The following is a 138298-nucleotide window of genomic DNA, read 5'->3' as shown; positions in this document are numbered from 1 at the left end:
TTTATGGAGTGTTTATTAAGCAGGGGTGTGGTTTATGAAGTGTTTATTAAGCAGGAGTGAGGTTTATGGAGTGTTTATTAGGCAGGGGTGTGGTTTATGAAGTGTTTATTAAGCAGGAGTGAGGTTTATGAAGTGTTTATTAAGCAGGGGTGTGGTTTGTGAAGTGTTTATTAAGCAGGAGTGAGGTTTATGAAGTGTTTATTAAGCAGGAGTGAGGTTTATGAAGTGTTTATTAAGCAGGGGTGTGGTTTATGAAGTGTTTATTAAGTAGGGGTGTGGTTTATGAAGTGTTTATTAAGCAGGGGTGTGGTTTATTAAGTGTTTATTAAGCAGGGGTGAGGTTTATGAAGTGTTTATTAAGCAGGAGTGAGGTTTATGGAGTGTTTATTAAGCAGGGGTGTGGTTTATGGAATGTTTATTAAGCAAGGGTGTGGTTTATGGAGTGTTTATTAAGCAGGAGTGAGGTTTATGAAGTGTTTATTAAGCAGGAGTGAGGTTTATGAAGTGTTTATTAGGCAGGGGTGTGGTTTATGGCGTGTTTATTAAGCAGGGGTGTGGTTTATGAAGCGTTTATTAAGCAGGAGTGAGGTTTATGAAGCGTTTATTAAGCAGGGGTGTGGTTTATGAAGTGTTTATTAAGCAGGGGTGTGGTTTATGAAGTGTTTATTAAGCAGGGGTGTGGTTTATGAAGTGTTTATTAAGCAGGGATGTGGTTTATGAAGTGTTTATTAAGCAGGGGTGAGGTTTATGAAGTGCTTATTAAGCAGGGGTGTGGTTTATGAAGCGTTTATTAAGCAGGAGTGAGGTTTATGAAGCGTTTATTAAGCAGGGGTGTGGTTTATGAAGTGTTTATTAAGCAGGGGTGTGGTTTATGAAGTGTTTATTAAGCAGGGGTGTGGTTTATGGAGTGTTTATTAAGCAGGAGTGAGGTTTATGAAGTGTTTATTAAGCACGAATGAGGTTTATGAAGTGTTTATTAAGCAGGGATGTGGTTTATGAAGTGTTTATTAAGCAGGGGTGTGGTTTATGAAATGTTTATTAAGCAAGGGTGTGGTTTATGAAGTGCTTATTAAGCAGGGGTGAGGTTTATGAAGTGTTTATTAAGCAGGAGTGAGGTTTATGAAGTGTTTATTAAGCAGGGGTGTGGTTTATGAAGTGTTTATTAAGCAGGGGTGTGGTTTATGAAGTGTTTATTAAGCAGGGGTGAGGTTTATGAAGTGTTTATTAAGCAGGGGTGAGGTTTATGGAGTGTTTATTAAGCAGTAGTGAAGTTTATGATGTGTTTATTAAGCAGGAGTGAGGTTTATGAAGTGTTTATTAAGCAGGGGTGTGGTTTATGAAGTGTTTATTAAGCAGCAGTGAGGTTTATGGAGTGTTTATTAGGCAGGGGTGTGGTTTATGAAGTGTTTATTAAGCAGGAGTGAGGTTTATGAAGTGTTTATTAAGCAGGGGTGTGGTTTGTGAAGTGTTTATTAAGCAGGAGTGAGGTTTATGAAGTGTTTATTAAGCAGGAGTGAGGTTTATGAAGTGTTTATTAAGCAGGGGTGTGGTTTATGAAGTGTTTATTAAGTAGGGGTGTGGTTTATGAAGTGGTTATTAAGCAGGGGTGTGGTTTATGAAGTGTTTATTAAGCAGGGATGTGGTTTATTAAGTGTTTATTAAGCAGGGGTGAGGTTTATGAAGTGTTTATTAAGCAGGAGTGAGGTTTATGGAGTGTTTATTAAGCAGGGGTGTGGTTTATGGAATGTTTATTAAGCAAGGGTGTGGTTTATGGAGTGTTTATTAAGCAGGAGTGAGGTTTATGAAGTGTTTATTAAGCAGGGGTGTGGTTTAAGAAGTGTTTATTAAGCAGGGGTGTGGTTTATGAAGTGTTTATTAAGCAGGAGTGAGGTTTATGAAGTTTTTATTAAGCAGGAGTGAGGTTTATGAAGTGTTTATTAAGCAGGGGTGTGGTTTATGAAGTGTTTATTAAGCAGGGGTGTGGTTTATGAAGTGTTTATTAAGCAGGGGTGTGGTTTATGAAGTGTTTATTAAGCAGGGGTGTGGTTTATGAAGTGTTTATTAAGCAGGGGTGTGGTTTATGAAGTGTTTATTAAGCAGGAGTGAGGTTTATGAAGTGTTTATTAAGCAGGAGTGAGGTTTATGAAGTGTTTATTAAGCAGGGGTGTGGTTTATGAAGTGTTTATTAAGCAGGGGTGTGGTTTATGAAGTGTGTATTAAGCAGGGGTGTGGTTTATGAAGTGTTTATTAAGCAGGGGTGTGGTTTATGAAGTGTTTATTAAGCAGGAGTGTGGTTTATGAAGTGTTTATTAGGCAGGGGTGTGGTTTATGAAGTGTTTATTAAGCAGGGGTGTGGTTTATGAAGTGTTTATTAAGCAGGAGTGAGGTTTATGGAGTGTTTATTAAGCAGGGGTGTGGTTTATGAAGTGTTTATTAAGCAGGAGTGTGGTTTATGAAGTGTTTATTAAGCAGGGGTGAGGTTTATGAAGTGTTTATTAAGCAGGGGTGTGGTTTATGAAGTTTTTATTAAGCAGGGGTGTGGTTTATGAAGTGCTTATTAAGCAGGGGTGTGGTTTATGAAGTGTTTATTAAGCAGGGGTGTGGTTTATGAAGTGTGTATTAAGCAGGGGTGTGGTTTATGAAGTGTTTTTAAGCAGGGGTGTGGTTTATGAAGCATTTATTAAGCAGGGGTGTGGTTTATGAAGTGTTTATTAAGCAGGAGTGTGGTTTATGAAGTGTTTATTAAGCAGGGGTGTGGTTTATGAAGTGTTTATTAAGCAGGAGTGAGGTTTATGGAGTGTTTATTAAGCAGGGGTGTGGTTTATGGAGTGTTTATTAAGCAGGAGTGAGGTTTATGAAGTGTTTATTAAGCAGGGGTGTGGTTTATGGAGTGTTTATTAAGCAGGAGTGAGGTTTATGAAGTGTTTATTAAGCAGGAGTGAGGTTTATGAAGAGCTTATTAAGCAGGGGTGTGGTTTATGAAGTGTTTATTAAGCAGGGGTGTGGTTTATGAAGTCTTTATTAAGCAGGGGTGTGGTTTATGGAGTGTTTATTAAGCAGGAGTGAGGTTTATGAAGTGTTTATTAAGCAGGGGTGTGGTTTATGGAGTGTTTATTAAGCAGGAGTGAGGTTTATGAAGTGTTTATTAAGCAGGAGTGAGGTTTATGAAGTGTTTATTAAGCAGGGATGTGGTTTATGAAGTGTTTATTAAGCAGGGGTGTGGTTTATGAAGTGTTTATTAAGCAGGGGTGTGGTTTATGAAGTGCTTATTAAGCAGGGGTTAGGTTTATGAAGTGTTTAGCAGGAGTGAGGTTTATGAAGTGTTTATTAAGCAGGGGTGTGGTTTATGAAGTGTTTATTAAGCAGGGGTGTGGTTTATGAAGTGTTTATTAAGCAGGGGTGAGGTTTATGAAGTGTTTATTAAGCAGGGGTGAGGTTTATGGAGTGTTTATTAAGCAGTAGTGAAGTTTATGATGTGTTTATTAAGCAGGAGTGAGGTTTATGGAGTGTTTATTAAGCAGGGGTGTGGTTTATGAAGTGTTTATTAAGCAGGAGTGAGGTTTATGGAGTGTTTATTAGGCAGGGGTGTGGTTTATGAAGTGTTTATTAAGCAGGAGTGAGGTTTATGAAGTGTTTATTAAGCAGGGGTGTGGTTTGTGAAGTGTTTATTAAGCAGGAGTGAGGTTTATGAAGTGTTTATTAAGCAGGAGTGAGGTTTATGAAGTGTTTATTAAGCAGGGGTGTGGTTTATGAAGTGTTTATTAAGTAGGGGTGTGGTTTATGAAGTGTTTATTAAGCAGGGGTGTGGTTTATTAAGTGTTTATTAAGCAGGGGTGAGGTTTATGAAGTGTTTATTAAGCAGGAGTGAGGTTTATGGAGTGTTTATTAAGCAGGGGTGTGGTTTATGGAATGTTTATTAAGCAAGGGTGTGGTTTATGGAGTGTTTATTAAGCAGGAGTGAGGTTTATGAAGTGTTTATTAAGCAGGAGTGAGGTTTATGAAGTGTTTATTAGGCAGGGGTGTGGTTTATGGCGTGTTTATTAAGCAGGGGTGTGGTTTATGAAGCGTTTATTAAGCAGGAGTGAGGTTTATGAAGCGTTTATTAAGCAGGGGTGTGGTTTATGAAGTGTTTATTAAGCAGGGGTGTGGTTTATGAAGTGTTTATTAAGCAGGGGTGTGGTTTATGAAGTGTTTATTAAGCAGGGATGTGGTTTATGAAGTGTTTATTAAGCAGGGGTGAGGTTTATGAAGTGCTTATTAAGCAGGGGTGTGGTTTATGAAGCGTTTATTAAGCAGGAGTGAGGTTTATGAAGCGTTTATTAAGCAGGGGTGTGGTTTATGAAGTGTTTATTAAGCAGGGGTGTGGTTTATGAAGTGTTTATTAAGCAGGGGTGTGGTTTATGGAGTGTTTATTAAGCAGGAATGTGGTTTATGAAGTGTTTATTAAGCAGGGGTGAGGTTTATGAAGTGCTTATTAAGCAGGGGTGTGGTTTATGAAGTGTTTATTAAGCAGGGATGTGGTTTATGAAGTGCTTATTAAGCAGGGGTGTGGTTTATGAAGTGTGTATTAAGCAGGGGTGTGGTTTATGAAGTGTTTTTAAGCAGGGGTGTGGTTTATGAAGTGTTTATTAAGCAGGAGTGTGGTTTATGAAGTGTTTATTAAGCAGGGGTGTGGTTTATGAAGTGTTTATTAAGCAGGGGTGTGGTTTATGAAGTGTTTATTAAGCAGGAGTGAGGTTTATGAAGTGTTTATTAAGCAGGGGTGAGGTTTATGAAGTGCTTATTAAGCAGGGGTGTGGTTTATGTAGTGTGTATTAAGCAGGGGTGTTATTTATGAAGTGTTTTTAAGCAGGGGTGTGGTTTATGAAGTGTTTATTAAGCAGGAGTGTGGTTTATGAAGTGTTTATTAAGCAGGGGTGTGGTTTATGAAGTGTTTATTAAGCAGGGGTGTGGTTTATAAAGTGTGTATTAAGCAGGGGTGTGGTTTATGAAGTGTTTATTAAGCAGGAGTGAGGTTTATGGAGTGTTTATTAAGCAGGAGTGTGGTTTATGAAGTGTTTATTAAGCAGGGGTGAGGTTTATGAAGTGTTTATTAAGCAGGGGTGTGGTTTATGAAGTGTGTATTAAGCAGGGGTGTGGTTTATGAAGTGTTTATTAAGCAGGAGTGAGGTTTATGGAGTGTTTATTAAGCAGTAGTGAGGTTTATGAAGTGTTTATTAAGCAGGGGTGTGGTTTATGAAGTGTTTATTAAGCAGGGGTGTGGTTTATGAAGTGTTTATTAAGCAGGGGTGTGGTTTATGAAGTGCTTATTAAGCAGGGGTGAGGTTAATGAAGTGTTTATTAAGCAGGAGTGAGGTTTATGGAGTGTTTATTAAGCAGGGGTGTGGTTATGGAGTGTTTATTAAGCAAGGGTGTGGTTTATGGAGTGTTTATTAAGCAGGAGTGAGGTTTATGAAGTGTTTATTAAGCAGGGGTGTGGTTTATGAAGTGTTTATTAAGCAGGGGTGTGGTTTATGAAGTGTTTATTAAGCAGGGGTGTGGTATATGAAGTGTTTATTAAGCTGGGGTGTGGTTTATGGAGTGATTATTAAGCAGGGGTGTGGTTTGTGAAGTGTTTATTAAGCAAGGGTGAGGTTTATGAAGTGTTTTTTAAGCAGGGGTGTGGTTTATGAAGTGTTTATTAAGCAGGGGTGTGGTTTATGAAGTCTTTATTAAGCAGGGGTGTGGTTTATGGAGTGTTTATTAAGCAAGAGTGAGGTTTATGAAGTGTTTATTAAGCAGGGGTGTGGTTTATGGAGTGTTTATTAAGCAGGAGTGAGGTTTATGAAGTGTTTATTAAGCACGAATGAGGTTTATGAAGTGTTTATTAAGCAGGGATGTGGTTTATGAAGTGTTTATTAAGCAGGGGTGTGGTTTATGAAATGTTTATTAAGCAAGGGTGTGGTTTATGAAGTGCTTATTAAGCAGGGGTGAGGTTTATGAAGTGTTTATTAAGCAGGAGTGAGGTTTATGAAGTGTTTATTAAGCAGGGGTGTGGTTTATGAAGTGTTTATTAAGCAGGGGTGTGGTTTATGAAGTGTTTATTAAGCAGGGGTGAGGTTTATGAAGTGTTTATTAAGCAGGGGTGAGGTTTATGGAGTGTTTATTAAGCAGTAGTGAAGTTTATGATGTGTTTATTAAGCAGGAGTGAGGTTTATGAAGTGTTTATTAAGCAGGGGTGTGGTTTATGAAGTGTTTATTAAGCAGGAGTGAGGTTTATGGAGTGTTTATTAGGCAGGGGTGTGGTTTATGAAGTGTTTATTAAGCAGGAGTGAGGTTTATGAAGTGTTTATTAAGCAGGGGTGTGGTTTGTGAAGTGTTTATTAAGCAGGAGTGAGGTTTATGAAGTGTTTATTAAGCAGGAGTGAGGTTTATGAAGTGTTTATTAAGCAGGGGTGTGGTTTATGAAGTGTTTATTAAGTAGGGGTGTGGTTTATGAAGTGGTTATTAAGCAGGGGTGTGGTTTATGAAGTGTTTATTAAGCAGGGATGTGGTTTATTAAGTGTTTATTAAGCAGGGGTGAGGTTTATGAAGTGTTTATTAAGCAGGAGTGAGGTTTATGGAGTGTTTATTAAGCAGGGGTGTGGTTTATGGAATGTTTATTAAGCAAGGGTGTGGTTTATGGAGTGTTTATTAAGCAGGAGTGAGGTTTATGAAGTGTTTATTAAGCAGGGGTGTGGTTTAAGAAGTGTTTATTAAGCAGGGGTGTGGTTTATGAAGTGTTTATTAAGCAGGAGTGAGGTTTATGAAGTGTTTATTAAGCAGGAGTGAGGTTTATGAAGTGTTTATTAAGCAGGGGTGTGGTTTATGAAGTGTTTATTAAGCAGGGGTGTGGTTTATGAAGTGTTTATTAAGCAGGGGTGTGGTTTATGAAGTGTTTATTAAGCAGGGGTGTGGTTTATGAAGTGTTTATTAAGCAGGGGTGTGGTTTATGAAGTGTTTATTAAGCAGGAGTGAGGTTTATGAAGTGTTTATTAAGCAGGAGTGAGGTTTATGAAGTGTTTATTAAGCAGGGGTGTGGTTTATGAAGTGTTTATTAAGCAGGGGTGTGGTTTATGAAGTGTGTATTAAGCAGGGGTGTGGTTTATGAAGTGTTTATTAAGCAGGGGTGTGGTTTATGAAGTGTTTATTAAGCAGGAGTGTGGTTTATGAAGTGTTTATTAGGCAGGGGTGTGGTTTATGAAGTGTTTATTAAGCAGGGGTGTGGTTTATGAAGTGTTTATTAAGCAGGAGTGAGGTTTATGGAGTGTTTATTAAGCAGGGGTGTGGTTTATGAAGTGTTTATTAAGCAGGAGTGTGGTTTATGAAGTGTTTATTAAGCAGGGGTGAGGTTTATGAAGTGTTTATTAAGCAGGGGTGTGGTTTATGAAGTTTTTATTAAGCAGGGGTGTGGTTTATGAAGTGCTTATTAAGCAGGGGTGTGGTTTATGAAGTGTTTATTAAGCAGGGGTGTGGTTTATGAAGTGTGTATTAAGCAGGGGTGTGGTTTATGAAGTGTTTTTAAGCAGGGGTGTGGTTTATGAAGCATTTATTAAGCAGGGGTGTGGTTTATGAAGTGTTTATTAAGCAGGAGTGTGGTTTATGAAGTGTTTATTAAGCAGGGGTGTGGTTTATGAAGTGTTTATTAAGCAGGAGTGAGGTTTATGGAGTGTTTATTAAGCAGGGGTGTGGTTTATGGAGTGTTTATTAAGCAGGAGTGAGGTTTATGAAGTGTTTATTAAGCAGGGGTGTGGTTTATGGAGTGTTTATTAAGCAGGAGTGAGGTTTATGAAGTGTTTATTAAGCAGGAGTGAGGTTTATGAAGAGCTTATTAAGCAGGGGTGTGGTTTATGAAGTGTTTATTAAGCAGGGGTGTGGTTTATGAAGTCTTTATTAAGCAGGGGTGTGGTTTATGGAGTGTTTATTAAGCAGGAGTGAGGTTTATGAAGTGTTTATTAAGCAGGGGTGTGGTTTATGGAGTGTTTATTAAGCAGGAGTGAGGTTTATGAAGTGTTTATTAAGCAGGAGTGAGGTTTATGAAGTGTTTATTAAGCAGGGATGTGGTTTATGAAGTGTTTATTAAGCAGGGGTGTGGTTTATGAAGTGTTTATTAAGCAGGGGTGTGGTTTATGAAGTGCTTATTAAGCAGGGGTTAGGTTTATGAAGTGTTTAGCAGGAGTGAGGTTTATGAAGTGTTTATTAAGCAGGGGTGTGGTTTATGAAGTGTTTATTAAGCAGGGGTGTGGTTTATGAAGTGTTTATTAAGCAGGGGTGAGGTTTATGAAGTGTTTATTAAGCAGGGGTGAGGTTTATGGAGTGTTTATTAAGCAGTAGTGAAGTTTATGATGTGTTTATTAAGCAGGAGTGAGGTTTATGGAGTGTTTATTAAGCAGGGGTGTGGTTTATGAAGTGTTTATTAAGCAGGAGTGAGGTTTATGGAGTGTTTATTAGGCAGGGGTGTGGTTTATGAAGTGTTTATTAAGCAGGAGTGAGGTTTATGAAGTGTTTATTAAGCAGGGGTGTGGTTTGTGAAGTGTTTATTAAGCAGGAGTGAGGTTTATGAAGTGTTTATTAAGCAGGAGTGAGGTTTATGAAGTGTTTATTAAGCAGGGGTGTGGTTTATGAAGTGTTTATTAAGTAGGGGTGTGGTTTATGAAGTGTTTATTAAGCAGGGGTGTGGTTTATTAAGTGTTTATTAAGCAGGGGTGAGGTTTATGAAGTGTTTATTAAGCAGGAGTGAGGTTTATGGAGTGTTTATTAAGCAGGGGTGTGGTTTATGGAATGTTTATTAAGCAAGGGTGTGGTTTATGGAGTGTTTATTAAGCAGGAGTGAGGTTTATGAAGTGTTTATTAAGCAGGAGTGAGGTTTATGAAGTGTTTATTAGGCAGGGGTGTGGTTTATGGCGTGTTTATTAAGCAGGGGTGTGGTTTATGAAGCGTTTATTAAGCAGGAGTGAGGTTTATGAAGCGTTTATTAAGCAGGGGTGTGGTTTATGAAGTGTTTATTAAGCAGGGGTGTGGTTTATGAAGTGTTTATTAAGCAGGGGTGTGGTTTATGAAGTGTTTATTAAGCAGGGATGTGGTTTATGAAGTGTTTATTAAGCAGGGGTGAGGTTTATGAAGTGCTTATTAAGCAGGGGTGTGGTTTATGAAGCGTTTATTAAGCAGGAGTGAGGTTTATGAAGCGTTTATTAAGCAGGGGTGTGGTTTATGAAGTGTTTATTAAGCAGGGGTGTGGTTTATGAAGTGTTTATTAAGCAGGGGTGTGGTTTATGGAGTGTTTATTAAGCAGGAATGTGGTTTATGAAGTGTTTATTAAGCAGGGGTGAGGTTTATGAAGTGCTTATTAAGCAGGGGTGTGGTTTATGAAGTGTTTATTAAGCAGGGATGTGGTTTATGAAGTGCTTATTAAGCAGGGGTGTGGTTTATGAAGTGTGTATTAAGCAGGGGTGTGGTTTATGAAGTGTTTTTAAGCAGGGGTGTGGTTTATGAAGTGTTTATTAAGCAGGAGTGTGGTTTATGAAGTGTTTATTAAGCAGGGGTGTGGTTTATGAAGTGTTTATTAAGCAGGGGTGTGGTTTATGAAGTGTTTATTAAGCAGGAGTGAGGTTTATGAAGTGTTTATTAAGCAGGGGTGAGGTTTATGAAGTGCTTATTAAGCAGGGGTGTGGTTTATGTAGTGTGTATTAAGCAGGGGTGTTATTTATGAAGTGTTTTTAAGCAGGGGTGTGGTTTATGAAGTGTTTATTAAGCAGGAGTGTGGTTTATGAAGTGTTTATTAAGCAGGGGTGTGGTTTATGAAGTGTTTATTAAGCAGGGGTGTGGTTTATAAAGTGTGTATTAAGCAGGGGTGTGGTTTATGAAGTGTTTATTAAGCAGGAGTGAGGTTTATGGAGTGTTTATTAAGCAGGAGTGTGGTTTATGAAGTGTTTATTAAGCAGGGGTGAGGTTTATGAAGTGTTTATTAAGCAGGGGTGTGGTTTATGAAGTGTGTATTAAGCAGGGGTGTGGTTTATGAAGTGTTTATTAAGCAGGAGTGAGGTTTATGGAGTGTTTATTAAGCAGTAGTGAGGTTTATGAAGTGTTTATTAAGCAGGGGTGTGGTTTATGAAGTGTTTATTAAGCAGGGGTGTGGTTTATGAAGTGTTTATTAAGCAGGGGTGTGGTTTATGAAGTGCTTATTAAGCAGGGGTGAGGTTAATGAAGTGTTTATTAAGCAGGAGTGAGGTTTATGGAGTGTTTATTAAGCAGGGGTGTGGTTATGGAGTGTTTATTAAGCAAGGGTGTGGTTTATGGAGTGTTTATTAAGCAGGAGTGAGGTTTATGAAGTGTTTATTAAGCAGGGGTGTGGTTTATGAAGTGTTTATTAAGCAGGGGTGTGGTTTATGAAGTGTTTATTAAGCAGGGGTGTGGTATATGAAGTGTTTATTAAGCTGGGGTGTGGTTTATGGAGTGATTATTAAGCAGGGGTGTGGTTTGTGAAGTGTTTATTAAGCAAGGGTGAGGTTTATGAAGTGTTTTTTAAGCAGGGGTGTGGTTTATGAAGTGTTTATTAAGCAGGGGTGTGGTTTATGAAGTCTTTATTAAGCAGGGGTGTGGTTTATGGAGTGTTTATTAAGCAAGAGTGAGGTTTATGAAGTGTTTATTAAGCAGGGGTGTGGTTTATGGAGTGTTTATTAAGCAGGAGTGAGGTTTATGAAGTGTTTATTAAGCACGAATGAGGTTTATGAAGTGTTTATTAAGCAGGGATGTGGTTTATGAAGTGTTTATTAAGCAGGGGTGTGGTTTATGAAATGTTTATTAAGCAAGGGTGTGGTTTATGAAGTGCTTATTAAGCAGGGGTGAGGTTTATGAAGTGTTTATTAAGCAGGAGTGAGGTTTATGAAGTGTTTATTAAGCAGGGGTGTGGTTTATGAAGTGTTTATTAAGCAGGGGTGTGGTTTATGAAGTGTTTATTAAGCAGGGGTGAGGTTTATGAAGTGTTTATTAAGCAGGGGTGAGGTTTATGGAGTGTTTATTAAGCAGTAGTGAAGTTTATGATGTGTTTATTAAGCAGGAGTGAGGTTTATGAAGTGTTTATTAAGCAGGGGTGTGGTTTATGAAGTGTTTATTAAGCAGGAGTGAGGTTTATGGAGTGTTTATTAGGCAGGGGTGTGGTTTATGAAGTGTTTATTAAGCAGGAGTGAGGTTTATGAAGTGTTTATTAAGCAGGGGTGTGGTTTGTGAAGTGTTTATTAAGCAGGAGTGAGGTTTATGAAGTGTTTATTAAGCAGGAGTGAGGTTTATGAAGTGTTTATTAAGCAGGGGTGTGGTTTATGAAGTGTTTATTAAGTAGGGGTGTGGTTTATGAAGTGGTTATTAAGCAGGGGTGTGGTTTATGAAGTGTTTATTAAGCAGGGATGTGGTTTATTAAGTGTTTATTAAGCAGGGGTGAGGTTTATGAAGTGTTTATTAAGCAGGAGTGAGGTTTATGGAGTGTTTATTAAGCAGGGGTGTGGTTTATGGAATGTTTATTAAGCAAGGGTGTGGTTTATGGAGTGTTTATTAAGCAGGAGTGAGGTTTATGAAGTGTTTATTAAGCAGGGGTGTGGTTTAAGAAGTGTTTATTAAGCAGGGGTGTGGTTTATGAAGTGTTTATTAAGCAGGAGTGAGGTTTATGAAGTGTTTATTAAGCAGGAGTGAGGTTTATGAAGTGTTTATTAAGCAGGGGTGTGGTTTATGAAGTGTTTATTAAGCAGGGGTGTGGTTTATGAAGTGTTTATTAAGCAGGGGTGTGGTTTATGAAGTGTTTATTAAGCAGGGGTGTGGTTTATGAAGTGTTTATTAAGCAGGGGTGTGGTTTATGAAGTGTTTATTAAGCAGGAGTGAGGTTTATGAAGTGTTTATTAAGCAGGAGTGAGGTTTATGAAGTGTTTATTAAGCAGGGGTGTGGTTTATGAAGTGTTTATTAAGCAGGGGTGTGGTTTATGAAGTGTGTATTAAGCAGGGGTGTGGTTTATGAAGTGTTTATTAAGCAGGGGTGTGGTTTATGAAGTGTTTATTAAGCAGGAGTGTGGTTTATGAAGTGTTTATTAGGCAGGGGTGTGGTTTATGAAGTGTTTATTAAGCAGGGGTGTGGTTTATGAAGTGTTTATTAAGCAGGAGTGAGGTTTATGGAGTGTTTATTAAGCAGGGGTGTGGTTTATGAAGTGTTTATTAAGCAGGAGTGTGGTTTATGAAGTGTTTATTAAGCAGGGGTGAGGTTTATGAAGTGTTTATTAAGCAGGGGTGTGGTTTATGAAGTTTTTATTAAGCAGGGGTGTGGTTTATGAAGTGCTTATTAAGCAGGGGTGTGGTTTATGAAGTGTTTATTAAGCAGGGGTGTGGTTTATGAAGTGTGTATTAAGCAGGGGTGTGGTTTATGAAGTGTTTTTAAGCAGGGGTGTGGTTTATGAAGCATTTATTAAGCAGGGGTGTGGTTTATGAAGTGTTTATTAAGCAGGAGTGTGGTTTATGAAGTGTTTATTAAGCAGGGGTGTGGTTTATGAAGTGTTTATTAAGCAGGAGTGAGGTTTATGGAGTGTTTATTAAGCAGGGGTGTGGTTTATGGAGTGTTTATTAAGCAGGAGTGAGGTTTATGAAGTGTTTATTAAGCAGGGGTGTGGTTTATGGAGTGTTTATTAAGCAGGAGTGAGGTTTATGAAGTGTTTATTAAGCAGGAGTGAGGTTTATGAAGAGCTTATTAAGCAGGGGTGTGGTTTATGAAGTGTTTATTAAGCAGGGGTGTGGTTTATGAAGTCTTTATTAAGCAGGGGTGTGGTTTATGGAGTGTTTATTAAGCAGGAGTGAGGTTTATGAAGTGTTTATTAAGCAGGGGTGTGGTTTATGGAGTGTTTATTAAGCAGGAGTGAGGTTTATGAAGTGTTTATTAAGCAGGAGTGAGGTTTATGAAGTGTTTATTAAGCAGGGATGTGGTTTATGAAGTGTTTATTAAGCAGGGGTGTGGTTTATGAAGTGTTTATTAAGCAGGGGTGTGGTTTATGAAGTGCTTATTAAGCAGGGGTTAGGTTTATGAAGTGTTTAGCAGGAGTGAGGTTTATGAAGTGTTTATTAAGCAGGGGTGTGGTTTATGAAGTGTTTATTAAGCAGGGGTGTGGTTTATGAAGTGTTTATTAAGCAGGGGTGAGGTTTATGAAGTGTTTATTAAGCAGGGGTGAGGTTTATGGAGTGTTTATTAAGCAGTAGTGAAGTTTATGATGTGTTTATTAAGCAGGAGTGAGGTTTATGGAGTGTTTATTAAGCAGGGGTGTGGTTTATGAAGTGTTTATTAAGCAGGAGTGAGGTTTATGGAGTGTTTATTAGGCAGGGGTGTGGTTTATGAAGTGTTTATTAAGCAGGAGTGAGGTTTATGAAGTGTTTATTAAGCAGGGGTGTGGTTTGTGAAGTGTTTATTAAGCAGGAGTGAGGTTTATGAAGTGTTTATTAAGCAGGAGTGAGGTTTATGAAGTGTTTATTAAGCAGGGGTGTGGTTTATGAAGTGTTTATTAAGTAGGGGTGTGGTTTATGAAGTGTTTATTAAGCAGGGGTGTGGTTTATTAAGTGTTTATTAAGCAGGGGTGAGGTTTATGAAGTGTTTATTAAGCAGGAGTGAGGTTTATGGAGTGTTTATTAAGCAGGGGTGTGGTTTATGGAATGTTTATTAAGCAAGGGTGTGGTTTATGGAGTGTTTATTAAGCAGGAGTGAGGTTTATGAAGTGTTTATTAAGCAGGAGTGAGGTTTATGAAGTGTTTATTAGGCAGGGGTGTGGTTTATGGCGTGTTTATTAAGCAGGGGTGTGGTTTATGAAGCGTTTATTAAGCAGGAGTGAGGTTTATGAAGCGTTTATTAAGCAGGGGTGTGGTTTATGAAGTGTTTATTAAGCAGGGGTGTGGTTTATGAAGTGTTTATTAAGCAGGGGTGTGGTTTATGAAGTGTTTATTAAGCAGGGATGTGGTTTATGAAGTGTTTATTAAGCAGGGGTGAGGTTTATGAAGTGCTTATTAAGCAGGGGTGTGGTTTATGAAGCGTTTATTAAGCAGGAGTGAGGTTTATGAAGCGTTTATTAAGCAGGGGTGTGGTTTATGAAGTGTTTATTAAGCAGGGGTGTGGTTTATGAAGTGTTTATTAAGCAGGGGTGTGGTTTATGGAGTGTTTATTAAGCAGGAATGTGGTTTATGAAGTGTTTATTAAGCAGGGGTGAGGTTTATGAAGTGCTTATTAAGCAGGGGTGTGGTTTATGAAGTGTTTATTAAGCAGGGATGTGGTTTATGAAGTGCTTATTAAGCAGGGGTGTGGTTTATGAAGTGTGTATTAAGCAGGGGTGTGGTTTATGAAGTGTTTTTAAGCAGGGGTGTGGTTTATGAAGTGTTTATTAAGCAGGAGTGTGGTTTATGAAGTGTTTATTAAGCAGGGGTGTGGTTTATGAAGTGTTTATTAAGCAGGGGTGTGGTTTATGAAGTGTTTATTAAGCAGGAGTGAGGTTTATGAAGTGTTTATTAAGCAGGGGTGAGGTTTATGAAGTGCTTATTAAGCAGGGGTGTGGTTTATGTAGTGTGTATTAAGCAGGGGTGTTATTTATGAAGTGTTTTTAAGCAGGGGTGTGGTTTATGAAGTGTTTATTAAGCAGGAGTGTGGTTTATGAAGTGTTTATTAAGCAGGGGTGTGGTTTATGAAGTGTTTATTAAGCAGGGGTGTGGTTTATAAAGTGTGTATTAAGCAGGGGTGTGGTTTATGAAGTGTTTATTAAGCAGGAGTGAGGTTTATGGAGTGTTTATTAAGCAGGAGTGTGGTTTATGAAGTGTTTATTAAGCAGGGGTGAGGTTTATGAAGTGTTTATTAAGCAGGGGTGTGGTTTATGAAGTGTGTATTAAGCAGGGGTGTGGTTTATGAAGTGTTTATTAAGCAGGAGTGAGGTTTATGGAGTGTTTATTAAGCAGTAGTGAGGTTTATGAAGTGTTTATTAAGCAGGGGTGTGGTTTATGAAGTGTTTATTAAGCAGGGGTGTGGTTTATGAAGTGTTTATTAAGCAGGGGTGTGCTTTATGAAGTGTTTATTAAGCAGGAGTGAGGTTTATGAAGTGTTTATTAAGCAGGGGTGTGGTTTATGAAGTGTTTATTAAGCAGGGGTGTGGTTTATGAAGTGTTTATTAAGCAGGGGTGTGGTTTATGGAGTGTTTATTAAGCAGGAGTGAGGTTTATGAAGTGTTTATTAAGCAGGGGTGTGGTTTATGAAGTGTTTATTAAGCAGGGGTGTGGTTTATGGAGTGTTTATTAAGCAGGAGTGAGGTTTATGAAGTGTTTATAAAGCAGGGGTGTGGTTTATGGAGTGTTTATTAAGCAGGCGTGAGGTTTATGAAGTGTTTATTAAGCAGGAGTGAGGTTTATGAATTGTTTATTAAGCAGGGGTGTGGTTTATGAAGTGTTTATTAAGCAGGGGTGTGGTTTATGAAGTGTTTATTAAGCAGGGGTGTGGTTTATGAAGTGCTTATTAAGCAGGGGTGAGGTTAATGAAGTGTTTATTAAGCAGGAGTGAGGTTTATGGAGTGTTTATTAAGCAGGGGTGTGGTTATGGAGTGTTTATTAAGCAAGGGTGTGGTTTATGGAGTGTTTATTAAGCAGGAGTGAGGTTTATGAAGTGTTTATTAAGCAGGGGTGTGGTTTATGAAGTGTTTATTAAGCAGGGGTGTGGTTTATGAAGTGTTTATTAAGCAGGGGTGTGGTATATGAAGTGTTTATTAAGCTGGGGTGTGGTTTATGGAGTGATTATTAAGCAGGGGTGTGGTTTGTGAAGTGTTTATTAAGCAAGGGTGAGGTTTATGAAGTGTTTTTTAAGCAGGGGTGTGGTTTATGAAGTGTTTATTAAGCAGGGGTGTGGTTTATGAAGTCTTTATTAAGCAGGGGTGTGGTTTATGGAGTGTTTATTAAGCAAGAGTGAGGTTTATGAAGTGTTTATTAAGCAGGGGTGTGGTTTATGGAGTGTTTATTAAGCAGGAGTGAGGTTTATGAAGTGTTTATTAAGCACGAATGAGGTTTATGAAGTGTTTATTAAGCAGGGATGTGGTTTATGAAGTGTTTATTAAGCAGGGGTGTGGTTTATGAAGTGTTTATTAAGCAGGGGTGTGGTTTATAAAGTGTGTATTAAGCAGGGGTGTGGTTTATGAAGTGTTTATTAAGCAGGAGTGAGGTTTATGGAGTGTTTATTAAGCAGGAGTGTGGTTTATGAAGTGTTTATTAAGCAGGGGTGAGGTTTATGAAGTGTTTATTAAGCAGGGGTGTGGTTTATGAAGTGTGTATTAAGCAGGGGTGTGGTTTATGAAGTGTTTATTAAGCAGGAGTGAGGTTTATGGAGTGTTTATTAAGCAGTAGTGAGGTTTATGAAGTGTTTATTAAGCAGGGGTGTGGTTTATGAAGTGTTTATTAAGCAGGGGTGTGGTTTATGAAGTGTTTATTAAGCAGGGGTGTGGTTTATGAAGTGCTTATTAAGCAGGGGTGAGGTTAATGAAGTGTTTATTAAGCAGGAGTGAGGTTTATGGAGTGTTTATTAAGCAGGGGTGTGGTTATGGAGTGTTTATTAAGCAAGGGTGTGGTTTATGGAGTGTTTATTAAGCAGGAGTGAGGTTTATGAAGTGTTTATTAAGCAGGGGTGTGGTTTATGAAGTGTTTATTAAGCAGGGGTGTGGTTTATGAAGTGTTTATTAAGCAGGGGTGTGGTATATGAAGTGTTTATTAAGCTGGGGTGTGGTTTATGGAGTGATTATTAAGCAGGGGTGTGGTTTGTGAAGTGTTTATTAAGCAAGGGTGAGGTTTATGAAGTGTTTTTTAAGCAGGGGTGTGGTTTATGAAGTGTTTATTAAGCAGGGGTGTGGTTTATGAAGTCTTTATTAAGCAGGGGTGTGGTTTATGGAGTGTTTATTAAGCAAGAGTGAGGTTTATGAAGTGTTTATTAAGCAGGGGTGTGGTTTATGGAGTGTTTATTAAGCAGGAGTGAGGTTTATGAAGTGTTTATTAAGCACGAATGAGGTTTATGAAGTGTTTATTAAGCAGGGATGTGGTTTATGAAGTGTTTATTAAGCAGGGGTGTGGTTTATGAAATGTTTATTAAGCAAGGGTGTGGTTTATGAAGTGCTTATTAAGCAGGGGTGAGGTTTATGAAGTGTTTATTAAGCAGGAGTGAGGTTTATGAAGTGTTTATTAAGCAGGGGTGTGGTTTATGAAGTGTTTATTAAGCAGGGGTGTGGTTTATGAAGTGTTTATTAAGCAGGGGTGAGGTTTATGAAGTGTTTATTAAGCAGGGGTGAGGTTTATGGAGTGTTTATTAAGCAGTAGTGAAGTTTATGATGTGTTTATTAAGCAGGAGTGAGGTTTATGAAGTGTTTATTAAGCAGGGGTGTGGTTTATGAAGTGTTTATTAAGCAGGAGTGAGGTTTATGGAGTGTTTATTAGGCAGGGGTGTGGTTTATGAAGTGTTTATTAAGCAGGAGTGAGGTTTATGAAGTGTTTATTAAGCAGGGGTGTGGTTTGTGAAGTGTTTATTAAGCAGGAGTGAGGTTTATGAAGTGTTTATTAAGCAGGAGTGAGGTTTATGAAGTGTTTATTAAGCAGGGGTGTGGTTTATGAAGTGTTTATTAAGTAGGGGTGTGGTTTATGAAGTGGTTATTAAGCAGGGGTGTGGTTTATGAAGTGTTTATTAAGCAGGGATGTGGTTTATTAAGTGTTTATTAAGCAGGGGTGAGGTTTATGAAGTGTTTATTAAGCAGGAGTGAGGTTTATGGAGTGTTTATTAAGCAGGGGTGTGGTTTATGGAATGTTTATTAAGCAAGGGTGTGGTTTATGGAGTGTTTATTAAGCAGGAGTGAGGTTTATGAAGTGTTTATTAAGCAGGGGTGTGGTTTAAGAAGTGTTTATTAAGCAGGGGTGTGGTTTATGAAGTGTTTATTAAGCAGGAGTGAGGTTTATGAAGTGTTTATTAAGCAGGAGTGAGGTTTATGAAGTGTTTATTAAGCAGGGGTGTGGTTTATGAAGTGTTTATTAAGCAGGGGTGTGGTTTATGAAGTGTTTATTAAGCAGGGGTGTGGTTTATGAAGTGTTTATTAAGCAGGGGTGTGGTTTATGAAGTGTTTATTAAGCAGGGGTGTGGTTTATGAAGTGTTTATTAAGCAGGAGTGAGGTTTATGAAGTGTTTATTAAGCAGGAGTGAGGTTTATGAAGTGTTTATTAAGCAGGGGTGTGGTTTATGAAGTGTTTATTAAGCAGGGGTGTGGTTTATGAAGTGTGTATTAAGCAGGGGTGTGGTTTATGAAGTGTTTATTAAGCAGGGGTGTGGTTTATGAAGTGTTTATTAAGCAGGAGTGTGGTTTATGAAGTGTTTATTAGGCAGGGGTGTGGTTTATGAAGTGTTTATTAAGCAGGGGTGTGGTTTATGAAGTGTTTATTAAGCAGGAGTGAGGTTTATGGAGTGTTTATTAAGCAGGGGTGTGGTTTATGAAGTGTTTATTAAGCAGGAGTGTGGTTTATGAAGTGTTTATTAAGCAGGGGTGAGGTTTATGAAGTGTTTATTAAGCAGGGGTGTGGTTTATGAAGTTTTTATTAAGCAGGGGTGTGGTTTATGAAGTGCTTATTAAGCAGGGGTGTGGTTTATGAAGTGTTTATTAAGCAGGGGTGTGGTTTATGAAGTGTGTATTAAGCAGGGGTGTGGTTTATGAAGTGTTTTTAAGCAGGGGTGTGGTTTATGAAGCATTTATTAAGCAGGGTGTGGTTTATGAAGTGTTTATTAAGCAGGAGTGTGGTTTATGAAGTGTTTATTAAGCAGGGGTGTGGTTTATGAAGTGTTTATTAAGCAGGAGTGAGGTTTATGGAGTGTTTATTAAGCAGGGGTGTGGTTTATGGAGTGTTTATTAAGCAGGAGTGAGGTTTATGAAGTGTTTATTAAGCAGGGGTGTGGTTTATGGAGTGTTTATTAAGCAGGAGTGAGGTTTATGAAGTGTTTATTAAGCAGGAGTGAGGTTTATGAAGAGCTTATTAAGCAGGGGTGTGGTTTATGAAGTGTTTATTAAGCAGGGGTGTGGTTTATGAAGTCTTTATTAAGCAGGGGTGTGGTTTATGGAGTGTTTATTAAGCAGGAGTGAGGTTTATGAAGTGTTTATTAAGCAGGGGTGTGGTTTATGGAGTGTTTATTAAGCAGGAGTGAGGTTTATGAAGTGTTTATTAAGCAGGAGTGAGGTTTATGAAGTGTTTATTAAGCAGGGATGTGGTTTATGAAGTGTTTATTAAGCAGGGATGTGGTTTATGAAGTGTTTATTAAGCAGGGGTGTGGTTTATGAAGTCTTTATTAAGCAGGGGTGTGGTTTATGGAGTGTTTATTAAGCAGGAGTGAGGTTTATGAAGTGTTTATTAAGCAGGGGTGTGGTTTATGGAGTGTTTATTAAGCAGGAGTGAGGTTTATGAAGTGTTTATTAAGCAGGAGTGAGGTTTATGAAGTGTTTATTAAGCAGGGATGTGGTTTATGAAGTGTTTATTAAGCAGGGGTGTGGTTTATGAAGTGTTTATTAAGCAGGGGTGTGGTTTATGAAGTGCTTATTAAGCAGGGGTTAGGTTTATGAAGTGTTTAGCAGGAGTGAGGTTTATGAAGTGTTTATTAAGCAGGGGTGTGGTTTATGAAGTGTTTATTAAGCAGGGGTGTGGTTTATGAAGTGTTTATTAAGCAGGGGTGAGGTTTATGAAGTGTTTATTAAGCAGGGGTGAGGTTTATGGAGTGTTTATTAAGCAGTAGTGAAGTTTATGATGTGTTTATTAAGCAGGAGTGAGGTTTATGGAGTGTTTATTAAGCAGGGGTGTGGTTTATGAAGTGTTTATTAAGCAGGAGTGAGGTTTATGGAGTGTTTATTAGGCAGGGGTGTGGTTTATGAAGTGTTTATTAAGCAGGAGTGAGGTTTATGAAGTGTTTATTAAGCAGGGGTGTGGTTTGTGAAGTGTTTATTAAGCAGGAGTGAGGTTTATGAAGTGTTTATTAAGCAGGAGTGAGGTTTATGAAGTGTTTATTAAGCAGGGGTGTGGTTTATGAAGTGTTTATTAAGTAGGGGTGTGGTTTATGAAGTGTTTATTAAGCAGGGGTGTGGTTTATTAAGTGTTTATTAAGCAGGGGTGAGGTTTATGAAGTGTTTATTAAGCAGGAGTGAGGTTTATGGAGTGTTTATTAAGCAGGGGTGTGGTTTATGGAATGTTTATTAAGCAAGGGTGTGGTTTATGGAGTGTTTATTAAGCAGGAGTGAGGTTTATGAAGTGTTTATTAAGCAGGAGTGAGGTTTATGAAGTGTTTATTAGGCAGGGGTGTGGTTTATGGCGTGTTTATTAAGCAGGGGTGTGGTTTATGAAGCGTTTATTAAGCAGGAGTGAGGTTTATGAAGCGTTTATTAAGCAGGGGTGTGGTTTATGAAGTGTTTATTAAGCAGGGGTGTGGTTTATGAAGTGTTTATTAAGCAGGGGTGTGGTTTATGAAGTGTTTATTAAGCAGGGATGTGGTTTATGAAGTGTTTATTAAGCAGGGGTGAGGTTTATGAAGTGCTTATTAAGCAGGGGTGTGGTTTATGAAGCGTTTATTAAGCAGGAGTGAGGTTTATGAAGCGTTTATTAAGCAGGGGTGTGGTTTATGAAGTGTTTATTAAGCAGGGGTGTGGTTTATGAAGTGTTTATTAAGCAGGGGTGTGGTTTATGGAGTGTTTATTAAGCAGGAATGTGGTTTATGAAGTGTTTATTAAGCAGGGGTGAGGTTTATGAAGTGCTTATTAAGCAGGGGTGTGGTTTATGAAGTGTTTATTAAGCAGGGATGTGGTTTATGAAGTGCTTATTAAGCAGGGGTGTGGTTTATGAAGTGTGTATTAAGCAGGGGTGTGGTTTATGAAGTGTTTTTAAGCAGGGGTGTGGTTTATGAAGTGTTTATTAAGCAGGAGTGTGGTTTATGAAGTGTTTATTAAGCAGGGGTGTGGTTTATGAAGTGTTTATTAAGCAGGGGTGTGGTTTATGAAGTGTTTATTAAGCAGGAGTGAGGTTTATGAAGTGTTTATTAAGCAGGGGTGAGGTTTATGAAGTGCTTATTAAGCAGGGGTGTGGTTTATGTAGTGTGTATTAAGCAGGGGTGTTATTTATGAAGTGTTTTTAAGCAGGGGTGTGGTTTATGAAGTGTTTATTAAGCAGGAGTGTGGTTTATGAAGTGTTTATTAAGCAGGGGTGTGGTTTATGAAGTGTTTATTAAGCAGGGGTGTGGTTTATAAAGTGTGTATTAAGCAGGGGTGTGGTTTATGAAGTGTTTATTAAGCAGGAGTGAGGTTTATGGAGTGTTTATTAAGCAGGAGTGTGGTTTATGAAGTGTTTATTAAGCAGGGGTGAGGTTTATGAAGTGTTTATTAAGCAGGGGTGTGGTTTATGAAGTGTGTATTAAGCAGGGGTGTGGTTTATGAAGTGTTTATTAAGCAGGAGTGAGGTTTATGGAGTGTTTATTAAGCAGTAGTGAGGTTTATGAAGTGTTTATTAAGCAGGGGTGTGGTTTATGAAGTGTTTATTAAGCAGGGGTGTGGTTTATGAAGTGTTTATTAAGCAGGGGTGTGCTTTATGAAGTGTTTATTAAGCAGGAGTGAGGTTTATGAAGTGTTTATTAAGCAGGGGTGTGGTTTATGAAGTGTTTATTAAGCAGGGGTGTGGTTTATGAAGTGTTTATTAAGCAGGGGTGTGGTTTATGGAGTGTTTATTAAGCAGGAGTGAGGTTTATGAAGTGTTTATTAAGCAGGGGTGTGGTTTATGAAGTGTTTATTAAGCAGGGGTGTGGTTTATGGAGTGTTTATTAAGCAGGAGTGAGGTTTATGAAGTGTTTATAAAGCAGGGGTGTGGTTTATGGAGTGTTTATTAAGCAGGCGTGAGGTTTATGAAGTGTTTATTAAGCAGGAGTGAGGTTTATGGAGTGTTTATTAAGCAGGGGTGTGGTTATGGAGTGTTTATTAAGCAAGGGTGTGGTTTATGGAGTGTTTATTAAGCAGGAGTGAGGTTTATGAAGTGTTTATTAAGCAGGGGTGTGGTTTATGAAGTGTTTATTAAGCAGGGGTGTGGTTTATGAAGTGTTTATTAAGCAGGGGTGTGGTATATGAAGTGTTTATTAAGCTGGGGTGTGGTTTATGGAGTGATTATTAAGCAGGGGTGTGGTTTGTGAAGTGTTTATTAAGCAAGGGTGAGGTTTATGAAGTGTTTTTTAAGCAGGGGTGTGGTTTATGAAGTGTTTATTAAGCAGGGGTGTGGTTTATGAAGTCTTTATTAAGCAGGGGTGTGGTTTATGGAGTGTTTATTAAGCAAGAGTGAGGTTTATGAAGTGTTTATTAAGCAGGGGTGTGGTTTATGGAGTGTTTATTAAGCAGGAGTGAGGTTTATGAAGTGTTTATTAAGCACGAATGAGGTTTATGAAGTGTTTATTAAGCAGGGATGTGGTTTATGAAGTGTTTATTAAGCAGGGGTGTGGTTTATGAAATGTTTATTAAGCAAGGGTGTGGTTTATGAAGTGCTTATTAAGCAGGGGTGAGGTTTATGAAGTGTTTATTAAGCAGGAGTGAGGTTTATGAAGTGTTTATTAAGCAGGGGTGTGGTTTATGAAGTGTTTATTAAGCAGGGGTGTGGTTTATGAAGTGTTTATTAAGCAGGGGTGAGGTTTATGAAGTGTTTATTAAGCAGGGGTGAGGTTTATGGAGTGTTTATTAAGCAGTAGTGAAGTTTATGATGTGTTTATTAAGCAGGAGTGAGGTTTATGAAGTGTTTATTAAGCAGGGGTGTGGTTTATGAAGTGTTTATTAAGCAGGAGTGAGGTTTATGGAGTGTTTATTAGGCAGGGGTGTGGTTTATGAAGTGTTTATTAAGCAGGAGTGAGGTTTATGAAGTGTTTATTAAGCAGGGGTGTGGTTTGTGAAGTGTTTATTAAGCAGGAGTGAGGTTTATGAAGTGTTTATTAAGCAGGAGTGAGGTTTATGAAGTGTTTATTAAGCAGGGGTGTGGTTTATGAAGTGTTTATTAAGTAGGGGTGTGGTTTATGAAGTGGTTATTAAGCAGGGGTGTGGTTTATGAAGTGTTTATTAAGCAGGGATGTGGTTTATTAAGTGTTTATTAAGCAGGGGTGAGGTTTATGAAGTGTTTATTAAGCAGGAGTGAGGTTTATGGAGTGTTTATTAAGCAGGGGTGTGGTTTATGGAATGTTTATTAAGCAAGGGTGTGGTTTATGGAGTGTTTATTAAGCAGGAGTGAGGTTTATGAAGTGTTTATTAAGCAGGGGTGTGGTTTAAGAAGTGTTTATTAAGCAGGGGTGTGGTTTATGAAGTGTTTATTAAGCAGGAGTGAGGTTTATGAAGTGTTTATTAAGCAGGAGTGAGGTTTATGAAGTGTTTATTAAGCAGGGGTGTGGTTTATGAAGTGTTTATTAAGCAGGGGTGTGGTTTATGAAGTGTTTATTAAGCAGGGGTGTGGTTTATGAAGTGTTTATTAAGCAGGGGTGTGGTTTATGAAGTGTTTATTAAGCAGGGGTGTGGTTTATGAAGTGTTTATTAAGCAGGAGTGAGGTTTATGAAGTGTTTATTAAGCAGGAGTGAGGTTTATGAAGTGTTTATTAAGCAGGGGTGTGGTTTATGAAGTGTTTATTAAGCAGGGGTGTGGTTTATGAAGTGTGTATTAAGCAGGGGTGTGGTTTATGAAGTGTTTATTAAGCAGGGGTGTGGTTTATGAAGTGTTTATTAAGCAGGAGTGTGGTTTATGAAGTGTTTATTAGGCAGGGGTGTGGTTTATGAAGTGTTTATTAAGCAGGGGTGTGGTTTATGAAGTGTTTATTAAGCAGGAGTGAGGTTTATGGAGTGTTTATTAAGCAGGGGTGTGGTTTATGAAGTGTTTATTAAGCAGGAGTGTGGTTTATGAAGTGTTTATTAAGCAGGGGTGAGGTTTATGAAGTGTTTATTAAGCAGGGGTGTGGTTTATGAAGTTTTTATTAAGCAGGGGTGTGGTTTATGAAGTGCTTATTAAGCAGGGGTGTGGTTTATGAAGTGTTTATTAAGCAGGGGTGTGGTTTATGAAGTGTGTATTAAGCAGGGGTGTGGTTTATGAAGTGTTTTTAAGCAGGGGTGTGGTTTATGAAGCATTTATTAAGCAGGGGTGTGGTTTATGAAGTGTTTATTAAGCAGGAGTGTGGTTTATGAAGTGTTTATTAAGCAGGGGTGTGGTTTATGAAGTGTTTATTAAGCAGGAGTGAGGTTTATGGAGTGTTTATTAAGCAGGGGTGTGGTTTATGGAGTGTTTATTAAGCAGGAGTGAGGTTTATGAAGTGTTTATTAAGCAGGGGTGTGGTTTATGGAGTGTTTATTAAGCAGGAGTGAGGTTTATGAAGTGTTTATTAAGCAGGAGTGAGGTTTATGAAGAGCTTATTAAGCAGGGGTGTGGTTTATGAAGTGTTTATTAAGCAGGGGTGTGGTTTATGAAGTCTTTATTAAGCAGGGGTGTGGTTTATGGAGTGTTTATTAAGCAGGAGTGAGGTTTATGAAGTGTTTATTAAGCAGGGGTGTGGTTTATGGAGTGTTTATTAAGCAGGAGTGAGGTTTATGAAGTGTTTATTAAGCAGGAGTGAGGTTTATGAAGTGTTTATTAAGCAGGGATGTGGTTTATGAAGTGTTTATTAAGCAGGGGTGTGGTTTATGAAGTGTTTATTAAGCAGGGGTGTGGTTTATGAAGTGCTTATTAAGCAGGGGTTAGGTTTATGAAGTGTTTAGCAGGAGTGAGGTTTATGAAGTGTTTATTAAGCAGGGGTGTGGTTTATGAAGTGTTTATTAAGCAGGGGTGTGGTTTATGAAGTGTTTATTAAGCAGGGGTGAGGTTTATGAAGTGTTTATTAAGCAGGGGTGAGGTTTATGGAGTGTTTATTAAGCAGTAGTGAAGTTTATGATGTGTTTATTAAGCAGGAGTGAGGTTTATGGAGTGTTTATTAAGCAGGGGTGTGGTTTATGAAGTGTTTATTAAGCAGGAGTGAGGTTTATGGAGTGTTTATTAGGCAGGGGTGTGGTTTATGAAGTGTTTATTAAGCAGGAGTGAGGTTTATGAAGTGTTTATTAAGCAGGGGTGTGGTTTGTGAAGTGTTTATTAAGCAGGAGTGAGGTTTATGAAGTGTTTATTAAGCAGGAGTGAGGTTTATGAAGTGTTTATTAAGCAGGGGTGTGGTTTATGAAGTGTTTATTAAGTAGGGGTGTGGTTTATGAAGTGTTTATTAAGCAGGGGTGTGGTTTATGAAGTCTTTATTAAGCAGGGGTGTGGTTTATGGAGTGTTTATTAAGCAGGAGTGAGGTTTATGAAGTGTTTATTAAGCAGGGGTGTGGTTTGTGAAGTGTTTATTAAGCAGGAGTGAGGTTTATGAAGTGTTTATTAAGCAGGAGTGAGGTTTATGAAGTGTTTATTAAGCAGGGGTGTGGTTTATGAAGTGTTTATTAAGTAGGGGTGTGGTTTATGAAGTGTTTATTAAGCAGGGGTGTGGTTTATGAAGTCTTTATTAAGCAGGGGTGTGGTTTATGGAGTGTTTATTAAGCAGGAGTGAGGTTTATGAAGTGTTTATTAAGCAGGGGTGTGGTTTATGGAGTGTTTATTAAGCAGGAGTGAGGTTTATGAAGTGTTTATTAAGCAGGAGTGAGGTTTATGAAGTGTTTATTAAGCAGGGATGTGGTTTATGAAGTGTTTATTAAGCAGGGATGTGGTTTATGAAGTGTTTATTAAGCAGGGGTGTGGTTTATGAAGTCTTTATTAAGCAGGGGTGTGGTTTATGGAGTGTTTATTAAGCAGGAGTGAGGTTTATGAAGTGTTTATTAAGCAGGGGTGTGGTTTATGGAGTGTTTATTAAGCAGGAGTGAGGTTTATGAAGTGTTTATTAAGCAGGAGTGAGGTTTATGAAGTGTTTATTAAGCAGGGATGTGGTTTATGAAGTGTTTATTAAGCAGGGGTGTGGTTTATGAAGTGTTTATTAAGCAGGGGTGTGGTTTATGAAGTGCTTATTAAGCAGGGGTTAGGTTTATGAAGTGTTTAGCAGGAGTGAGGTTTATGAAGTGTTTATTAAGCAGGGGTGTGGTTTATGAAGTGTTTATTAAGCAGGGGTGTGGTTTATGAAGTGTTTATTAAGCAGGGGTGAGGTTTATGAAGTGTTTATTAAGCAGGGGTGAGGTTTATGGAGTGTTTATTAAGCAGTAGTGAAGTTTATGATGTGTTTATTAAGCAGGAGTGAGGTTTATGGAGTGTTTATTAAGCAGGGGTGTGGTTTATGAAGTGTTTATTAAGCAGGAGTGAGGTTTATGGAGTGTTTATTAGGCAGGGGTGTGGTTTATGAAGTGTTTATTAAGCAGGAGTGAGGTTTATGAAGTGTTTATTAAGCAGGGGTGTGGTTTGTGAAGTGTTTATTAAGCAGGAGTGAGGTTTATGAAGTGTTTATTAAGCAGGAGTGAGGTTTATGAAGTGTTTATTAAGCAGGGGTGTGGTTTATGAAGTGTTTATTAAGTAGGGGTGTGGTTTATGAAGTGTTTATTAAGCAGGGGTGTGGTTTATTAAGTGTTTATTAAGCAGGGGTGAGGTTTATGAAGTGTTTATTAAGCAGGAGTGAGGTTTATGGAGTGTTTATTAAGCAGGGGTGTGGTTTATGGAATGTTTATTAAGCAAGGGTGTGGTTTATGGAGTGTTTATTAAGCAGGAGTGAGGTTTATGAAGTGTTTATTAAGCAGGAGTGAGGTTTATGAAGTGTTTATTAGGCAGGGGTGTGGTTTATGGCGTGTTTATTAAGCAGGGGTGTGGTTTATGAAGCGTTTATTAAGCAGGAGTGAGGTTTATGAAGCGTTTATTAAGCAGGGGTGTGGTTTATGAAGTGTTTATTAAGCAGGGGTGTGGTTTATGAAGTGTTTATTAAGCAGGGGTGTGGTTTATGAAGTGTTTATTAAGCAGGGATGTGGTTTATGAAGTGTTTATTAAGCAGGGGTGAGGTTTATGAAGTGCTTATTAAGCAGGGGTGTGGTTTATGAAGCGTTTATTAAGCAGGAGTGAGGTTTATGAAGCGTTTATTAAGCAGGGGTGTGGTTTATGAAGTGTTTATTAAGCAGGGGTGTGGTTTATGAAGTGTTTATTAAGCAGGGGTGTGGTTTATGGAGTGTTTATTAAGCAGGAATGTGGTTTATGAAGTGTTTATTAAGCAGGGGTGAGGTTTATGAAGTGCTTATTAAGCAGGGGTGTGGTTTATGAAGTGTTTATTAAGCAGGGATGTGGTTTATGAAGTGCTTATTAAGCAGGGGTGTGGTTTATGAAGTGTGTATTAAGCAGGGGTGTGGTTTATGAAGTGTTTTTAAGCAGGGGTGTGGTTTATGAAGTGTTTATTAAGCAGGAGTGTGGTTTATGAAGTGTTTATTAAGCAGGGGTGTGGTTTATGAAGTGTTTATTAAGCAGGGGTGTGGTTTATGAAGTGTTTATTAAGCAGGAGTGAGGTTTATGAAGTGTTTATTAAGCAGGGGTGAGGTTTATGAAGTGCTTATTAAGCAGGGGTGTGGTTTATGTAGTGTGTATTAAGCAGGGGTGTTATTTATGAAGTGTTTTTAAGCAGGGGTGTGGTTTATGAAGTGTTTATTAAGCAGGAGTGTGGTTTATGAAGTGTTTATTAAGCAGGGGTGTGGTTTATGAAGTGTTTATTAAGCAGGGGTGTGGTTTATAAAGTGTGTATTAAGCAGGGGTGTGGTTTATGAAGTGTTTATTAAGCAGGAGTGAGGTTTATGGAGTGTTTATTAAGCAGGAGTGTGGTTTATGAAGTGTTTATTAAGCAGGGGTGAGGTTTATGAAGTGTTTATTAAGCAGGGGTGTGGTTTATGAAGTGTGTATTAAGCAGGGGTGTGGTTTATGAAGTGTTTATTAAGCAGGAGTGAGGTTTATGGAGTGTTTATTAAGCAGTAGTGAGGTTTATGAAGTGTTTATTAAGCAGGGGTGTGGTTTATGAAGTGTTTATTAAGCAGGGGTGTGGTTTATGAAGTGTTTATTAAGCAGGGGTGTGCTTTATGAAGTGTTTATTAAGCAGGAGTGAGGTTTATGAAGTGTTTATTAAGCAGGGGTGTGGTTTATGAAGTGTTTATTAAGCAGGGGTGTGGTTTATGAAGTGTTTATTAAGCAGGGGTGTGGTTTATGGAGTGTTTATTAAGCAGGAGTGAGGTTTATGAAGTGTTTATTAAGCAGGGGTGTGGTTTATGAAGTGTTTATTAAGCAGGGGTGTGGTTTATGGAGTGTTTATTAAGCAGGAGTGAGGTTTATGAAGTGTTTATAAAGCAGGGGTGTGGTTTATGGAGTGTTTATTAAGCAGGCGTGAGGTTTATGAAGTGTTTATTAAGCAGGAGTGAGGTTTATGGAGTGTTTATTAAGCAGGGGTGTGGTTATGGAGTGTTTATTAAGCAAGGGTGTGGTTTATGGAGTGTTTATTAAGCAGGAGTGAGGTTTATGAAGTGTTTATTAAGCAGGGGTGTGGTTTATGAAGTGTTTATTAAGCAGGGGTGTGGTTTATGAAGTGTTTATTAAGCAGGGGTGTGGTATATGAAGTGTTTATTAAGCTGGGGTGTGGTTTATGGAGTGATTATTAAGCAGGGGTGTGGTTTGTGAAGTGTTTATTAAGCAAGGGTGAGGTTTATGAAGTGTTTTTTAAGCAGGGGTGTGGTTTATGAAGTGTTTATTAAGCAGGGGTGTGGTTTATGAAGTCTTTATTAAGCAGGGGTGTGGTTTATGGAGTGTTTATTAAGCAAGAGTGAGGTTTATGAAGTGTTTATTAAGCAGGGGTGTGGTTTATGGAGTGTTTATTAAGCAGGAGTGAGGTTTATGAAGTGTTTATTAAGCACGAATGAGGTTTATGAAATGTTTATTAAGCAGGGATGTGGTTTATGAAGTGTTTATTAAGCAGGGGTGTGGTTTATGAAATGTTTATTAAGCAAGGGTGTGGTTTATGAAGTGCTTATTAAGCAGGGGTGAGGTTTATGAAGTGTTTATTAAGCAGGAGTGAGGTTTATGAAGTGTTTATTAAGCAGGGGTGTGGTTTATGAAGTGTTTATTAAGCAGGGGTGTGGTTTATGAAGTGTTTATTAAGCAGGGGTGAGGTTTATGAAGTGTTTATTAAGCAGGGGTGAGGTTTATGGAGTGTTTATTAAGCAGTAGTGAAGTTTATGATGTGTTTATTAAGCAGGAGTGAGGTTTATGAAGTGTTTATTAAGCAGGGGTGTGGTTTATGAAGTGTTTATTAAGCAGGAGTGAGGTTTATGGAGTGTTTATTAGGCAGGGGTGTGGTTTATGAAGTGTTTATTAAGCAGGAGTGAGGTTTATGAAGTGTTTATTAAGCAGGGGTGTGGTTTGTGAAGTGTTTATTAAGCAGGAGTGAGGTTTATGAAGTGTTTATTAAGCAGGAGTGAGGTTTATGAAGTGTTTATTAAGCAGGGGTGTGGTTTATGAAGTGTTTATTAAGTAGGGGTGTGGTTTATGAAGTGGTTATTAAGCAGGGGTGTGGTTTATGAAGTGTTTATTAAGCAGGGATGTGGTTTATTAAGTGTTTATTAAGCAGGGGTGAGGTTTATGAAGTGTTTATTAAGCAGGAGTGAGGTTTATGGAGTGTTTATTAAGCAGGGGTGTGGTTTATGGAATGTTTATTAAGCAAGGGTGTGGTTTATGGAGTGTTTATTAAGCAGGAGTGAGGTTTATGAAGTGTTTATTAAGCAGGGGTGTGGTTTAAGAAGTGTTTATTAAGCAGGGGTGTGGTTTATGAAGTGTTTATTAAGCAGGAGTGAGGTTTATGAAGTGTTTATTAAGCAGGAGTGAGGTTTATGAAGTGTTTATTAAGCAGGGGTGTGGTTTATGAAGTGTTTATTAAGCAGGGGTGTGGTTTATGAAGTGTTTATTAAGCAGGGGTGTGGTTTATGAAGTGTTTATTAAGCAGGGGTGTGGTTTATGAAGTGTTTATTAAGCAGGGGTGTGGTTTATGAAGTGTTTATTAAGCAGGAGTGAGGTTTATGAAGTGTTTATTAAGCAGGAGTGAGGTTTATGAAGTGTTTATTAAGCAGGGGTGTGGTTTATGAAGTGTTTATTAAGCAGGGGTGTGGTTTATGAAGTGTGTATTAAGCAGGGGTGTGGTTTATGAAGTGTTTATTAAGCAGGGGTGTGGTTTATGAAGTGTTTATTAAGCAGGAGTGTGGTTTATGAAGTGTTTATTAGGCAGGGGTGTGGTTTATGAAGTGTTTATTAAGCAGGGGTGTGGTTTATGAAGTGTTTATTAAGCAGGAGTGAGGTTTATGGAGTGTTTATTAAGCAGGGGTGTGGTTTATGAAGTGTTTATTAAGCAGGAGTGTGGTTTATGAAGTGTTTATTAAGCAGGGGTGAGGTTTATGAAGTGTTTATTAAGCAGGGGTGTGGTTTATGAAGTTTTTATTAAGCAGGGGTGTGGTTTATGAAGTGCTTATTAAGCAGGGGTGTGGTTTATGAAGTGTTTATTAAGCAGGGGTGTGGTTTATGAAGTGTGTATTAAGCAGGGGTGTGGTTTATGAAGTGTTTTTAAGCAGGGGTGTGGTTTATGAAGCATTTATTAAGCAGGGGTGTGGTTTATGAAGTGTTTATTAAGCAGGAGTGTGGTTTATGAAGTGTTTATTAAGCAGGGGTGTGGTTTATGAAGTGTTTATTAAGCAGGAGTGAGGTTTATGGAGTGTTTATTAAGCAGGGGTGTGGTTTATGGAGTGTTTATTAAGCAGGAGTGAGGTTTATGAAGTGTTTATTAAGCAGGGGTGTGGTTTATGGAGTGTTTATTAAGCAGGAGTGAGGTTTATGAAGTGTTTATTAAGCAGGAGTGAGGTTTATGAAGAGCTTATTAAGCAGGGGTGTGGTTTATGAAGTGTTTATTAAGCAGGGGTGTGGTTTATGAAGTCTTTATTAAGCAGGGGTGTGGTTTATGGAGTGTTTATTAAGCAGGAGTGAGGTTTATGAAGTGTTTATTAAGCAGGGGTGTGGTTTATGGAGTGTTTATTAAGCAGGAGTGAGGTTTATGAAGTGTTTATTAAGCAGGAGTGAGGTTTATGAAGTGTTTATTAAGCAGGGATGTGGTTTATGAAGTGTTTATTAAGCAGGGGTGTGGTTTATGAAGTGTTTATTAAGCAGGGGTGTGGTTTATGAAGTGCTTATTAAGCAGGGGTTAGGTTTATGAAGTGTTTAGCAGGAGTGAGGTTTATGAAGTGTTTATTAAGCAGGGGTGTGGTTTATGAAGTGTTTATTAAGCAGGGGTGTGGTTTATGAAGTGTTTATTAAGCAGGGGTGAGGTTTATGAAGTGTTTATTAAGCAGGGGTGAGGTTTATGGAGTGTTTATTAAGCAGTAGTGAAGTTTATGATGTGTTTATTAAGCAGGAGTGAGGTTTATGGAGTGTTTATTAAGCAGGGGTGTGGTTTATGAAGTGTTTATTAAGCAGGAGTGAGGTTTATGGAGTGTTTATTAGGCAGGGGTGTGGTTTATGAAGTGTTTATTAAGCAGGAGTGAGGTTTATGAAGTGTTTATTAAGCAGGGGTGTGGTTTGTGAAGTGTTTATTAAGCAGGAGTGAGGTTTATGAAGTGTTTATTAAGCAGGAGTGAGGTTTATGAAGTGTTTATTAAGCAGGGGTGTGGTTTATGAAGTGTTTATTAAGTAGGGGTGTGGTTTATGAAGTGTTTATTAAGCAGGGGTGTGGTTTATGAAGTCTTTATTAAGCAGGGGTGTGGTTTATGGAGTGTTTATTAAGCAGGAGTGAGGTTTATGAAGTGTTTATTAAGCAGGGGTGTGGTTTGTGAAGTGTTTATTAAGCAGGAGTGAGGTTTATGAAGTGTTTATTAAGCAGGAGTGAGGTTTATGAAGTGTTTATTAAGCAGGGGTGTGGTTTATGAAGTGTTTATTAAGTAGGGGTGTGGTTTATGAAGTGTTTATTAAGCAGGGGTGTGGATTATGAAGTCTTTATTAAGCAGGGGTGTGGTTTATGGAGTGTTTATTAAGCAGGAGTGAGGTTTATGAAGTGTTTATTAAGCAGGGGTGTGGTTTATGGAGTGTTTATTAAGCAGGAGTGAGGTTTATGAAGTGTTTATTAAGCAGGAGTGAGGTTTATGAAGTGTTTATTAAGCAGGGATGTGGTTTATGAAGTGTTTATTAAGCAGGGATGTGGTTTATGAAGTGTTTATTAAGCAGGGGTGTGGTTTATGAAGTCTTTATTAAGCAGGGGTGTGGTTTATGGAGTGTTTATTAAGCAGGAGTGAGGTTTATGAAGTGTTTATTAAGCAGGGGTGTGGTTTATGGAGTGTTTATTAAGCAGGAGTGAGGTTTATGAAGTGTTTATTAAGCAGGAGTGAGGTTTATGAAGTGTTTATTAAGCAGGGATGTGGTTTATGAAGTGTTTATTAAGCAGGGGTGTGGTTTATGAAGTGTTTATTAAGCAGGGGTGTGGTTTATGAAGTGCTTATTAAGCAGGGGTTAGGTTTATGAAGTGTTTAGCAGGAGTGAGGTTTATGAAGTGTTTATTAAGCAGGGGTGTGGTTTATGAAGTGTTTATTAAGCAGGGGTGTGGTTTATGAAGTGTTTATTAAGCAGGGGTGAGGTTTATGAAGTGTTTATTAAGCAGGGGTGAGGTTTATGGAGTGTTTATTAAGCAGTAGTGAAGTTTATGATGTGTTTATTAAGCAGGAGTGAGGTTTATGGAGTGTTTATTAAGCAGGGGTGTGGTTTATGAAGTGTTTATTAAGCAGGAGTGAGGTTTATGGAGTGTTTATTAGGCAGGGGTGTGGTTTATGAAGTGTTTATTAAGCAGGAGTGAGGTTTATGAAGTGTTTATTAAGCAGGGGTGTGGTTTGTGAAGTGTTTATTAAGCAGGAGTGAGGTTTATGAAGTGTTTATTAAGCAGGAGTGAGGTTTATGAAGTGTTTATTAAGCAGGGGTGTGGTTTATGAAGTGTTTATTAAGTAGGGGTGTGGTTTATGAAGTGTTTATTAAGCAGGGGTGTGGTTTATTAAGTGTTTATTAAGCAGGGGTGAGGTTTATGAAGTGTTTATTAAGCAGGAGTGAGGTTTATGGAGTGTTTATTAAGCAGGGGTGTGGTTTATGGAATGTTTATTAAGCAAGGGTGTGGTTTATGGAGTGTTTATTAAGCAGGAGTGAGGTTTATGAAGTGTTTATTAAGCAGGAGTGAGGTTTATGAAGTGTTTATTAGGCAGGGGTGTGGTTTATGGCGTGTTTATTAAGCAGGGGTGTGGTTTATGAAGCGTTTATTAAGCAGGAGTGAGGTTTATGAAGCGTTTATTAAGCAGGGGTGTGGTTTATGAAGTGTTTATTAAGCAGGGGTGTGGTTTATGAAGTGTTTATTAAGCAGGGGTGTGGTTTATGAAGTGTTTATTAAGCAGGGATGTGGTTTATGAAGTGTTTATTAAGCAGGGGTGAGGTTTATGAAGTGCTTATTAAGCAGGGGTGTGGTTTATGAAGCGTTTATTAAGCAGGAGTGAGGTTTATGAAGCGTTTATTAAGCAGGGGTGTGGTTTATGAAGTGTTTATTAAGCAGGGGTGTGGTTTATGAAGTGTTTATTAAGCAGGGGTGTGGTTTATGGAGTGTTTATTAAGCAGGAATGTGGTTTATGAAGTGTTTATTAAGCAGGGGTGAGGTTTATGAAGTGCTTATTAAGCAGGGGTGTGGTTTATGAAGTGTTTATTAAGCAGGGATGTGGTTTATGAAGTGCTTATTAAGCAGGGGTGTGGTTTATGAAGTGTGTATTAAGCAGGGGTGTGGTTTATGAAGTGTTTTTAAGCAGGGGTGTGGTTTATGAAGTGTTTATTAAGCAGGAGTGTGGTTTATGAAGTGTTTATTAAGCAGGGGTGTGGTTTATGAAGTGTTTATTAAGCAGGGGTGTGGTTTATGAAGTGTTTATTAAGCAGGAGTGAGGTTTATGAAGTGTTTATTAAGCAGGGGTGAGGTTTATGAAGTGCTTATTAAGCAGGGGTGTGGTTTATGTAGTGTGTATTAAGCAGGGGTGTTATTTATGAAGTGTTTTTAAGCAGGGGTGTGGTTTATGAAGTGTTTATTAAGCAGGAGTGTGGTTTATGAAGTGTTTATTAAGCAGGGGTGTGGTTTATGAAGTGTTTATTAAGCAGGGGTGTGGTTTATAAAGTGTGTATTAAGCAGGGGTGTGGTTTATGAAGTGTTTATTAAGCAGGAGTGAGGTTTATGGAGTGTTTATTAAGCAGGAGTGTGGTTTATGAAGTGTTTATTAAGCAGGGGTGAGGTTTATGAAGTGTTTATTAAGCAGGGGTGTGGTTTATGAAGTGTGTATTAAGCAGGGGTGTGGTTTATGAAGTGTTTATTAAGCAGGAGTGAGGTTTATGGAGTGTTTATTAAGCAGTAGTGAGGTTTATGAAGTGTTTATTAAGCAGGGGTGTGGTTTATGAAGTGTTTATTAAGCAGGGGTGTGGTTTATGAAGTGTTTATTAAGCAGGGGTGTGCTTTATGAAGTGTTTATTAAGCAGGAGTGAGGTTTATGAAGTGTTTATTAAGCAGGGGTGTGGTTTATGAAGTGTTTATTAAGCAGGGGTGTGGTTTATGAAGTGTTTATTAAGCAGGGGTGTGGTTTATGGAGTGTTTATTAAGCAGGAGTGAGGTTTATGAAGTGTTTATTAAGCAGGGGTGTGGTTTATGAAGTGTTTATTAAGCAGGGGTGTGGTTTATGGAGTGTTTATTAAGCAGGAGTGAGGTTTATGAAGTGTTTATAAAGCAGGGGTGTGGTTTATGGAGTGTTTATTAAGCAGGCGTGAGGTTTATGAAGTGTTTATTAAGCAGGAGTGAGGTTTATGAATTGTTTATTAAGCAGGGGTGTGGTTTATGAAGTGTTTATTAAGCAGGGGTGTGGTTTATGAAGTGTTTATTAAGCAGGGGTGTGGTTTATGAAGTGCTTATTAAGCAGGGGTGAGGTTAATGAAGTGTTTATTAAGCAGGAGTGAGGTTTATGGAGTGTTTATTAAGCAGGGGTGTGGTTATGGAGTGTTTATTAAGCAAGGGTGTGGTTTATGGAGTGTTTATTAAGCAGGAGTGAGGTTTATGAAGTGTTTATTAAGCAGGGGTGTGGTTTATGAAGTGTTTATTAAGCAGGGGTGTGGTTTATGAAGTGTTTATTAAGCAGGGGTGTGGTATATGAAGTGTTTATTAAGCTGGGGTGTGGTTTATGGAGTGATTATTAAGCAGGGGTGTGGTTTGTGAAGTGTTTATTAAGCAAGGGTGAGGTTTATGAAGTGTTTTTTAAGCAGGGGTGTGGTTTATGAAGTGTTTATTAAGCAGGGGTGTGGTTTATGAAGTCTTTATTAAGCAGGGGTGTGGTTTATGGAGTGTTTATTAAGCAAGAGTGAGGTTTATGAAGTGTTTATTAAGCAGGGGTGTGGTTTATGGAGTGTTTATTAAGCAGGAGTGAGGTTTATGAAGTGTTTATTAAGCACGAATGAGGTTTATGAAGTGTTTATTAAGCAGGGATGTGGTTTATGAAGTGTTTATTAAGCAGGGGTGTGGTTTATGAAGTGTTTATTAAGCAGGGGTGTGGTTTATAAAGTGTGTATTAAGCAGGGGTGTGGTTTATGAAGTGTTTATTAAGCAGGAGTGAGGTTTATGGAGTGTTTATTAAGCAGGAGTGTGGTTTATGAAGTGTTTATTAAGCAGGGGTGAGGTTTATGAAGTGTTTATTAAGCAGGGGTGTGGTTTATGAAGTGTGTATTAAGCAGGGGTGTGGTTTATGAAGTGTTTATTAAGCAGGAGTGAGGTTTATGGAGTGTTTATTAAGCAGTAGTGAGGTTTATGAAGTGTTTATTAAGCAGGGGTGTGGTTTATGAAGTGTTTATTAAGCAGGGGTGTGGTTTATGAAGTGTTTATTAAGCAGGGGTGTGGTTTATGAAGTGCTTATTAAGCAGGGGTGAGGTTAATGAAGTGTTTATTAAGCAGGAGTGAGGTTTATGGAGTGTTTATTAAGCAGGGGTGTGGTTATGGAGTGTTTATTAAGCAAGGGTGTGGTTTATGGAGTGTTTATTAAGCAGGAGTGAGGTTTATGAAGTGTTTATTAAGCAGGGGTGTGGTTTATGAAGTGTTTATTAAGCAGGGGTGTGGTTTATGAAGTGTTTATTAAGCAGGGGTGTGGTATATGAAGTGTTTATTAAGCTGGGGTGTGGTTTATGGAGTGATTATTAAGCAGGGGTGTGGTTTGTGAAGTGTTTATTAAGCAAGGGTGAGGTTTATGAAGTGTTTTTTAAGCAGGGGTGTGGTTTATGAAGTGTTTATTAAGCAGGGGTGTGGTTTATGAAGTCTTTATTAAGCAGGGGTGTGGTTTATGGAGTGTTTATTAAGCAAGAGTGAGGTTTATGAAGTGTTTATTAAGCAGGGGTGTGGTTTATGGAGTGTTTATTAAGCAGGAGTGAGGTTTATGAAGTGTTTATTAAGCACGAATGAGGTTTATGAAGTGTTTATTAAGCAGGGATGTGGTTTATGAAGTGTTTATTAAGCAGGGGTGTGGTTTATGAAATGTTTATTAAGCAAGGGTGTGGTTTATGAAGTGCTTATTAAGCAGGGGTGAGGTTTATGAAGTGTTTATTAAGCAGGAGTGAGGTTTATGAAGTGTTTATTAAGCAGGGGTGTGGTTTATGAAGTGTTTATTAAGCAGGGGTGTGGTTTATGAAGTGTTTATTAAGCAGGGGTGAGGTTTATGAAGTGTTTATTAAGCAGGGGTGAGGTTTATGGAGTGTTTATTAAGCAGTAGTGAAGTTTATGATGTGTTTATTAAGCAGGAGTGAGGTTTATGAAGTGTTTATTAAGCAGGGGTGTGGTTTATGAAGTGTTTATTAAGCAGGAGTGAGGTTTATGGAGTGTTTATTAGGCAGGGGTGTGGTTTATGAAGTGTTTATTAAGCAGGAGTGAGGTTTATGAAGTGTTTATTAAGCAGGGGTGTGGTTTGTGAAGTGTTTATTAAGCAGGAGTGAGGTTTATGAAGTGTTTATTAAGCAGGAGTGAGGTTTATGAAGTGTTTATTAAGCAGGGGTGTGGTTTATGAAGTGTTTATTAAGTAGGGGTGTGGTTTATGAAGTGGTTATTAAGCAGGGGTGTGGTTTATGAAGTGTTTATTAAGCAGGGATGTGGTTTATTAAGTGTTTATTAAGCAGGGGTGAGGTTTATGAAGTGTTTATTAAGCAGGAGTGAGGTTTATGGAGTGTTTATTAAGCAGGGGTGTGGTTTATGGAATGTTTATTAAGCAAGGGTGTGGTTTATGGAGTGTTTATTAAGCAGGAGTGAGGTTTATGAAGTGTTTATTAAGCAGGGGTGTGGTTTAAGAAGTGTTTATTAAGCAGGGGTGTGGTTTATGAAGTGTTTATTAAGCAGGAGTGAGGTTTATGAAGTGTTTATTAAGCAGGAGTGAGGTTTATGAAGTGTTTATTAAGCAGGGGTGTGGTTTATGAAGTGTTTATTAAGCAGGGGTGTGGTTTATGAAGTGTTTATTAAGCAGGGGTGTGGTTTATGAAGTGTTTATTAAGCAGGGGTGTGGTTTATGAAGTGTTTATTAAGCAGGGGTGTGGTTTATGAAGTGTTTATTAAGCAGGAGTGAGGTTTATGAAGTGTTTATTAAGCAGGAGTGAGGTTTATGAAGTGTTTATTAAGCAGGGGTGTGGTTTATGAAGTGTTTATTAAGCAGGGGTGTGGTTTATGAAGTGTGTATTAAGCAGGGGTGTGGTTTATGAAGTGTTTATTAAGCAGGGGTGTGGTTTATGAAGTGTTTATTAAGCAGGAGTGTGGTTTATGAAGTGTTTATTAGGCAGGGGTGTGGTTTATGAAGTGTTTATTAAGCAGGGGTGTGGTTTATGAAGTGTTTATTAAGCAGGAGTGAGGTTTATGGAGTGTTTATTAAGCAGGGGTGTGGTTTATGAAGTGTTTATTAAGCAGGAGTGTGGTTTATGAAGTGTTTATTAAGCAGGGGTGAGGTTTATGAAGTGTTTATTAAGCAGGGGTGTGGTTTATGAAGTTTTTATTAAGCAGGGGTGTGGTTTATGAAGTGCTTATTAAGCAGGGGTGTGGTTTATGAAGTGTTTATTAAGCAGGGGTGTGGTTTATGAAGTGTGTATTAAGCAGGGGTGTGGTTTATGAAGTGTTTTTAAGCAGGGGTGTGGTTTATGAAGCATTTATTAAGCAGGGGTGTGGTTTATGAAGTGTTTATTAAGCAGGAGTGTGGTTTATGAAGTGTTTATTAAGCAGGGGTGTGGTTTATGAAGTGTTTATTAAGCAGGAGTGAGGTTTATGGAGTGTTTATTAAGCAGGGGTGTGGTTTATGGAGTGTTTATTAAGCAGGAGTGAGGTTTATGAAGTGTTTATTAAGCAGGGGTGTGGTTTATGGAGTGTTTATTAAGCAGGAGTGAGGTTTATGAAGTGTTTATTAAGCAGGAGTGAGGTTTATGAAGAGCTTATTAAGCAGGGGTGTGGTTTATGAAGTGTTTATTAAGCAGGGGTGTGGTTTATGAAGTCTTTATTAAGCAGGGGTGTGGTTTATGGAGTGTTTATTAAGCAGGAGTGAGGTTTATGAAGTGTTTATTAAGCAGGGGTGTGGTTTATGGAGTGTTTATTAAGCAGGAGTGAGGTTTATGAAGTGTTTATTAAGCAGGAGTGAGGTTTATGAAGTGTTTATTAAGCAGGGATGTGGTTTATGAAGTGTTTATTAAGCAGGGGTGTGGTTTATGAAGTGTTTATTAAGCAGGGGTGTGGTTTATGAAGTGCTTATTAAGCAGGGGTTAGGTTTATGAAGTGTTTAGCAGGAGTGAGGTTTATGAAGTGTTTATTAAGCAGGGGTGTGGTTTATGAAGTGTTTATTAAGCAGGGGTGTGGTTTATGAAGTGTTTATTAAGCAGGGGTGAGGTTTATGAAGTGTTTATTAAGCAGGGGTGAGGTTTATGGAGTGTTTATTAAGCAGTAGTGAAGTTTATGATCTGTTTATTAAGCAGGAGTGAGGTTTATGGAGTGTTTATTAAGCAGGGGTGTGGTTTATGAAGTGTTTATTAAGCAGGAGTGAGGTTTATGGAGTGTTTATTAGGCAGGGGTGTGGTTTATGAAGTGTTTATTAAGCAGGAGTGAGGTTTATGAAGTGTTTATTAAGCAGGGGTGTGGTTTGTGAAGTGTTTATTAAGCAGGAGTGAGGTTTATGAAGTGTTTATTAAGCAGGAGTGAGGTTTATGAAGTGTTTATTAAGCAGGGGTGTGGTTTATGAAGTGTTTATTAAGTAGGGGTGTGGTTTATGAAGTGTTTATTAAGCAGGGGTGTGGTTTATTAAGTGTTTATTAAGCAGGGGTGAGGTTTATGAAGTGTTTATTAAGCAGGAGTGAGGTTTATGGAGTGTTTATTAAGCAGGGGTGTGGTTTATGGAATGTTTATTAAGCAAGGGTGTGGTTTATGGAGTGTTTATTAAGCAGGAGTGAGGTTTATGAAGTGTTTATTAAGCAGGAGTGAGGTTTATGAAGTGTTTATTAGGCAGGGGTGTGGTTTATGGCGTGTTTATTAAGCAGGGGTGTGGTTTATGAAGCGTTTATTAAGCAGGAGTGAGGTTTATGAAGCGTTTATTAAGCAGGGGTGTGGTTTATGAAGTGTTTATTAAGCAGGGGTGTGGTTTATGAAGTGTTTATTAAGCAGGGGTGTGGTTTATGAAGTGTTTATTAAGCAGGGATGTCGTTTATGAAGTGTTTATTAAGCAGGGGTGAGGTTTATGAAGTGCTTATTAAGCAGGGGTGTGGTTTATGAAGCGTTTATTAAGCAGGGGTGTGGTTTATGAAGTGTTTATTAAGCAGGGGTGTGGTTTATGAAGTGTTTATTAAGCAGGGGTGTGGTTTATGGAGTGTTTATTAAGCAGGAATGTGGTTTATGAAGTGTTTATTAAGCAGGGGTGAGGTTTATGAAGTGCTTATTAAGCAGGGGTGTGGTTTATGAAGTGTTTATTAAGCAGGGATGTGGTTTATGAAGTGCTTATTAAGCAGGGGTGTGGTTTATGAAGTGTGTATTAAGCAGGGGTGTGGTTTATGAAGTGTTTTTAAGCAGGGGTGTGGTTTATGAAGTGTTTATTAAGCAGGAGTGTGGTTTATGAAGTGTTTATTAAGCAGGGGTGTGGTTTATGAAGTGTTTATTAAGCAGGGGTGTGGTTTATGAAGTGTTTATTAAGCAGGAGTGAGGTTTATGAAGTGTTTATTAAGCAGGGGTGAGGTTTATGAAGTGCTTATTAAGCAGGGGTGTGGTTTATGTAGTGTGTATTAAGCAGGGGTGTTATTTATGAAGTGTTTTTAAGCAGGGGTGTGGTTTATGAAGTGTTTATTAAGCAGGAGTGTGGTTTATGAAGTGTTTATTAAGCAGGGGTGTGGTTTATGAAGTGTTTATTAAGCAGGGGTGTGGTTTATAAAGTGTGTATTAAGCAGGGGTGTGGTTTATGAAGTGTTTATTAAGCAGGAGTGAGGTTTATGGAGTGTTTATTAAGCAGGAGTGTGGTTTATGAAGTGTTTATTAAGCAGGGGTGAGGTTTATGAAGTGTTTATTAAGCAGGGGTGTGGTTTATGAAGTGTGTATTAAGCAGGGGTGTGGTTTATGAAGTGTTTATTAAGCAGGAGTGAGGTTTATGGAGTGTTTATTAAGCAGTAGTGAGGTTTATGAAGTGTTTATTAAGCAGGGGTGTGGTTTATGAAGTGTTTATTAAGCAGGGGTGTGGTTTATGAAGTGTTTATTAAGCAGGGGTGTGCTTTATGAAGTGTTTATTAAGCAGGAGTGAGGTTTATGAAGTGTTTATTAAGCAGGGGTGTGGTTTATGAAGTGTTTATTAAGCAGGGGTGTGGTTTATGAAGTGTTTATTAAGCAGGGGTGTGGTTTATGGAGTGTTTATTAAGCAGGAGTGAGGTTTATGAAGTGTTTATTAAGCAGGGGTGTGGTTTATGAAGTGTTTATTAAGCAGGGGTGTGGTTTATGGAGTGTTTATTAAGCAGGAGTGAGGTTTATGAAGTGTTTATAAAGCAGGGGTGTGGTTTATGGAGTGTTTATTAAGCAGGCGTGAGGTTTATGAAGTGTTTATTAAGCAGGAGTGAGGTTTATGAATTGTTTATTAAGCAGGGGTGTGGTTTATGAAGTGTTTATTAAGCAGGGGTGTGGTTTATGAAGTGTTTATTAAGCAGGGGTGTGGTTTATGAAGTGCTTATTAAGCAGGGGTGAGGTTAATGAAGTGTTTATTAAGCAGGAGTGAGGTTTATGGAGTGTTTATTAAGCAGGGGTGTGGTTATGGAGTGTTTATTAAGCAAGGGTGTGGTTTATGGAGTGTTTATTAAGCAGGAGTGAGGTTTATGAAGTGTTTATTAAGCAGGGGTGTGGTTTATGAAGTGTTTATTAAGCAGGGGTGTGGTTTATGAAGTGTTTATTAAGCAGGGGTGTGGTATATGAAGTGTTTATTAAGCTGGGGTGTGGTTTATGGAGTGATTATTAAGCAGGGGTGTGGTTTGTGAAGTGTTTATTAAGCAAGGGTGAGGTTTATGAAGTGTTTTTTAAGCAGGGGTGTGGTTTATGAAGTGTTTATTAAGCAGGGGTGTGGTTTATGAAGTCTTTATTAAGCAGGGGTGTGGTTTATGGAGTGTTTATTAAGCAAGAGTGAGGTTTATGAAGTGTTTATTAAGCAGGGGTGTGGTTTATGGAGTGTTTATTAAGCAGGAGTGAGGTTTATGAAGTGTTTATTAAGCACGAATGAGGTTTATGAAGTGTTTATTAAGCAGGGATGTGGTTTATGAAGTGTTTATTAAGCAGGGGTGTGGTTTATGAAATGTTTATTAAGCAAGGGTGTGGTTTATGAAGTGCTTATTAAGCAGGGGTGAGGTTTATGAAGTGTTTATTAAGCAGGAGTGAGGTTTATGAAGTGTTTATTAAGCAGGGGTGTGGTTTATGAAGTGTTTATTAAGCAGGGGTGTGGTTTATGAAGTGTTTATTAAGCAGGGGTGAGGTTTATGAAGTGTTTATTAAGCAGGGGTGAGGTTTATGGAGTGTTTATTAAGCAGTAGTGAAGTTTATGATGTGTTTATTAAGCAGGAGTGAGGTTTATGAAGTGTTTATTAAGCAGGGGTGTGGTTTATGAAGTGTTTATTAAGCAGGAGTGAGGTTTATGGAGTGTTTATTAGGCAGGGGTGTGGTTTATGAAGTGTTTATTAAGCAGGAGTGAGGTTTATGAAGTGTTTATTAAGCAGGGGTGTGGTTTGTGAAGTGTTTATTAAGCAGGAGTGAGGTTTATGAAGTGTTTATTAAGCAGGAGTGAGGTTTATGAAGTGTTTATTAAGCAGGGGTGTGGTTTATGAAGTGTTTATTAAGTAGGGGTGTGGTTTATGAAGTGGTTATTAAGCAGGGGTGTGGTTTATGAAGTGTTTATTAAGCAGGGATGTGGTTTATTAAGTGTTTATTAAGCAGGGGTGAGGTTTATGAAGTGTTTATTAAGCAGGAGTGAGGTTTATGGAGTGTTTATTAAGCAGGGGTGTGGTTTATGGAATGTTTATTAAGCAAGGGTGTGGTTTATGGAGTGTTTATTAAGCAGGAGTGAGGTTTATGAAGTGTTTATTAAGCAGGGGTGTGGTTTAAGAAGTGTTTATTAAGCAGGGGTGTGGTTTATGAAGTGTTTATTAAGCAGGAGTGAGGTTTATGAAGTGTTTATTAAGCAGGAGTGAGGTTTATGAAGTGTTTATTAAGCAGGGGTGTGGTTTATGAAGTGTTTATTAAGCAGGGGTGTGGTTTATGAAGTGTTTATTAAGCAGGGGTGTGGTTTATGAAGTGTTTATTAAGCAGGGGTGTGGTTTATGAAGTGTTTATTAAGCAGGGGTGTGGTTTATGAAGTGTTTATTAAGCAGGAGTGAGGTTTATGAAGTGTTTATTAAGCAGGAGTGAGGTTTATGAAGTGTTTATTAAGCAGGGGTGTGGTTTATGAAGTGTTTATTAAGCAGGGGTGTGGTTTATGAAGTGTGTATTAAGCAGGGGTGTGGTTTATGAAGTGTTTATTAAGCAGGGGTGTGGTTTATGAAGTGTTTATTAAGCAGGAGTGTGGTTTATGAAGTGTTTATTAGGCAGGGGTGTGGTTTATGAAGTGTTTATTAAGCAGGGGTGTGGTTTATGAAGTGTTTATTAAGCAGGAGTGAGGTTTATGGAGTGTTTATTAAGCAGGGGTGTGGTTTATGAAGTGTTTATTAAGCAGGAGTGTGGTTTATGAAGTGTTTATTAAGCAGGGGTGAGGTTTATGAAGTGTTTATTAAGCAGGGGTGTGGTTTATGAAGTGTGTATTAAGCAGGGGTGTGGTTTATGAAGTGTTTATTAAGCAGGAGTGAGGTTTATGGAGTGTTTATTAAGCAGGGGTGTGGTTTATGAAGTGTTTATTAAGCAGGGGTGTGTTTTATGAAGTGTTTATTAAGCAGGAGTGTGGCTTATGAAGTGTTTATTAAGCAGGAGTGAGGTTTATGGAGTATTTATTAAGCAGGGGTGTGGTTTATGAAGTTTTTATTAAGCAGGGGTGTGGTTTATGAAGTGCTTATTAAGCAGGGGTGTGGTTTATGAAATGTTTATTAAGCAGGGGTGTGGTTTATGAAGTGTGTATTAAGCAGGGGTGTGGTTTATGAAGTGTTTTTAAGCAGGGGTGTGGTTTATGAAGCATTTATTAAGCAGGGGTGTGGTTTATGAAGTGTTTATTAAGCAGGAGTGTGGTTTATGAAGTGTTTATTAAGCAGGGGTGTGGTTTATGAAGTGTTTATTAAGCAGGAGTGAGGTTTATGGAGTGTTTATTAAGCAGGGGTGTGGTTTATGGAGTGTTTATTAAGCAGGAGTGAGGTTTATGAAGTGTTTATTAAGCAGGGGTGTGGTTTATGGAGTGTTTATTAAGCAGGAGTGAGGTTTATGAAGTGTTTATTAAGCAGGAGTGAGGTTTATGAAGAGCTTATTAAGCAGGGGTGTGGTTTATGAAGTGTTTATTAAGCAGGGGTGTGGTTTATGAAGTCTTTATTAAGCAGGGGTGTGGTTTATGGAGTGTTTATTAAGCAGGAGTGAGGTTTATGAAGTGTTTATTAAGCAGGGGTGTGGTTTATGGAGTGTTTATTAAGCAGGAGTGAGGTTTATGAAGTGTTTATTAAGCAGGAGTGAGGTTTATGAAGTGTTTATTAAGCAGGGATGTGGTTTATGAAGTGTTTATTAAGCAGGGGTGTGGTTTATGAAGTGTTTATTAAGCAGGGGTGTGGTTTATGAAGTGCTTATTAAGCAGGGGTGAGGTTTATGAAGTGTTTAGCAGGAGTGAGGTTTATGAAGTGTTTATTAAGCAGGGGTGTGGTTTATGAAGTGTTTATTAAGCAGGGGTGTGGTTTATGAAGTGTTTATTAAGCAGGGGTGAGGTTTATGAAGTGTTTATTAAGCAGGGGTGAGGTTTATGGAGTGTTTATTAAGCAGTAGTGAAGTTTATGATGTGTTTATTAAGCAGGAGTGAGGTTTATGGAGTGTTTATTAAGCAGGGGTGTGGTTTATGAAGTGTTTATTAAGCAGGAGTGAGGTTTATGGAGTGTTTATTACGCAGGGGTGTGGTTTATGAAGTGTTTATTAAGCAGGAGTGAGGTTTATGAAGTGTTTATTAAGCAGGGGTGTGGTTTGTGAAGTGTTTATTAAGCAGGAGTGAGGTTTATGAAGTGTTTATTAAGCAGGAGTGAGGTTTATGAAGTGTTTATTAAGCAGGGGTGTGGTTTATGAAGTGTTTATTAAGTAGGGGTGTGGTTTATGAAGTGTTTATTAAGCAGGGGTGTGGTTTATTAAGTGTTTATTAAGCAGGGGTGAGGTTTATGAAGTGTTTATTAAGCAGGAGTGAGGTTTATGGAGTGTTTATTAAGCAGGGGTGTGGTTTATGGAATGTTTATTAAGCAAGGGTGTGGTTTATGGAGTGTTTATTAAGCAGGAGTGAGGTTTATGAAGTGTTTATTAAGCAGGAGTGAGGTTTATGAAGTGTTTATTAGGCAGGGGTGTGGTTTATGGCGTGTTTATTAAGCAGGGGTGTGGTTTATGAAGCGTTTATTAAGCAGGAGTGAGGTTTATGAAGCGTTTATTAAGCAGGGGTGTGGTTTATGAAGTGTTTATTAAGCAGGGGTGTGGTTTATGAAGTGTTTATTAAGCAGGGGTGTGGTTTATGAAGTGTTTATTAAGCAGGGATGTGGTTTATGAAGTGTTTATTAAGCAGGGGTGAGGTTTATGGAGTGCTTATTAAGCAGGGGTGTGGTTTATGAAGCGTTTATTAAGCAGGAGTGAGGTTTATGAAGCGTTTATTAAGCAGGGGTGTGGTTTATGAAGTGTTTATTAAGCAGGGGTGTGGTTTATGAAGTGTTTATTAAGCAGGGGTGTGGTTTATGGAGTGTTTATTAAGCAGGGATGTGGTTTATGAAGTGTTTATTAAGCAGGGGTGAGGTTTATGAAGTGCTTATTAAGCAGGGGTGTGGTTTATGAAGTGTTTATTAAGCAGGGATGTGGTTTATGAAGTGCTTATTAAGCAGGGGTGTGGTTTATGAAGTGTGTATTAAGCAGGGGTGTGGTTTATGAAGTGTTTTTAAGCAGGGGTGTGGTTTATGAAGTGTTTATTAAGCAGGAGTGTGGTTTATGAAGTGTTTATTAAGCAGGGGTGTGGTTTATGAAGTGTTTATTAAGCAGGGGTGTGGTTTATGAAGTGTTTATTAAGCAGGAGTGAGGTTTATGAAGTGTTTATTAAGCAGGGGTGAGGTTTATGAAGTGCTTATTAAGCAGGGGTGTGGTTTATGTAGTGTGTATTAAGCAGGGGTGTTATTTATGAAGTGTTTTTAAGCAGGGGTGTGGTTTATGAAGTGTTTATTAAGCAGGAGTGTGGTTTATGAAGTGTTTATTAAGCAGGGGTGTGGTTTATGAAGTGTTTATTAAGCAGGGGTGTGGTTTATAAAGTGTGTATTAAGCAGGGGTGTGGTTTATGAAGTGTTTATTAAGCAGGAGTGAGGTTTATGGAGTGTTTATTAAGCAGGAGTGTGGTTTATGAAGTGTTTATTAAGCAGGGGTGAGGTTTATGAAGTGTTTATTAAGCAGGGGTGTGGTTTATGAAGTGTGTATTAAGCAGGGGTGTGGTTTATGAAGTGTTTATTAAGCAGGAGTGAGGTTTATGGAGTGTTTATTAAGCAGTAGTGAGGTTTATGAAGTGTTTATTAAGCAGGGGTGTGGTTTATGAAGTGTTTATTAAGCAGGGGTGTGGTTTATGAAGTGTTTATTAAGCAGGGGTGTGCTTTATGAAGTGTTTATTAAGCAGGAGTGAGGTTTATGAAGTGTTTATTAAGCAGGGGTGTGGTTTATGAAGTGTTTATTAAGCAGGGGTGTGGTTTATGAAGTGTTTATTAAGCAGGGGTGTGGTTTATGGAGTGTTTATTAAGCAGGAGTGAGGTTTATGAAGTGTTTATTAAGCAGGGGTGTGGTTTATGAAGTGTTTATTAAGCAGGGGTGTGGTTTATGGAGTGTTTATTAAGCAGGAGTGAGGTTTATGAAGTGTTTATTAAGCAGGGGTGTGGTTTATGGAGTGTTTATTAAGCAGGCGTGAGGTTTATGAAGTGTTTATTAAGCAGGAGTGAGGTTTATGAATTGTTTATTAAGCAGGGGTGTGGTTTATGAAGTGTTTATTAAGCAGGGGTGTGGTTTATGAAGTCTTTATTAAGCAGGGGTGTGGTTTATGGAGTGTTTATTAAGCAGGAGTGAGGTTTATGAAGTGTTTATTAAGCAGGGGTGTGGTTTATGGAGTGTTTATTAAGCAGGAGTGAGGTTTATGAAGTGTTTATTAAGCAGGGGTGTGGTTTATGGAGTGTTTATTAAGCAGGAGTGAGGTTTATGAAGTGTTTATTAAGCAGGAGTGAGGTTTATGAAGTGTTTATTAAGCAGGGATGTGGTTTATGAAGTGTTTATTAAGCAGGGGTGTGGTTTATGAAGTGTTTATTAAGCAGGGGTGTGGTTTATGAAGTGCTTATTAAGCAGGGGTGAGGTTTATGAAGTGTTTAGCAGGAGTGAGGTTTATGAAGTGTTTATTAAGCAGGGGTGTGGTTTATGAAGTGTTTATTAAGCAGGGGTGTGGTTTATGAAGTGTTTATTAAGCAGGGGTGAGGTTTATGAAGTGTTTATTAAGCAGGGGTGAGGTTTATGGAGTGTTTATTAAGCAGTAGTGAAGTTTATGATGTGTTTATTAAGCAGGAGTGAGGTTTATGGAGTGTTTATTAAGCAGGGGTGTGGTTTATGAAGTGTTTATTAAGCAGGAGTGAGGTTTATGGAGTGTTTATTAGGCAGGGGTGTGGTTTATGAAGTGTTTATTAAGCAGGAGTGAGGTTTATGAAGTGTTTATTAAGCAGGGGTGTGGTTTGTGAAGTGTTTATTAAGCAGGAGTGAGGTTTATGAAGTGTTTATTAAGCAGGAGTGAGGTTTATGAAGTGTTTATTAAGCAGGGGTGTGGTTTATGAAGTGTTTATTAAGTAGGGGTGTGGTTTATGAAGTGTTTATTAAGCAGGGGTGTGGTTTATTAAGTGTTTATTAAGCAGGGGTGAGGTTTATGAAGTGTTTATTAAGCAGGAGTGAGGTTTATGGAGTGTTTATTAAGCAGGGGTGTGGTTTATGGAATGTTTATTAAGCAAGGGTGTGGTTTATGGAGTGTTTATTAAGCAGGAGTGAGGTTTATGAAGTGTTTATTAAGCAGGAGTGAGGTTTATGAAGTGTTTATTAGGCAGGGGTGTGGTTTATGGCGTGTTTATTAAGCAGGGGTGTGGTTTATGAAGCGTTTATTAAGCAGGAGTGAGGTTTATGAAGCGTTTATTAAGCAGGGGTGTGGTTTATGAAGTGTTTATTAAGCAGGGGTGTGGTTTATGAAGTGTTTATTAAGCAGGGGTGTGGTTTATGAAGTGTTTATTAAGCAGGGATGTGGTTTATGAAGTGTTTATTAAGCAGGGGTGAGGTTTATGAAGTGCTTATTAAGCAGGGGTGTGGTTTATGAAGCGTTTATTAAGCAGGAGTGAGGTTTATGAAGCGTTTATTAAGCAGGGGTGTGGTTTATGAAGTGTTTATTAAGCAGGGGTGTGGTTTATGAAGTGTTTATTAAGCAGGAGTGTGGTTTATGAAGTGTTTATTAAGCAGGGGTGTGGTTTATGAAGTGTTTATTAAGCAGGGGTGTGGTTTATGAAGTGTTTATTAAGCAGGAGTGAGGTTTATGAAGTGTTTATTAAGCAGGGGTGAGGTTTATGAAGTGCTTATTAAGCAGGGGTGTGGTTTATGTAGTGTGTATTAAGCAGGGGTGTTATTTATGAAGTGTTTTTAAGCAGGGGTGTGGTTTATGAAGTGTTTATTAAGCAGGAGTGTGGTTTATGAAGTGTTTATTAAGCAGGGGTGTGGTTTATGAAGTGTTTATTAAGCAGGGGTGTGGTTTATAAAGTGTGTATTAAGCAGGGGTGTGGTTTATGAAGTGTTTATTAAGCAGGAGTGAGGTTTATGGAGTGTTTATTAAGCAGGAGTGTGGTTTATGAAGTGTTTATTAAGCAGGGGTGAGGTTTATGAAGTGTTTATTAAGCAGGGGTGTGGTTTATGAAGTGTGTATTAAGCAGGGGTGTGGTTTATGAAGTGTTTATTAAGCAGGAGTGAGGTTTATGGAGTGTTTATTAAGCAGTAGTGAGGTTTATGAAGTGTTTATTAAGCAGGGGTGTGGTTTATGAAGTGTTTATTAAGCAGGGGTGTGGTTTATGAAGTGTTTATTAAGCAGGGGTGTGCTTTATGAAGTGTTTATTAAGCAGGAGTGAGGTTTATGAAGTGTTTATTAAGCAGGGGTGTGGTTTATGAAGTGTTTATTAAGCAGGGGTGTGGTTTATGAAGTGTTTATTAAGCAGGGGTGTGGTTTATGGAGTGTTTATTAAGCAGGAGTGAGGTTTATGAAGTGTTTATTAAGCAGGGGTGTGGTTTATGAAGTGTTTATTAAGCAGGGGTGTGGTTTATGGAGTGTTTATTAAGCAGGAGTGAGGTTTATGAAGTGTTTATAAAGCAGGGGTGTGGTTTATGGAGTGTTTATTAAGCAGGCGTGAGGTTTATGAAGTGTTTATTAAGCAGGAGTGAGGTTTATGAATTGTTTATTAAGCAGGGGTGTGGTTTATGAAGTGTTTATTAAGCAGGGGTGTGGTTTATGAAGTGTTTATTAAGCAGGGGTGTGGTTTATGAAGTGCTTATTAAGCAGGGGTGAGGTTAATGAAGTGTTTATTAAGCAGGAGTGAGGTTTATGGAGTGTTTATTAAGCAGGGGTGTGGTTATGGAGTGTTTATTAAGCAAGGGTGTGGTTTATGGAGTGTTTATTAAGCAGGAGTGAGGTTTATGAAGTGTTTATTAAGCAGGGGTGTGGTTTATGAAGTGTTTATTAAGCAGGGGTGTGGTTTATGAAGTGTTTATTAAGCAGGGGTGTGGTATATGAAGTGTTTATTAAGCTGGGGTGTGGTTTATGGAGTGATTATTAAGCAGGGGTGTGGTTTGTGAAGTGTTTATTAAGCAAGGGTGAGGTTTATGAAGTGTTTTTTAAGCAGGGGTGTGGTTTATGAAGTGTTTATTAAGCAGGGGTGTGGTTTATGAAGTCTTTATTAAGCAGGGGTGTGGTTTATGGAGTGTTTATTAAGCAAGAGTGAGGTTTATGAAGTGTTTATTAAGCAGGGGTGTGGTTTATGGAGTGTTTATTAAGCAGGAGTGAGGTTTATGAAGTGTTTATTAAGCACGAATGAGGTTTATGAAGTGTTTATTAAGCAGGGATGTGGTTTATGAAGTGTTTATTAAGCAGGGGTGTGGTTTATGAAATGTTTATTAAGCAAGGGTGTGGTTTATGAAGTGCTTATTAAGCAGGGGTGAGGTTTATGAAGTGTTTATTAAGCAGGAGTGAGGTTTATGAAGTGTTTATTAAGCAGGGGTGTGGTTTATGAAGTGTTTATTAAGCAGGGGTGTGGTTTATGAAGTGTTTATTAAGCAGGGGTGAGGTTTATGAAGTGTTTATTAAGCAGGGGTGAGGTTTATGGAGTGTTTATTAAGCAGTAGTGAAGTTTATGATGTGTTTATTAAGCAGGAGTGAGGTTTATGGAGTGTTTATTAAGCAGGGGTGTGGTTTATGAAGTGTTTATTAAGCAGGAGTGAGGTTTATGGAGTGTTTATTAGGCAGGGGTGTGGTTTATGAAGTGTTTATTAAGCAGGAGTGAGGTTTATGAAGTGTTTATTAAGCAGGGGTGTGGTTTGTGAAGTGTTTATTAAGCAGGAGTGAGGTTTATGAAGTGTTTATTAAGCAGGAGTGAGGTTTATGAAGTGTTTATTAAGCAGGGGTGTGGTTTATGAAGTGTTTATTAAGTAGGGGTGTGGTTTATGAAGTGTTTATTAAGCAGGGGTGTGGTTTATTAAGTGTTTATTAAGCAGGGGTGAGGTTTATGAAGTGTTTATTAAGCAGGAGTGAGGTTTATGGAGTGTTTATTAAGCAGGGGTGTGGTTTATGGAATGTTTATTAAGCAAGGGTGTGGTTTATGGAGTGTTTATTAAGCAGGAGTGAGGTTTATGAAGTGTTTATTAAGCAGGAGTGAGGTTTATGAAGTGTTTATTAGGCAGGGGTGTGGTTTATGGCGTGTTTATTAAGCAGGGGTGTGGTTTATGAAGCGTTTATTAAGCAGGAGTGAGGTTTATGAAGCGTTTATTAAGCAGGGGTGTGGTTTATGAAGTGTTTATTAAGCAGGGGTGTGGTTTATGAAGTGTTTATTAAGCAGGGGTGTGGTTTATGAAGTGTTTATTAAGCAGGGATGTGGTTTATGAAGTGTTTATTAAGCAGGGGTGAGGTTTATGAAGTGCTTATTAAGCAGGGGTGTGGTTTATGAAGCGTTTATTAAGCAGGAGTGAGGTTTATGAAGCGTTTATTAAGCAGGGGTGTGGTTTATGAAGTGTTTATTAAGCAGGGGTGTGGTTTATGAAGTGTTTATTAAGCAGGGGTGTGGTTTATGGAGTGTTTATTAAGCAGGGATGTGGTTTATGAAGTGTTTATTAAGCAGGGGTGAGGTTTATGAAGTGCTTATTAAGCAGGGGTGTGGTTTATGAAGTGTTTATTAAGCAGGGATGTGGTTTATGAAGTGCTTATTAAGCAGGGGTGTGGTTTATGAAGTGTGTATTAAGCAGGGGTGTGGTTTATGAAGTGTTTTTAAGCAGGGGTGTGGTTTATGAAGTGTTTATTAAGCAGGAGTGTGGTTTATGAAGTGTTTATTAAGCAGGGGTGTGGTTTATGAAGTGTTTATTAAGCAGGGGTGTGGTTTATGAAGTGTTTATTAAGCAGGAGTGAGGTTTATGAAGTGTTTATTAAGCAGGGGTGAGGTTTATGAAGTGCTTATTAAGCAGGGGTGTGGTTTATGTAGTGTGTATTAAGCAGGGGTGTTATTTATGAAGTGTTTTTAAGCAGGGGTGTGGTTTATGAAGTGTTTATTAAGCAGGAGTGTGGTTTATGAAGTGTTTATTAAGCAGGGGTGTGGTTTATGAAGTGTTTATTAAGCAGGGGTGTGGTTTATAAAGTGTGTATTAAGCAGGGGTGTGGTTTATGAAGTGTTTATTAAGCAGGAGTGAGGTTTATGGAGTGTTTATTAAGCAGGAGTGTGGTTTATGAAGTGTTTATTAAGCAGGGGTGAGGTTTATGAAGTGTTTATTAAGCAGGGGTGTGGTTTATGAAGTGTGTATTAAGCAGGGGTGTGGTTTATGAAGTGTTTATTAAGCAGGAGTGAGGTTTATGGAGTGTTTATTAAGCAGTAGTGAGGTTTATGAAGTGTTTATTAAGCAGGGGTGTGGTTTATGAAGTGTTTATTAAGCAGGGGTGTGGTTTATGAAGTGTTTATTAAGCAGGGGTGTGCTTTATGAAGTGTTTATTAAGCAGGAGTGAGGTTTATGAAGTGTTTATTAAGCAGGGGTGTGGTTTATGAAGTGTTTATTAAGCAGGGGTGTGGTTTATGAAGTGTTTATTAAGCAGGGGTGTGGTTTATGGAGTGTTTATTAAGCAGGAGTGAGGTTTATGAAGTGTTTATTAAGCAGGGGTGTGGTTTATGAAGTGTTTATTAAGCAGGGGTGTGGTTTATGGAGTGTTTATTAAGCAGGAGTGAGGTTTATGAAGTGTTTATAAAGCAGGGGTGTGGTTTATGGAGTGTTTATTAAGCAGGCGTGAGGTTTATGAAGTGTTTATTAAGCAGGAGTGAGGTTTATGAATTGTTTATTAAGCAGGGGTGTGGTTTATGAAGTGTTTATTAAGCAGGGGTGTGGTTTATGAAGTGTTTATTAAGCAGGGGTGTGGTTTATGAAGTGCTTATTAAGCAGGGGTGAGGTTAATGAAGTGTTTATTAAGCAGGAGTGAGGTTTATGGAGTGTTTATTAAGCAGGGGTGTGGTTATGGAGTGTTTATTAAGCAAGGGTGTGGTTTATGGAGTGTTTATTAAGCAGGAGTGAGGTTTATGAAGTGTTTATTAAGCAGGGGTGTGGTTTATGAAGTGTTTATTAAGCAGGGGTGTGGTTTATGAAGTGTTTATTAAGCAGGGGTGTGGTATATGAAGTGTTTATTAAGCTGGGGTGTGGTTTATGGAGTGATTATTAAGCAGGGGTGTGGTTTGTGAAGTGTTTATTAAGCAAGGGTGAGGTTTATGAAGTGTTTTTTAAGCAGGGGTGTGGTTTATGAAGTGTTTATTAAGCAGGGGTGTGGTTTATGAAGTCTTTATTAAGCAGGGGTGTGGTTTATGGAGTGTTTATTAAGCAAGAGTGAGGTTTATGAAGTGTTTATTAAGCAGGGGTGTGGTTTATGGAGTGTTTATTAAGCAGGAGTGAGGTTTATGAAGTGTTTATTAAGCACGAATGAGGTTTATGAAGTGTTTATTAAGCAGGGATGTGGTTTATGAAGGGTTTATTAAGCAGGGGTGTGGTTTATGAAATGTTTATTAAGCAAGGGTGTGGTTTATGAAGTGCTTATTAAGCAGGGGTGAGGTTTATGAAGTGTTTATTAAGCAGGAGTGAGGTTTATGAAGTGTTTATTAAGCAGGGGTGTGGTTTATGAAGTGTTTATTAAGCAGGGGTGTGGTTTATGAAGTGTTTATTAAGCAGGGGTGAGGTTTATGAAGTGTTTATTAAGCAGGGGTGAGGTTTATGGAGTGTTTATTAAGCAGTAGTGAAGTTTATGATGTGTTTATTAAGCAGGAGTGAGGTTTATGAAGTGTTTATTAAGCAGGGGTGTGGTTTATGAAGTGTTTATTAAGCAGGAGTGAGGTTTATGGAGTGTTTATTAGGCAGGGGTGTGGTTTATGAAGTGTTTATTAAGCAGGAGTGAGGTTTATGAAGTGTTTATTAAGCAGGGGTGTGGTTTGTGAAGTGTTTATTAAGCAGGAGTGAGGTTTATGAAGTGTTTATTAAGCAGGAGTGAGGTTTATGAAGTGTTTATTAAGCAGGGGTGTGGTTTATGAAGTGTTTATTAAGTAGGGGTGTGGTTTATGAAGTGGTTATTAAGCAGGGGTGTGGTTTATGAAGTGTTTATTAAGCAGGGATGTGGTTTATTAAGTGTTTATTAAGCAGGGGTGAGGTTTATGAAGTGTTTATTAAGCAGGAGTGAGGTTTATGGAGTGTTTATTAAGCAGGGGTGTGGTTTATGGAATGTTTATTAAGCAAGGGTGTGGTTTATGGAGTGTTTATTAAGCAGGAGTGAGGTTTATGAAGTGTTTATTAAGCAGGGGTGTGGTTTAAGAAGTGTTTATTAAGCAGGGGTGTGGTTTATGAAGTGTTTATTAAGCAGGAGTGAGGTTTATGAAGTGTTTATTAAGCAGGAGTGAGGTTTATGAAGTGTTTATTAAGCAGGGGTGTGGTTTATGAAGTGTTTATTAAGCAGGGGTGTGGTTTATGAAGTGTTTATTAAGCAGGGGTGTGGTTTATGAAGTGTTTATTAAGCAGGGGTGTGGTTTATGAAGTGTTTATTAAGCAGGGGTGTGGTTTATGAAGTGTTTATTAAGCAGGAGTGAGGTTTATGAAGTGTTTATTAAGCAGGAGTGAGGTTTATGAAGTGTTTATTAAGCAGGGGTGTGGTTTATGAAGTGTTTATTAAGCAGGGGTGTGGTTTATGAAGTGTGTATTAAGCAGGGGTGTGGTTTATGAAGTGTTTATTAAGCAGGGGTGTGGTTTATGAAGTGTTTATTAAGCAGGAGTGTGGTTTATGAAGTGTTTATTAGGCAGGGGTGTGGTTTATGAAGTGTTTATTAAGCAGGGGTGTGGTTTATGAAGTGTTTATTAAGCAGGAGTGAGGTTTATGGAGTGTTTATTAAGCAGGGGTGTGGTTTATGAAGTGTTTATTAAGCAGGAGTGTGGTTTATGAAGTGTTTATTAAGCAGGGGTGAGGTTTATGAAGTGTTTATTAAGCAGGGGTGTGGTTTATGAAGTGTGTATTAAGCAGGGGTGTGGTTTATGAAGTGTTTATTAAGCAGGAGTGAGGTTTATGGAGTGTTTATTAAGCAGGGGTGTGGTTTATGAAGTGTTTATTAAGCAGGGGTGTGTTTTATGAAGTGTTTATTAAGCAGGAGTGTGGCTTATGAAGTGTTTATTAAGCAGGAGTGAGGTTTATGGAGTATTTATTAAGCAGGGGTGTGGTTTATGAAGTTTTTATTAAGCAGGGGTGTGGTTTATGAAGTGCTTATTAAGCAGGGGTGTGGTTTATGAAGTGTTTATTAAGCAGGGGTGTGGTTTATGAAGTGTGTATTAAGCAGGGGTGTGGTTTATGAAGTGTTTTTAAGCAGGGGTGTGGTTTATGAAGCATTTATTAAGCAGGGGTGTGGTTTATGAAGTGTTTATTAAGCAGGAGTGTGGTTTATGAAGTGTTTATTAAGCAGGGGTGTGGTTTATGAAGTGTTTATTAAGCAGGAGTGAGGTTTATGGAGTGTTTATTAAGCAGGGGTGTGGTTTATGGAGTGTTTATTAAGCAGGAGTGAGGTTTATGAAGTGTTTATTAAGCAGGGGTGTGGTTTATGGAGTGTTTATTAAGCAGGAGTGAGGTTTATGAAGTGTTTATTAAGCAGGAGTGAGGTTTATGAAGAGCTTATTAAGCAGGGGTGTGGTTTATGAAGTGTTTATTAAGCAGGGGTGTGGTTTATGAAGTCTTTATTAAGCAGGGGTGTGGTTTATGGAGTGTTTATTAAGCAGGAGTGAGGTTTATGAAGTGTTTATTAAGCAGGGGTGTGGTTTATGGAGTGTTTATTAAGCAGGAGTGAGGTTTATGAAGTGTTTATTAAGCAGGAGTGAGGTTTATGAAGTGTTTATTAAGCAGGGATGTGGTTTATGAAGTGTTTATTAAGCAGGGGTGTGGTTTATGAAGTGTTTATTAAGCAGGGGTGTGGTTTATGAAGTGCTTATTAAGCAGGGGTGAGGTTTATGAAGTGTTTAGCAGGAGTGAGGTTTATGAAGTGTTTATTAAGCAGGGGTGTGGTTTATGAAGTGTTTATTAAGCAGGGGTGTGGTTTATGAAGTGTTTATTAAGCAGGGGTGAGGTTTATGAAGTGTTTATTAAGCAGGGGTGAGGTTTATGGAGTGTTTATTAAGCAGTAGTGAAGTTTATGATGTGTTTATTAAGCAGGAGTGAGGTTTATGGAGTGTTTATTAAGCAGGGGTGTGGTTTATGAAGTGTTTATTAAGCAGGAGTGAGGTTTATGGAGTGTTTATTAGGCAGGGGTGTGGTTTATGAAGTGTTTATTAAGCAGGAGTGAGGTTTATGAAGTGTTTATTAAGCAGGGGTGTGGTTTGTGAAGTGTTTATTAAGCAGGAGTGAGGTTTATGAAGTGTTTATTAAGCAGGAGTGAGGTTTATGAAGTGTTTATTAAGCAGGGGTGTGGTTTATGAAGTGTTTATTAAGTAGGGGTGTGGTTTATGAAGTGTTTATTAAGCAGGGGTGTGGTTTATTAAGTGTTTATTAAGCAGGGGTGAGGTTTATGAAGTGTTTATTAAGCAGGAGTGAGGTTTATGGAGTGTTTATTAAGCAGGGGTGTGGTTTATGGAATGTTTATTAAGCAAGGGTGTGGTTTATGGAGTGTTTATTAAGCAGGAGTGAGGTTTATGAAGTGTTTATTAAGCAGGAGTGAGGTTTATGAAGTGTTTATTAGGCAGGGGTGTGGTTTATGGCGTGTTTATTAAGCAGGGGTGTGGTTTATGAAGCGTTTATTAAGCAGGAGTGAGGTTTATGAAGCGTTTATTAAGCAGGGGTGTGGTTTATGAAGTGTTTATTAAGCAGGGGTGTGGTTTATGAAGTGTTTATTAAGCAGGGGTGTGGTTTATGAAGTGTTTATTAAGCAGGGATGTGGTTTATGAAGTGTTTATTAAGCAGGGGTGAGGTTTATGAAGTGCTTATTAAGCAGGGGTGTGGTTTATGAAGCGTTTATTAAGCAGGAGTGAGGTTTATGAAGCGTTTATTAAGCAGGGGTGTGGTTTATGAAGTGTTTATTAAGCAGGGGTGTGGTTTATGAAGTGTTTATTAAGCAGGGGTGTGGTTTATGGAGTGTTTATTAAGCAGGGATGTGGTTTATGAAGTGTTTATTAAGCAGGGGTGAGGTTTATGAAGTGCTTATTAAGCAGGGGTGTGGTTTATGAAGTGTTTATTAAGCAGGGATGTGGTTTATGAAGTGCTTATTAAGCAGGGGTGTGGTTTATGAAGTGTGTATTAAGCAGGGGTGTGGTTTATGAAGTGTTTTTAAGCAGGGGTGTGGTTTATGAAGTGTTTATTAAGCAGGAGTGTGGTTTATGAAGTGTTTATTAAGCAGGGGTGTGGTTTATGAAGTGTTTATTAAGCAGGGGTGTGGTTTATGAAGTGTTTATTAAGCAGGAGTGAGGTTTATGAAGTGTTTATTAAGCAGGGGTGAGGTTTATGAAGTGCTTATTAAGCAGGGGTGTGGTTTATGTAGTGTGTATTAAGCAGGGGTGTTATTTATGAAGTGTTTTTAAGCAGGGGTGTGGTTTATGAAGTGTTTATTAAGCAGGAGTGTGGTTTATGAAGTGTTTATTAAGCAGGGGTGTGGTTTATGAAGTGTTTATTAAGCAGGGGTGTGGTTTATAAAGTGTGTATTAAGCAGGGGTGTGGTTTATGAAGTGTTTATTAAGCAGGAGTGAGGTTTATGGAGTGTTTATTAAGCAGGAGTGTGGTTTATGAAGTGTTTATTAAGCAGGGGTGAGGTTTATGAAGTGTTTATTAAGCAGGGGTGTGGTTTATGAAGTGTGTATTAAGCAGGGGTGTGGTTTATGAAGTGTTTATTAAGCAGGAGTGAGGTTTATGGAGTGTTTATTAAGCAGTAGTGAGGTTTATGAAGTGTTTATTAAGCAGGGGTGTGGTTTATGAAGTGTTTATTAAGCAGGGGTGTGGTTTATGAAGTGTTTATTAAGCAGGGGTGTGCTTTATGAAGTGTTTATTAAGCAGGAGTGAGGTTTATGAAGTGTTTATTAAGCAGGGGTGTGGTTTATGAAGTGTTTATTAAGCAGGGGTGTGGTTTATGAAGTGTTTATTAAGCAGGGGTGTGGTTTATGGAGTGTTTATTAAGCAGGAGTGAGGTTTATGAAGTGTTTATTAAGCAGGGGTGTGGTTTATGAAGTGTTTATTAAGCAGGGGTGTGGTTTATGGAGTGTTTATTAAGCAGGAGTGAGGTTTATGAAGTGTTTATTAAGCAGGGGTGTGGTTTATGGAGTGTTTATTAAGCAGGCGTGAGGTTTATGAAGTGTTTATTAAGCAGGAGTGAGGTTTATGAATTGTTTATTAAGCAGGGGTGTGGTTTATGAAGTGTTTATTAAGCAGGGGTGTGGTTTATGAAGTCTTTATTAAGCAGGGGTGTGGTTTATGGAGTGTTTATTAAGCAGGAGTGAGGTTTATGAAGTGTTTATTAAGCAGGGGTGTGGTTTATGGAGTGTTTATTAAGCAGGAGTGAGGTTTATGAAGTGTTTATTAAGCAGGGGTGTGGTTTATGGAGTGTTTATTAAGCAGGAGTGAGGTTTATGAAGTGTTTATTAAGCAGGAGTGAGGTTTATGAAGTGTTTATTAAGCAGGGATGTGGTTTATGAAGTGTTTATTAAGCAGGGGTGTGGTTTATGAAGTGTTTATTAAGCAGGGGTGTGGTTTATGAAGTGCTTATTAAGCAGGGGTGAGGTTTATGAAGTGTTTAGCAGGAGTGAGGTTTATGAAGTGTTTATTAAGCAGGGGTGTGGTTTATGAAGTGTTTATTAAGCAGGGGTGTGGTTTATGAAGTGTTTATTAAGCAGGGGTGAGGTTTATGAAGTGTTTATTAAGCAGGGGTGAGGTTTATGGAGTGTTTATTAAGCAGTAGTGAAGTTTATGATGTGTTTATTAAGCAGGAGTGAGGTTTATGGAGTGTTTATTAAGCAGGGGTGTGGTTTATGAAGTGTTTATTAAGCAGGAGTGAGGTTTATGGAGTGTTTATTAGGCAGGGGTGTGGTTTATGAAGTGTTTATTAAGCAGGAGTGAGGTTTATGAAGTGTTTATTAAGCAGGGGTGTGGTTTGTGAAGTGTTTATTAAGCAGGAGTGAGGTTTGTGAAGTGTTTATTAAGCAGGAGTGAGGTTTATGAAGTGTTTATTAAGCAGGAGTGAGGTTTATGAAGTGTTTATTAAGCAGGGGTGTGGTTTATGAAGTGTTTATTAAGTAGGGGTGTGGTTTATGAAGTGTTTATTAAGCAGGGGTGTGGTTTATTAAGTGTTTATTAAGCAGGGGTGAGGTTTATGAAGTGTTTATTAAGCAGGAGTGAGGTTTATGGAGTGTTTATTAAGCAGGGGTGTGGTTTATGGAATGTTTATTAAGCAAGGGTGTGGTTTATGGAGTGTTTATTAAGCAGGAGTGAGGTTTATGAAGTGTTTATTAAGCAGGAGTGAGGTTTATGAAGTGTTTATTAGGCAGGGGTGTGGTTTATGGCGTGTTTATTAAGCAGGGGTGTGGTTTATGAAGCGTTTATTAAGCAGGAGTGAGGTTTATGAAGCGTTTATTAAGCAGGGGTGTGGTTTATGAAGTGTTTATTAAGCAGGGGTGTGGTTTATGAAGTGTTTATTAAGCAGGGGTGTGGTTTATGAAGTGTTTATTAAGCAGGGATGTGGTTTATGAAGTGTTTATTAAGCAGGGGTGAGGTTTATGAAGTGCTTATTAAGCAGGGGTGTGGTTTATGAAGCGTTTATTAAGCAGGAGTGAGGTTTATGAAGCGTTTATTAAGCAGGGGTGTGGTTTATGAAGTGTTTATTAAGCAGGGGTGTGGTTTATGAAGTGTTTATTAAGCAGGGGTGTGGTTTATGGAGTGTTTATTAAGCAGGGATGTGGTTTATGAAGTGTTTATTAAGCAGGGGTGAGGTTTATGAAGTGCTTATTAAGCAGGGGTGTGGTTTATGAAGTGTTTATTAAGCAGGGATGTGGTTTATGAAGTGCTTATTAAGCAGGGGTGTGGTTTATGAAGTGTGTATTAAGCAGGGGTGTGGTTTATGAAGTGTTTTTAAGCAGGGGTGTGGTTTATGAAGTGTTTATTAAGCAGGAGTGTGGTTTATGAAGTGTTTATTAAGCAGGGGTGTGGTTTATGAAGTGTTTATTAAGCAGGGGTGTGGTTTATGAAGTGTTTATTAAGCAGGAGTGAGGTTTATGAAGTGTTTATTAAGCAGGGGTGAGGTTTATGAAGTGCTTATTAAGCAGGGGTGTGGTTTATGTAGTGTGTATTAAGCAGGGGTGTTATTTATGAAGTGTTTTTAAGCAGGGGTGTGGTTTATGAAGTGTTTATTAAGCAGGAGTGTGGTTTATGAAGTGTTTATTAAGCAGGGGTGTGGTTTATGAAGTGTTTATTAAGCAGGGGTGTGGTTTATAAAGTGTGTATTAAGCAGGGGTGTGGTTTATGAAGTGTTTATTAAGCAGGAGTGAGGTTTATGGAGTGTTTATTAAGCAGGAGTGTGGTTTATGAAGTGTTTATTAAGCAGGGGTGAGGTTTATGAAGTGTTTATTAAGCAGGGGTGTGGTTTATGAAGTGTTTATTAAGCAGGGGTGTGGTTTATGAAGTGTTTATTAAGCAGGGGTGTGGTTTATGAAGTCTTTATTAAGCAGGGGTGTGGTTTATGGAGTGTTTATTAAGCAGGAGTGAGGTTTATGAAGTGTTTATTAAGCAGGGGTGTGGTTTATGGAGTGTTTATTAAGCAGGAGTGAGGTTTATGAAGTGTTTATTAAGCAGGGGTGTGGTTTATGGAGTGTTTATTAAGCAGGAGTGAGGTTTATGAAGTGTTTATTAAGCAGGAGTGAGGTTTATGAAGTGTTTATTAAGCAGGGATGTGGTTTATGAAGTGTTTATTAAGCAGGGGTGTGGTTTATGAAGTGTTTATTAAGCAGGGGTGTGGTTTATGAAGTGCTTATTAAGCAGGGGTGAGGTTTATGAAGTGTTTAGCAGGAGTGAGGTTTATGAAGTGTTTATTAAGCAGGGGTGTGGTTTATGAAGTGTTTATTAAGCAGGGGTGTGGTTTATGAAGTGTTTATTAAGCAGGGGTGAGGTTTATGAAGTGTTTATTAAGCAGGGGTGAGGTTTATGGAGTGTTTATTAAGCAGTAGTGAAGTTTATGATGTGTTTATTAAGCAGGAGTGAGGTTTATGGAGTGTTTATTAAGCAGGGGTGTGGTTTATGAAGTGTTTATTAAGCAGGAGTGAGGTTTATGGAGTGTTTATTAGGCAGGGGTGTGGTTTATGAAGTGTTTATTAAGCAGGAGTGAGGTTTATGAAGTGTTTATTAAGCAGGGGTGTGGTTTGTGAAGTGTTTATTAAGCAGGAGTGAGGTTTATGAAGTGTTTATTAAGCAGGAGTGAGGTTTATGAAGTGTTTATTAAGCAGGGGTGTGGTTTATGAAGTGTTTATTAAGTAGGGGTGTGGTTTATGAAGTGTTTATTAAGCAGGGGTGTGGTTTATTAAGTGTTTATTAAGCAGGGGTGAGGTTTATGAAGTGTTTATTAAGCAGGAGTGAGGTTTATGGAGTGTTTATTAAGCAGGGGTGTGGTTTATGGAATGTTTATTAAGCAAGGGTGTGGTTTATGGAGTGTTTATTAAGCAGGAGTGAGGTTTATGAAGTGTTTATTAAGCAGGAGTGAGGTTTATGAAGTGTTTATTAGGCAGGGGTGTGGTTTATGGCGTGTTTATTAAGCAGGGGTGTGGTTTATGAAGCGTTTATTAAGCAGGAGTGAGGTTTATGAAGCGTTTATTAAGCAGGGGTGTGGTTTATGAAGTGTTTATTAAGCAGGGGTGTGGTTTATGAAGTGTTTATTAAGCAGGGGTGTGGTTTATGAAGTGTTTATTAAGCAGGGATGTGGTTTATGAAGTGTTTATTAAGCAGGGGTGAGGTTTATGAAGTGCTTATTAAGCAGGGGTGTGGTTTATGAAGCGTTTATTAAGCAGGAGTGAGGTTTATGAAGCGTTTATTAAGCAGGGGTGTGGTTTATGAAGTGTTTATTAAGCAGGGGTGTGGTTTATGAAGTGTTTATTAAGCAGGGGTGTGGTTTATGGAGTGTTTATTAAGCAGGGATGTGGTTTATGAAGTGTTTATTAAGCAGGGGTGAGGTTTATGAAGTGCTTATTAAGCAGGGGTGTGGTTTATGAAGTGTTTATTAAGCAGGGATGTGGTTTATGAAGTGCTTATTAAGCAGGGGTGTGGTTTATGAAGTGTGTATTAAGCAGGGGTGTGGTTTATGAAGTGTTTTTAAGCAGGGGTGTGGTTTATGAAGTGTTTATTAAGCAGGAGTGTGGTTTATGAAGTGTTTATTAAGCAGGGGTGTGGTTTATGAAGTGTTTATTAAGCAGGGGTGTGGTTTATGAAGTGTTTATTAAGCAGGAGTGAGGTTTATGAAGTGTTTATTAAGCAGGGGTGAGGTTTATGAAGTGCTTATTAAGCAGGGGTGTGGTTTATGTAGTGTGTATTAAGCAGGGGTGTTATTTATGAAGTGATTTTAAGCAGGGGTGTGGTTTATGAAGTGTTTATTAAGCAGGAGTGTGGTTTATGAAGTGTTTATTAAGCAGGGGTGTGGTTTATGAAGTGTTTATTAAGCAGGGGTGTGGTTTATAAAGTGTGTATTAAGCAGGGGTGTGGTTTATGAAGTGTTTATTAAGCAGGAGTGAGGTTTATGGAGTGTTTATTAAGCAGGAGTGTGGTTTATGAAGTGTTTATTAAGCAGGGGTGAGGTTTATGAAGTGTTTATTAAGCAGGGGTGTGGTTTATGAAGTGTGTATTAAGCAGGGGTGTGGTTTATGAAGTGTTTATTAAGCAGGAGTGAGGTTTATGGAGTGTTTATTAAGCAGTAGTGAGGTTTATGAAGTGTTTATTAAGCAGGGGTGTGGTTTATGAAGTGTTTATTAAGCAGGGGTGTGGTTTATGAAGTGTTTATTAAGCAGGGGTGTGCTTTATGAAGTGTTTATTAAGCAGGAGTGAGGTTTATGAAGTGTTTATTAAGCAGGGGTGTGGTTTATGAAGTGTTTATTAAGCAGGGGTGTGGTTTATGAAGTGTTTATTAAGCAGGGGTGTGGTTTATGGAGTGTTTATTAAGCAGGAGTGAGGTTTATGAAGTGTTTATTAAGCAGGGGTGTGGTTTATGAAGTGTTTATTAAGCAGGGGTGTGGTTTATGGAGTGTTTATTAAGCAGGAGTGAGGTTTATGAAGTGTTTATAAAGCAGGGGTGTGGTTTATGGAGTGTTTATTAAGCAGGCGTGAGGTTTATGAAGTGTTTATTAAGCAGGAGTGAGGTTTATGAATTGTTTATTAAGCAGGGGTGTGGTTTATGAAGTGTTTATTAAGCAGGGGTGTGGTTTATGAAGTGTTTATTAAGCAGGGGTGTGGTTTATGAAGTGCTTATTAAGCAGGGGTGAGGTTAATGAAGTGTTTATTAAGCAGGAGTGAGGTTTATGGAGTGTTTATTAAGCAGGGGTGTGGTTATGGAGTGTTTATTAAGCAAGGGTGTGGTTTATGGAGTGTTTATTAAGCAGGAGTGAGGTTTATGAAGTGTTTATTAAGCAGGGGTGTGGTTTATGAAGTGTTTATTAAGCAGGGGTGTGGTTTATGAAGTGTTTATTAAGCAGGGGTGTGGTATATGAAGTGTTTATTAAGCTGGGGTGTGGTTTATGGAGTGATTATTAAGCAGGGGTGTGGTTTGTGAAGTGTTTATTAAGCAAGGGTGAGGTTTATGAAGTGTTTTTTAAGCAGGGGTGTGGTTTATGAAGTGTTTATTAAGCAGGGGTGTGGTTTATGAAGTCTTTATTAAGCAGGGGTGTGGTTTATGGAGTGTTTATTAAGCAAGAGTGAGGTTTATGAAGTGTTTATTAAGCAGGGGTGTGGTTTATGGAGTGTTTATTAAGCAGGAGTGAGGTTTATGAAGTGTTTATTAAGCACGAATGAGGTTTATGAAGTGTTTATTAAGCAGGGATGTGGTTTATGAAGTGTTTATTAAGCAGGGGTGTGGTTTATGAAATGTTTATTAAGCAAGGGTGTGGTTTATGAAGTGCTTATTAAGCAGGGGTGAGGTTTATGAAGTGTTTATTAAGCAGGAGTGAGGTTTATGAAGTGTTTATTAAGCAGGGGTGTGGTTTATGAAGTGTTTATTAAGCAGGGGTGTGGTTTATGAAGTGTTTATTAAGCAGGGGTGAGGTTTATGAAGTGTTTATTAAGCAGGGGTGAGGTTTATGGAGTGTTTATTAAGCAGTAGTGAAGTTTATGATGTGTTTATTAAGCAGGAGTGAGGTTTATGAAGTGTTTATTAAGCAGGGGTGTGGTTTATGAAGTGTTTATTAAGCAGGAGTGAGGTTTATGGAGTGTTTATTAGGCAGGGGTGTGGTTTATGAAGTGTTTATTAAGCAGGAGTGAGGTTTATGAAGTGTTTATTAAGCAGGGGTGTGGTTTGTGAAGTGTTTATTAAGCAGGAGTGAGGTTTATGAAGTGTTTATTAAGCAGGAGTGAGGTTTATGAAGTGTTTATTAAGCAGGGGTGTGGTTTATGAAGTGTTTATTAAGTAGGGGTGTGGTTTATGAAGTGGTTATTAAGCAGGGGTGTGGTTTATGAAGTGTTTATTAAGCAGGGATGTGGTTTATTAAGTGTTTATTAAGCAGGGGTGAGGTTTATGAAGTGTTTATTAAGCAGGAGTGAGGTTTATGGAGTGTTTATTAAGCAGGGGTGTGGTTTATGGAATGTTTATTAAGCAAGGGTGTGGTTTATGGAGTGTTTATTAAGCAGGAGTGAGGTTTATGAAGTGTTTATTAAGCAGGGGTGTGGTTTAAGAAGTGTTTATTAAGCAGGGGTGTGGTTTATGAAGTGTTTATTAAGCAGGAGTGAGGTTTATGAAGTGTTTATTAAGCAGCAGTGAGGTTTATGAAGTGTTTATTAAGCAGGGGTGTGGTTTATGAAGTGTTTATTAAGCAGGGGTGTGGTTTATGAAGTGTTTATTAAGCAGGGGTGTGGTTTATGAAGTGTTTATTAAGCAGGGGTGTGGTTTATGAAGTGTTTGTTAAGCAGGGGTGTGGTTTATGAAGTGTTTATTAAGCAGGAGTGAGGTTTATGAAGTGTTTATTAAGCAGGAGTGAGGTTTATGAAGTGTTTATTAAGCAGGGGTGTGGTTTATGAAGTGTTTATTAAGCAGGGGTGTGGTTTATGAAGTGTGTATTAAGCAGGGGTGTGGTTTATGAAGTGTTTATTAAGCAGGGGTGTGGTTTATGAAGTGTTTATTAAGCAGGAGTGTGGTTTATGAAGTGTTTATTAGGCAGGGGTGTGGTTTATGAAGTGTTTATTAAGCAGGGGTGTGGTTTATGAAGTGTTTATTAAGCAGGAGTGAGGTTTATGGAGTGTTTATTAAGCAGGGGTGTGGTTTATGAAGTGTTTATTAAGCAGGAGTGTGGTTTATGAAGTGTTTATTAAGCAGGGGTGAGGTTTATGAAGTGTTTATTAAGCAGGGGTGTGGTTTATGAAGTGTGTATTAAGCAGGGGTGTGGTTTATGAAGTGTTTATTAAGCAGGAGTGAGGTTTATGGAGTGTTTATTAAGCAGGGGTGTGGTTTATGAAGTGTTTATTAAGCAGGGGTGTGTTTTATGAAGTGTTTATTAAGCAGGAGTGTGGCTTATGAAGTGTTTATTAAGCAGGAGTGAGGTTTATGGAGTATTTATTAAGCAGGGGTGTGGTTTATGAAGTTTTTATTAAGCAGGGGTGTGGTTTATGAAGTGCTTATTAAGCAGGGGTGTGGTTTATGAAGTGTTTATTAAGCAGGGGTGTGGTTTATGAAGTGTGTATTAAGCAGGGGTGTGGTTTATGAAGTGTTTTTAAGCAGGGGTGTGGTTTATGAAGCATTTATTAAGCAGGGGTGTGGTTTATGAAGTGTTTATTAAGCAGGAGTGTGGTTTATGAAGTGTTTATTAAGCAGGGGTGTGGTTTATGAAGTGTTTATTAAGCAGGAGTGAGGTTTATGGAGTGTTTATTAAGCAGGGGTGTGGTTTATGGAGTGTTTATTAAGCAGGAGTGAGGTTTATGAAGTGTTTATTAAGCAGGGGTGTGGTTTATGGAGTGTTTATTAAGCAGGAGTGAGGTTTATGAAGTGTTTATTAAGCAGGAGTGAGGTTTATGAAGAGCTTATTAAGCAGGGGTGTGGTTTATGAAGTGTTTATTAAGCAGGGGTGTGGTTTATGAAGTCTTTATTAAGCAGGGGTGTGGTTTATGGAGTGTTTATTAAGCAGGAGTGAGGTTTATGAAGTGTTTATTAAGCAGGGGTGTGGTTTATGGAGTGTTTATTAAGCAGGAGTGAGGTTTATGAAGTGTTTATTAAGCAGGAGTGAGGTTTATGAAGTGTTTATTAAGCAGGGATGTGGTTTATGAAGTGTTTATTAAGCAGGGGTGTGGTTTATGAAGTGTTTATTAAGCAGGGGTGTGGTTTATGAAGTGCTTATTAAGCAGGGGTGAGGTTTATGAAGTGTTTAGCAGGAGTGAGGTTTATGAAGTGTTTATTAAGCAGGGGTGTGGTTTATGAAGTGTTTATTAAGCAGGGGTGTGGTTTATGAAGTGTTTATTAAGCAGGGGTGAGGTTTATGAAGTGTTTATTAAGCAGGGGTGAGGTTTATGGAGTGTTTATTAAGCAGTAGTGAAGTTTATGATGTGTTTATTAAGCAGGAGTGAGGTTTATGGAGTGTTTATTAAGCAGGGGTGTGGTTTATGAAGTGTTTATTAAGCAGGAGTGAGGTTTATGGAGTGTTTATTAGGCAGGGGTGTGGTTTATGAAGTGTTTATTAAGCAGGAGTGAGGTTTATGAAGTGTTTATTAAGCAGGGGTGTGGTTTGTGAAGTGTTTATTAAGCAGGAGTGAGGTTTATGAAGTGTTTATTAAGCAGGAGTGAGGTTTATGAAGTGTTTATTAAGCAGGGGTGTGGTTTATGAAGTGTTTATTAAGTAGGGGTGTGGTTTATGAAGTGTTTATTAAGCAGGGGTGTGGTTTATTAAGTGTTTATTAAGCAGGGGTGAGGTTTATGAAGTGTTTATTAAGCAGGAGTGAGGTTTATGGAGTGTTTATTAAGCAGGGGTGTGGTTTATGGAATGTTTATTAAGCAAGGGTGTGGTTTATGGAGTGTTTATTAAGCAGGAGTGAGGTTTATGAAGTGTTTATTAAGCAGGAGTGAGGTTTATGAAGTGTTTATTAGGCAGGGGTGTGGTTTATGGCGTGTTTATTAAGCAGGGGTGTGGTTTATGAAGCGTTTATTAAGCAGGAGTGAGGTTTATGAAGCGTTTATTAAGCAGGGGTGTGGTTTATGAAGTGTTTATTAAGCAGGGGTGTGGTTTATGAAGTGTTTATTAAGCAGGGGTGTGGTTTATGAAGTGTTTATTAAGCAGGGATGTGGTTTATGAAGTGTTTATTAAGCAGGGGTGAGGTTTATGAAGTGCTTATTAAGCAGGGGTGTGGTTTATGAAGCGTTTATTAAGCAGGAGTGAGGTTTATGAAGCGTTTATTAAGCAGGGGTGTGGTTTATGAAGTGTTTATTAAGCAGGGGTGTGGTTTATGAAGTGTTTATTAAGCAGGGGTGTGGTTTATGGAGTGTTTATTAAGCAGGGATGTGGTTTATGAAGTGTTTATTAAGCAGGGGTGAGGTTTATGAAGTGCTTATTAAGCAGGGGTGTGGTTTATGAAGTGTTTATTAAGCAGGGATGTGGTTTATGAAGTGCTTATTAAGCAGGGGTGTGGTTTATGAAGTGTGTATTAAGCAGGGGTGTGGTTTATGAAGTGTTTTTAAGCAGGGGTGTGGTTTATGAAGTGTTTATTAAGCAGGAGTGTGGTTTATGAAGTGTTTATTAAGCAGGGGTTTGGTTTATGAAGTGTTTATTAAGCAGGGGTGTGGTTTATGAAGTGTTTATTAAGCAGGAGTGAGGTTTATGAAGTGTTTATTAAGCAGGGGTGAGGTTTATGAAGTGCTTATTAAGCAGGGGTGTGGTTTATGTAGTGTGTATTAAGCAGGGGTGTTATTTATGAAGTGTTTTTAAGCAGGGGTGTGGTTTATGAAGTGTTTATTAAGCAGGAGTGTGGTTTATGAAGTGTTTATTAAGCAGGGGTGTGGTTTATGAAGTGTTTATTAAGCAGGGGTGTGGTTTATAAAGTGTGTATTAAGCAGGGGTGTGGTTTATGAAGTGTTTATTAAGCAGGAGTGAGGTTTATGGAGTGTTTATTAAGCAGGAGTGTGGTTTATGAAGTGTTTATTAAGCAGGGGTGAGGTTTATGAAGTGTTTATTAAGCAGGGGTGTGGTTTATGAAGTGTGTATTAAGCAGGGGTGTGGTTTATGAAGTGTTTATTAAGCAGGAGTGAGGTTTATGGAGTGTTTATTAAGCAGTAGTGAGGTTTATGAAGTGTTTATTAAGCAGGGGTGTGGTTTATGAAGTGTTTATTAAGCAGGGGTGTGGTTTATGAAGTGTTTATTAAGCAGGGGTGTGCTTTATGAAGTGTTTATTAAGCAGGAGTGAGGTTTATGAAGTGTTTATTAAGCAGGGGTGTGGTTTATGAAGTGTTTATTAAGCAGGGGTGTGGTTTATGAAGTGTTTATTAAGCAGGGGTGTGGTTTATGGAGTGTTTATTAAGCAGGAGTGAGGTTTATGAAGTGTTTATTAAGCAGGGGTGTGGTTTATGAAGTGTTTATTAAGCAGGGGTGTGGTTTATGGAGTGTTTATTAAGCAGGAGTGAGGTTTATGAAGTGTTTATTAAGCAGGGGTGTGGTTTATGGAGTGTTTATTAAGCAGGCGTGAGGTTTATGAAGTGTTTATTAAGCAGGAGTGAGGTTTATGAATTGTTTATTAAGCAGGGGTGTGGTTTATGAAGTGTTTATTAAGCAGGGGTGTGGTTTATGAAGTCTTTATTAAGCAGGGGTGTGGTTTATGGAGTGTTTATTAAGCAGGAGTGAGGTTTATGAAGTGTTTATTAAGCAGGGGTGTGGTTTATGGAGTGTTTATTAAGCAGGAGTGAGGTTTATGAAGTGTTTATTAAGCAGGGGTGTGGTTTATGGAGTGTTTATTAAGCAGGAGTGAGGTTTATGAAGTGTTTATTAAGCAGGAGTGAGGTTTATGAAGTGTTTATTAAGCAGGGATGTGGTTTATGAAGTGTTTATTAAGCAGGGGTGTGGTTTATGAAGTGTTTATTAAGCAGGGGTGTGGTTTATGAAGTGCTTATTAAGCAGGGGTGAGGTTTATGAAGTGTTTAGCAGGAGTGAGGTTTATGAAGTGTTTATTAAGCAGGGGTGTGGTTTATGAAGTGTTTATTAAGCAGGGGTGTGGTTTATGAAGTGTTTATTAAGCAGGGGTGAGGTTTATGAAGTGTTTATTAAGCAGGGGTGAGGTTTATGGAGTGTTTATTAAGCAGTAGTGAAGTTTATGATGTGTTTATTAAGCAGGAGTGAGGTTTATGGAGTGTTTATTAAGCAGGGGTGTGGTTTATGAAGTGTTTATTAAGCAGGAGTGAGGTTTATGGAGTGTTTATTAGGCAGGGGTGTGGTTTATGAAGTGTTTATTAAGCAGGAGTGAGGTTTATGAAGTGTTTATTAAGCAGGGGTGTGGTTTGTGAAGTGTTTATTAAGCAGGAGTGAGGTTTATGAAGTGTTTATTAAGCAGGAGTGAGGTTTATGAAGTGTTTATTAAGCAGGGGTGTGGTTTATGAAGTGTTTATTAAGTAGGGGTGTGGTTTATGAAGTGTTTATTAAGCAGGGGTGTGGTTTATTAAGTGTTTATTAAGCAGGGGTGAGGTTTATGAAGTGTTTATTAAGCAGGAGTGAGGTTTATGGAGTGTTTATTAAGCAGGGGTGTGGTTTATGGAATGTTTATTAAGCAAGGGTGTGGTTTATGGAGTGTTTATTAAGCAGGAGTGAGGTTTATGAAGTGTTTATTAAGCAGGAGTGAGGTTTATGAAGTGTTTATTAGGCAGGGGTGTGGTTTATGGCGTGTTTATTAAGCAGGGGTGTGGTTTATGAAGCGTTTATTAAGCAGGAGTGAGGTTTATGAAGCGTTTATTAAGCAGGGGTGTGGTTTATGAAGTGTTTATTAAGCAGGGGTGTGGTTTATGAAGTGTTTATTAAGCAGGGGTGTGGTTTATGAAGTGTTTATTAAGCAGGGATGTGGTTTATGAAGTGTTTATTAAGCAGGGGTGAGGTTTATGAAGTGCTTATTAAGCAGGGGTGTGGTTTATGAAGCGTTTATTAAGCAGGAGTGAGGTTTATGAAGCGTTTATTAAGCAGGGGTGTGGTTTATGAAGTGTTTATTAAGCAGGGGTGTGGTTTATGAAGTGTTTATTAAGCAGGGGTGTGGTTTATGGAGTGTTTATTAAGCAGGGATGTGGTTTATGAAGTGTTTATTAAGCAGGGGTGAGGTTTATGAAGTGCTTATTAAGCAGGGGTGTGGTTTATGAAGTGTTTATTAAGCAGGGATGTGGTTTATGAAGTGCTTATTAAGCAGGGGTGTGGTTTATGAAGTGTGTATTAAGCAGGGGTGTGGTTTATGAAGTGTTTTTAAGCAGGGGTGTGGTTTATGAAGTGTTTATTAAGCAGGAGTGTGGTTTATGAAGTGTTTATTAAGCAGGGGTGTGGTTTATGAAGTGTTTATTAAGCAGGAGTGAGGTTTATGAAGTGTTTATTAAGCAGGGGTGAGGTTTATGAAGTGCTTATTAAGCAGGGGTGTGGTTTATGTAGTGTGTATTAAGCAGGGGTGTTATTTATGAAGTGTTTTTAAGCAGGGGTGTGGTTTATGAAGTGTTTATTAAGCAGGAGTGTGGTTTATGAAGTGTTTATTAAGCAGGGGTGTGGTTTATGAAGTGTTTATTAAGCAGGGGTGTGGTTTATAAAGTGTGTATTAAGCAGGGGTGTGGTTTATGAAGTGTTTATTAAGCAGGAGTGAGGTTTATGGAGTGTTTATTAAGCAGGAGTGTGGTTTATGAAGTGTTTATTAAGCAGGGGTGAGGTTTATGAAGTGTTTATTAAGCAGGGGTGTGGTTTATGAAGTGTGTATTAAGCAGGGGTGTGGTTTATGAAGTGTTTATTAAGCAGGAGTGAGGTTTATGGAGTGTTTATTAAGCAGTAGTGAGGTTTATGAAGTGTTTATTAAGCAGGGGTGTGGTTTATGAAGTGTTTATTAAGCAGGGGTGTGGTTTATGAAGTGTTTATTAAGCAGGGGTGTGCTTTATGAAGTGTTTATTAAGCAGGAGTGAGGTTTATGAAGTGTTTATTAAGCAGGGGTGTGGTTTATGAAGTGTTTATTAAGCAGGGGTGTGGTTTATGAAGTGTTTATTAAGCAGGGGTGTGGTTTATGGAGTGTTTATTAAGCAGGAGTGAGGTTTATGAAGTGTTTATTAAGCAGGGGTGTGGTTTATGAAGTGTTTATTAAGCAGGGGTGTGGTTTATGGAGTGTTTATTAAGCAGGAGTGAGGTTTATGAAGTGTTTATTAAGCAGGGGTGTGGTTTATGGAGTGTTTATTAAGCAGGCGTGAGGTTTATGAAGTGTTTATTAAGCAGGAGTGAGGTTTATGAATTGTTTATTAAGCAGGGGTGTGGTTTATGAAGTGTTTATTAAGCAGGGGTGTGGTTTATGAAGTCTTTATTAAGCAGGGGTGTGGTTTATGGAGTGTTTATTAAGCAGGAGTGAGGTTTATGAAGTGTTTATTAAGCAGGGGTGTGGTTTATGGAGTGTTTATTAAGCAGGAGTGAGGTTTATGAAGTGTTTATTAAGCAGGAGTGAGGTTTATGAAGTGTTTATTAAGCAGGGATGTGGTTTATGAAGTGTTTATTAAGCAGGGGTGTGGTTTATGAAGTGTTTATTAAGCAGGGGTGTGGTTTATGAAGTGCTTATTAAGCAGGGGTGAGGTTTATGAAGTGTTTAGCAGGAGTGAGGTTTATGAAGTGTTTATTAAGCAGGGGTGTGGTTTATGAAGTGTTTATTAAGCAGGGGTGTGGTTTATGAAGTGTTTATTAAGCAGGGGTGAGGTTTATGAAGTGTTTATTAAGCAGGGGTGAGGTTTATGGAGTGTTTATTAAGCAGTAGTGAAGTTTATGATGTGTTTATTAAGCAGGAGTGAGGTTTATGGAGTGTTTATTAAGCAGGGGTGTGGTTTATGAAGTGTTTATTAAGCAGGAGTGAGGTTTATGGAGTGTTTATTAGGCAGGGGTGTGGTTTATGAAGTGTTTATTAAGCAGGAGTGAGGTTTATGAAGTGTTTATTAAGCAGGGGTGTGGTTTGTGAAGTGTTTGTTAAGCAGGAGTGAGGTTTATGAAGTGTTTATTAAGCAGGAGTGAGGTTTATGAAGTGTTTATTAAGCAGGGGTGTGGTTTATGAAGTGTTTATTAAGTAGGGGTGTGGTTTATGAAGTGTTTATTAAGCAGGGGTGTGGTTTATTAAGTGTTTATTAAGCAGGGGTGAGGTTTATGAAGTGTTTATTAAGCAGGAGTGAGGTTTATGGAGTGTTTATTAAGCAGGGGTGTGGTTTATGGAATGTTTATTAAGCAAGGGTGTGGTTTATGGAGTGTTTATTAAGCAGGAGTGAGGTTTATGAAGTGTTTATTAAGCAGGAGTGAGGTTTATGAAGTGTTTATTAGGCAGGGGTGTGGTTTATGGCGTGTTTATTAAGCAGGGGTGTGGTTTATGAAGCGTTTATTAAGCAGGAGTGAGGTTTATGAAGCGTTTATTAAGCAGGGGTGTGGTTTATGAAGTGTTTATTAAGCAGGGGTGTGGTTTATGAAGTGTTTATTAAGCAGGGGTGTGGTTTGTGAAGTGTTTATTAAGCAGGGATGTGGTTTATGAAGTGTTTATTAAGCAGGGGTGAGGTTTATGAAGTGCTTATTAAGCAGGGGTGTGGTTTATGAAGCATTTATTAAGCAGGAGTGAGGTTTATGAAGCGTTTATTAAGCAGGGGTGTGGTTTATGAAGTGTTTATTAAGCAGGGGTGTGGTTTATGAAGTGTTTATTAAGCAGGGGTGTGGTTTATGGAGTGTTTATTAAGCAGGGATGTGGTTTATGAAGTGTTTATTAAGCAGGGGTGAGGTTTATGAAGTGCTTATTAAGCAGGGGTGTGGTTTATGAAGTGTTTATTAAGCAGGGATGTGGTTTATGAAGTGCTTATTAAGCAGGGGTGTGGTTTATGAAGTGTGTATTAAGCAGGGGTGTGGTTTATGAAGTGTTTTTAAGCAGGGGTGTGGTTTATGAAGTGTTTATTAAGCAGGAGTGTGGTTTATGAAGTGTTTATTAAGCAGGGGTGTGGTTTATGAAGTGTTTATTAAGCAGGGGTGTGGTTTATGAAGTGTTTATTAAGCAGGAGTGAGGTTTATGAAGTGTTTATTAAGCAGGGGTGAGGTTTATGAAGTGCTTATTAAGCAGGGGTGTGGTTTATGTAGTGTGTATTAAGCAGGGGTGTTATTTATGAAGTGTTTTTAAGCAGGGGTGTGGTTTATGAAGTGTTTATTAAGCAGGAGTGTGGTTTATGAAGTGTTTATTAAGCAGGGGTGTGGTTTATGAAGTGTTTATTAAGCAGGGGTGTGGTTTATAAAGTGTGTATTAAGCAGGGGTGTGGTTTATGAAGTGTTTATTAAGCAGGAGTGAGGTTTATGGAGTGTTTATTAAGCAGGAGTGTGGTTTATGAAGTGTTTATTAAGCAGGGGTGAGGTTTATGAAGTGTTTATTAAGCAGGGGTGTGGTTTATGAAGTGTGTATTAAGCAGGGGTGTGGTTTATGAAGTGTTTATTAAGCAGGAGTGAGGTTTATGGAGTGTTTATTAAGCAGTAGTGAGGTTTATGAAGTGTTTATTAAGCAGGGGTGTGGTTTATGAAGTGTTTATTAAGCAGGGGTGTGGTTTATGAAGTGTTTATTAAGCAGGGGTGTGCTTTATGAAGTGTTTATTAAGCAGGAGTGAGGTTTATGAAGTGTTTATTAAGCAGGGGTGTGGTTTATGAAGTGTTTATTAAGCAGGGGTGTGGTTTATGAAGTGTTTATTAAGCAGGGGTGTGGTTTATGGAGTGTTTATTAAGCAGGAGTGAGGTTTATGAAGTGTTTATTAAGCAGGGGTGTGGTTTATGAAGTGTTTATTAAGCAGGGGTGTGGTTTATGGAGTGTTTATTAAGCAGGAGTGAGGTTTATGAAGTGTTTATTAAGCAGGGGTGTGGTTTATGGAGTGTTTATTAAGCAGGCGTGAGGTTTATGAAGTGTTTATTAAGCAGGAGTGAGGTTTATGAAGTGTTTATTAAGCAGGGGTGTGGTTTATGAAGTGTTTATTAAGCAGGAGTGAGGTTTATGAAGTGTTTATTAAGCAGGGGTGAGGTTTATGAAGTGCTTATTAAGCAGGGGTGTGGTTTATGTAGTGTGTATTAAGCAGGGGTGTTATTTATGAAGTGTTTTTAAGCAGGGGTGTGGTTTATGAAGTGTTTATTAAGCAGGAGTGTGGTTTATGAAGTGTTTATTAAGCAGGGGTGTGGTTTATGAAGTGTTTATTAAGCAGGGGTGTGGTTTATAAAGTGTGTATTAAGCAGGGGTGTGGTTTATGAAGTGTTTATTAAGCAGGAGTGAGGTTTATGGAGTGTTTATTAAGCAGGAGTGTGGTTTATGAAGTGTTTATTAAGCAGGGGTGAGGTTTATGAAGTGTTTATTAAGCAGGGGTGTGGTTTATGAAGTGTTTATTAAGCAGGGGTGTGGTTTATGAAGTGTTTATTAAGCAGGGGTGTGGTTTATGAAGTCTTTATTAAGCAGGGGTGTGGTTTATGGAGTGTTTATTAAGCAGGAGTGAGGTTTATGAAGTGTTTATTAAGCAGGGGTGTGGTTTATGGAGTGTTTATTAAGCAGGAGTGAGGTTTATGAAGTGTTTATTAAGCAGGGGTGTGGTTTATGGAGTGTTTATTAAGCAGGAGTGAGGTTTATGAAGTGTTTATTAAGCAGGAGTGAGGTTTATGAAGTGTTTATTAAGCAGGGATGTGGTTTATGAAGTGTTTATTAAGCAGGGGTGTGGTTTATGAAGTGTTTATTAAGCAGGGGTGTGGTTTATGAAGTGCTTATTAAGCAGGGGTGAGGTTTATGAAGTGTTTAGCAGGAGTGAGGTTTATGAAGTGTTTATTAAGCAGGGGTGTGGTTTATGAAGTGTTTATTAAGCAGGGGTGTGGTTTATGAAGTGTTTATTAAGCAGGGGTGAGGTTTATGAAGTGTTTATTAAGCAGGGGTGAGGTTTATGGAGTGTTTATTAAGCAGTAGTGAAGTTTATGATGTGTTTATTAAGCAGGAGTGAGGTTTATGGAGTGTTTATTAAGCAGGGGTGTGGTTTATGAAGTGTTTATTAAGCAGGAGTGAGGTTTATGGAGTGTTTATTAGGCAGGGGTGTGGTTTATGAAGTGTTTATTAAGCAGGAGTGAGGTTTATGAAGTGTTTATTAAGCAGGGGTGTGGTTTGTGAAGTGTTTATTAAGCAGGAGTGAGGTTTATGAAGTGTTTATTAAGCAGGAGTGAGGTTTATGAAGTGTTTATTAAGCAGGGGTGTGGTTTATGAAGTGTTTATTAAGTAGGGGTGTGGTTTATGAAGTGTTTATTAAGCAGGGGTGTGGTTTATTAAGTGTTTATTAAGCAGGGGTGAGGTTTATGAAGTGTTTATTAAGCAGGAGTGAGGTTTATGGAGTGTTTATTAAGCAGGGGTGTGGTTTATGGAATGTTTATTAAGCAAGGGTGTGGTTTATGGAGTGTTTATTAAGCAGGAGTGAGGTTTATGAAGTGTTTATTAAGCAGGAGTGAGGTTTATGAAGTGTTTATTAGGCAGGGGTGTGGTTTATGGCGTGTTTATTAAGCAGGGGTGTGGTTTATGAAGCGTTTATTAAGCAGGAGTGAGGTTTATGAAGCGTTTATTAAGCAGGGGTGTGGTTTATGAAGTGTTTATTAAGCAGGGGTGTGGTTTATGAAGTGTTTATTAAGCAGGGGTGTGGTTTATGAAGTGTTTATTAAGCAGGGATGTGGTTTATGAAGTGTTTATTAAGCAGGGGTGAGGTTTATGAAGTGCTTATTAAGCAGGGGTGTGGTTTATGAAGCGTTTATTAAGCAGGAGTGAGGTTTATGAAGCGTTTATTAAGCAGGGGTGTGGTTTATGAAGTGTTTATTAAGCAGGGGTGTGGTTTATGAAGTGTTTATTAAGCAGGGGTGTGGTTTATGGAGTGTTTATTAAGCAGGGATGTGGTTTATGAAGTGTTTATTAAGCAGGGGTGAGGTTTATGAAGTGCTTATTAAGCAGGGGTGTGGTTTATGAAGTGTTTATTAAGCAGGGATGTGGTTTATGAAGTGCTTATTAAGCAGGGGTGTGGTTTATGAAGTGTGTATTAAGCAGGGGTGTGGTTTATGAAGTGTTTTTAAGCAGGGGTGTGGTTTATGAAGTGTTTATTAAGCAGGAGTGTGGTTTATGAAGTGTTTATTAAGCAGGGGTGTGGTTTATGAAGTGTTTATTAAGCAGGGGTGTGGTTTATGAAGTGTTTATTAAGCAGGAGTGAGGTTTATGAAGTGTTTATTAAGCAGGGGTGAGGTTTATGAAGTGCTTATTAAGCAGGGGTGTGGTTTATGTAGTGTGTATTAAGCAGGGGTGTTATTTATGAAGTGTTTTTAAGCAGGGGTGTGGTTTATGAAGTGTTTATTAAGCAGGAGTGTGGTTTATGAAGTGTTTATTAAGCAGGGGTGTGGTTTATGAAGTGTTTATTAAGCAGGGGTGTGGTTTATAAAGTGTGTATTAAGCAGGGGTGTGGTTTATGAAGTGTTTATTAAGCAGGAGTGAGGTTTATGGAGTGTTTATTAAGCAGGAGTGTGGTTTATGAAGTGTTTATTAAGCAGGGGTGAGGTTTATGAAGTGTTTATTAAGCAGGGGTGTGGTTTATGGAGTGTTTATTAAGCAGGAGTGAGGTTTATGAAGTGTTTATTAAGCAGGAGTGAGGTTTATGAAGTGTTTATTAAGCAGGGATGTGGTTTATGAAGTGTTTATTAAGCAGGGGTGTGGTTTATGAAGTGTTTATTAAGCAGGGGTGTGGTTTATGAAGTGCTTATTAAGCAGGGGTGAGGTTTATGAAGTGTTTAGCAGGAGTGAGGTTTATGAAGTGTTTATTAAGCAGGGGTGTGGTTTATGAAGTGTTTATTAAGCAGGGGTGTGGTTTATGAAGTGTTTATTAAGCAGGGGTGAGGTTTATGAAGTGTTTATTAAGCAGGGGTGAGGTTTATGGAGTGTTTATTAAGCAGTAGTGAAGTTTATGATGTGTTTATTAAGCAGGAGTGAGGTTTATGGAGTGTTTATTAAGCAGGGGTGTGGTTTATGAAGTGTTTATTAAGCAGGAGTGAGGTTTATGGAGTGTTTATTAGGCAGGGGTGTGGTTTATGAAGTGTTTATTAAGCAGGAGTGAGGTTTATGAAGTGTTTATTAAGCAGGGGTGTGGTTTGTGAAGTGTTTGTTAAGCAGGAGTGAGGTTTATGAAGTGTTTATTAAGCAGGAGTGAGGTTTATGAAGTGTTTATTAAGCAGGGGTGTGGTTTATGAAGTGTTTATTAAGTAGGGGTGTGGTTTATGAAGTGTTTATTAAGCAGGGGTGTGGTTTATTAAGTGTTTATTAAGCAGGGGTGAGGTTTATGAAGTGTTTATTAAGCAGGAGTGAGGTTTATGGAGTGTTTATTAAGCAGGGGTGTGGTTTATGGAATGTTTATTAAGCAAGGGTGTGGTTTATGGAGTGTTTATTAAGCAGGAGTGAGGTTTATGAAGTGTTTATTAAGCAGGAGTGAGGTTTATGAAGTGTTTATTAGGCAGGGGTGTGGTTTATGGCGTGTTTATTAAGCAGGGGTGTGGTTTATGAAGCGTTTATTAAGCAGGAGTGAGGTTTATGAAGCGTTTATTAAGCAGGGGTGTGGTTTATGAAGTGTTTATTAAGCAGGGGTGTGGTTTATGAAGTGTTTATTAAGCAGGGGTGTGGTTTGTGAAGTGTTTATTAAGCAGGGATGTGGTTTATGAAGTGTTTATTAAGCAGGGGTGAGGTTTATGAAGTGCTTATTAAGCAGGGGTGTGGTTTATGAAGCATTTATTAAGCAGGAGTGAGGTTTATGAAGCGTTTATTAAGCAGGGGTGTGGTTTATGAAGTGTTTATTAAGCAGGGGTGTGGTTTATGAAGTGTTTATTAAGCAGGGGTGTGGTTTATGGAGTGTTTATTAAGCAGGGATGTGGTTTATGAAGTGTTTATTAAGCAGGGGTGAGGTTTATGAAGTGCTTATTAAGCAGGGGTGTGGTTTATGAAGTGTTTATTAAGCAGGGATGTGGTTTATGAAGTGCTTATTAAGCAGGGGTGTGGTTTATGAAGTGTGTATTAAGCAGGGGTGTGGTTTATGAAGTGTTTTTAAGCAGGGGTGTGGTTTATGAAGTGTTTATTAAGCAGGAGTGTGGTTTATGAAGTGTTTATTAAGCAGGGGTGTGGTTTATGAAGTGTTTATTAAGCAGGGGTGTGGTTTATGAAGTGTTTATTAAGCAGGAGTGAGGTTTATGAAGTGTTTATTAAGCAGGGGTGAGGTTTATGAAGTGCTTATTAAGCAGGGGTGTGGTTTATGTAGTGTGTATTAAGCAGGGGTGTTATTTATGAAGTGTTTTTAAGCAGGGGTGTGGTTTATGAAGTGTTTATTAAGCAGGAGTGTGGTTTATGAAGTGTTTATTAAGCAGGGGTGTGGTTTATGAAGTGTTTATTAAGCAGGGGTGTGGTTTATAAAGTGTGTATTAAGCAGGGGTGTGGTTTATGAAGTGTTTATTAAGCAGGAGTGAGGTTTATGGAGTGTTTATTAAGCAGGAGTGTGGTTTATGAAGTGTTTATTAAGCAGGGGTGAGGTTTATGAAGTGTTTATTAAGCAGGGGTGTGGTTTATGAAGTGTGTATTAAGCAGGGGTGTGGTTTATGAAGTGTTTATTAAGCAGGAGTGAGGTTTATGGAGTGTTTATTAAGCAGTAGTGAGGTTTATGAAGTGTTTATTAAGCAGGGGTGTGGTTTATGAAGTGTTTATTAAGCAGGGGTGTGGTTTATGAAGTGTTTATTAAGCAGGGGTGTGCTTTATGAAGTGTTTATTAAGCAGGAGTGAGGTTTATGAAGTGTTTATTAAGCAGGGGTGTGGTTTATGAAGTGTTTATTAAGCAGGGGTGTGGTTTATGAAGTGTTTATTAAGCAGGGGTGTGGTTTATGGAGTGTTTATTAAGCAGGAGTGAGGTTTATGAAGTGTTTATTAAGCAGGGGTGTGGTTTATGAAGTGTTTATTAAGCAGGGGTGTGGTTTATGGAGTGTTTATTAAGCAGGAGTGAGGTTTATGAAGTGTTTATTAAGCAGGGGTGTGGTTTATGGAGTGTTTATTAAGCAGGCGTGAGGTTTATGAAGTGTTTATTAAGCAGGAGTGAGGTTTATGAAGTGTTTATTAAGCAGGGGTGTGGTTTATGAAGTGTTTATTAAGCAGGAGTGAGGTTTATGAAGTGTTTATTAAGCAGGGGTGAGGTTTATGAAGTGCTTATTAAGCAGGGGTGTGGTTTATGTAGTGTGTATTAAGCAGGGGTGTTATTTATGAAGTGTTTTTAAGCAGGGGTGTGGTTTATGAAGTGTTTATTAAGCAGGAGTGTGGTTTATGAAGTGTTTATTAAGCAGGGGTGTGGTTTATGAAGTGTTTATTAAGCAGGGGTGTGGTTTATAAAGTGTGTATTAAGCAGGGGTGTGGTTTATGAAGTGTTTATTAAGCAGGAGTGAGGTTTATGGAGTGTTTATTAAGCAGGAGTGTGGTTTATGAAGTGTTTATTAAGCAGGGGTGAGGTTTATGAAGTGTTTATTAAGCAGGGGTGTGGTTTATGAAGTGTTTATTAAGCAGGGGTGTGGTTTATGAAGTGTTTATTAAGCAGGGGTGTGGTTTATGAAGTCTTTATTAAGCAGGGGTGTGGTTTATGGAGTGTTTATTAAGCAGGAGTGAGGTTTATGAAGTGTTTATTAAGCAGGGGTGTGGTTTATGGAGTGTTTATTAAGCAGGAGTGAGGTTTATGAAGTGTTTATTAAGCAGGGGTGTGGTTTATAAAGTGTGTATTAAGCAGGGGTGTGGTTTATGAAGTGTTTATTAAGCAGGAGTGAGGTTTATGGAGTGTTTATTAAGCAGGAGTGTGGTTTATGAAGTGTTTATTAAGCAGGGGTGAGGTTTATGAAGTGTTTATTAAGCAGGGGTGTGGTTTATGAAGTGTTTATTAAGCAGGGGTGTGGTTTATGAAGTGTTTATTAAGCAGGGGTGTGGTTTATGAAGTCTTTATTAAGCAGGGGTGTGGTTTATGGAGTGTTTATTAAGCAGGAGTGAGGTTTATGAAGTGTTTATTAAGCAGGGGTGTGGTTTATGGAGTGTTTATTAAGCAGGAGTGAGGTTTATGAAGTGTTTATTAAGCAGGGGTGTGGTTTATGGAGTGTTTATTAAGCAGGAGTGAGGTTTATGAAGTGTTTATTAAGCAGGAGTGAGGTTTATGAAGTGTTTATTAAGCAGGGATGTGGTTTATGAAGTGTTTATTAAGCAGGGGTGTGGTTTATGAAGTGTTTATTAAGCAGGGGTGTGGTTTATGAAGTGCTTATTAAGCAGGGGTGAGGTTTATGAAGTGTTTAGCAGGAGTGAGGTTTATGAAGTGTTTATTAAGCAGGGGTGTGGTTTATGAAGTGTTTATTAAGCAGGGGTGTGGTTTATGAAGTGTTTATTAAGCAGGGGTGAGGTTTATGAAGTGTTTATTAAGCAGGGGTGAGGTTTATGGAGTGTTTATTAAGCAGTAGTGAAGTTTATGATGTGTTTATTAAGCAGGAGTGAGGTTTATGGAGTGTTTATTAAGCAGGGGTGTGGTTTATGAAGTGTTTATTAAGCAGGAGTGAGGTTTATGGAGTGTTTATTAGGCAGGGGTGTGGTTTATGAAGTGTTTATTAAGCAGGAGTGAGGTTTATGAAGTGTTTATTAAGCAGGGGTGTGGTTTGTGAAGTGTTTATTAAGCAGGAGTGAGGTTTATGAAGTGTTTATTAAGCAGGAGTGAGGTTTATGAAGTGTTTATTAAGCAGGGGTGTGGTTTATGAAGTGTTTATTAAGTAGGGGTGTGGTTTATGAAGTGTTTATTAAGCAGGGGTGTGGTTTATTAAGTGTTTATTAAGCAGGGGTGAGGTTTATGAAGTGTTTATTAAGCAGGAGTGAGGTTTATGGAGTGTTTATTAAGCAGGGGTGTGGTTTATGGAATGTTTATTAAGCAAGGGTGTGGTTTATGGAGTGTTTATTAAGCAGGAGTGAGGTTTATGAAGTGTTTATTAAGCAGGAGTGAGGTTTATGAAGTGTTTATTAGGCAGGGGTGTGGTTTATGGCGTGTTTATTAAGCAGGGGTGTGGTTTATGAAGCGTTTATTAAGCAGGAGTGAGGTTTATGAAGCGTTTATTAAGCAGGGGTGTGGTTTATGAAGTGTTTATTAAGCAGGGGTGTGGTTTATGAAGTGTTTATTAAGCAGGGGTGTGGTTTATGAAGTGTTTATTAAGCAGGGATGTGGTTTATGAAGTGTTTATTAAGCAGGGGTGAGGTTTATGAAGTGCTTATTAAGCAGGGGTGTGGTTTATGAAGCGTTTATTAAGCAGGAGTGAGGTTTATGAAGCGTTTATTAAGCAGGGGTGTGGTTTATGAAGTGTTTATTAAGCAGGGGTGTGGTTTATGAAGTGTTTATTAAGCAGGGGTGTGGTTTATGGAGTGTTTATTAAGCAGGGATGTGGTTTATGAAGTGTTTATTAAGCAGGGGTGAGGTTTATGAAGTGCTTATTAAGCAGGGGTGTGGTTTATGAAGTGTTTATTAAGCAGGGATGTGGTTTATGAAGTGCTTATTAAGCAGGGGTGTGGTTTATGAAGTGTGTATTAAGCAGGGGTGTGGTTTATGAAGTGTTTTTAAGCAGGGGTGTGGTTTATGAAGTGTTTATTAAGCAGGAGTGTGGTTTATGAAGTGTTTATTAAGCAGGGGTGTGGTTTATGAAGTGTTTATTAAGCAGGGGTGTGGTTTATGAAGTGTTTATTAAGCAGGAGTGAGGTTTATGAAGTGTTTATTAAGCAGGGGTGAGGTTTATGAAGTGCTTATTAAGCAGGGGTGTGGTTTATGTAGTGTGTATTAAGCAGGGGTGTTATTTATGAAGTGTTTTTAAGCAGGGGTGTGGTTTATGAAGTGTTTATTAAGCAGGAGTGTGGTTTATGAAGTGTTTATTAAGCAGGGGTGTGGTTTATGAAGTGTTTATTAAGCAGGGGTGTGGTTTATAAAGTGTGTATTAAGCAGGGGTGTGGTTTATGAAGTGTTTATTAAGCAGGAGTGAGGTTTATGGAGTGTTTATTAAGCAGGAGTGTGGTTTATGAAGTGTTTATTAAGCAGGGGTGAGGTTTATGAAGTGTTTATTAAGCAGGGGTGTGGTTTATGAAGTGTGTATTAAGCAGGGGTGTGGTTTATGAAGTGTTTATTAAGCAGGAGTGAGGTTTATGGAGTGTTTATTAAGCAGTAGTGAGGTTTATGAAGTGTTTATTAAGCAGGGGTGTGGTTTATGAAGTGTTTATTAAGCAGGGGTGTGGTTTATGAAGTGTTTATTAAGCAGGGGTGTGCTTTATGAAGTGTTTATTAAGCAGGAGTGAGGTTTATGAAGTGTTTATTAAGCAGGGGTGTGGTTTATGAAGTGTTTATTAAGCAGGGGTGTGGTTTATGAAGTGTTTATTAAGCAGGGGTGTGGTTTATGGAGTGTTTATTAAGCAGGAGTGAGGTTTATGAAGTGTTTATTAAGCAGGGGTGTGGTTTATGAAGTGTTTATTAAGCAGGGGTGTGGTTTATGGAGTGTTTATTAAGCAGGAGTGAGGTTTATGAAGTGTTTATAAAGCAGGGGTGTGGTTTATGGAGTGTTTATTAAGCAGGCGTGAGGTTTATGAAGTGTTTATTAAGCAGGAGTGAGGTTTATGAATTGTTTATTAAGCAGGGGTGTGGTTTATGAAGTGTTTATTAAGCAGGGGTGTGGTTTATGAAGTGTTTATTAAGCAGGGGTGTGGTTTATGAAGTGCTTATTAAGCAGGGGTGAGGTTAATGAAGTGTTTATTAAGCAGGAGTGAGGTTTATGGAGTGTTTATTAAGCAGGGGTGTGGTTATGGAGTGTTTATTAAGCAAGGGTGTGGTTTATGGAGTGTTTATTAAGCAGGAGTGAGGTTTATGAAGTGTTTATTAAGCAGGGGTGTGGTTTATGAAGTGTTTATTAAGCAGGGGTGTGGTTTATGAAGTGTTTATTAAGCAGGGGTGTGGTATATGAAGTGTTTATTAAGCTGGGGTGTGGTTTATGGAGTGATTATTAAGCAGGGGTGTGGTTTGTGAAGTGTTTATTAAGCAAGGGTGAGGTTTATGAAGTGTTTTTTAAGCAGGGGTGTGGTTTATGAAGTGTTTATTAAGCAGGGGTGTGGTTTATGAAGTCTTTATTAAGCAGGGGTGTGGTTTATGGAGTGTTTATTAAGCAAGAGTGAGGTTTATGAAGTGTTTATTAAGCAGGGGTGTGGTTTATGGAGTGTTTATTAAGCAGGAGTGAGGTTTATGAAGTGTTTATTAAGCACGAATGAGGTTTATGAAGTGTTTATTAAGCAGGGATGTGGTTTATGAAGTGTTTATTAAGCAGGGGTGTGGTTTATGAAATGTTTATTAAGCAAGGGTGTGGTTTATGAAGTGCTTATTAAGCAGGGGTGAGGTTTATGAAGTGTTTATTAAGCAGGAGTGAGGTTTATGAAGTGTTTATTAAGCAGGGGTGTGGTTTATGAAGTGTTTATTAAGCAGGGGTGTGGTTTATGAAGTGTTTATTAAGCAGGGGTGAGGTTTATGAAGTGTTTATTAAGCAGGGGTGAGGTTTATGGAGTGTTTATTAAGCAGTAGTGAAGTTTATGATGTGTTTATTAAGCAGGAGTGAGGTTTATGAAGTGTTTATTAAGCAGGGGTGTGGTTTATGAAGTGTTTATTAAGCAGGAGTGAGGTTTATGGAGTGTTTATTAGGCAGGGGTGTGGTTTATGAAGTGTTTATTAAGCAGGAGTGAGGTTTATGAAGTGTTTATTAAGCAGGGGTGTGGTTTGTGAAGTGTTTATTAAGCAGGAGTGAGGTTTATGAAGTGTTTATTAAGCAGGAGTGAGGTTTATGAAGTGTTTATTAAGCAGGGGTGTGGTTTATGAAGTGTTTATTAAGTAGGGGTGTGGTTTATGAAGTGGTTATTAAGCAGGGGTGTGGTTTATGAAGTGTTTATTAAGCAGGGATGTGGTTTATTAAGTGTTTATTAAGCAGGGGTGAGGTTTATGAAGTGTTTATTAAGCAGGAGTGAGGTTTATGGAGTGTTTATTAAGCAGGGGTGTGGTTTATGGAATGTTTATTAAGCAAGGGTGTGGTTTATGGAGTGTTTATTAAGCAGGAGTGAGGTTTATGAAGTGTTTATTAAGCAGGGGTGTGGTTTAAGAAGTGTTTATTAAGCAGGGGTGTGGTTTATGAAGTGTTTATTAAGCAGGAGTGAGGTTTATGAAGTGTTTATTAAGCAGCAGTGAGGTTTATGAAGTGTTTATTAAGCAGGGGTGTGGTTTATGAAGTGTTTATTAAGCAGGGGTGTGGTTTATGAAGTGTTTATTAAGCAGGGGTGTGGTTTATGAAGTGTTTATTAAGCAGGGGTGTGGTTTATGAAGTGTTTATTAAGCAGGGGTGTGGTTTATGAAGTGTTTATTAAGCAGGAGTGAGGTTTATGAAGTGTTTATTAAGCAGGAGTGAGGTTTATGAAGTGTTTATTAAGCAGGGGTGTGGTTTATGAAGTGTTTATTAAGCAGGGGTGTGGTTTATGAAGTGTGTATTAAGCAGGGGTGTGGTTTATGAAGTGTTTATTAAGCAGGGGTGTGGTTTATGAAGTGTTTATTAAGCAGGAGTGTGGTTTATGAAGTGTTTATTAGGCAGGGGTGTGGTTTATGAAGTGTTTATTAAGCAGGGGTGTGGTTTATGAAGTGTTTATTAAGCAGGAGTGAGGTTTATGGAGTGTTTATTAAGCAGGGGTGTGGTTTATGAAGTGTTTATTAAGCAGGAGTGTGGTTTATGAAGTGTTTATTAAGCAGGGGTGAGGTTTATGAAGTGTTTATTAAGCAGGGGTGTGGTTTATGAAGTGTGTATTAAGCAGGGGTGTGGTTTATGAAGTGTTTATTAAGCAGGAGTGAGGTTTATGGAGTGTTTATTAAGCAGGGGTGTGGTTTATGAAGTGTTTATTAAGCAGGGGTGTGTTTTATGAAGTGTTTATTAAGCAGGAGTGTGGCTTATGAAGTGTTTATTAAGCAGGAGTGAGGTTTATGGAGTATTTATTAAGCAGGGGTGTGGTTTATGAAGTTTTTATTAAGCAGGGGTGTGGTTTATGAAGTGCTTATTAAGCAGGGGTGTGGTTTATGAAGTGTTTATTAAGCAGGGGTGTGGTTTATGAAGTGTGTATTAAGCAGGGGTGTGGTTTATGAAGTGTTTTTAAGCAGGGGTGTGGTTTATGAAGCATTTATTAAGCAGGGGTGTGGTTTATGAAGTGTTTATTAAGCAGGAGTGTGGTTTATGAAGTGTTTATTAAGCAGGGGTGTGGTTTATGAAGTGTTTATTAAGCAGGAGTGAGGTTTATGGAGTGTTTATTAAGCAGGGGTGTGGTTTATGGAGTGTTTATTAAGCAGGAGTGAGGTTTATGAAGTGTTTATTAAGCAGGGGTGTGGTTTATGGAGTGTTTATTAAGCAGGAGTGAGGTTTATGAAGTGTTTATTAAGCAGGAGTGAGGTTTATGAAGAGCTTATTAAGCAGGGGTGTGGTTTATGAAGTGTTTATTAAGCAGGGGTGTGGTTTATGAAGTCTTTATTAAGCAGGGGTGTGGTTTATGGAGTGTTTATTAAGCAGGAGTGAGGTTTATGAAGTGTTTATTAAGCAGGGGTGTGGTTTATGGAGTGTTTATTAAGCAGGAGTGAGGTTTATGAAGTGTTTATTAAGCAGGAGTGAGGTTTATGAAGTGTTTATTAAGCAGGGATGTGGTTTATGAAGTGTTTATTAAGCAGGGGTGTGGTTTATGAAGTGTTTATTAAGCAGGGGTGTGGTTTATGAAGTGCTTATTAAGCAGGGGTGAGGTTTATGAAGTGTTTAGCAGGAGTGAGGTTTATGAAGTGTTTATTAAGCAGGGGTGTGGTTTATGAAGTGTTTATTAAGCAGGGGTGTGGTTTATGAAGTGTTTATTAAGCAGGGGTGAGGTTTATGAAGTGTTTATTAAGCAGGGGTGAGGTTTATGGAGTGTTTATTAAGCAGTAGTGAAGTTTATGATGTGTTTATTAAGCAGGAGTGAGGTTTATGGAGTGTTTATTAAGCAGGGGTGTGGTTTATGAAGTGTTTATTAAGCAGGAGTGAGGTTTATGGAGTGTTTATTAGGCAGGGGTGTGGTTTATGAAGTGTTTATTAAGCAGGAGTGAGGTTTATGAAGTGTTTATTAAGCAGGGGTGTGGTTTGTGAAGTGTTTATTAAGCAGGAGTGAGGTTTATGAAGTGTTTATTAAGCAGGAGTGAGGTTTATGAAGTGTTTATTAAGCAGGGGTGTGGTTTATGAAGTGTTTATTAAGTAGGGGTGTGGTTTATGAAGTGTTTATTAAGCAGGGGTGTGGTTTATTAAGTGTTTATTAAGCAGGGGTGAGGTTTATGAAGTGTTTATTAAGCAGGAGTGAGGTTTATGGAGTGTTTATTAAGCAGGGGTGTGGTTTATGGAATGTTTATTAAGCAAGGTTGTGGTTTATGGAGTGTTTATTAAGCAGGAGTGAGGTTTATGAAGTGTTTATTAAGCAGGAGTGAGGTTTATGAAGTGTTTATTAGGCAGGGGTGTGGTTTATGGCGTGTTTATTAAGCAGGGGTGTGGTTTATGAAGCGTTTATTAAGCAGGAGTGAGGTTTATGAAGCGTTTATTAAGCAGGGGTGTGGTTTATGAAGTGTTTATTAAGCAGGGGTGTGGTTTATGAAGTGTTTATTAAGCAGGGGTGTGGTTTATGAAGTGTTTATTAAGCAGGGATGTGGTTTATGAAGTGTTTATTAAGCAGGGGTGAGGTTTATGAAGTGCTTATTAAGCAGGGGTGTGGTTTATGAAGCGTTTATTAAGCAGGAGTGAGGTTTATGAAGCGTTTATTAAGCAGGGGTGTGGTTTATGAAGTGTTTATTAAGCAGGGGTGTGGTTTATGAAGTGTTTATTAAGCAGGGGTGTGGTTTATGGAGTGTTTATTAAGCAGGGATGTGGTTTATGAAGTGTTTATTAAGCAGGGGTGAGGTTTATGAAGTGCTTATTAAGCAGGGGTGTGGTTTATGAAGTGTTTATTAAGCAGGGATGTGGTTTATGAAGTGCTTATTAAGCAGGGGTGTGGTTTATGAAGTGTGTATTAAGCAGGGGTGTGGTTTATGAAGTGTTTTTAAGCAGGGGTGTGGTTTATGAAGTGTTTATTAAGCAGGAGTGTGGTTTATGAAGTGTTTATTAAGCAGGGGTTTGGTTTATGAAGTGTTTATTAAGCAGGGGTGTGGTTTATGAAGTGTTTATTAAGCAGGAGTGAGGTTTATGAAGTGTTTATTAAGCAGGGGTGAGGTTTATGAAGTGCTTATTAAGCAGGGGTGTGGTTTATGTAGTGTGTATTAAGCAGGGGTGTTATTTATGAAGTGTTTTTAAGCAGGGGTGTGGTTTATGAAGTGTTTATTAAGCAGGAGTGTGGTTTATGAAGTGTTTATTAAGCAGGGGTGTGGTTTATGAAGTGTTTATTAAGCAGGGGTGTGGTTTATAAAGTGTGTATTAAGCAGGGGTGTGGTTTATGAAGTGTTTATTAAGCAGGAGTGAGGTTTATGGAGTGTTTATTAAGCAGGAGTGTGGTTTATGAAGTGTTTATTAAGCAGGGGTGAGGTTTATGAAGTGTTTATTAAGCAGGGGTGTGGTTTATGAAGTGTGTATTAAGCAGGGGTGTGGTTTATGAAGTGTTTATTAAGCAGGAGTGAGGTTTATGGAGTGTTTATTAAGCAGTAGTGAGGTTTATGAAGTGTTTATTAAGCAGGGGTGTGGTTTATGAAGTGTTTATTAAGCAGGGGTGTGGTTTATGAAGTGTTTATTAAGCAGGGGTGTGCTTTATGAAGTGTTTATTAAGCAGGAGTGAGGTTTATGAAGTGTTTATTAAGCAGGGGTGTGGTTTATGAAGTGTTTATTAAGCAGGGGTGTGGTTTATGAAGTGTTTATTAAGCAGGGGTGTGGTTTATGGAGTGTTTATTAAGCAGGAGTGAGGTTTATGAAGTGTTTATTAAGCAGGGGTGTGGTTTATGAAGTGTTTATTAAGCAGGGGTGTGGTTTATGGAGTGTTTATTAAGCAGGAGTGAGGTTTATGAAGTGTTTATTAAGCAGGGGTGTGGTTTATGGAGTGTTTATTAAGCAGGCGTGAGGTTTATGAAGTGTTTATTAAGCAGGAGTGAGGTTTATGAATTGTTTATTAAGCAGGGGTGTGGTTTATGAAGTGTTTATTAAGCAGGGGTGTGGTTTATGAAGTCTTTATTAAGCAGGGGTGTGGTTTATGGAGTGTTTATTAAGCAGGAGTGAGGTTTATGAAGTGTTTATTAAGCAGGGGTGTGGTTTATGGAGTGTTTATTAAGCAGGAGTGAGGTTTATGAAGTGTTTATTAAGCAGGGGTGTGGTTTATGGAGTGTTTATTAAGCAGGAGTGAGGTTTATGAAGTGTTTATTAAGCAGGAGTGAGGTTTATGAAGTGTTTATTAAGCAGGGATGTGGTTTATGAAGTGTTTATTAAGCAGGGGTGTGGTTTATGAAGTGTTTATTAAGCAGGGGTGTGGTTTATGAAGTGCTTATTAAGCAGGGGTGAGGTTTATGAAGTGTTTAGCAGGAGTGAGGTTTATGAAGTGTTTATTAAGCAGGGGTGTGGTTTATGAAGTGTTTATTAAGCAGGGGTGTGGTTTATGAAGTGTTTATTAAGCAGGGGTGAGGTTTATGAAGTGTTTATTAAGCAGGGGTGAGGTTTATGGAGTGTTTATTAAGCAGTAGTGAAGTTTATGATGTGTTTATTAAGCAGGAGTGAGGTTTATGGAGTGTTTATTAAGCAGGGGTGTGGTTTATGAAGTGTTTATTAAGCAGGAGTGAGGTTTATGGAGTGTTTATTAGGCAGGGGTGTGGTTTATGAAGTGTTTATTAAGCAGGAGTGAGGTTTATGAAGTGTTTATTAAGCAGGGGTGTGGTTTGTGAAGTGTTTATTAAGCAGGAGTGAGGTTTATGAAGTGTTTATTAAGCAGGAGTGAGGTTTATGAAGTGTTTATTAAGCAGGGGTGTGGTTTATGAAGTGTTTATTAAGTAGGGGTGTGGTTTATGAAGTGTTTATTAAGCAGGGGTGTGGTTTATTAAGTGTTTATTAAGCAGGGGTGAGGTTTATGAAGTGTTTATTAAGCAGGAGTGAGGTTTATGGAGTGTTTATTAAGCAGGGGTGTGGTTTATGGAATGTTTATTAAGCAAGGGTGTGGTTTATGGAGTGTTTATTAAGCAGGAGTGAGGTTTATGAAGTGTTTATTAAGCAGGAGTGAGGTTTATGAAGTGTTTATTAGGCAGGGGTGTGGTTTATGGCGTGTTTATTAAGCAGGGGTGTGGTTTATGAAGCGTTTATTAAGCAGGAGTGAGGTTTATGAAGCGTTTATTAAGCAGGGGTGTGGTTTATGAAGTGTTTATTAAGCAGGGGTGTGGTTTATGAAGTGTTTATTAAGCAGGGGTGTGGTTTATGAAGTGTTTATTAAGCAGGGATGTGGTTTATGAAGTGTTTATTAAGCAGGGGTGAGGTTTATGAAGTGCTTATTAAGCAGGGGTGTGGTTTATGAAGCGTTTATTAAGCAGGAGTGAGGTTTATGAAGCGTTTATTAAGCAGGGGTGTGGTTTATGAAGTGTTTATTAAGCAGGGGTGTGGTTTATGAAGTGTTTATTAAGCAGGGGTGTGGTTTATGGAGTGTTTATTAAGCAGGGATGTGGTTTATGAAGTGTTTATTAAGCAGGGGTGAGGTTTATGAAGTGCTTATTAAGCAGGGGTGTGGTTTATGAAGTGTTTATTAAGCAGGGATGTGGTTTATGAAGTGCTTATTAAGCAGGGGTGTGGTTTATGAAGTGTGTATTAAGCAGGGGTGTGGTTTATGAAGTGTTTTTAAGCAGGGGTGTGGTTTATGAAGTGTTTATTAAGCAGGAGTGTGGTTTATGAAGTGTTTATTAAGCAGGGGTGTGGTTTATGAAGTGTTTATTAAGCAGGGGTGTGGTTTATGAAGTGTTTATTAAGCAGGAGTGAGGTTTATGAAGTGTTTATTAAGCAGGGGTGAGGTTTATGAAGTGCTTATTAAGCAGGGGTGTGGTTTATGTAGTGTGTATTAAGCAGGGGTGTTATTTATGAAGTGTTTTTAAGCAGGGGTGTGGTTTATGAAGTGTTTATTAAGCAGGAGTGTGGTTTATGAAGTGTTTATTAAGCAGGGGTGTGGTTTATGAAGTGTTTATTAAGCAGGGGTGTGGTTTATAAAGTGTGTATTAAGCAGGGGTGTGGTTTATGAAGTGTTTATTAAGCAGGAGTGAGGTTTATGGAGTGTTTATTAAGCAGGAGTGTGGTTTATGAAGTGTTTATTAAGCAGGGGTGAGGTTTATGAAGTGTTTATTAAGCAGGGGTGTGGTTTATGAAGTGTGTATTAAGCAGGGGTGTGGTTTATGAAGTGTTTATTAAGCAGGAGTGAGGTTTATGGAGTGTTTATTAAGCAGTAGTGAGGTTTATGAAGTGTTTATTAAGCAGGGGTGTGGTTTATGAAGTGTTTATTAAGCAGGGGTGTGGTTTATGAAGTGTTTATTAAGCAGGGGTGTGCTTTATGAAGTGTTTATTAAGCAGGAGTGAGGTTTATGAAGTGTTTATTAAGCAGGGGTGTGGTTTATGAAGTGTTTATTAAGCAGGGGTGTGGTTTATGAAGTGTTTATTAAGCAGGGGTGTGGTTTATGGAGTGTTTATTAAGCAGGAGTGAGGTTTATGAAGTGTTTATTAAGCAGGGGTGTGGTTTATGAAGTGTTTATTAAGCAGGGGTGTGGTTTATGGAGTGTTTATTAAGCAGGAGTGAGGTTTATGAAGTGTTTATTAAGCAGGGGTGTGGTTTATGGAGTGTTTATTAAGCAGGCGTGAGGTTTATGAAGTGTTTATTAAGCAGGAGTGAGGTTTATGAATTGTTTATTAAGCAGGGGTGTGGTTTATGAAGTGTTTATTAAGCAGGGGTGTGGTTTATGAAGTCTTTATTAAGCAGGGGTGTGGTTTATGGAGTGTTTATTAAGCAGGAGTGAGGTTTATGAAGTGTTTATTAAGCAGGGGTGTGGTTTATGGAGTGTTTATTAAGCAGGAGTGAGGTTTATGAAGTGTTTATTAAGCAGGAGTGAGGTTTATGAAGTGTTTATTAAGCAGGGATGTGGTTTATGAAGTGTTTATTAAGCAGGGGTGTGGTTTATGAAGTGTTTATTAAGCAGGGGTGTGGTTTATGAAGTGCTTATTAAGCAGGGGTGAGGTTTATGAAGTGTTTAGCAGGAGTGAGGTTTATGAAGTGTTTATTAAGCAGGGGTGTGGTTTATGAAGTGTTTATTAAGCAGGGGTGTGGTTTATGAAGTGTTTATTAAGCAGGGGTGAGGTTTATGAAGTGTTTATTAAGCAGGGGTGAGGTTTATGGAGTGTTTATTAAGCAGTAGTGAAGTTTATGATGTGTTTATTAAGCAGGAGTGAGGTTTATGGAGTGTTTATTAAGCAGGGGTGTGGTTTATGAAGTGTTTATTAAGCAGGAGTGAGGTTTATGGAGTGTTTATTAGGCAGGGGTGTGGTTTATGAAGTGTTTATTAAGCAGGAGTGAGGTTTATGAAGTGTTTATTAAGCAGGGGTGTGGTTTGTGAAGTGTTTGTTAAGCAGGAGTGAGGTTTATGAAGTGTTTATTAAGCAGGAGTGAGGTTTATGAAGTGTTTATTAAGCAGGGGTGTGGTTTATGAAGTGTTTATTAAGTAGGGGTGTGGTTTATGAAGTGTTTATTAAGCAGGGGTGTGGTTTATTAAGTGTTTATTAAGCAGGGGTGAGGTTTATGAAGTGTTTATTAAGCAGGAGTGAGGTTTATGGAGTGTTTATTAAGCAGGGGTGTGGTTTATGGAATGTTTATTAAGCAAGGGTGTGGTTTATGGAGTGTTTATTAAGCAGGAGTGAGGTTTATGAAGTGTTTATTAAGCAGGAGTGAGGTTTATGAAGTGTTTATTAGGCAGGGGTGTGGTTTATGGCGTGTTTATTAAGCAGGGGTGTGGTTTATGAAGCGTTTATTAAGCAGGAGTGAGGTTTATGAAGCGTTTATTAAGCAGGGGTGTGGTTTATGAAGTGTTTATTAAGCAGGGGTGTGGTTTATGAAGTGTTTATTAAGCAGGGGTGTGGTTTGTGAAGTGTTTATTAAGCAGGGATGTGGTTTATGAAGTGTTTATTAAGCAGGGGTGAGGTTTATGAAGTGCTTATTAAGCAGGGGTGTGGTTTATGAAGCATTTATTAAGCAGGAGTGAGGTTTATGAAGCGTTTATTAAGCAGGGGTGTGGTTTATGAAGTGTTTATTAAGCAGGGGTGTGGTTTATGAAGTGTTTATTAAGCAGGGGTGTGGTTTATGGAGTGTTTATTAAGCAGGGATGTGGTTTATGAAGTGTTTATTAAGCAGGGGTGAGGTTTATGAAGTGCTTATTAAGCAGGGGTGTGGTTTATGAAGTGTTTATTAAGCAGGGATGTGGTTTATGAAGTGCTTATTAAGCAGGGGTGTGGTTTATGAAGTGTGTATTAAGCAGGGGTGTGGTTTATGAAGTGTTTTTAAGCAGGGGTGTGGTTTATGAAGTGTTTATTAAGCAGGAGTGTGGTTTATGAAGTGTTTATTAAGCAGGGGTGTGGTTTATGAAGTGTTTATTAAGCAGGGGTGTGGTTTATGAAGTGTTTATTAAGCAGGAGTGAGGTTTATGAAGTGTTTATTAAGCAGGGGTGAGGTTTATGAAGTGCTTATTAAGCAGGGGTGTGGTTTATGTAGTGTGTATTAAGCAGGGGTGTTATTTATGAAGTGTTTTTAAGCAGGGGTGTGGTTTATGAAGTGTTTATTAAGCAGGAGTGTGGTTTATGAAGTGTTTATTAAGCAGGGGTGTGGTTTATGAAGTGTTTATTAAGCAGGGGTGTGGTTTATAAAGTGTGTATTAAGCAGGGGTGTGGTTTATGAAGTGTTTATTAAGCAGGAGTGAGGTTTATGGAGTGTTTATTAAGCAGGAGTGTGGTTTATGAAGTGTTTATTAAGCAGGGGTGAGGTTTATGAAGTGTTTATTAAGCAGGGGTGTGGTTTATGAAGTGTGTATTAAGCAGGGGTGTGGTTTATGAAGTGTTTATTAAGCAGGAGTGAGGTTTATGGAGTGTTTATTAAGCAGTAGTGAGGTTTATGAAGTGTTTATTAAGCAGGGGTGTGGTTTATGAAGTGTTTATTAAGCAGGGGTGTGGTTTATGAAGTGTTTATTAAGCAGGGGTGTGCTTTATGAAGTGTTTATTAAGCAGGAGTGAGGTTTATGAAGTGTTTATTAAGCAGGGGTGTGGTTTATGAAGTGTTTATTAAGCAGGGGTGTGGTTTATGAAGTGTTTATTAAGCAGGGGTGTGGTTTATGGAGTGTTTATTAAGCAGGAGTGAGGTTTATGAAGTGTTTATTAAGCAGGGGTGTGGTTTATGAAGTGTTTATTAAGCAGGGGTGTGGTTTATGGAGTGTTTATTAAGCAGGAGTGAGGTTTATGAAGTGTTTATTAAGCAGGGGTGTGGTTTATGGAGTGTTTATTAAGCAGGCGTGAGGTTTATGAAGTGTTTATTAAGCAGGAGTGAGGTTTATGAATTGTTTATTAAGCAGGGGTGTGGTTTATGAAGTGTTTATTAAGCAGGGGTGTGGTTTATGAAGTGTTTATTAAGCAGGGGTGTGGTTTATGAAGTGCTTATTAAGCAGGGGTGAGGTTAATGAAGTGTTTATTAAGCAGGAGTGAGGTTTATGGAGTGTTTATTAAGCAGGGGTGTGGTTATGGAGTGTTTATTAAGCAAGGGTGTGGTTTATGGAGTGTTTATTAAGCAGGAGTGAGGTTTATGAAGTGTTTATTAAGCAGGGGTGTGGTTTATGAAGTGTTTATTAAGCAGGGGTGTGGTTTATGAAGTGTTTATTAAGCAGGGGTGTGGTATATGAAGTGTTTATTAAGCTGGGGTGTGGTTTATGGAGTGATTATTAAGCAGGGGTGTGGTTTGTGAAGTGTTTATTAAGCAAGGGTGAGGTTTATGAAGTGTTTTTTAAGCAGGGGTGTGGTTTATGAAGTGTTTATTAAGCAGGGGTGTGGTTTATGAAGTCTTTATTAAGCAGGGGTGTGGTTTATGGAGTGTTTATTAAGCAAGAGTGAGGTTTATGAAGTGTTTATTAAGCAGGGGTGTGGTTTATGGAGTGTTTATTAAGCAGGAGTGAGGTTTATGAAGTGTTTATTAAGCACGAATGAGGTTTATGAAGTGTTTATTAAGCAGGGATGTGGTTTATGAAGTGTTTATTAAGCAGGGGTGTGGTTTATGAAATGTTTATTAAGCAAGGGTGTGGTTTATGAAGTGCTTATTAAGCAGGGGTGAGGTTTATGAAGTGTTTATTAAGCAGGAGTGAGGTTTATGAAGTGTTTATTAAGCAGGGGTGTGGTTTATGAAGTGTTTATTAAGCAGGGGTGTGGTTTATGAAGTGTTTATTAAGCAGGGGTGAGGTTTATGAAGTGTTTATTAAGCAGGGGTGAGGTTTATGGAGTGTTTATTAAGCAGTAGTGAAGTTTATGATGTGTTTATTAAGCAGGAGTGAGGTTTATGAAGTGTTTATTAAGCAGGGGTGTGGTTTATGAAGTGTTTATTAAGCAGGAGTGAGGTTTATGGAGTGTTTATTAGGCAGGGGTGTGGTTTATGAAGTGTTTATTAAGCAGGAGTGAGGTTTATGAAGTGTTTATTAAGCAGGGGTGTGGTTTGTGAAGTGTTTATTAAGCAGGAGTGAGGTTTATGAAGTGTTTATTAAGCAGGAGTGAGGTTTATGAAGTGTTTATTAAGCAGGGGTGTGGTTTATGAAGTGTTTATTAAGTAGGGGTGTGGTTTATGAAGTGGTTATTAAGCAGGGGTGTGGTTTATGAAGTGTTTATTAAGCAGGGATGTGGTTTATTAAGTGTTTATTAAGCAGGGGTGAGGTTTATGAAGTGTTTATTAAGCAGGAGTGAGGTTTATGGAGTGTTTATTAAGCAGGGGTGTGGTTTATGGAATGTTTATTAAGCAAGGGTGTGGTTTATGGAGTGTTTATTAAGCAGGAGTGAGGTTTATGAAGTGTTTATTAAGCAGGGGTGTGGTTTATGAAGTGTTTATTAAGCAGGGGTGTGGTTTATGAAGTGTTTATTAAGCAGGAGTGAGGTTTATGAAGTGTTTATTAAGCAGGAGTGAGGTTTATGAAGTGTTTATTAAGCAGGGGTGTGGTTTATGAAGTGGTTATTAAGCAGGGGTGTGGTTTATGAAGTGTTTATTAAGCAGGGGTGTGGTTTATGAAGTGTTTATTAAGCAGGGGTGTGGTTTATGAAGTGTTTATTAAGCAGGGGTGTGGTTTATGAAGTGTTTATTAAGCAGGGGTGAGGTTTATGAAGTGTTTATTAAGCAGAAGTGAGGTTTATGGAGTGTTTATTAAGCAGGGGTGTTGTTTATGGAGTGTTTATTAAGCAAGGGTGTGGTTTATGGAGTGTTTATTAAGCAGGAGTGAGGTTTATGAAGTGTTTATTAAGCAGGGGTGTGGTTTATGAAGTGTTTATTAAGCAGGGGTGTGGTTTATGAAGTGTTTATTAAGCAGGGGTGTGGTTTATGAAGTGTTTATTAAGCAGGAGTGAGGTTTATGAAGTGTTTATTAAGTAGGAGTGAGGTTTATGAAGTGTTTATTAAGCAGGGGTGTGGTTTATGACGTGTTTATTAAGCAGGGGTGTGGTTTATGAAGTGTTTATTAAGCAGGGGTGTGGTTTATGAAGTATTTATTAAGCAGGAGGGAGGTTTATGGAGTGTTTATTAAGCAGGGGTGTGGTTTATGGAGTGTTTATTAAGCAGCAGTGAGGTTTATGAAGTGTTTATTAAGCAGGAGTGAGGTTTATGAAGTGTTTATTAGGCAGGGGTGTGGTTTATGGCGTGTTTATTAAGCAGGGGTGTGGTTTATGAAGCGTTTATTAAGCAGGAGTGAGGTTTATGAAGTGTTTATTAAGCAGGAATGAGGTTTATGAAGTGTTTATTAAGCAGGGGTGTGGTTTATGAAGTGTTTATTAAGCAGGGGTGTGGTTTATGAAGTGTTTATTAAGCAGGGGTGTGGTTTATGGAGTGTTTATTAAGCAGGGATGTGGTTTATGAAGTGTTTATTAAGCAGGGGTGAGGTTTATGAAGTGTTTATTAAGCAGGAGTGAGGTTTATGAAGTGTTTATTAAGCAGGGGTGTGGTTTATGAAGTGCTTATTAAGCAGGGGTGAGGTTTATGAAGTGTTTATTAAGCAGGAGTGAGGTTTATGGAGTGTTTATTAAGCATGGGTGTGGTTATGGAGTGTTTATTAAGCAAGGGTGTGGTTTATGGAGTGTTTATTAAGCAGGAGTGAGGTTTATGAAGTGTTTATTAAGCAGGGGTGTGGTTTTTGAAGTGTTTATTAAGCAGGGGTGTGGTTTATGAAGTGTTTATTAAGCAGGGGTGTGGTATATGAAGTGTTTATTAAGCTGGGGTGTGGTTTATGAAGTGTTTATTAAGCAGGGGTGAGGTTTATGAAGTGTTTATTAAGCAGAAGTGAGGTTTATGGAGTGTTTATTAAGCAGGGGTGTGGTTTATGACGTGTTTATTAAGCAGGGGTGTGGTTTATGAAGTGTTTATTAAGCAGGGGTGTGGTTTATGAAGTATTTATTAAGCAGGAGGGAGGTTTATGGATTGTTTATTAAGCAGGGGTGTGGTTTATGGAGTGTTTATTAAGCAGCAGTGAGGTTTATGAAGTGTTTATTAAGCAGGAGTGAGGTTTATGAAGTGTTTATTAGGCAGGGGTGTGGTTTATGGCGTGTTTATTAAGCAGGGGTGTGGTTTATGAAGCGTTTATTAAGCAGAAGTGAGGTTTATGAAGCGTTTATTAAGCAGGGGTGTGGTTTATGAAGTGTTTATTAAGCAGGGGTGTGGTTTATGAAGTGTTTATTAAGCAGGGGTGTGGTTTATGAAGTGTTTATTAAGCAGGGATGTGGTTTATGAAGTGTTTATTAAGCAGGGGTGAGGTTTATGAAGTGCTTATTAAGCAGGGGTGTGGTTTATGAAGCGTTTATTAAGCAGGAGTGAGGTTTATGAAGCGTTTATTAAGCAGGGGTGTGGTTTATGAAGTGTTTATTAAGCAGGGGTGTGGTTTATGAAGTGTTTATTAAGCAGGGGTGTGGTTTATGGAGTGTTTATTAAGCAGGGATGTGGTTTATGAAGTGTTTATTAAGCAGGGGTGAGGTTTATGAAGTGCTTATTAAGCAGGGGTGTGGTTTATGAAGTGTTTATTAAGCAGGGATGTGGTTTATGAAGTGCTTATTAAGCAGGGGTGTGGTTTATGAAGTGTGTATTAAGCAGGGGTGTGGTTTATGAAGTGTTTTTAAGCAGGGGTGTGGTTTATGAAGTGTTTATTAAGCAGGAGTGTGGTTTATGAAGTGTTTATTAAGCAGGGGTGTGGTTTATGAATTGTTTATTAAGCAGGGGTGTGGTTTATGAAGTGTTTATTAAGCAGGAGTGAGGTTTATGAAGTGTTTATTAAGCAGGGGTGAGGTTTATGAAGTGCTTATTAAGCAGGGGTGTGGTTTATGTAGTGTGTATTAAGCAGGGGTGTTATTTATGAAGTGTTTTTAAGCAGGGGTGTGGTTTATGAAGTGTTTATTAAGCAGGAGTGTGGTTTATGAAGTGTTTATTAAGCAGGGGTGTGGTTTATGAAGTGTTTATTAAGCAGGGGTGTGGTTTATAAAGTGTGTATTAAGCAGGGGTGTGGTTTATGAAGTGTTTATTAAGCAGGATTGAGGTTTATGGAGTGTTTATTAAGCAGGAGTGTGGTTTATGAAGTGTTTATTAAGCAGGGGTGAGGTTTATGAAGTGTTTATTAAGCAGGGGTGTGGTTTATGAAGTGTGTATTTAGCAGGGGTGTGGTTTATGAAGTGTTTATTAAGCAGGAGTGAGGTTTATGGAGTGTTTATTAAGCAGTAGTGAGGTTTATGAAGTGTTTATTAAGCAGGGGTGTGGTTTATGAAGTGTTTATTAAGCAGGGGTGTGGTTTATGAAGTGTTTATTAAGCAGGGGTGTGGTTTATGAAGTGTTTATTAAGCAGGAGTGAGGTTTATGAAGTGTTTATTAAGCAGGGGTGTGGTTTATGAAGTGTTTATTAAGCAGGGGTGTGGTTTATGAAGTGTTTATTAAGCAGGGGTGTGGTTTATGGAGTGTTTATTAAGCAGGAGTGAAGTTTATGAAGTGTTTATTAAGCAGGGGTGTGGTTTATGAAGTGTTTATTAAGCAGGGGTGTGGTTTATGGAGTGTTTATTAAGCAGGAGTGAGGTTTATGAAGTGTTTATTAAGCAGGGGTGTGGTTTATGGAGTGTTTATTAAGCAGGCGTGAGGTTTATGAAGTGTTTATTAAGCAGGAGTGAGGTTTATGAATTGTTTATTAAGCAGGGGTGTGGTTTATGAAGTGTTTATTAAGCAGGGGTGTGGTTTATGAAGTGTTTATTAAGCAGGGGTGTGGTTTATGAAGTGCTTATTAAGCAGGGGTGAGGTTTATGAAGTGTTTATTAAGCAGGAGTGAGGTTTATGGAGTGTTTATTAAGCAGGGGTGTGGTTATGGAGTGTTTATTAAGCAAGGGTGTGGTTTATGGAGTGTTTATTAAGCAGGAGTGAGGTTTATGAAGTGTTTATTAAGCAGGGGTGTGGTTTATGAAGTGTTTATTAAGCAGGGGTGTGGTTTATGAAGTGTTTATTAAGCAGGGGTGTGGTATATGAAGTGTTTATTAAGCTGGGGTGTGGTTTATGGAGTGATTATTAAGCAGGGGTGTGGTTTGTGAAGTGTTTATTAAGCAAGGGTGAGGTTTATGAAGTGTTTTTTAAGCAGGGGTGTGGTTTATGAAGTGTTTATTAAGCAGGGGTGTGGTTTATGAAGTCTTTATTAAGCAGGGGTGTGGTTTATGGAGTGTTTATTAAGCAGGAGTGAGGTTTATGAAGTGTTTATTAAGCAGGGGTGTGGTTTATGGAGTGTTTATTAAGCAGGAGTGAGGTTTATGAAGTGTTTATTAAGCACGAATGAGGTTTATGAAGTGTTTATTAAGCAGGGATGTGGTTTATGAAGTGTTTATTAAGCAGGGGTGTGGTTTATGAAATGTTTATTAAGCAAGGGTGTGGTTTATGAAGTGCTTATTAAGCAGGGGTGAGGTTTATGAAGTGTTTATTAAGCAGGAGTGAGGTTTATGAAGTGTTTATTAAGCAGGGGTGTGGTTTATGAAGTGTTTATTAAGCAGGGGTGTGGTTTATGAAGTGTTTATTAAGCAGGGGTGAGGTTTATGAAGTGTTTATTAAGCAGGGGTGAGGTTTATGGAGTGTTTATTAAGCAGTAGTGAAGTTTATGATGTGTTTATTAAGCAGGAGTGAGGTTTATGAAGTGTTTATTAAGCAGGGGTGTGGTTTATGAAGTGTTTATTAAGCAGGAGTGAGGTTTATGGAGTGTTTATTAGGCAGGGGTGTGGTTTATGAAGTGTTTATTAAGCAGGAGTGAGGTTTATGAAGTGTTTATTAAGCAGGGGTGTGGTTTGTGAAGTGTTTATTAAGCAGGAGTGAGGTTTATGAAGTGTTTATTAAGCAGGAGTGAGGTTTATGAAGTGTTTATTAAGCAGGGGTGTGGTTTATGAAGTGTTTATTAAGTAGGGGTGTGGTTTATGAAGTGGTTATTAAGCAGGGGTGTGGTTTATGAAGTGTTTATTAAGCAGGGATGTGGTTTATTAAGTGTTTATTAAGCAGGGGTGAGGTTTATGAAGTGTTTATTAAGCAGGAGTGAGGTTTATGGAGTGTTTATTAAGCAGGGGTGTGGTTTATGGAATGTTTATTAAGCAAGGGTGTGGTTTATGGAGTGTTTATTAAGCAGGAGTGAGGTTTATGAAGTGTTTATTAAGCAGGGGTGTGGTTTATGAAGTGTTTATTAAGCAGGGGTGTGGTTTATGAAGTGTTTATTAAGCAGGAGTGAGGTTTATGAAGTGTTTATTAAGCAGGAGTGAGGTTTATGAAGTGTTTATTAAGCAGGGGTGTGGTTTATGAAGTGTTTATTAAGCAGGGGTGTGGTTTATGAAGTGTTTATTAAGCAGGGGTGTGGTTTATGAAGTGTTTATTAAGCAGGGGTGTGGTTTATGAAGTGTTTATTAAGCAGGGGTGTGGTTTATGAAGTGTTTATTAAGCAGGGGTGAGGTTTATGAAGTGTTTATTAAGCAGAAGTGAGGTTTATGGAGTGTTTATTAAGCAGGGGTGTGGTTTATGGAGTGTTTATTAAGCAAGGGTGTGGTTTATGGATTGTTTATTAAGCAGGAGTGAGGTTTATGAAGTGTTTATTAAGCAGGGGTGTGGTTTATGAAGTGTTTATTAAGCAGGGGTGTGGTTTATGAAGTGTTTATTAAGCAGGGGTGTGGTTTATGAAGTGTTTATTAAGCAGGAGTGAGGTTTATGAAGTGTTTATTAAGTAGGAGTGAGGTTTATGAAGTGTTTATTAAGCAGGGGTGTGGTTTATGACGTGTTTATTAAGCAGGGGTGTGGTTTATGAAGTGTTTATTAAGCAGGGGTGTGGTTTATGAAGTATTTATTAAGCAGGAGGGAGGTTTATGGAGTGTTTATTAAGCAGGGGTGTGGTTTATGGAGTGTTTATTAAGCAGCAGTGAGGTTTATGAAGTGTTTATTAAGCAGGAGTGAGGTTTATGAAGTGTTTATTAGGCAGGGGTGTGGTTTATGGCGTGTTTATTAAGCAGGGGTGTGGTTTATGAAGCGTTTATTAAGCAGGAGTGAGGTTTATGAAGTGTTTATTAAGCAGGAATGAGGTTTATGAAGTGTTTATTAAGCAGGGGTGTGGTTTATGAAGTGTTTATTAAGCAGGGGTGTGGTTTATGAAGTGTTTATTAAGCAGGGGTGTGGTTTATGGAGTGTTTATTAAGCAGGGATGTGGTTTATGAAGTGTTTATTAAGCAGGGGTGAGGTTTATGAAGTGTTTATTAAGCAGGAGTGAGGTTTATGAAGTGTTTATTAAGCAGGGGTGTGGTTTATGAAGTGCTTATTAAGCAGGGGTGAGGTTTATGAAGTGTTTATTAAGCAGGAGTGAGGTTTATGGAGTGTTTATTAAGCATGGGTGTGGTTATGGAGTGTTTATTAAGCAAGGGTGTGGTTTATGGAGTGTTTATTAAGCAGGAGTGAGGTTTATGAAGTGTTTATTAAGCAGGGGTGTGGTTTTTGAAGTGTTTATTAAGCAGGGGTGTGGTTTATGAAGTGTTTATTAAGCAGGGGTGTGGTATATGAAGTGTTTATTAAGCTGGGGTGTGGTTTATGGAGTGATTATTAAGCAGGGGTGTGGTTTGTGAAGTGTTTATTAAGCAAGGGTGACGTTTATGAAGTGTTTATTAAGCAGGGGTGTGGTTTGTGAAGTGTTTATTAAGCAAGGGTGAGGTTTATGAAGTGTTTATTAAGCAGGGGTGTGGTTTATGAAGTGTTTATTAAGCAGGGGTGTGGTTTATGAAGTGTTTATTAAGCAGGGGTGTGGTTTATGAAGTGTTTATTAAGCAGGGGTGTGGTTTATGAAGCATTTATTAAGCAGGGCTGTGGTTTATGAAGTGTTTATTAAGCAGGGGTGTGGTTTATGAAGTGTTTATTAAGCAGGGGTGTGGTTTATGAAGTGTTTATTAAGCAGGAGTGAGGTTTATGAAGTGTTTATTAAGCAGGAGTGAGGTTTATGAAGTGTTTATTAAGCAGGGGTGTGGTTTATGAAGTGTTTATTAAGCAGGGGTGTGGTTTATGAAGTGTGTGTTAAGCAGGGGTGTGGTTTATGAAGTGTTTATTAAGCAGGGGTGTGGTTTATGAAGTGTTTATTAAGCAGGAGTGTGGTTTATGAAGTGTTTATTAAGCAGGGGTGTGGTTTATGAAGTGTTTATTAAGCAGGGGTGTGGTTTATGAAGTGTTTATTAAGCAGGAGTGAGGTTTATGGAGTGTTTATTAAGCAGGGGTGTGGTTTATGAAGTGTTTATTAAGCAGGAGTGTGGTTTATGAAGTGTTTATTAAGCAGGGGTGAGGTTTATGAAGCGTTTATTAAGGAGGGGTGTGGTTTATGAAGTGTGTATTAAGCAGGGGTGTGGTTTATGAAGTGTTTATTAAGCAGGAGTGAGGTTTATGGAGTGTTTATTAAGCAGGGGTGTGGTTTATGAATTGTTTATTAAGCAGGGGTGTGTTTTATGAAGTGTTTATTAAGCAGGAGTGTTGTTTATGAAGTGTTTATTAAGCAGGAGTGAGGTTTATGGAGTGTTTATTAAGCAGGGGTGTGGATTATGAAGTGTTTATTAAGCAGGGGTGTGGTTTATGAAGTGCTTATTAAGCAGGGGTGTGGTTTATGAAGTGTTTATTAAGCAGGGGTGTGGTTTATGAAGTGTGTATTAAGCAGGGGTGTGGTTTATGAAGTGTTTTTAAGCAGGGGTGTGGTTTATGAAGCATTTATTAAGCAGGGGTCTGGTTTATGAAGTGTTTATTAAGCAGGAGTGTGGTTTATGAAGTGTTTAATAAGCAGCGGTGTGGTTTATGAAGTGTTTATTAAGCAGGGGTGTGGTTTATGAAGTGTTTATTAAGCAGGAGTGAGGTTTATGAAGTGTTTATTAAGCAGGATTGAGGTTTATGAAGTGTTTATTAAGCAGGGGTGTGGTTTATGAAGTGTTTATTAAGCAGGGGTGTGGTTTATGAAGTGTTTATTAAGCAGGGGTGAGGTTTATGAAGTGTTTATTAAGCAGGGGTGAGGTTTATGGAGTGTTTATTAAGCAGTAGTGAAGTTTATGATGTGTTTATTAAGCAGGAGTGAGGTTTATGAAGTGTTTATTAAACAGGGGTGTGGTTTATGAAGTGTTTATTAAGCAGGGGTGTGGTTTATGAAGTGTTTATTAAGCAGGGGTGTGGTTTATAAAGTGTGTATTAAGCAGGGGTGTGGTTTATGAAGTGTTTATTAAGCAGGAGTGAGGTTTATATAGTGTTTATTAAGCAGGAGTGTTGTTTATGAAGTGTTTATTAAGCAGGGGTGAGGTTTATGAAGTGTTTATTAAGCAGGGGTGTGGTTTATGAAGTGTGTATTAAGCAGGCGTGTGGTTTATGAAGTGTTTATTAAGCAGTAGTGAGGTTTATGGAGTGTTTATTAAGCAGGGGTGTGGTTTATGAAGTGTTTATTAAGCAGGGGTGTGGTTTATGAAGTGTTTATTAAGCAGGGGTGTGGTTTATGAAGTGTTTATTAAGCAGGAGTGAGGTTTATGAAGTGTTTATTAAGCAGGGGTGTGGTTTATGAAGTGTTTATTAAGCAGGGGTGTGGTTTATGAAGTGTTTATTAAGCAGGGGTGTGGTTTATTGAGTGTTTATTAAGCAGGAGTGAGGTTTATGAAGTGTTTATTAAGCAGGGGTGTGGTTTATGAAGTGTTTATTAAGCAGGGGTGTGGTTTATGGAGTGTTTATTAAGCAGGAGTGAGGTTTATGAAGTGTTTATTAAGCAGGGGTGTGGTTTATGGAGTGTTTATTAAGCAGGAGTGAGGTTTATGAAGTGTTTATTAAGCAGGAGTGAGGTTTATGAATTGTTTATTAAGCAGGGGTGTGGTTTATGAAGTGTTTATTAAGCAGGGGTGTGGTTTATGAAGTGTTTATTAAGCAGGGGTGTGGTTTATGAAGTGCTTATTAAGCAGGGGTGAGGTTTATGAAGTGTTTATTAAGCAGGAGTGAGGTTTATGGAGTGTTTATTAAGCAGGGGTGTGGTTATGGAGTGTTTATTAAGCAAGGGTGTGGTTTATGGAGTGTTTATTAAGCAGGAGTGAGGTTTATGAAGTGTTTATTAAGCAGGGGTGTGGTTTATGAAGTGTTTATTAAGCAGGGGTGTGGTTTATGAAGTGTTTATTAAGCAGGGGTGTGGTATATGAAGTGTTTATTAAGCAGGAGTGAGGTTTATGGAGTGTTTATTAAGCAGTAGTGAGGTTTATGAAGTGTTTATTAAGCAGGGGTGTGGTTTATGAAGTGTTTATTAAGCAGGGGTGTGGTTTATGAAGTGTTTATTAAGCAGGGGTGTGCTTTATGAAGTGTTTATTAAGCAGGAGTGAGGTTTATGAAGTGTTTATTAAGCAGGGGTGTGGTTTATGAAGTGTTTATTAAGCAGGGGTGTGGTTTATGAAGTGTTTATTAAGCAGGGGTGTGGTTTATGGAGTGTTTATTAAGCAGGAGTGAGGTTTATGAAGTGTTTATTAAGCAGGGGTGTGGTTTATGAAGTGTTTATTAAGCAGGGGTGTGGTTTATGGAGTGTTTATTAAGCAGGAGTGAGGTTTATGAAGTGTTTATTAAGCAGGGGTGTGGTTTATGGAGTGTTTATTAAGCAGGCGTGAGGTTTATGAAGTGTTTATTAAGCAGGAGTGAGGTTTATGAATTGTTTATTAAGCAGGGGTGTGGTTTATGAAGTGTTTATTAAGCAGGGGTGTGGTTTATGAAGTCTTTATTAAGCAGGGGTGTGGTTTATGGAGTGTTTATTAAGCAGGAGTGAGGTTTATGAAGTGTTTATTAAGCAGGGGTGTGGTTTATGGAGTGTTTATTAAGCAGGAGTGAGGTTTATGAAGTGTTTATTAAGCAGGAGTGAGGTTTATGAAGTGTTTATTAAGCAGGGATGTGGTTTATGAAGTGTTTATTAAGCAGGGGTGTGGTTTATGAAGTGTTTATTAAGCAGGGGTGTGGTTTATGAAGTGCTTATTAAGCAGGGGTGAGGTTTATGAAGTGTTTAGCAGGAGTGAGGTTTATGAAGTGTTTATTAAGCAGGGGTGTGGTTTATGAAGTGTTTATTAAGCAGGGGTGTGGTTTATGAAGTGTTTATTAAGCAGGGGTGAGGTTTATGAAGTGTTTATTAAGCAGGGGTGAGGTTTATGGAGTGTTTATTAAGCAGTAGTGAAGTTTATGATGTGTTTATTAAGCAGGAGTGAGGTTTATGGAGTGTTTATTAAGCAGGAGTGTGGTTTATGAAGTGTTTATTAAGCAGGGGTGAGGTTTATGAAGTGTTTATTAAGCAGGGGTGTGGTTTATGAAGTGTGTATTTAGCAGGGGTGTGGTTTATGAAGTGTTTATTAAGCAGGAGTGAGGTTTATGGAGTGTTTATTAAGCAGTAGTGAGGTTTATGAAGTGTTTATTAAGCAGGGGTGTGGTTTATGAAGTGTTTATTAAGCAGGGGTGTGGTTTATGAAGTGTTTATTAAGCAGGGGTGTGGTTTATGAAGTGTTTATTAAGCAGGAGTGAGGTTTATGAAGTGTTTATTAAGCAGGGGTGTGGTTTATGAAGTGTTTATTAAGCAGGGGTGTGGTTTATGAAGTGTTTATTAAGCAGGGGTGTGGTTTATGGAGTGTTTATTAAGCAGGAGTGAGGTTTATGAAGTGTTTATTAAGCAGGGGTGTGGTTTATGAAGTGTTTATTAAGCAGGGGTGTGGTTTATGGAGTGTTTATTAAGCAGGAGTGAGGTTTATGAAGTGTTTATTAAGCAGGGGTGTGGTTTATGGAGTGTTTATTAAGCAGGCGTGAGGTTTATGAAGTGTTTATTAAGCAGGAGTGAGGTTTATGAATTGTTTATTAAGCAGGGGTGTGGTTTATGAAGTGTTTATTAAGCAGGGGTGTGGTTTATGAAGTGTTTATTAAGCAGGGGTGTGGTTTATGAAGTGCTTATTAAGCAGGGGTGAGGTTTATGAAGTGTTTATTAAGCAGGAGTGAGGTTTATGGAGTGTTTATTAAGCAGGGGTGTGGTTATGGAGTGTTTATTAAGCAAGGGTGTGGTTTATGGAGTGTTTATTAAGCAGGAGTGAGGTTTATGAAGTGTTTATTAAGCAGGGGTGTGGTTTATGAAGTGTTTATTAAGCAGGGGTGTGGTTTATGAAGTGTTTATTAAGCAGGGGTGTGGTATATGAAGTGTTTATTAAGCTGGGGTGTGGTTTATGGAGTGATTATTAAGCAGGGGTGTGGTTTGTGAAGTGTTTATTAAGCAAGGGTGAGGTTTATGAAGTGTTTTTTAAGCAGGGGTGTGGTTTATGAAGTGTTTATTAAGCAGGGGTGTGGTTTATGAAGTCTTTATTAAGCAGGGGTGTGGTTTATGGAGTGTTTATTAAGCAGGAGTGAGGTTTATGAAGTGTTTATTAAGCAGGGGTGTGGTTTATGGAGTGTTTATTAAGCAGGAGTGAGGTTTATGAAGTGTTTATTAAGCACGAATGAGGTTTATGAAGTGTTTATTAAGCAGGGATGTGGTTTATGAAGTGTTTATTAAGCAGGGGTGTGGTTTATGAAATGTTTATTAAGCAAGGGTGTGGTTTATGAAGTGCTTATTAAGCAGGGGTGAGGTTTATGAAGTGTTTATTAAGCAGGACTGAGGTTTATGAAGTGTTTATTAAGCAGGGGTGTGGTTTATGAAGTGTTTATTAAGCAGGGGTGTGGTTTATGAAGTGTTTATTAAGCAGGGGTGAGGTTTATGAAGTGTTTATTAAGCAGGGGTGAGGTTTATGGAGTGTTTATTAAGCAGTAGTGAAGTTTATGATGTGTTTATTAAGCAGGAGTGAGGTTTATGAAGTGTTTATTAAGCAGGGGTGTGGTTTATGAAGTGTTTATTAAGCAGGAGTGAGGTTTATGGAGTGTTTATTAGGCAGGGGTGTGGTTTATGAAGTGTTTATTAAGCAGGAGTGAGGTTTATGAAGTGTTTATTAAGCAGGGGTGTGGTTTGTGAAGTGTTTATTAAGCAGGAGTGAGGTTTATGAAGTGTTTATTAAGCAGGAGTGAGGTTTATGAAGTGTTTATTAAGCAGGGGTGTGGTTTATGAAGTGTTTATTAAGTAGGGGTGTGGTTTATGAAGTGGTTATTAAGCAGGGGTGTGGTTTATGAAGTGTTTATTAAGCAGGGATGTGGTTTATTAAGTGTTTATTAAGCAGGGGTGAGGTTTATGAAGTGTTTATTAAGCAGGAGTGAGGTTTATGGAGTGTTTATTAAGCAGGGGTGTGGTTTATGGAATGTTTATTAAGCAAGGGTGTGGTTTATGGAGTGTTTATTAAGCAGGAGTGAGGTTTATGAAGTGTTTATTAAGCAGGGGTGTGGTTTATGAAGTGTTTATTAAGCAGGGGTGTGGTTTATGAAGTGTTTATTAAGCAGGAGTGAGGATTATGAAGTGTTTATTAAGCAGGAGTGAGGTTTATGAAGTGTTTATTAAGCAGGGGTGTGGTTTATGAAGTGTTTATTAAGCAGGGGTGTGGTTTATGAAGTGTTTATTAAGCAGGGGTGTGGTTTATGAAGTGTTTATTAAGCAGGGGTGTGGTTTATGAAGTGTTTATTAAGCAGGGGTGTGGTTTATGAAGTGTTTATTAAGCAGGGGTGAGGTTTATGAAGTGTTTATTAAGCAGAAGTGAGGTTTATGGAGTGTTTATTAAGCAGGGGTGTGGTTTATGGAGTGTTTATTAAGCAAGGGTGTGGTTTATGGATTGTTTATTAAGCAGGAGTGAGGTTTATGAAGTGTTTATTAAGCAGGGGTGTGGTTTATGAAGTGTTTATTAAGCAGGGGTGTGGTTTATGAAGTGTTTATTAAGCAGGGGTGTGGTTTATGAAGTGTTTATTAAGCAGGAGTGAGGTTTATGAAGTGTTTATTAAGTAGGAGTGAGGTTTATGAAGTGTTTATTAAGCAGGGGTGTGGTTTATGACGTGTTTATTAAGCAGGGGTGTGGTTTATGAAGTGTTTATTAAGCAGGGGTGTGGTTTATGAAGTATTTATTAAGCAGGAGGGAGGTTTATGGAGTGTTTATTAAGCAGGGGTGTGGTTTATGGAGTGTTTATTAAGCAGCAGTGAGGTTTATGAAGTGTTTATTAAGCAGGAGTGAGGTTTATGAAGTGTTTATTAGGCAGGGGTGTGGTTTATGGCGTGTTTATTAAGCAGGGGTGTGGTTTATGAAGCGTTTATTAAGCAGGAGTGAGGTTTATGAAGTGTTTATTAAGCAGGAATGAGGTTTATGAAGTGTTTATTAAGCAGGGGTGTGGTTTATGAAGTGTTTATTAAGCAGGGGTGTGGTTTATGAAGTGTTTATTAAGCAGGGGTGTGGTTTATGGAGTGTTTATTAAGCAGGGATGTGGTTTATGAAGTGTTTATTAAGCAGGGGTGAGGTTTATGAAGTGTTTATTAAGCAGGAGTGAGGTTTATGAAGTGTTTATTAAGCAGGGGTGTGGTTTATGAAGTGCTTATTAAGCAGGGGTGAGGTTTATGAAGTGTTTATTAAGCAGGAGTGAGGTTTATGGAGTGTTTATTAAGCATGGGTGTGGTTATGGAGTGTTTATTAAGCAAGGGTGTGGTTTATGGAGTGTTTATTAAGCAGGAGTGAGGTTTATGAAGTGTTTATTAAGCAGGGGTGTGGTTTTTGAAGTGTTTATTAAGCAGGGGTGTGGTTTATGAAGTGTTTATTAAGCAGGGGTGTGGTATATGAAGTGTTTATTAAGCTGGGGTGTGGTTTATGGAGTGATTATTAAGCAGGGGTGTGGTTTGTGAAGTGTTTATTAAGCAAGGGTGACGTTTATGAAGTGTTTATTAAGCAGGGGTGTGGTTTGTGAAGTGTTTATTAAGCAAGGGTGAGGTTTATGAAGTGTTTATTAAGCAGGGGTGTGGTTTATGAAGTGTTTATTAAGCAGGGGTGTGGTTTATGAAGTGTTTATTAAGCAGGGGTGTGGTTTATGAAGTGTTTATTAAGCAGGGGTGTGGTTTATGAAGCATTTATTAAGCAGGGCTGTGGTTTATGAAGTGTTTATTAAGCAGGGGTGTGGTTTATGAAGTGTTTATTAAGCAGGGGTGTGGTTTATGAAGTGTTTATTAAGCAGGAGTGAGGTTTATGAAGTGTTTATTAAGCAGGAGTGAGGTTTATGAAGTGTTTATTAAGCAGGGGTGTGGTTTATGAAGTGTTTATTAAGCAGGGGTGTGGTTTATGAAGTGTGTGTTAAGCAGGGGTGTGGTTTATGAAGTGTTTATTAAGCAGGGGTGTGGTTTATGAAGTGTTTATTAAGCAGGAGTGTGGTTTATGAAGTGTTTATTAAGCAGGGGTGTGGTTTATGAAGTGTTTATTAAGCAGGGGTGTGGTTTATGAAGTGTTTATTAAGCAGGAGTGAGGTTTATGGAGTGTTTATTAAGCAGGGGTGTGGTTTATGAAGTGTTTATTAAGCAGGAGTGTGGTTTATGAAGTGTTTATTAAGCAGGGGTGAGGTTTATGAAGCGTTTATTAAGGAGGGGTGTGGTTTATGAAGTGTGTATTAAGCAGGGGTGTGGTTTATGAAGTGTTTATTAAGCAGGAGTGAGGTTTATGGAGTGTTTATTAAGCAGGGGTGTGGTTTATGAATTGTTTATTAAGCAGGGGTGTGTTTTATGAAGTGTTTATTAAGCAGGAGTGTTGTTTATGAAGTGTTTATTAAGCAGGAGTGAGGTTTATGGAGTGTTTATTAAGCAGGGGTGTGGATTATGAAGTGTTTATTAAGCAGGGGTGTGGTTTATGAAGTGCTTATTAAGCAGGGGTGTGGTTTATGAAGTGCTTATTAAGCAGGGGTGAGGTTTATGAAGTGTTTATTAAGCAGGAGTGAGGTTTATGGAGTGTTTATTAAGCAGGGGTGTGGTTATGGAGTGTTTATTAAGCAAGGGTGTGGTTTATGGAGTGTTTATTAAGCAGGAGTGAGGTTTATGAAGTGTTTATTAAGCAGGGGTGTGGTTTATGAAGTGTTTATTAAGCAGGGGTGTGGTTTATGAAGTGTTTATTAAGCAGGGGTGTGGTATATGAAGTGTTTATTAAGCTGGGGTGTGGTTTATGGAGTGATTATTAAGCAGGGGTGTGGTTTGTGAAGTGTTTATTAAGCAAGGGTGAGGTTTATGAAGTGTTTTTTAAGCAGGGGTGTGGTTTATGAAGTGTTTATTAAGCAGGGGTGTGGTTTATGAAGTCTTTATTAAGCAGGGGTGTGGTTTATGGAGTGTTTATTAAGCAGGAGTGAGGTTTATGAAGTGTTTATTAAGCAGGGGTGTGGTTTATGGAGTGTTTATTAAGCAGGAGTGAGGTTTATGAAGTGTTTATTAAGCACGAATGAGGTTTATGAAGTGTTTATTAAGCAGGGATGTGGTTTATGAAGTGTTTATTAAGCAGGGGTGTGGTTTATGAAATGTTTATTAAGCAAGGGTGTGGTTTATGAAGTGCTTATTAAGCAGGGGTGAGGTTTATGAAGTGTTTATTAAGCAGGAGTGAGGTTTATGAAGTGTTTATTAAGCAGGGGTGTGGTTTATGAAGTGTTTATTAAGCAGGGGTGTGGTTTATGAAGTGTTTATTAAGCAGGGGTGAGGTTTATGAAGTGTTTATTAAGCAGGGGTGAGGTTTATGGAGTGTTTATTAAGCAGTAGTGAAGTTTATGATGTGTTTATTAAGCAGGAGTGAGGTTTATGAAGTGTTTATTAAGCAGGGGTGTGGTTTATGAAGTGTTTATTAAGCAGGAGTGAGGTTTATGGAGTGTTTATTAGGCAGGGGTGTGGTTTATGAAGTGTTTATTAAGCAGGAGTGAGGTTTATGAAGTGTTTATTAAGCAGGGGTGTGGTTTGTGAAGTGTTTATTAAGCAGGAGTGAGGTTTATGAAGTGTTTATTAAGCAGGAGTGAGGTTTATGAAGTGTTTATTAAGCAGGGGTGTGGTTTATGAAGTGTTTATTAAGTAGGGGTGTGGTTTATGAAGTGGTTATTAAGCAGGGGTGTGGTTTATGAAGTGTTTATTAAGCAGGGATGTGGTTTATTAAGTGTTTATTAAGCAGGGGTGAGGTTTATGAAGTGTTTATTAAGCAGGAGTGAGGTTTATGGAGTGTTTATTAAGCAGGGGTGTGGTTTATGGAATGTTTATTAAGCAAGGGTGTGGTTTATGGAGTGTTTATTAAGCAGGAGTGAGGTTTATGAAGTGTTTATTAAGCAGGGGTGTGGTTTATGAAGTGTTTATTAAGCAGGGGTGTGGTTTATGAAGTGTTTATTAAGCAGGAGTGAGGTTTATGAAGTGTTTATTAAGCAGGAGTGAGGTTTATGAAGTGTTTATTAAGCAGGGGTGTGGTTTATGAAGTGTTTATTAAGCAGGGGTGTGGTTTATGAAGTGTTTATTAAGCAGGGGTGTGGTTTATGAAGTGTTTATTAAGCAGGGGTGTGGTTTATGAAGTGTTTATTAAGCAGGGGTGTGGTTTATGAAGTGTTTATTAAGCAGGGGTGAGGTTTATGAAGTGTTTATTAAGCAGAAGTGAGGTTTATGGAGTGTTTATTAAGCAGGGGTGTGGTTTATGGAGTGTTTATTAAGCAAGGGTGTGGTTTATGGATTGTTTATTAAGCAGGAGTGAGGTTTATGAAGTGTTTATTAAGCAGGGGTGTGGTTTATGAAGTGTTTATTAAGCAGGGGTGTGGTTTATGAAGTGTTTATTAAGCAGGAGTGAGGTTTATGAAGTGTTTATTAAGTAGGAGTGAGGTTTATGAAGTGTTTATTAAGCAGGGGTGTGGTTTATGACGTGTTTATTAAGCAGGGGTGTGGTTTATGAAGTGTTTATTAAGCAGGGGTGTGGTTTATGAAGTATTTATTAAGCAGGAGGGAGGTTTATGGAGTGTTTATTAAGCAGGGGTGTGGTTTATGGAGTGTTTATTAAGCAGCAGTGAGGTTTATGAAGTGTTTATTAAGCAGGAGTGAGGTTTATGAAGTGTTTATTAGGCAGGGGTGTGGTTTATGGCGTGTTTATTAAGCAGGGGTGTGGTTTATGAAGCGTTTATTAAGCAGGAGTGAGGTTTATGAAGTGTTTATTAAGCAGGAATGAGGTTTATGAAGTGTTTATTAAGCAGGGGTGTGGTTTATGAAGTGTTTATTAAGCAGGGGTGTGGTTTATGAAGTGTTTATTAAGCAGGGGTGTGGTTTATGGAGTGTTTATTAAGCAGGGATGTGGTTTATGAAGTGTTTATTAAGCAGGGGTGAGGTTTATGAAGTGTTTATTAAGCAGGAGTGAGGTTTATGAAGTGTTTATTAAGCAGGGGTGTGGTTTATGAAGTGCTTATTAAGCAGGGGTGAGGTTTATGAAGTGTTTATTAAGCAGGAGTGAGGTTTATGGAGTGTTTATTAAGCATGGGTGTGGTTATGGAGTGTTTATTAAGCAAGGGTGTGGTTTATGGAGTGTTTATTAAGCAGGAGTGAGGTTTATGAAGTGTTTATTAAGCAGGGGTGTGGTTTTTGAAGTGTTTATTAAGCAGGGGTGTGGTTTATGAAGTGTTTATTAAGCAGGGGTGTGGTATATGAAGTGTTTATTAAGCTGGGGTGTGGTTTATGGAGTGATTATTAAGCAGGGGTGTGGTTTGTGAAGTGTTTATTAAGCAAGGGTGACGTTTATGAAGTGTTTATTAAGCAGGGGTGTGGTTTGTGAAGTGTTTATTAAGCAAGGGTGAGGTTTATGAAGTGTTTATTAAGCAGGGGTGTGGTTTATGAAGTGTTTATTAAGCAGGGGTGTGGTTTATGAAGTGTTTATTAAGCAGGGGTGTGGTTTATGAAGTGTTTATTAAGCAGGGGTGTGGTTTATGAAGCATTTATTAAGCAGGGCTGTGGTTTATGAAGTGTTTATTAAGCAGGGGTGTGGTTTATGAAGTGTTTATTAAGCAGGGGTGTGGTTTATGAAGTGTTTATTAAGCAGGAGTGAGGTTTATGAAGTGTTTATTAAGCAGGAGTGAGGTTTATGAAGTGTTTATTAAGCAGGGGTGTGGTTTATGAAGTGTTTATTAAGCAGGGGTGTGGTTTATGAAGTGTGTGTTAAGCAGGGGTGTGGTTTATGAAGTGTTTATTAAGCAGGGGTGTGGTTTATGAAGTGTTTATTAAGCAGGAGTGTGGTTTATGAAGTGTTTATTAAGCAGGGGTGTGGTTTATGAAGTGTTTATTAAGCAGGGGTGTGGTTTATGAAGTGTTTATTAAGCAGGAGTGAGGTTTATGGAGTGTTTATTAAGCAGGGGTGTGGTTTATGAAGTGTTTATTAAGCAGGAGTGTGGTTTATGAAGTGTTTATTAAGCAGGGGTGAGGTTTATGAAGCGTTTATTAAGGAGGGGTGTGGTTTATGAAGTGTGTATTAAGCAGGGGTGTGGTTTATGAAGTGTTTATTAAGCAGGAGTGAGGTTTATGGAGTGTTTATTAAGCAGGGGTGTGGTTTATGAATTGTTTATTAAGCAGGGGTGTGTTTTATGAAGTGTTTATTAAGCAGGAGTGTTGTTTATGAAGTGTTTATTAAGCAGGAGTGAGGTTTATGGAGTGTTTATTAAGCAGGGGTGTGGATTATGAAGTGTTTATTAAGCAGGGGTGTGGTTTATGAAGTGCTTATTAAGCAGGGGTGTGGTTTATGAAGTGCTTATTAAGCAGGGGTGAGGTTTATGAAGTGTTTATTAAGCAGGAGTGAGGTTTATGGAGTGTTTATTAAGCAGGGGTGTGGTTATGGAGTGTTTATTAAGCAAGGGTGTGGTTTATGGAGTGTTTATTAAGCAGGAGTGAGGTTTATGAAGTGTTTATTAAGCAGGGGTGTGGTTTATGAAGTGTTTATTAAGCAGGGGTGTGGTTTATGAAGTGTTTATTAAGCAGGGGTGTGGTATATGAAGTGTTTATTAAGCTGGGGTGTGGTTTATGGAGTGATTATTAAGCAGGGGTGTGGTTTGTGAAGTGTTTATTAAGCAAGGGTGAGGTTTATGAAGTGTTTTTTAAGCAGGGGTGTGGTTTATGAAGTGTTTATTAAGCAGGGGTGTGGTTTATGAAGTCTTTATTAAGCAGGGGTGTGGTTTATGGAGTGTTTATTAAGCAGGAGTGAGGTTTATGAAGTGTTTATTAAGCAGGGGTGTGGTTTATGGAGTGTTTATTAAGCAGGAGTGAGGTTTATGAAGTGTTTATTAAGCACGAATGAGGTTTATGAAGTGTTTATTAAGCAGGGATGTGGTTTATGAAGTGTTTATTAAGCAGGGGTGTGGTTTATGAAATGTTTATTAAGCAAGGGTGTGGTTTATGAAGTGCTTATTAAGCAGGGGTGAGGTTTATGAAGTGTTTATTAAGCAGGAGTGAGGTTTATGAAGTGTTTATTAAGCAGGGGTGTGGTTTATGAAGTGTTTATTAAGCAGGGGTGTGGTTTATGAAGTGTTTATTAAGCAGGGGTGAGGTTTATGAAGTGTTTATTAAGCAGGGGTGAGGTTTATGGAGTGTTTATTAAGCAGTAGTGAAGTTTATGATGTGTTTATTAAGCAGGAGTGAGGTTTATGAAGTGTTTATTAAGCAGGGGTGTGGTTTATGAAGTGTTTATTAAGCAGGAGTGAGGTTTATGGAGTGTTTATTAGGCAGGGGTGTGGTTTATGAAGTGTTTATTAAGCAGGAGTGAGGTTTATGAAGTGTTTATTAAGCAGGGGTGTGGTTTGTGAAGTGTTTATTAAGCAGGAGTGAGGTTTATGAAGTGTTTATTAAGCAGGAGTGAGGTTTATGAAGTGTTTATTAAGCAGGGGTGTGGTTTATGAAGTGTTTATTAAGTAGGGGTGTGGTTTATGAAGTGGTTATTAAGCAGGGGTGTGGTTTATGAAGTGTTTATTAAGCAGGGATGTGGTTTATTAAGTGTTTATTAAGCAGGGGTGAGGTTTATGAAGTGTTTATTAAGCAGGAGTGAGGTTTATGGAGTGTTTATTAAGCAGGGGTGTGGTTTATGGAATGTTTATTAAGCAAGGGTGTGGTTTATGGAGTGTTTATTAAGCAGGAGTGAGGTTTATGAAGTGTTTATTAAGCAGGGGTGTGGTTTATGAAGTGTTTATTAAGCAGGGGTGTGGTTTATGAAGTGTTTATTAAGCAGGAGTGAGGTTTATGAAGTGTTTATTAAGCAGGAGTGAGGTTTATGAAGTGTTTATTAAGCAGGGGTGTGGTTTATGAAGTGTTTATTAAGCAGGGGTGTGGTTTATGAAGTGTTTATTAAGCAGGGGTGTGGTTTATGAAGTGTTTATTAAGCAGGGGTGTGGTTTATGAAGTGTTTATTAAGCAGGGGTGTGGTTTATGAAGTGTTTATTAAGCAGGGGTGAGGTTTATGAAGTGTTTATTAAGCAGAAGTGAGGTTTATGGAGTGTTTATTAAGCAGGGGTGTGGTTTATGGAGTGTTTATTAAGCAAGGGTGTGGTTTATGGATTGTTTATTAAGCAGGAGTGAGGTTTATGAAGTGTTTATTAAGCAGGGGTGTGGTTTATGAAGTGTTTATTAAGCAGGGGTGTGGTTTATGAAGTGTTTATTAAGCAGGAGTGAGGTTTATGAAGTGTTTATTAAGTAGGAGTGAGGTTTATGAAGTGTTTATTAAGCAGGGGTGTGGTTTATGACGTGTTTATTAAGCAGGGGTGTGGTTTATGAAGTGTTTATTAAGCAGGGGTGTGGTTTATGAAGTATTTATTAAGCAGGAGGGAGGTTTATGGAGTGTTTATTAAGCAGGGGTGTGGTTTATGGAGTGTTTATTAAGCAGCAGTGAGGTTTATGAAGTGTTTATTAAGCAGGAGTGAGGTTTATGAAGTGTTTATTAGGCAGGGGTGTGGTTTATGGCGTGTTTATTAAGCAGGGGTGTGGTTTATGAAGCGTTTATTAAGCAGGAGTGAGGTTTATGAAGTGTTTATTAAGCAGGAATGAGGTTTATGAAGTGTTTATTAAGCAGGGGTGTGGTTTATGAAGTGTTTATTAAGCAGGGGTGTGGTTTATGAAGTGTTTATTAAGCAGGGGTGTGGTTTATGGAGTGTTTATTAAGCAGGGATGTGGTTTATGAAGTGTTTATTAAGCAGGGGTGAGGTTTATGAAGTGTTTATTAAGCAGGAGTGAGGTTTATGAAGTGTTTATTAAGCAGGGGTGTGGTTTATGAAGTGCTTATTAAGCAGGGGTGAGGTTTATGAAGTGTTTATTAAGCAGGAGTGAGGTTTATGGAGTGTTTATTAAGCATGGGTGTGGTTATGGAGTGTTTATTAAGCAAGGGTGTGGTTTATGGAGTGTTTATTAAGCAGGAGTGAGGTTTATGAAGTGTTTATTAAGCAGGGGTGTGGTTTTTGAAGTGTTTATTAAGCAGGGGTGTGGTTTATGAAGTGTTTATTAAGCAGGGGTGTGGTATATGAAGTGTTTATTAAGCTGGGGTGTGGTTTATGGAGTGATTATTAAGCAGGGGTGTGGTTTGTGAAGTGTTTATTAAGCAAGGGTGACGTTTATGAAGTGTTTATTAAGCAGGGGTGTGGTTTGTGAAGTGTTTATTAAGCAAGGGTGAGGTTTATGAAGTGTTTATTAAGCAGGGGTGTGGTTTATGAAGTGTTTATTAAGCAGGGGTGTGGTTTATGAAGTGTTTATTAAGCAGGGGTGTGGTTTATGAAGTGTTTATTAAGCAGGGGTGTGGTTTATGAAGCATTTATTAAGCAGGGCTGTGGTTTATGAAGTGTTTATTAAGCAGGGGTGTGGTTTATGAAGTGTTTATTAAGCAGGGGTGTGGTTTATGAAGTGTTTATTAAGCAGGAGTGAGGTTTATGAAGTGTTTATTAAGCAGGAGTGAGGTTTATGAAGTGTTTATTAAGCAGGGGTGTGGTTTATGAAGTGTTTATTAAGCAGGGGTGTGGTTTATGAAGTGTGTGTTAAGCAGGGGTGTGGTTTATGAAGTGTTTATTAAGCAGGGGTGTGGTTTATGAAGTGTTTATTAAGCAGGGGTGTGGTTTATGAAGTGTTTATTAAGCAGGGGTGAGGTTTATGAAGTGTTTATTAAGCAGGGGTGAGGTTTATGGAGTGTTTATTAAGCAGTAGTGAAGTTTATGATGTGTTTATTAAGCAGGAGTGAGGTTTATGAAGTGTTTATTAAACAGGGGTGTGGTTTATGAAGTGTTTATTAAGCAGGGGTGTGGTTTATGAAGTGTTTATTAAGCAGGGGTGTGGTTTATAAAGTGTGTATTAAGCAGGGGTGTGGTTTATGAAGTGTTTATTAAGCAGGAGTGAGGTTTATGGAGTGTTTATTAAGCAGGAGTGTTGTTTATGAAGTGTTTATTAAGCAGGGGTGAGGTTTATGAAGTGTTTATTAAGCAGGGGTGTGGTTTATGAAGTGTGTATTAAGCAGGCGTGTGGTTTATGAAGTGTTTATTAAGCAGGAGTGAGGTTTATGGAGTGTTTATTAAGCAGTAGTGAGGTTTATGAAGTGTTTATTAAGCAGGGGTGTGGTTTATGAAGTGTTTATTAAGCAGGGGTGTGGTTTATGAAGTGTTTATTAAGCAGGGGTGTGGTTTATGAAGTGTTTATTAAGCAGGAGTGAGGTTTATGAAGTGTTTATTAAGCAGGGGTGTGGTTTATGAAGTGTTTATTAAGCAGGGGTGTGGTTTATGAAGTGTTTATTAAGCAGGGGTGTGGTTTATTGAGTGTTTATTAAGCAGGAGTGAGGTTTATGAAGTGTTTATTAAGCAGGGGTGTGGTTTATGAAGTGTTTATTAAGCAGGGGTGTGGTTTATGGAGTGTTTATTAAGCAGGAGTGAGGTTTATGAAGTGTTTATTAAGCAGGGGTGTGGTTTATGGAGTGTTTATTAAGCAGGAGTGAGGTTTATGAAGTGTTTATTAAGCAGGAGTGAGGTTTATGAATTGTTTATTAAGCAGGGGTGTGGTTTATGAAGTGTTTATTAAGCAGGGGTGTGGTTTATGAAGTGTTTATTAAGCAGGGGTGTGGTTTATGAAGTGCTTATTAAGCAGGGGTGAGGTTTATGAAGTGTTTATTAAGCAGGAGTGAGGTTTATGGAGTGTTTATTAAGCAGGGGTGTGGTTATGGAGTGTTTATTAAGCAAGGGTGTGGTTTATGGAGTGTTTATTAAGCAGGAGTGAGGTTTATGAAGTGTTTATTAAGCAGGGGTGTGGTTTATGAAGTGTTTATTAAGCAGGGGTGTGGTTTATGAAGTGTTTATTAAGCAGGGGTGTGGTATATGAAGTGTTTATTAAGCAGGAGTGAGGTTTATGGAGTGTTTATTAAGCAGTAGTGAGGTTTATGAAGTGTTTATTAAGCAGGGGTGTGGTTTATGAAGTGTTTATTAAGCAGGGGTGTGGTTTATGAAGTGTTTATTAAGCAGGGGTGTGCTTTATGAAGTGTTTATTAAGCAGGAGTGAGGTTTATGAAGTGTTTATTAAGCAGGGGTGTGGTTTATGAAGTGTTTATTAAGCAGGGGTGTGGTTTATGAAGTGTTTATTAAGCAGGGGTGTGGTTTATGGAGTGTTTATTAAGCAGGAGTGAGGTTTATGAAGTGTTTATTAAGCAGGGGTGTGGTTTATGAAGTGTTTATTAAGCAGGGGTGTGGTTTATGGAGTGTTTATTAAGCAGGAGTGAGGTTTATGAAGTGTTTATTAAGCAGGGGTGTGGTTTATGGAGTGTTTATTAAGCAGGCGTGAGGTTTATGAAGTGTTTATTAAGCAGGAGTGAGGTTTATGAATTGTTTATTAAGCAGGGGTGTGGTTTATGAAGTGTTTATTAAGCAGGGGTGTGGTTTATGAAGTCTTTATTAAGCAGGGGTGTGGTTTATGGAGTGTTTATTAAGCAGGAGTGAGGTTTATGAAGTGTTTATTAAGCAGGGGTGTGGTTTATGGAGTGTTTATTAAGCAGGAGTGAGGTTTATGAAGTGTTTATTAAGCAGGAGTGAGGTTTATGAAGTGTTTATTAAGCAGGGATGTGGTTTATGAAGTGTTTATTAAGCAGGGGTGTGGTTTATGAAGTGTTTATTAAGCAGGGGTGTGGTTTATGAAGTGCTTATTAAGCAGGGGTGAGGTTTATGAAGTGTTTAGCAGGAGTGAGGTTTATGAAGTGTTTATTAAGCAGGGGTGTGGTTTATGAAGTGTTTATTAAGCAGGGGTGTGGTTTATGAAGTGTTTATTAAGCAGGGGTGAGGTTTATGAAGTGTTTATTAAGCAGGGGTGAGGTTTATGGAGTGTTTATTAAGCAGTAGTGAAGTTTATGATGTGTTTATTAAGCAGGAGTGAGGTTTATGGAGTGTTTATTAAGCAGGAGTGTGGTTTATGAAGTGTTTATTAAGCAGGGGTGAGGTTTATGAAGTGTTTATTAAGCAGGGGTGTGGTTTATGAAGTGTGTATTTAGCAGGGGTGTGGTTTATGAAGTGTTTATTAAGCAGGAGTGAGGTTTATGGAGTGTTTATTAAGCAGTAGTGAGGTTTATGAAGTGTTTATTAAGCAGGGGTGTGGTTTATGAAGTGTTTATTAAGCAGGGGTGTGGTTTATGAAGTGTTTATTAAGCAGGGGTGTGGTTTATGAAGTGTTTATTAAGCAGGAGTGAGGTTTATGAAGTGTTTATTAAGCAGGGGTGTGGTTTATGAAGTGTTTATTAAGCAGGGGTGTGGTTTATGAAGTGTTTATTAAGCAGGGGTGTGGTTTATGGAGTGTTTATTAAGCAGGAGTGAGGTTTATGAAGTGTTTATTAAGCAGGGGTGTGGTTTATGAAGTGTTTATTAAGCAGGGGTGTGGTTTATGGAGTGTTTATTAAGCAGGAGTGAGGTTTATGAAGTGTTTATTAAGCAGGGGTGTGGTTTATGGAGTGTTTATTAAGCAGGCGTGAGGTTTATGAAGTGTTTATTAAGCAGGAGTGAGGTTTATGAATTGTTTATTAAGCAGGGGTGTGGTTTATGAAGTGTTTATTAAGCAGGGGTGTGGTTTATGAAGTGTTTATTAAGCAGGGGTGTGGTTTATGAAGTGCTTATTAAGCAGGGGTGAGGTTTATGAAGTGTTTATTAAGCAGGAGTGAGGTTTATGGAGTGTTTATTAAGCAGGGGTGTGGTTATGGAGTGTTTATTAAGCAAGGGTGTGGTTTATGGAGTGTTTATTAAGCAGGAGTGAGGTTTATGAAGTGTTTATTAAGCAGGGGTGTGGTTTATGAAGTGTTTATTAAGCAGGGGTGTGGTTTATGAAGTGTTTATTAAGCAGGGGTGTGGTATATGAAGTGTTTATTAAGCTGGGGTGTGGTTTATGGAGTGATTATTAAGCAGGGGTGTGGTTTGTGAAGTGTTTATTAAGCAAGGGTGAGGTTTATGAAGTGTTTTTTAAGCAGGGGTGTGGTTTATGAAGTGTTTATTAAGCAGGGGTGTGGTTTATGAAGTCTTTATTAAGCAGGGGTGTGGTTTATGGAGTGTTTATTAAGCAGGAGTGAGGTTTATGAAGTGTTTATTAAGCAGGGGTGTGGTTTATGGAGTGTTTATTAAGCAGGAGTGAGGTTTATGAAGTGTTTATTAAGCACGAATGAGGTTTATGAAGTGTTTATTAAGCAGGGATGTGGTTTATGAAGTGTTTATTAAGCAGGGGTGTGGTTTATGAAATGTTTATTAAGCAAGGGTGTGGTTTATGAAGTGCTTATTAAGCAGGGGTGAGGTTTATGAAGTGTTTATTAAGCAGGAGTGAGGTTTATGAAGTGTTTATTAAGCAGGGGTGTGGTTTATGAAGTGTTTATTAAGCAGGGGTGTGGTTTATGAAGTGTTTATTAAGCAGGGGTGAGGTTTATGAAGTGTTTATTAAGCAGGGGTGAGGTTTATGGAGTGTTTATTAAGCAGTAGTGAAGTTTATGATGTGTTTATTAAGCAGGAGTGAGGTTTATGAAGTGTTTATTAAGCAGGGGTGTGGTTTATGAAGTGTTTATTAAGCAGGAGTGAGGTTTATGGAGTGTTTATTAGGCAGGGGTGTGGTTTATGAAGTGTTTATTAAGCAGGAGTGAGGTTTATGAAGTGTTTATTAAGCAGGGGTGTGGTTTGTGAAGTGTTTATTAAGCAGGAGTGAGGTTTATGAAGTGTTTATTAAGCAGGAGTGAGGTTTATGAAGTGTTTATTAAGCAGGGGTGTGGTTTATGAAGTGTTTATTAAGTAGGGGTGTGGTTTATGAAGTGGTTATTAAGCAGGGGTGTGGTTTATGAAGTGTTTATTAAGCAGGGATGTGGTTTATTAAGTGTTTATTAAGCAGGGGTGAGGTTTATGAAGTGTTTATTAAGCAGGAGTGAGGTTTATGGAGTGTTTATTAAGCAGGGGTGTGGTTTATGGAATGTTTATTAAGCAAGGGTGTGGTTTATGGAGTGTTTATTAAGCAGGAGTGAGGTTTATGAAGTGTTTATTAAGCAGGGGTGTGGTTTATGAAGTGTTTATTAAGCAGGGGTGTGGTTTATGAAGTGTTTATTAAGCAGGAGTGAGGTTTATGAAGTGTTTATTAAGCAGGAGTGAGGTTTATGAAGTGTTTATTAAGCAGGGGTGTGGTTTATGAAGTGTTTATTAAGCAGGGGTGTGGTTTATGAAGTGTTTATTAAGCAGGGGTGTGGTTTATGAAGTGTTTATTAAGCAGGGGTGTGGTTTATGAAGTGTTTATTAAGCAGGGGTGTGGTTTATGAAGTGTTTATTAAGCAGGGGTGAGGTTTATGAAGTGTTTATTAAGCAGAAGTGAGGTTTATGGAGTGTTTATTAAGCAGGGGTGTGGTTTATGGAGTGTTTATTAAGCAAGGGTGTGGTTTATGGATTGTTTATTAAGCAGGAGTGAGGTTTATGAAGTGTTTATTAAGCAGGGGTGTGGTTTATGAAGTGTTTATTAAGCAGGGGTGTGGTTTATGAAGTGTTTATTAAGCAGGGGTGTGGTTTATGAAGTGTTTATTAAGCAGGAGTGAGGTTTATGAAGTGTTTATTAAGTAGGAGTGAGGTTTATGAAGTGTTTATTAAGCAGGGGTGTGGTTTATGACGTGTTTATTAAGCAGGGGTGTGGTTTATGAAGTGTTTATTAAGCAGGGGTGTGGTTTATGAAGTATTTATTAAGCAGGAGGGAGGTTTATGGAGTGTTTATTAAGCAGGGGTGTGGTTTATGGAGTGTTTATTAAGCAGCAGTGAGGTTTATGAAGTGTTTATTAAGCAGGAGTGAGGTTTATGAAGTGTTTATTAGGCAGGGGTGTGGTTTATGGCGTGTTTATTAAGCAGGGGTGTGGTTTATGAAGCGTTTATTAAGCAGGAGTGAGGTTTATGAAGTGTTTATTAAGCAGGAATGAGGTTTATGAAGTGTTTATTAAGCAGGGGTGTGGTTTATGAAGTGTTTATTAAGCAGGGGTGTGGTTTATGAAGTGTTTATTAAGCAGGGGTGTGGTTTATGGAGTGTTTATTAAGCAGGGATGTGTTTTATGAAGTGTTTATTAAGCAGGGGTGAGGTTTATGAAGTGTTTATTAAGCAGGAGTGAGGTTTATGAAGTGTTTATTAAGCAGGGGTGTGGTTTATGAAGTGCTTATTAAGCAGGGGTGAGGTTTATGAAGTGTTTATTAAGCAGGAGTGAGGTTTATGGAGTGTTTATTAAGCATGGGTGTGGTTATGGAGTGTTTATTAAGCAAGGGTGTGGTTTATGGAGTGTTTATTAAGCAGGAGTGAGGTTTATGAAGTGTTTATTAAGCAGGGGTGTGGTTTTTGAAGTGTTTATTAAGCAGGGGTGTGGTTTATGAAGTGTTTATTAAGCAGGGGTGTGGTATATGAAGTGTTTATTAAGCTGGGGTGTGGTTTATGGAGTGATTATTAAGCAGGGGTGTGGTTTGTGAAGTGTTTATTAAGCAAGGGTGACGTTTATGAAGTGTTTATTAAGCAGGGGTGTGGTTTGTGAAGTGTTTATTAAGCAAGGGTGAGGTTTATGAAGTGTTTATTAAGCAGGGGTGTGGTTTATGAAGTGTTTATTAAGCAGGGGTGTGGTTTATGAAGTGTTTATTAAGCAGGGGTGTGGTTTATGAAGTGTTTATTAAGCAGGGGTGTGGTTTATGAAGCATTTATTAAGCAGGGCTGTGGTTTATGAAGTGTTTATTAAGCAGGGGTGTGGTTTATGAAGTGTTTATTAAGCAGGGGTGTGGTTTATGAAGTGTTTATTAAGCAGGAGTGAGGTTTATGAAGTGTTTATTAAGCAGGAGTGAGGTTTATGAAGTGTTTATTAAGCAGGGGTGTGGTTTATGAAGTGTTTATTAAGCAGGGGTGTGGTTTATGAAGTGTGTGTTAAGCAGGGGTGTGGTTTATGAAGTGTTTATTAAGCAGGGGTGTGGTTTATGAAGTGTTTATTAAGCAGGAGTGTGGTTTATGAAGTGTTTATTAAGCAGGGGTGTGGTTTATGAAGTGTTTATTAAGCAGGGGTGTGGTTTATGAAGTGTTTATTAAGCAGGAGTGAGGTTTATGGAGTGTTTATTAAGCAGGGGTGTGGTTTATGAAGTGTTTATTAAGCAGGAGTGTGGTTTATGAAGTGTTTATTAAGCAGGGGTGAGGTTTATGAAGCGTTTATTAAGGAGGGGTGTGGTTTATGAAGTGTGTATTAAGCAGGGGTGTGGTTTATGAAGTGTTTATTAAGCAGGAGTGAGGTTTATGGAGTGTTTATTAAGCAGGGGTGTGGTTTATGAATTGTTTATTAAGCAGGGGTGTGTTTTATGAAGTGTTTATTAAGCAGGAGTGTTGTTTATGAAGTGTTTATTAAGCAGGAGTGAGGTTTATGGAGTGTTTATTAAGCAGGGGTGTGGATTATGAAGTGTTTATTAAGCAGGGGTGTGGTTTATGAAGTGCTTATTAAGCAGGGGTGTGGTTTATGAAGTGTTTATTAAGCAGGGGTGTGGTTTATGAAGTGTGTATTAAGCAGGGGTGTGGTTTATGAAGTGTTTTTAAGCAGGGGTGTGGTTTATGAAGCATTTATTAAGCAGGGGTGTGGTTTATGAAGTGTTTATTAAGCAGGAGTGTGGTTTATGAAGTGTTTAATAAGCAGCGGTGTGGTTTATGAAGTGTTTATTAAGCAGGGGTGTGGTTTATGAAGTGTTTATTAAGCAGGAGTGAGGTTTATGAAGTGTTTATTAAGCAGGGGTGTGGTTTATGGAGTGTTTATTAAGCAGGAGTGAGGTTTATGAAGTGTTTATTAAGCAGGAGTGAGGTTTATGAAGTGTTTATTAAGCAGGGATGTGGTTTATGAAGTGTTTATTAAGCAGGGGTGTGGTTTATGAAGTGTTTATTAAGCAGGGGTGTGGTTTATGAAGTGCTTATTAAGCAGGGGTGAGGTTTATGAAGTGTTTAGCAGGAGTGAGGTTTATGAAGTGTTTATTAAGCAGGGGTGTGGTTTATGAAGTGTTTATTAAGCAGGGGTGTGGTTTATGAAGTGTTTATTAAGCAGGGGTGAGGTTTATGAAGTGTTTATTAAGCAGGGGTGAGGTTTATGGAGTGTTTATTAAGCAGTAGTGAAGTTTATGATGTGTTTATTAAGCAGGAGTGAGGTTTATGGAGTGTTTATTAAGCAGGAGTGTGGTTTATGAAGTGTTTATTAAGCAGGGGTGAGGTTTATGAAGTGTTTATTAAGCAGGGGTGTGGTTTATGAAGTGTGTATTTAGCAGGGGTGTGGTTTATGAAGTGTTTATTAAGCAGGAGTGAGGTTTATGGAGTGTTTATTAAGCAGTAGTGAGGTTTATGAAGTGTTTATTAAGCAGGGGTGTGGTTTATGAAGTGTTTATTAAGCAGGGGTGTGGTTTATGAAGTGTTTATTAAGCAGGGGTGTGGTTTATGAAGTGTTTATTAAGCAGGAGTGAGGTTTATGAAGTGTTTATTAAGCAGGGGTGTGGTTTATGAAGTGTTTATTAAGCAGGGGTGTGGTTTATGAAGTGTTTATTAAGCAGGGGTGTGGTTTATGGAGTGTTTATTAAGCAGGAGTGAGGTTTATGAAGTGTTTATTAAGCAGGGGTGTGGTTTATGAAGTGTTTATTAAGCAGGGGTGTGGTTTATGGAGTGTTTATTAAGCAGGAGTGAGGTTTATGAAGTGTTTATTAAGCAGGGGTGTGGTTTATGGAGTGTTTATTAAGCAGGCGTGAGGTTTATGAAGTGTTTATTAAGCAGGAGTGAGGTTTATGAATTGTTTATTAAGCAGGGGTGTGGTTTATGAAGTGTTTATTAAGCAGGGGTGTGGTTTATGAAGTGTTTATTAAGCAGGGGTGTGGTTTATGAAGTGCTTATTAAGCAGGGGTGAGGTTTATGAAGTGTTTATTAAGCAGGAGTGAGGTTTATGGAGTGTTTATTAAGCAGGGGTGTGGTTATGGAGTGTTTATTAAGCAAGGGTGTGGTTTATGGAGTGTTTATTAAGCAGGAGTGAGGTTTATGAAGTGTTTATTAAGCAGGGGTGTGGTTTATGAAGTGTTTATTAAGCAGGGGTGTGGTTTATGAAGTGTTTATTAAGCAGGGGTGTGGTATATGAAGTGTTTATTAAGCTGGGGTGTGGTTTATGGAGTGATTATTAAGCAGGGGTGTGGTTTGTGAAGTGTTTATTAAGCAAGGGTGAGGTTTATGAAGTGTTTTTTAAGCAGGGGTGTGGTTTATGAAGTGTTTATTAAGCAGGGGTGTGGTTTATGAAGTCTTTATTAAGCAGGGGTGTGGTTTATGGAGTGTTTATTAAGCAGGAGTGAGGTTTATGAAGTGTTTATTAAGCAGGGGTGTGGTTTATGGAGTGTTTATTAAGCAGGAGTGAGGTTTATGAAGTGTTTATTAAGCACGAATGAGGTTTATGAAGTGTTTATTAAGCAGGGATGTGGTTTATGAAGTGTTTATTAAGCAGGGGTGTGGTTTATGAAATGTTTATTAAGCAAGGGTGTGGTTTATGAAGTGCTTATTAAGCAGGGGTGAGGTTTATGAAGTGTTTATTAAGCAGGAGTGAGGTTTATGAAGTGTTTATTAAGCAGGGGTGTGGTTTATGAAGTGTTTATTAAGCAGGGGTGTGGTTTATGAAGTGTTTATTAAGCAGGGGTGAGGTTTATGAAGTGTTTATTAAGCAGGGGTGAGGTTTATGGAGTGTTTATTAAGCAGTAGTGAAGTTTATGATGTGTTTATTAAGCAGGAGTGAGGTTTATGAAGTGTTTATTAAGCAGGGGTGTGGTTTATGAAGTGTTTATTAAGCAGGAGTGAGGTTTATGGAGTGTTTATTAGGCAGGGGTGTGGTTTATGAAGTGTTTATTAAGCAGGAGTGAGGTTTATGAAGTGTTTATTAAGCAGGGGTGTGGTTTGTGAAGTGTTTATTAAGCAGGAGTGAGGTTTATGAAGTGTTTATTAAGCAGGAGTGAGGTTTATGAAGTGTTTATTAAGCAGGGGTGTGGTTTATGAAGTGTTTATTAAGTAGGGGTGTGGTTTATGAAGTGGTTATTAAGCAGGGGTGTGGTTTATGAAGTGTTTATTAAGCAGGGATGTGGTTTATTAAGTGTTTATTAAGCAGGGGTGAGGTTTATGAAGTGTTTATTAAGCAGGAGTGAGGTTTATGGAGTGTTTATTAAGCAGGGGTGTGGTTTATGGAATGTTTATTAAGCAAGGGTGTGGTTTATGGAGTGTTTATTAAGCAGGAGTGAGGTTTATGAAGTGTTTATTAAGCAGGGGTGTGGTTTATGAAGTGTTTATTAAGCAGGGGTGTGGTTTATGAAGTGTTTATTAAGCAGGAGTGAGGTTTATGAAGTGTTTATTAAGCAGGAGTGAGGTTTATGAAGTGTTTATTAAGCAGGGGTGTGGTTTATGAAGTGTTTATTAAGCAGGGGTGTGGTTTATGAAGTGTTTATTAAGCAGGGGTGTGGTTTATGAAGTGTTTATTAAGCAGGGGTGTGGTTTATGAAGTGTTTATTAAGCAGGGGTGTGGTTTATGAAGTGTTTATTAAGCAGGGGTGAGGTTTATGAAGTGTTTATTAAGCAGAAGTGAGGTTTATGGAGTGTTTATTAAGCAGGGGTGTGGTTTATGGAGTGTTTATTAAGCAAGGGTGTGGTTTATGGATTGTTTATTAAGCAGGAGTGAGGTTTATGAAGTGTTTATTAAGCAGGGGTGTGGTTTATGAAGTGTTTATTAAGCAGGGGTGTGGTTTATGAAGTGTTTATTAAGCAGGGGTGTGGTTTATGAAGTGTTTATTAAGCAGGAGTGAGGTTTATGAAGTGTTTATTAAGTAGGAGTGAGGTTTATGAAGTGTTTATTAAGCAGGGGTGTGGTTTATGACGTGTTTATTAAGCAGGGGTGTGGTTTATGAAGTGTTTATTAAGCAGGGGTGTGGTTTATGAAGTATTTATTAAGCAGGAGGGAGGTTTATGGAGTGTTTATTAAGCAGGGGTGTGGTTTATGGAGTGTTTATTAAGCAGCAGTGAGGTTTATGAAGTGTTTATTAAGCAGGAGTGAGGTTTATGAAGTGTTTATTAGGCAGGGGTGTGGTTTATGGCGTGTTTATTAAGCAGGGGTGTGGTTTATGAAGCGTTTATTAAGCAGGAGTGAGGTTTATGAAGTGTTTATTAAGCAGGAATGAGGTTTATGAAGTGTTTATTAAGCAGGGGTGTGGTTTATGAAGTGTTTATTAAGCAGGGGTGTGGTTTATGAAGTGTTTATTAAGCAGGGGTGTGGTTTATGGAGTGTTTATTAAGCAGGGATGTGGTTTATGAAGTGTTTATTAAGCAGGGGTGAGGTTTATGAAGTGTTTATTAAGCAGGAGTGAGGTTTATGAAGTGTTTATTAAGCAGGGGTGTGGTTTATGAAGTGCTTATTAAGCAGGGGTGAGGTTTATGAAGTGTTTATTAAGCAGGAGTGAGGTTTATGGAGTGTTTATTAAGCATGGGTGTGGTTATGGAGTGTTTATTAAGCAAGGGTGTGGTTTATGGAGTGTTTATTAAGCAGGAGTGAGGTTTATGAAGTGTTTATTAAGCAGGGGTGTGGTTTTTGAAGTGTTTATTAAGCAGGGGTGTGGTTTATGAAGTGTTTATTAAGCAGGGGTGTGGTATATGAAGTGTTTATTAAGCTGGGGTGTGGTTTATGGAGTGATTATTAAGCAGGGGTGTGGTTTGTGAAGTGTTTATTAAGCAAGGGTGACGTTTATGAAGTGTTTATTAAGCAGGGGTGTGGTTTGTGAAGTGTTTATTAAGCAAGGGTGAGGTTTATGAAGTGTTTATTAAGCAGGGGTGTGGTTTATGAAGTGTTTATTAAGCAGGGGTGTGGTTTATGAAGTGTTTATTAAGCAGGGGTGTGGTTTATGAAGTGTTTATTAAGCAGGGGTGTGGTTTATGAAGCATTTATTAAGCAGGGCTGTGGTTTATGAAGTGTTTATTAAGCAGGGGTGTGGTTTATGAAGTGTTTATTAAGCAGGGGTGTGGTTTATGAAGTGTTTATTAAGCAGGAGTGAGGTTTATGAAGTGTTTATTAAGCAGGAGTGAGGTTTATGAAGTGTTTATTAAGCAGGGGTGTGGTTTATGAAGTGTTTATTAAGCAGGGGTGTGGTTTATGAAGTGTGTGTTAAGCAGGGGTGTGGTTTATGAAGTGTTTATTAAGCAGGGGTGTGGTTTATGAAGTGTTTATTAAGCAGGAGTGTGGTTTATGAAGTGTTTATTAAGCAGGGGTGTGGTTTATGAAGTGTTTATTAAGCAGGGGTGTGGTTTATGAAGTGTTTATTAAGCAGGAGTGAGGTTTATGGAGTGTTTATTAAGCAGGGGTGTGGTTTATGAAGTGTTTATTAAGCAGGAGTGTGGTTTATGAAGTGTTTATTAAGCAGGGGTGAGGTTTATGAAGCGTTTATTAAGGAGGGGTGTGGTTTATGAAGTGTGTATTAAGCAGGGGTGTGGTTTATGAAGTGTTTATTAAGCAGGAGTGAGGTTTATGGAGTGTTTATTAAGCAGGGGTGTGGTTTATGAATTGTTTATTAAGCAGGGGTGTGTTTTATGAAGTGTTTATTAAGCAGGAGTGTTGTTTATGAAGTGTTTATTAAGCAGGAGTGAGGTTTATGGAGTGTTTATTAAGCAGGGGTGTGGATTATGAAGTGTTTATTAAGCAGGGGTGTGGTTTATGAAGTGCTTATTAAGCAGGGGTGTGGTTTATGAAGTGTTTATTAAGCAGGGGTGTGGTTTATGAAGTGTGTATTAAGCAGGGGTGTGGTTTATGAAGTGTTTTTAAGCAGGGGTGTGGTTTATGAAGCATTTATTAAGCAGGGGTCTGGTTTATGAAGTGTTTATTAAGCAGGAGTGTGGTTTATGAAGTGTTTAATAAGCAGCGGTGTGGTTTATGAAGTGTTTATTAAGCAGGGGTGTGGTTTATGAAGTGTTTATTAAGCAGGAGTGAGGTTTATGAAGTGTTTATTAAGCAGGATTGAGGTTTATGAAGTGTTTATTAAGCAGGGGTGTGGTTTATGAAGTGTTTATTAAGCAGGGGTGTGGTTTATGAAGTGTTTATTAAGCAGGGGTGAGGTTTATGAAGTGTTTATTAAGCAGGGGTGAGGTTTATGGAGTGTTTATTAAGCAGTAGTGAAGTTTATGATGTGTTTATTAAGCAGGAGTGAGGTTTATGAAGTGTTTATTAAACAGGGGTGTGGTTTATGAAGTGTTTATTAAGCAGGGGTGTGGTTTATGAAGTGTTTATTAAGCAGGGGTGTGGTTTATAAAGTGTGTATTAAGCAGGGGTGTGGTTTATGAAGTGTTTATTAAGCAGGAGTGAGGTTTATGGAGTGTTTATTAAGCAGGAGTGTTGTTTATGAAGTGTTTATTAAGCAGGGGTGAGGTTTATGAAGTGTTTATTAAGCAGGGGTGTGGTTTATGAAGTGTGTATTAAGCAGGCGTGTGGTTTATGAAGTGTTTATTAAGCAGGAGTGAGGTTTATGGAGTGTTTATTAAGCAGTAGTGAGGTTTATGAAGTGTTTATTAAGCAGGGGTGTGGTTTATGAAGTGTTTATTAAGCAGGGGTGTGGTTTATGAAGTGTTTATTAAGCAGGGGTGATGTTTATGAAGTGTTTATTAAGCAGGAGTGAGGTTTATGAAGTGTTTATTAAGCAGGGGTGTGGTTTATGAAGTGTTTATTAAGCAGGGGTGTGGTTTATGAAGTGTTTATTAAGCAGGGGTGTGGTTTATGGAGTGTTTATTAAGCAGGAGTGAGGTTTATGAAGTGTTTATTAAGCAGGGGTGTGGTTTATGAAGTGTTTATTAAGCAGGGGTGTGGTTTATGGAGTGTTTATTAAGCAGGAGTGAGGTTTATGAAGTGTTTATTAAGCAGGGGTGTGGTTTATGGAGTGTTTATTAAGCAGGAGTGAGGTTTATGAAGTGTTTATTAAGCAGGAGTGAGGTTTATGAATTGTTTATTAAGCAGGGGTGTGGTTTATGAAGTGTTTATTAAGCAGGGGTGTGGTTTATGAAGTGTTTATTAAGCAGGGGTGTGGTTTATGAAGTGCTTATTAAGCAGGGGTGAGGTTTATGAAGTGTTTATTAAGCAGGAGTGAGGTTTATGGAGTGTTTATTAAGCAGGGGTGTGGTTATGGAGTGTTTATTAAGCAAGGGTGTGGTTTATGGAGTGCTTATTAAGCAGGAGTGAGGTTTATGAAGTGTTTATTAAGCAGGGGTGTGGTTTATGAAGTGTTTATTAAGCAGGGGTGTGGTTTATGAAGTGTTTATTAAGCAGGGGTGTGGTATATGAAGTGTTTATTAAGCAGGAGTGAGGTTTATGGAGTGTTTATTAAGCAGTAGTGAGGTTTATGAAGTGTTTATTAAGCAGGGGTGTGGTTTATGAAGTGTTTATTAAGCAGGGGTGTGGTTTATGAAGTGTTTATTAAGCAGGGGTGTGCTTTATGAAGTGTTTATTAAGCAGGAGTGAGGTTTATGAAGTGTTTATTAAGCAGGGGTGTGGTTTATGAAGTGTTTATTAAGCAGGGGTGTGGTTTATGAAGTGTTTATTAAGCAGGGGTGTGGTTTATGGAGTGTTTATTAAGCAGGAGTGAGGTTTATGAAGTGTTTATTAAGCAGGGGTGTGGTTTATGAAGTGTTTATTAAGCAGGGGTGTGGTTTATGGAGTGTTTATTAAGCAGGAGTGAGGTTTATGAAGTGTTTATTAAGCAGGGGTGTGGTTTATGGAGTGTTTATTAAGCAGGCGTGAGGTTTATGAAGTGTTTATTAAGCAGGAGTGAGGTTTATGAATTGTTTATTAAGCAGGGGTGTGGTTTATGAAGTGTTTATTAAGCAGGGGTGTGGTTTATGAAGTCTTTATTAAGCAGGGGTGTGGTTTATGGAGTGTTTATTAAGCAGGAGTGAGGTTTATGAAGTGTTTATTAAGCAGGGGTGTGGTTTATGGAGTGTTTATTAAGCAGGAGTGAGGTTTATGAAGTGTTTATTAAGCAGGAGTGAGGTTTATGAAGTGTTTATTAAGCAGGGATGTGGTTTATGAAGTGTTTATTAAGCAGGGGTGTGGTTTATGAAGTGTTTATTAAGCAGGGGTGTGGTTTATGAAGTGCTTATTAAGCAGGGGTGAGGTTTATGAAGTGTTTAGCAGGAGTGAGGTTTATGAAGTGTTTATTAAGCAGGGGTGTGGTTTATGAAGTGTTTATTAAGCAGGGGTGTGGTTTATGAAGTGTTTATTAAGCAGGGGTGAGGTTTATGAAGTGTTTATTAAGCAGGGGTGAGGTTTATGGAGTGTTTATTAAGCAGTAGTGAAGTTTATGATGTGTTTATTAAGCAGGAGTGAGGTTTATGGAGTGTTTATTAAGCAGGAGTGTGGTTTATGAAGTGTTTATTAAGCAGGGGTGAGGTTTATGAAGTGTTTATTAAGCAGGGGTGTGGTTTATGAAGTGTGTATTTAGCAGGGGTGTGGTTTATGAAGTGTTTATTAAGCAGGAGTGAGGTTTATGGAGTGTTTATTAAGCAGTAGTGAGGTTTATGAAGTGTTTATTAAGCAGGGGTGTGGTTTATGAAGTGTTTATTAAGCAGGGGTGTGGTTTATGAAGTGTTTATTAAGCAGGGGTGTGGTTTATGAAGTGTTTATTAAGCAGGAGTGAGGTTTATGAAGTGTTTATTAAGCAGGGGTGTGGTTTATGAAGTGTTTATTAAGCAGGGGTGTGGTTTATGAAGTGTTTATTAAGCAGGGGTGTGGTTTATGGAGTGTTTATTAAGCAGGAGTGAGGTTTATGAAGTGTTTATTAAGCAGGGGTGTGGTTTATGAAGTGTTTATTAAGCAGGGGTGTGGTTTATGGAGTGTTTATTAAGCACGAGTGAGGTTTATGAAGTGTTTATTAAGCAGGGGTGTGGTTTATGGAGTGTTTATTAAGCAGGCGTGAGGTTTATGAAGTGTTTATTAAGCAGGAGTGAGGTTTATGAATTGTTTATTAAGCAGGGGTGTGGTTTATGAAGTGTTTATTAAGCAGGGGTGTGGTTTATGAAGTGTTTATTAAGCAGGGGTGTGGTTTATGAAGTGCTTATTAAGCAGGGGTGAGGTTTATGAAGTGTTTATTAAGCAGGAGTGAGGTTTATGGAGTGTTTATTAAGCAGGGGTGTGGTTATGGAGTGTTTATTAAGCAAGGGTGTGGTTTATGGAGTGTTTATTAAGCAGGAGTGAGGTTTATGAAGTGTTTATTAAGCAGGGGTGTGGTTTATGAAGTGTTTATTAAGCAGGGGTGTGGTTTATGAAGTGTTTATTAAGCAGGGGTGTGGTATATGAAGTGTTTATTAAGCTGGGGTGTGGTTTATGGAGTGATTATTAAGCAGGGGTGTGGTTTGTGAAGTGTTTATTAAGCAAGGGTGAGGTTTATGAAGTGTTTTTTAAGCAGGGGTGTGGTTTATGAAGTGTTTATTAAGCAGGGGTGTGGTTTATGAAGTCTTTATTAAGCAGGGGTGTGGTTTATGGAGTGTTTATTAAGCAGGAGTGAGGTTTATGAAGTGTTTATTAAGCAGGGGTGTGGTTTATGGAGTGTTTATTAAGCAGGAGTGAGGTTTATGAAGTGTTTATTAAGCACGAATGAGGTTTATGAAGTGTTTATTAAGCAGGGATGTGGTTTATGAAGTGTTTATTAAGCAGGGGTGTGGTTTATGAAATGTTTATTAAGCAAGGGTGTGGTTTATGAAGTGCTTATTAAGCAGGGGTGAGGTTTATGAAGTGTTTATTAAGCAGGAGTGAGGTTTATGAAGTGTTTATTAAGCAGGGGTGTGGTTTATGAAGTGTTTATTAAGCAGGGGTGTGGTTTATGAAGTGTTTATTAAGCAGGGGTGAGGTTTATGAAGTGTTTATTAAGCAGGGGTGAGGTTTATGGAGTGTTTATTAAGCAGTAGTGAAGTTTATGATGTGTTTATTAAGCAGGAGTGAGGTTTATGAAGTGTTTATTAAGCAGGGGTGTGGTTTATGAAGTGTTTATTAAGCAGGAGTGAGGTTTATGGAGTGTTTATTAGGCAGGGGTGTGGTTTATGAAGTGTTTATTAAGCAGGAGTGAGGTTTATGAAGTGTTTATTAAGCAGGGGTGTGGTTTGTGAAGTGTTTATTAAGCAGGAGTGAGGTTTATGAAGTGTTTATTAAGCAGGAGTGAGGTTTATGAAGTGTTTATTAAGCAGGGGTGTGGTTTATGAAGTGTTTATTAAGTAGGGGTGTGGTTTATGAAGTGGTTATTAAGCAGGGGTGTGGTTTATGAAGTGTTTATTAAGCAGGGATGTGGTTTATTAAGTGTTTATTAAGCAGGGGTGAGGTTTATGAAGTGTTTATTAAGCAGGAGTGAGGTTTATGGAGTGTTTATTAAGCAGGGGTGTGGTTTATGGAATGTTTATTAAGCAAGGGTGTGGTTTATGGAGTGTTTATTAAGCAGGAGTGAGGTTTATGAAGTGTTTATTAAGCAGGGGTGTGGTTTATGAAGTGTTTATTAAGCAGGGGTGTGGTTTATGAAGTGTTTATTAAGCAGGAGTGAGGTTTATGAAGTGTTTATTAAGCAGGAGTGAGGTTTATGAAGTGTTTATTAAGCAGGGGTGTGGTTTATGAAGTGTTTATTAAGCAGGGGTGTGGTTTATGAAGTGTTTATTAAGCAGGGGTGTGGTTTATGAAGTGTTTATTAAGCAGGGGTGTGGTTTATGAAGTGTTTATTAAGCAGGGGTGTGGTTTATGAAGTGTTTATTAAGCAGGGGTGAGGTTTATGAAGTGTTTATTAAGCAGAAGTGAGGTTTATGGAGTGTTTATTAAGCAGGGGTGTGGTTTATGGAGTGTTTATTAAGCAAGGGTGTGGTTTATGGATTGTTTATTAAGCAGGAGTGAGGTTTATGAAGTGTTTATTAAGCAGGGGTGTGGTTTATGAAGTGTTTATTAAGCAGGGGTGTGGTTTATGAAGTGTTTATTAAGCAGGGGTGTGGTTTATGAAGTGTTTATTAAGCAGGAGTGAGGTTTATGAAGTGTTTATTAAGTAGGAGTGAGGTTTATGAAGTGTTTATTAAGCAGGGGTGTGGTTTATGACGTGTTTATTAAGCAGGGGTGTGGTTTATGAAGTGTTTATTAAGCAGGGGTGTGGTTTATGAAGTATTTATTAAGCAGGAGGGAGGTTTATGGAGTGTTTATTAAGCAGGGGTGTGGTTTATGGAGTGTTTATTAAGCAGCAGTGAGGTTTATGAAGTGTTTATTAAGCAGGAGTGAGGTTTATGAAGTGTTTATTAGGCAGGGGTGTGGTTTATGGCGTGTTTATTAAGCAGGGGTGTGGTTTATGAAGCGTTTATTAAGCAGGAGTGAGGTTTATGAAGTGTTTATTAAGCAGGAATGAGGTTTATGAAGTGTTTATTAAGCAGGGGTGTGGTTTATGAAGTGTTTATTAAGCAGGGGTGTGGTTTATGAAGTGTTTATTAAGCAGGGGTGTGGTTTATGGAGTGTTTATTAAGCAGGGATGTGGTTTATGAAGTGTTTATTAAGCAGGGGTGAGGTTTATGAAGTGTTTATTAAGCAGGAGTGAGGTTTATGAAGTGTTTATTAAGCAGGGGTGTGGTTTATGAAGTGCTTATTAAGCAGGGGTGAGGTTTATGAAGTGTTTATTAAGCAGGAGTGAGGTTTATGGAGTGTTTATTAAGCATGGGTGTGGTTATGGAGTGTTTATTAAGCAAGGGTGTGGTTTATGGAGTGTTTATTAAGCAGGAGTGAGGTTTATGAAGTGTTTATTAAGCAGGGGTGTGGTTTTTGAAGTGTTTATTAAGCAGGGGTGTGGTTTATGAAGTGTTTATTAAGCAGGGGTGTGGTATATGAAGTGTTTATTAAGCTGGGGTGTGGTTTATGGAGTGATTATTAAGCAGGGGTGTGGTTTGTGAAGTGTTTATTAAGCAAGGGTGACGTTTATGAAGTGTTTATTAAGCAGGGGTGTGGTTTGTGAAGTGTTTATTAAGCAAGGGTGAGGTTTATGAAGTGTTTATTAAGCAGGGGTGTGGTTTATGAAGTGTTTATTAAGCAGGGGTGTGGTTTATGAAGTGTTTATTAAGCAGGGGTGTGGTTTATGAAGTGTTTATTAAGCAGGGGTGTGGTTTATGAAGCATTTATTAAGCAGGGCTGTGGTTTATGAAGTGTTTATTAAGCAGGGGTGTGGTTTATGAAGTGTTTATTAAGCAGGGGTGTGGTTTATGAAGTGTTTATTAAGCAGGAGTGAGGTTTATGAAGTGTTTATTAAGCAGGAGTGAGGTTTATGAAGTGTTTATTAAGCAGGGGTGTGGTTTATGAAGTGTTTATTAAGCAGGGGTGTGGTTTATGAAGTGTGTGTTAAGCAGGGGTGTGGTTTATGAAGTGTTTATTAAGCAGGGGTGTGGTTTATGAAGTGTTTATTAAGCAGGAGTGTGGTTTATGAAGTGTTTATTAAGCAGGGGTGTGGTTTATGAAGTGTTTATTAAGCAGGGGTGTGGTTTATGAAGTGTTTATTAAGCAGGAGTGAGGTTTATGGAGTGTTTATTAAGCAGGGGTGTGGTTTATGAAGTGTTTATTAAGCAGGAGTGTGGTTTATGAAGTGTTTATTAAGCAGGGGTGAGGTTTATGAAGCGTTTATTAAGGAGGGGTGTGGTTTATGAAGTGTGTATTAAGCAGGGGTGTGGTTTATGAAGTGTTTATTAAGCAGGAGTGAGGTTTATGGAGTGTTTATTAAGCAGGGGTGTGGTTTATGAATTGTTTATTAAGCAGGGGTGTGTTTTATGAAGTGTTTATTAAGCAGGAGTGTTGTTTATGAAGTGTTTATTAAGCAGGAGTGAGGTTTATGGAGTGTTTATTAAGCAGGGGTGTGGATTATGAAGTGTTTATTAAGCAGGGGTGTGGTTTATGAAGTGCTTATTAAGCAGGGGTGTGGTTTATGAAGTGTTTATTAAGCAGGGGTGTGGTTTATGAAGTGTGTATTAAGCAGGGGTGTGGTTTATGAAGTGTTTTTAAGCAGGGGTGTGGTTTATGAAGCATTTATTAAGCAGGGGTCTGGTTTATGAAGTGTTTATTAAGCAGGAGTGTGGTTTATGAAGTGTTTAATAAGCAGCGGTGTGGTTTATGAAGTGTTTATTAAGCAGGGGTGTGGTTTATGAAGTGTTTATTAAGCAGGAGTGAGGTTTATGAAGTGTTTATTAAGCAGGATTGAGGTTTATGAAGTGTTTATTAAGCAGGGGTGTGGTTTATGAAGTGTTTATTAAGCAGGGGTGTGGTTTATGAAGTGTTTATTAAGCAGGGGTGAGGTTTATGAAGTGTTTATTAAGCAGGGGTGAGGTTTATGGAGTGTTTATTAAGCAGTAGTGAAGTTTATGATGTGTTTATTAAGCAGGAGTGAGGTTTATGAAGTGTTTATTAAACAGGGGTGTGGTTTATGAAGTGTTTATTAAGCAGGGGTGTGGTTTATGAAGTGTTTATTAAGCAGGGGTGTGGTTTATAAAGTGTGTATTAAGCAGGGGTGTGGTTTATGAAGTGTTTATTAAGCAGGAGTGAGGTTTATGGAGTGTTTATTAAGCAGGAGTGTTGTTTATGAAGTGTTTATTAAGCAGGGGTGAGGTTTATGAAGTGTTTATTAAGCAGGGGTGTGGTTTATGAAGTGTGTATTAAGCAGGCGTGTGGTTTATGAAGTGTTTATTAAGCAGGAGTGAGGTTTATGGAGTGTTTATTAAGCAGTAGTGAGGTTTATGAAGTGTTTATTAAGCAGGGGTGTGGTTTATGAAGTGTTTATTAAGCAGGGGTGTGGTTTATGAAGTGTTTATTAAGCAGGGGTGATGTTTATGAAGTGTTTATTAAGCAGGAGTGAGGTTTATGAAGTGTTTATTAAGCAGGGGTGTGGTTTATGAAGTGTTTATTAAGCAGGGGTGTGGTTTATGAAGTGTTTATTAAGCAGGGGTGTGGTTTATGGAGTGTTTATTAAGCAGGAGTGAGGTTTATGAAGTGTTTATTAAGCAGGGGTGTGGTTTATGAAGTGTTTATTAAGCAGGGGTGTGGTTTATGGAGTGTTTATTAAGCAGGAGTGAGGTTTATGAAGTGTTTATTAAGCAGGGGTGTGGTTTATGGAGTGTTTATTAAGCAGGAGTGAGGTTTATGAAGTGTTTATTAAGCAGGAGTGAGGTTTATGAATTGTTTATTAAGCAGGGGTGTGGTTTATGAAGTGTTTATTAAGCAGGGGTGTGGTTTATGAAGTGTTTATTAAGCAGGGGTGTGGTTTATGAAGTGCTTATTAAGCAGGGGTGAGGTTTATGAAGTGTTTATTAAGCAGGAGTGAGGTTTATGGAGTGTTTATTAAGCAGGGGTGTGGTTATGGAGTGTTTATTAAGCAAGGGTGTGGTTTATGGAGTGCTTATTAAGCAGGAGTGAGGTTTATGAAGTGTTTATTAAGCAGGGGTGTGGTTTATGAAGTGTTTATTAAGCAGGGGTGTGGTTTATGAAGTGTTTATTAAGCAGGGGTGTGGTATATGAAGTGTTTATTAAGCAGGAGTGAGGTTTATGGAGTGTTTATTAAGCAGTAGTGAGGTTTATGAAGTGTTTATTAAGCAGGGGTGTGGTTTATGAAGTGTTTATTAAGCAGGGGTGTGGTTTATGAAGTGTTTATTAAGCAGGGGTGTGCTTTATGAAGTGTTTATTAAGCAGGAGTGAGGTTTATGAAGTGTTTATTAAGCAGGGGTGTGGTTTATGAAGTGTTTATTAAGCAGGGGTGTGGTTTATGAAGTGTTTATTAAGCAGGGGTGTGGTTTATGGAGTGTTTATTAAGCAGGAGTGAGGTTTATGAAGTGTTTATTAAGCAGGGGTGTGGTTTATGAAGTGTTTATTAAGCAGGGGTGTGGTTTATGGAGTGTTTATTAAGCAGGAGTGAGGTTTATGAAGTGTTTATTAAGCAGGGGTGTGGTTTATGGAGTGTTTATTAAGCAGGCGTGAGGTTTATGAAGTGTTTATTAAGCAGGAGTGAGGTTTATGAATTGTTTATTAAGCAGGGGTGTGGTTTATGAAGTGTTTATTAAGCAGGGGTGTGGTTTATGAAGTCTTTATTAAGCAGGG

The sequence above is a fragment of the Phyllobates terribilis genome, unplaced genomic scaffold, assembly GCF_046119375.1.
Source record: "Phyllobates terribilis strain yellow unplaced genomic scaffold, ASM4611937v1 Scaffold_3__8_contigs__length_932513732, whole genome shotgun sequence".
NCBI lineage: Eukaryota > Metazoa > Chordata > Amphibia > Anura > Dendrobatidae > Phyllobates > Phyllobates terribilis.
The sequence above is the reverse complement of the archived record's forward strand: the minus strand, read 5'-3'. Positions refer to the sequence as shown.